Below are 144,179 nucleotides of genomic sequence, written 5' to 3'. Positions count from 1 at the left end.
TTTTTTGTAGACGTTTACAGCACTAAATATAAGTATCATATTCATCTCAACATATTTTGTAATAAATAGAAAAAAAAATAAACATTGAATTATCAAAGTTATTGTAAAAAAACATAATTTAGAACTATTAATTCTAAAGAAAGAGAATCTGGCTAGCGAGTCGGAGCTCATAAATATTTCTACTTTTTTGAGATCTAAATTGCCTGTTAGATGTACAGAGAGATTGAAAATGAATTAGAAGAAATGGCTAAATATTAAATTGAATGTGCTTATTTATTGTTAACACTTAAAGGAAAATAAAGCTAATCTCTAAATAATTTTTACTTTTTATATTTTCGTAAAATTATTTTAATTAAATAACTAGATCATAAGTATGTTTATATTCAAACGTAGTATTCGAGTTAAAAAATATCTTACTAAATTCTGAAATATTTTTAATTTCCAAAATTTGAAATTCAGATAGTGGAGGGATGTATCTAAATCATAAGAAATATAAAAAAAATTGTTTTAATAACATTTTTATAAAAATATAACAAATTACTTTCCATTTCCAATATATACATATATTTAACAATCAATACAACTAATTTATAACTTTTACTATACAAATAAATGTATTAGAATTGATATAACAAATTAGACTTGATTTGTTTCAATCAAAATTTTTTTCATGAAAGCCAAATCTCTGCTGTCCTCTTTAAGAATGTGAGCTAGATAATTCAAAGATTCTTGTTGATTTGTTATAAACTATATACATAAAGTTTTATTAAATGGTGTAAAAAATTATTATTTATTAAATAATTTGAACCGTGTTAAATTCCTTCAAAAATTTAGACTCAAACTCCCGTTTCACACCATTGTCCTCTTTGGAAAAGCCATCCATAGGTTTATGCAATGATTTATGAGAACCAATTTCAAGGATTTGCTTTTGAGCATTAATTACCTTCCATAAACCCTGAGATTGATGAATAATTAGATCAAATTAGCACGATGGAAAATATAGTCAGAAATTTGCATTTTTCTGTTTTTTAAAAAAAATTGTAAATTCAGAACCAGCTCAACCCATAAAAATATATTGACAATATGTCTGACCTATAATTTATTTTGTAAAAATTACCTACCGGCCTGAAAATATTTTCCCCCGATCCTCTATTTGCAATATATCAAACTTACCTGTATCTGATCGTTGGAATTCAATTCATTGTATAAACTTTCCAATTTGGCGCGCAATTGAACCTCAAATATTTGAATTGGTATGTTATATAATCGTTTCGAGTCTTGCACACATTTTACCTTGATTTATGTTCAGAATATAATCAGATGAAATTATAAAACAATATTAGGATAATATATGTTATTTATTTTTTATAAAATTCCGAAATAGCGAACTTGCAAAAAGCGATGTTTAAGTTCTTTGTATTTACGGGTCATGGATTTAATTTTGTTTGCGATGTTCAAAAGTCGACCGTGTTGTTGCGATAAACTCAAGTTAAGATTCTAAAAAAAAATTTTAAATTAAATTAATAAAAATAATTAGTATTGTTAATAAAACATTGATAATTCCTTAGGAGAAAACTTAGGCGAATCTTGGTTAAATTTGAGATTTCAATATTAAATCATTTATACATTTAATTGGAGTTTTTGGAAATCATTTTCTTGCACTATAGCACTTAATCGAGTGTAAAGTCCATTGAACCCCAAAACAGGGATAGGAATCAGATGAGCCGGATCCGGATTTTCCTGTATGGCTTTTGCCCATATCTTGGGATCTATATCTATAATATTTTATATGTGAAGGAAATGGTGGCAAGGGAGAGGAGGTGAACATTATAAAAAATACCGATGAAGCGGTAAGAACTCCTACAGTTTAAGATATTATTTAAAATATTGCTCCAGAGATGGAGAGACAACCTGAATCTCGCACAAATTTAAAACCGAAGATAATAACTGGTTTCGGCATATGCCAGCGAGTTAAATATTTCGCATAACCTTGGAAAAATATTTCAGAACTGAATTCGTGTAAATTTGAATATTGTATAATAAAGTTGTTTAGAAAGATCGCAAACTGTTTATGTAAATGATTTAAATATCGCCAACTGTTTATATGGTTAAAATGTATAAATTAGTAAATATTGTACTAGCCTAATTTTGGGTAATAAATAATTTTTTATTTTTAACAAAACCTAAAATCACAAAATTCTGATCTCTGTGTATCAGATAAGATGAAGGAGATTACTAAATCCCAATTAATATTCTAATCCAATTTTGTCCTTAGATGGGGCAATATACTAACAATTTAATCCAAAGAAAATCTCTTTTATAATATTAATTTTTACTTGAAGGAGGATTATCGAGGTGAACCTGAATCTGCTGGGGGGTCGGGCCAATCTTCGGAATGATATTATCGATATCTAGGGCGGCTAATTGACTCTTAACACCATTTTGTGAGCCTAAGTTGGAATTAGTTTGGCTTAGATTGAAATAGGAAACGAGTTCTTGGCATGTCGCTTTCCTAACGCCGCCTTGACTCAAATTTTCATTGACTATCAAAGTAACGCAACACCTGTATTTTTTCACAAATTTTTATAGCTTTAGCAAAAAAAAAATTTAAAAATTATAAATTTAATTGCATCGTCAATAACAATATATTTTTCTAAATTGAAATTGGCGGTTAGAAATATTTTTCGATTAGAGATCTGCAAACCTAGCCCGTTAAATTATTTACCGGGTCTGTTAAATTTTTTGCCCGGCCAGTTATAATTTTTCAAGAAATTCCTGGCCAGTTAAAATTTTACAAAAAATTTGTCCTTCGTCCGACCCAACCGCCCATCACATTAATATCTATATATAATTTCCCATCATTATATACCTCCCAATGATCGTGAAAGGCGGTGAAATAGCATTTGGTGGGGGGGGGGGGCTATATAAAGATTAAAGAATCAAATGAATGAGTATTAGACTAATTAAAACGATCGAATAAAAACGAATGGTAAATTATTTATCTTGTTAGAAAACGAATTATGGAAGATAGGAATTAAACGATTGGTATTTTGCATTTTTAGTATAAAATTTATATAAAAGGCTTGATAGAGCAAATTATATATTAATGTGTAGCCCGATCTCTCATCTAAGTCTCTACCTATTACTGTAGGAGATATGATTTCCTAAGTAAAATTATAAGTTTTCGGGGAGTAATCTACACAATAAGGGTATGTAAAGTAATGATAATAATGAACATATTTGGAATGTTTCCATTCTAGGTACATAGTATATTTAAATTATTCTTCACTGCGACTATTTTTAATTTATTGCATATCACACATAAACCGCAAGGTCTAAAAGTCGAAAGGCTCATGATACGAAAGGCTAAAAAATAATATTGAAAATAAAAATAACAAAGAAAATGATTAATGTGTAATTTGATTGATTTATTGCTTTTTTTACGAGAAAAATATTATAATAACATTGCATTATAATATATTAAAAAAATGGAAATTTTAAGATCTTTTCAATTTTTTTATTAATTCTTTGAAATAAATTACGGTTTTAATTTTATTTAATTTTTAATTTATATTTTTAATTAAATTATATTTATTTATTTAAAAAAAATGGAATATAATATATTTAAAAAATGGAAATTTTAAGATCTTTTCAATTTTTTTATTAATTCTTTGAAATAAATTGCGGTTTTATTTTTATTTTTATTTTTATTAAATTTTTATTTTTAATTAAATTATATTTGGTTATTTTAAAAAAATGGATTATAATATTTCAATTTTTTTATTAATTCTTTGAAATAAATTGCGATTATAATCTTATTTAATTTCATTAATTTTTAATTTATATTTTTAATTAAATTATTTGGTTATTTTAAAAAAATTATATGTATATTCTATTTAAGTTTTTTTTCAAAACTAAATTGATAGTAAGTATAACGATATTGTGAGTACTGGATTAGGGAAAAGGCTAACATCTTATATGCAATTTTGAATATTTTTATATCATTATAATCAGAATTAAATTTCCTATCTAAATATGCTTTGATGTATTTTTTCACGTTATTGGTTCAAAAAATAAATTTTAAAAATTTTTTTGTGGTAAAAACGTTGGAAGGGAAAAGGCTAACATCTTATATGCAATTTTGAATATTTTTATATCATTCTACTCAGAATTAAATTTCCTATCCAATTATGCTTAGATGTATTTTTTTACGTTTCCGGTTCAAAAAATAACATTTTTGTCGCGAAAACGTTCGAAGGGAAAAGGCTAACATCTTAAGTTTAATTTTATAAATTTTTATATCATTGAACTCAGAATTAAATTTCCTATCTAAATATGCTTTGATGTAATTTTTTACGTTATCGGTTCAAAAAATAAATTTTAAAAATTTTTTTGTGGTAAAAACGTTGGAAGGGAAAAGGCTAACATCTTATATGCAATTTTGAATATTTTTATATCATTCTACTCAGAATTAAATTTCCTATCCAATTATGCTTAGATGTATTTTTTTACGTTTCCGGTTCAAAAAATAACATTTTTGTCGCGAAAACGTTCGAAGGGAAAAGGCTAACATCTTAAGTTTAATTTTATAAAATATTTCAGAGCCGTGATAAGTATAAGTAACATTTCTTCTTCACATATGTGAATTTCAAGAGGGCGTTCGATTATATAACACATACCGCCTTGTGGGGAATTTTGGAAGAATTTGGTATAGAAATGAAGGGATACTAAAGCACCATTATGGAAATGTGTTTGAAAACTTTCAAATTAACATTAAAATGTCTCCCTCATTTAAGATTAAAAGAGGAGTAAAACAAGGGTGTACACCCTTCCCGTTACTGTTCAATATCGTAATGAACAAGAAGATAAAGAATACCCTGGGAGCGGCAAATTTAATGGAGCTAGGATGATGTTATCTTGATCATAGGATAATCTCTTATGCGGATGATATGTAATCATAATGAAAAATCTCAGCGAAATATTTAATCTCCTCAACATTTTGTCCGGAGTCGATATTAACTCAAAAATAATCAACGGCATCTTTTACCCGAGGTCTTGAATGATAAATCACGGAAAATATTCAAGCCAAGTGCCTCTAAAGAAAAAATGGATTCAACTTCTAACTCACATAAGAAATTCAACCAAAATTTAGCTCACGATTCGATACATGACTATATTTTTTCAATTGAAACATACAAATAAAAAGTTCAAGTCTCAACAACAGTAAAAGGTCAATTAAAAAAATATTTAAAGTGAAATCGGAATAACTCCAAGCCTATCGACAGTTACGATTTATCCTACAGTATGTACTTTCTCAATTAAACGTTTGGATATTCGAGGCTTCAACATTCAAACGTAGAGATATTATTTTCAATTTTGTAATATTATAATTTAAAATTAGCCACCCCCCACCCTTTCCGTAAATTAATTCAATTAAACCATAGTTTATGGACGTATGCTTTAGCTTGGTCCAACGTCCCTTTAAACTAGTCTACAGGCGTTCAAATAATACTATGAACTATCATGCGCCTTGCCCACAAACCTGTAGAGGGCTCCCTATATTTCTTTTCCTAATTTTTTATTAACATTCAGTTAGATGGAGCTGAGAAATATCTAGCTTAGCTCTGTTGTATCCACAACATTATAGGGCAAGGCTTTAAATTTACGTATGTAAATATTTTTTTTAATTTGTGATTTCATCAAGAAAAATTTTTATGCATAAAAATCATATAAAAGATTTTGAATTCTATAAAATATTCAATTAAAAAATTTATTTAAGAATTCTCAAAAAATCTACCAAAAAATTTGCATTTCAAACTTTGATTTATATTAAAATGATTTTTAAAAAATTCTTTTAAATAAATAAAATAAGACAAGCATAAAAAATAATTTAAATATAAAATATGAGTTGTAAAAAATTATATCGCCAGTTAAGATTCGGTGGTTTCTTTATGGTGGGAAAAATATCGAGAATAAACTTTTTATTGCCAATTTCACGAATATTGATCAAATCCACTGTGACATTGGGTTTGTTACCGATAATTTTATTGAAGCTGTCAGAGAATTCACTCTTGAATTTGACGATTTGTTCGTATGGTTTATCGCAAATCACAAGCATGAGGCCATCTTCGTTCTTTTCCGTCACCAATGTGTTATAAAACACTGCCTAAGTAAATATTTTTATATAATTAAATTGTAATAGAAAGAATTATATTTCTACTCTTTTCACTTGAATAAGGCTCTAACTCAAGTAGATCCGAAGATGCTGCCCATCTTGATTTAAATCAGGATTTGAAAATAAAATTGTTATTTCATCTTGAAAAACTTTGCATAGAAGTTATAAAATATTTATTAATAAAAGATTTTTTTAATGTAAAATTTGATCAAAAATCTTTCTTCTTTAAATTAAAAGATTTTATTTCAAACTCTGGTTTAAAATTGCTCGAAAAATACTAAAAATAAATCTATTAAATTTCCAGTATATTTCTAAAACACAAAAGAATCTAAGGAAAGTTCGTATTTTAAAAGATAAAACTCACTAGCCTTCAAACTCTGGTTTAAAAATAAGTCTTTTAAATTTCCTACATATTTCCAATAAAACAGAAAATTTTTTAAGGAAAGTTAGTATTTTAAAAGATAAAACTCACTAACCACTACATAGATATAGTATCCATCTATATCTAATATATATAGTCTCCATAATCAAAACATGATCGTTTTCCTATCATCTTAAAGTATTAAAATTTGATGAGACTATATAGCCTTATGTTAATTTTTTGCCATCTATCAGTATCGAACCCGGGGTCCCCCGCTTCAAAAACACACGCTTAATTACAATTATTTTCTCATTGACCCTTAAAAGTTTAAAAATTTCATGATCACAATATCAAATATTTTTAGGTAAGAAATTTACTAATAATTTTAAATAAAATTATATGAAAATTAACATATCAAATATAAAATAAAATAAAACCTTATTCTATAAAAACGGAGGTGGGACTACAAGTTCCCAAAAAACATAAAAAATTATATTTTAAAATAGTAATTTGTAGATTTTGTTTTTAATATTCTTTAGGTTCTGATGTAAGGGCTCTTATCTTGTCGCCTATATTTTTAAAAAATTTTAAAGTTCCGCTTGACATATGTCCAAGGGAAGAGATAACGATTGGTATAAAAATATAATTTGTTAATTTTGAATATTTAATTGTTTTTTTTTCTCTGCTATATCAACCGGATAAGAATTTAAATTTTTTAGAAAAGAAGATACGCATGTGAAGTCCCAAATTAAGGATTTTCCTAAAGATCAAGGCACGGAAGTTAAGCCATATGGTCTTAGGCCATCTTATGATAAATTAGTAGGCTCCAGGATGTTTGGTATTCGAGCCCTGGTAAGAGAACGGCTAATAGCTAAATTAATTGCTGCATGCCTTGCATGTCTGCCTTGACTATATATACAATTTAGACCATGTCTCCCTTTCTTTGGAGTCAACTAATATTTTACATTTGATGCATGTATGCGGTTGAACTATGTTACATTCGATGGCCTATGGTAACTCTTAATTGTTCATCTGATAAGAGGTTACCTAGGTTACGGCTTGGTAATGCCCAACCATTCATAACCATTAGTGCAGTCAGCAATTTGTAATAGTTGAATACTCCAAAGAGGGGTTTGATGAAATTATTTAAAAAAAATTTTTAATTAAAGGTTCGAAAATTGATTGGTGTGTTAAAATTGTGGGTAAAGTAGCTTCAGGTGGAGCTAAAGATACCCAAGCTGTCAAGGCCGAATTTAAAAGGTTATCTATAGGAGTGATAAAAGAAGATATCATGGCGTTATTCATCAAATATATTTTTAAAAAAATTCATTTTATCTGAAAATTTAAATTTCTAATTTTTAAAGGTAAATTTTTACCCAAATTTATTGTGACACATCATAATAATTTACTATATGTTATCTATTACCAAAGAATCCTATCCTAATCCCAGTAAGAAAGGATCAAATTGAATAATATAAAACCTCCATTTGTATCTATAATTGTAATCAAGGAAAATAGTTTAAAAACTCATTTGCCTCCAACTTCATTTCAAAAAAGCTTCTATTTATTTAATTATTATTTATTGATAAATCCATAAGTTAAGTATTATATAAAAAATAAATAGTTGTTCAGGATAAAAAATATAATGATGGGAATGCTATATAGGAGAATATTTTTTCCCTTTTTTTAAAAATTTGGTCCAACATTTTATATTGAATTTTGGCATTTTATCTAATTTTATACTTTCCATAAAAATGTAACATAAAGTTATAAAATGTATATTTTCCATATTTATAAGGGTAATGCATATCAGAGGTCTACAAATAGCAAAATTCGCAGGCCAGCCAGATAAATTTTTCCCTGTATTGTATTTATTTTGTTAAGCGATTTGGAAAGGTGGATAGAGAATATTTATTTAACATACTTATTTCAATCATTTAACTGCACATTGAATAAACACTTTATGATTTTATATCTATTACTAAGATCTGCATAGTTTAGTAAATATATATAATATTTTATTTTAATACAATAATTAGTGATGTTAAATCACCTAACTTCAACTCCAATATGGCGTGGTCAAGATTATCTCCTAAACAATTGACTTAAACGTCTAAGTTTAGGCTCAACTCAATGATAGAGACTATTTTTTTAGACTAAAAACTTGACCAAGCTATTTTAGAGCTGGCCAAAGTTAGATGGTTTAACAACACTAACAATAATGCTTTATTCTTACTAAATATAACTTTACTCTCCATCACTAACATATAAAGGGCTATCACATTACAAAGATATTTTTTTGATATCATTTTCTGAAGGTTCCAGCAAATGTATGTACCAACTAAGCATAAATTATTTAGAAGATAATTGTAAATCTTTTGATATAAATTATAATATCTCAAAAAAAATTCTTTAAAAACTCAATAAATTATATATATACCTATTCATATTTATATTATTAATGTATTGTCTGAAAACACATGACTATGCAAGTTCTGATGTTCAGCTAATATGAGTAGTTAATGATATAGTTTTAGCAGAAAAAAATCAGATTTATAATAATTTTCATTTATTTTGTTATCTTAGAAATTAAAGCAAAGCATATTACCAGGGATGTGAACCCGGACCCTCATATTTTGACTGAACCAGGACCCGAACCCTTTTAAAAAGTGGAGGGTCCAAGGGTTCAGGGTGCTAAAAATTTTTAACTTAAATTTTTTTTTTTAAATTAATGTAAAAATATAATTTTTAAAAAATAATATAAAAATTTTATAATTTTATTAATTTTTTTCGTGGAATCTCCCTAAAAAATAGTCACTTTAAAACTATAATTGATAAAGCAAACTCCCACAATTGTTTGAATATTAAAATCCATGAAAAGGTAAATGGCAATTTTAGATTGCACAACACGTTGGTCCTCTATATGTATGATGCTAGAGCGATTATTAAGTTTGAAAGATTTCTGTAATGATTTTAGCATAGGAGCATGTGAAATCATAATCATTTTGTCAGAAGATGATTGGAATCAAGTAAAAGAGCTTACTAGTGTGCTGGTTCCTTTAAAAAATAACAACATTAAGAGTGCAAGCAGAACAATTATGTTTATCGGATTTTTATGGCATATGGTTAAGATGTCGATTAGAGTTAGGGAGATTAACAAGTTCTTTTTCAAATGAAGTATTAGAAAATACGAAAATAAGAGAGCAAAATAGTGTTGTATATGCTTCTATATATTTAGACCCGCGATATCAGGTTTTATTAAGTAGTGAGCAAAAACAAATGGCTATAGCCCATCTTGAAGATTTATGGCATACCCAAAACTCTATTATTTACAATATATTGGTGGTTACAACAATATCTACTGGTTGTAGCGATAACAATGATAATGATAACGATATTGATGATCTGGAAATTTTACTATTAGATAGAGAAAAAAAAATTAAATTATCATCTGATAGAAAGGAGCAAAAAATATCTATTGTATCTTTAATAGAAAAGTTCTCGGAAGTTACGAGAATAAATAGAGATGCAAACATTTTAAAATTCTGGGAGGAAAATTCTTCAATATATCCAGAATTATATACCTTTTCTAGAATCGTCATGGCTGTACCGGCGACACAAGTACAATAATTTATATTATAAAAATGACTATCTATTTTAGGTAAGCGTAGAACGTGGATTTTCATCGTTGACTAATTTACGTGGAAAATTGAAGGATAATATTTTAGAAGTTATCATGATTGTGCGATTGAATAAAATATTTAAAATATAAATTATCTCATTTCGAATTATAAATGTGTATATATTGAAGTAAAATAAAAAATGAATGAAAAAAAGTCTTATTTTGAGTCATTATTTTTATGTTTCCTCTAAACCCGGACCCGAACCCTGGACCTTTTTAAATTTATTACCGGACCCGAACCCGGACTCTTTTTTTTTGTCGAAGGGTTCACATCCCTGATTTTTATTGTCTTGTATGGACATTAAAAAATAAAGACTGGATTCTCAACTTATTTGAAGCATCTGACAGCCCTAATATCTATCATCTTTGTGTTAATGAAAAGAGTTATATTTAAACAAGCAGATAACCTGTCAAGAATGATGGAGAATAATAAATTTCTCCTTTATTTGATGATGGGTAATCAAAAATTTCGCCTTTATTATTTGATAATGGATGAATCAGAAATTAACCCATTTTATGAGATGTAAATCAGAAAGTTATCTTTAATTTGATGAGAGTTTATTACAATTATTTCAACAATTTTTTTTATATTTTTATATAATATAATGATTATATAATTGACCTTCAATAAGAACAAATAATTAGAACATATATGTGAATCAGTGGTTGGCAATGACTCAGGCCCGGCCTAGCGAGGATTTAAAAGGCTCAGCCAGGTGAAACCCTTCAATACTCCGGTGGGGTATATGAGCCCCCAGGCTTGCTAGAATTGACATTATATAAAAACGGTTTATTATTATCTGAAATCTTCAGTAGCTTCATCAAATATATCTTAGAATCTATATTCCAAATTTTATATATTTTGGCTGAATAGTTTTTAAGATATAAACATCTTGTGACATATTGGGGTTTGTGAGACCCCACCAGAGTAAATACATAATTTTTTTTTATAATAATCTGATTTTTCAAATAATTTATAATAATTTTCACATATTCTGAAAGTAAATGTAATAAAATTATTATGTAATATCACTTTTCATATATTTAAGTTGGATATGAAAAAATAACATTATTAACATATCCAAAGAAGAAAAGGATGTCACAATGCTATCAACTTCCCTCATATTAAAAATGTTGATACAAGCAAGCCTGAAATTATAACATTTTATAAAATGACTAAAGGTATGTTAGATATGGTGTAGAATGACAAAAAATGATACAATTTTAAGCAGGTCTTACACACTTCTAAGCATAATATCCATTAATTCACATCATATAGCAAAAACACAAAAATATCCACTACAAGAAGTAATTTTATATTTAAATATCAATTGAACTTATTAAGCCATATTTAGAAGTACAACAAAAATTATCAGATTGTCCTGACTTTTGAAGGAATCTATATGCAATATATTAGGCAAAGTTCAAAATATAAATCTTACTCACTCAAGAGGAAGGTGCAGTATGTGTCCTAGCAGTAAAGATGAGAAAACGAAATATTTTTGTCAAATATGGGAAAAAAAATTATATTTGGAGCATATTAATACTTTCTTTTTAAGTCAAAATTAACATATTCACAATGTCCTATATTTTTTTTATGTTTGCATGTATTAGTGTAAATCATGTTTTATATTAAAATTAAAGAATAAATATTAAAATAATGAATTACAATGGTGTATCCAGGATTTTTTTATAGGGGGGGGGGGGGATTTTTGGGGGACTTAGCCCCCAAACCCTTCTTACCTGCCCTTCGGTCAGCTTTTCCCAAGCCTCGGCCGGGTCTTATGTTTTAGCTATTCTATTAAATAATTCATAATTTAATAATAATTATATTTTTAACTATTATTTACTAGTTCGTGATTATGGATATTTCATGCCTATTTTTTATTATTTTAAGTTAGGTATATTATATTTAATAAAGTTTTTTTAAATGTAAAGTTGAAATTAAATTTAATGTCATTTTTTTATAAAATTTGCATTAAAAACTAGCCTCAGCTTAAATTCTCATACAATGTAATTTTTTTTATTGAGAATACTAATAGTAGTGTGTAAAAAATATTGACTAGAAAATAATTTAAAAAACAAGTGTTTTTTTTAACTTCTTATCAAATACAATATTATAGAATTTTTTTTATTAAATAGTATAATTATAATGTGATTTTTAATTTTCGTGGGAATGTTGCCAATTCATCAAGGATTTCGTTTGTCGTTGGAACTGAATCTCTGTGGATATTTAACAGAGCTAACCCATTTAGCCGAGATTCGGAAGTAGTACTTCGTAAATATGTTTTCAACCTTCTCAAGTTGGAAAAAGTCCTTTCATTCGTACATGTTGTAATAGGCAAACATGCAAGAATATAAAACAACTTCAAAATATTACGAAATTGAGCCAAGGTTTCTTTACCGATTGAGCACATCAATAGCATGCTCAGGTAAAATAGCTAAACGTAGTAAATATTTATACCACAATTCGAATTCACTGATTAAATTTATTTCAGTATCAATATCGTAGGAATAAAATTTTGCTAATTAATGTTATAAGGATCTTTGGGTAATAAAACTTGAAGATTGCTAAAGACTTATTTTTTTTTATCTAAAAACCTTACTTTTATTTGAGATAAAAAAGTATCTAAGAATGGGATGAAAATGGATATTTTATAATATTCTTCAGTTGAGCCAATATTTATTTTACATCTCAATAATTGCCTAGACGAGGTTTAATTAGTGTTATATCATAAAATTTAGCCTTCAATTCAACGTCTAGATAAATATTATGAAAATATTCATCTACATTCACTCTTATTGTATCTACCTGTTCATATATATTTTCCGCCAAATCAATAACCTGAACCAAATCTAAATTTGGTTTTTGTGAATTTCTACAAAGTAGTGAGCTATAGGAAAATAATTTATTGATGCAACTAGCAGCAATGGTAAACTCTGATTAATTAATTGAATTCAATAATGATATCGCTTCTGACGACACATTAGTATTTTTTATGCTCAGCCTTATTTAACCTTTGTATTTCTATTTCTTCTGTTCTACAAAATGGAAGTAAAAATGAAAAATATTTAAAAAATTTTAATTAATTCTAACTCACTAATAATTTTGAATTTAATAAAAAAAATTACAGTTTGATTTGAATCTCTTGACTAAAACTTTTTCATTAATATTTTTGAATAATGTTAATGTACTCACAAGGAAAGGAAATTTTAATAAAATTTATTTATAAAAAATAAGTTTTATGTTGGAAAATTGATATTCAAATATTTGTAAAATTTTGATTGGGGTGGGGGGAAATTTTTATTAGCTTAAAATTATATTTATGAAAAGTGTCAAATTTGCAATTTTTTTTAGAAAATTTTGGGACAAATTATAATTATAAAGCTCCATGAAGTTGGCCGAACATTTGGAAGCACTAACGATGAAACATATGTTTTTTTAGTGCTTCGTTAGTGCTTCAATCCGTATAGTAGCCGAATTTAAGGAAAAAAAGATATAAGCAAAAATAACAATTTGTGCCAACTTCACGCTTAAAAGTTGACTGAAAGCACTAACGATGAAACTTATACCATTATTTAGTGCTAAGTTAGTAGAGGTTAGTGCTTCAATCACTTTTGTAGCCGAATTTAAGAATAAAAGGTTATTGGCGAAAAAAACAAATATAAACAAATATTGGCGAAGTGCCAAAACAAAAACTAGAGTAGTACTAAACATCCGGTTTTCGCCATTATTTAGTGCTTAATTAATGTATTTAAATTCCGTTATTAATTTGGTTAACCGCCATATGGAAAAAAAGTTATAAGCTAAATAAAAATTATGACGTCACGATTTAAGCGTGAAGTTGGCCGAACTTTTGGAAGCACTAACGATGAAACTTATATCATTCTTTAGTGCTTCGTTAGTAGAGGTTAGTGCTTCAATCACATTTGTAGCCGAATTTAGGAATAAAAAGTTATTGGCGAAAAAAAATAAAATTAACAAATATTGGCGACGCGCCAAAACAAAAACTAGAGTAGTACTAAACATCCGCCATTATTTAGAGCTCAATTAGTAAATTTGAATTCCGTAATTAATTTGGATAACCGTCATATGAATAAATCGTAATACGCTAAATAAATATTTAGAGGTCAAATTTTGGCCAGAAAATTATGAAAGCACTAACGATGAAATTTATATCCTTCTTTAGGGCATTTTTAGTAGAGTTTAGTGCTTCAATTACTTTTGTAGCCGAATTTAAGAATAAAAAATTATTGAAAAAAACAAATAATGGCGACGTGCCAAAACAAAAACTATAGTAGTACTAAACATCCGATTTTCGCCATTATTTAGTGCTTAATTAGCAAATTTAAATTCCATAATTAATTTGGTTAACCGTCTGTATAAAAAAATGTAATACGCTAAAAAAATGTTTAGAGGTCAATTTATGGCCAGAAAATTATGAAAGCACTAACGATGAAATTTACATCCTTCTTTAGGGCTTCCTTAGTAGAGGTTAGTGCTTTAATTACTTTTGTAGCCGAATTTAAATATAAAAAGTTATAAAAAACAAAAATAATGGCTACGTGCCAAAACAAAAATTTTAGTAGTACTAAACATCCGGTTTTAGCCATTATTTAGTGCTTAATTAGCAAATTGGAATTCCGTAATTAATTTGGTTAACCGTCTTTATAAAAAATTGTAATACGCTAAAGAAATGTTTAGAGGTCAAATTTTGGCCAGAAAATTAGAAAGCACTAACGATGAAATTTATATCCTTCTTTAGGGCTTCCTTGGTAGAGATTAGTGCTTCAATTACTTTTGTAGCCGAATTTAAGAATAAAAAGTTATTTGCGAAATTAACAAATAATGATGACTGCCAAAACAAAAACTATAGTAGTACTAAACATCCGGTTTTCGCCATTATTTAGTGCTTAATTAGCAAATTTGAATTCCATAATTAATTTGGTTAACCGTCTTTATAAAAAATTGTAATACGCTAAAGAAATGTTTAGAGGTCAAATTATGGCCAGAAAATTATGAAAGCACTAACGATGAAATTTATATCCTTCTTTAGGGCTTCCTTAGTAGAGGTTAGTGCTTTAATTACTTTTGTAGCCGAATTTAAATATAAAAAGTTATTTACGAAAAAATCAAAAATAAACAAATAATGGCGACGTGCCAAAACAAAAACCATTGCAGTACTAAACATCCGGTTTTCGCCATTATTTAGCTCAATTAATAAATTTGAATTCAGTAATTAATTTGGTTAACCGTCTTTATAAAAATTGTAATACGATAAAGAAATGTTTAAAGGTCACATTATGGCCAGAAAATTATTAAAGCAATAACGATGAAATTTATATCCTTCTTTATGGCTTCCTTAGTAGAGGTTAGTGCTTTAATTACTTTTGTAGCCGAATTTAAATATAAAAAGTTATAAAAAACAAAAATAATGGCTACGTGCCAAAACAAAAACTTTAGTAGTACTAAACAACCGGTTTTCGCCATTATTTAGTGCTTAATTAGCAAATTTGAATTCCATAATTAATTTGGTTAACAGTCTTTATAAAAAATTGTAATACGCTAAAGAAATGTTTAGAGGTCAAATTATGGCCAGAAAATTATGAAAGCACTAACGATGAAATTTATATCCTTCTTTAGGGCTTCCTTAGTAGAGGTTAGTGCTTTAATTACTTTTGTAGCCGAATTTAAATATAAAAAGTTATTTACGAAAAAATCAAAAATAAACAAATAATGGCGTTGTGCTAAAACAAAAACCATAGTAGTACTAAACATCCGGTTTTCGCCATTATTTAGTGCTCAATTAGTAAATTTGAATTCAATAATTAATTTGGTTAACCGTCTTTATAAAAATTGTAATACGATAAAGAAATGTTTAAAGGTCAAATTATGGCCAGAAAATTATTAAAGCAATAACGATGAAATTTATATCCTTCTTTAGGGCTTCCTTAGTAAAGTTAATTCTTCAATCACCTTTGTAGCCGAATTTAAGAATAAAAAGTTATTTGCGAAAAAAACAAAAATAAACAAATAATGGCGACGTGCCATAACAAAAACTATAGTAATACCAAACATGCGGTTTTCGCCATTATTTAGAGCTCAATTCTATAATTGAGTCCCCAAAAAGGAACCATATTTGTGTCTAAAAATTTCTATTTGAATTTTTTGTCGAATAAAAAGAAATTCTCTGGGTTCATTTGTTAAAGGTCGTATTTTATTACCCAGATTTTTTAAAAACATAAATGTTGAAGGCGAAAAATGCCCGTTAGTGGAAGTCACTACTGGAGTAAATATGAAGTTTTTAAAATTTTTGTATTTGTTTGTCTTTTTAATTTCTGCCTGTGTTATTAAATTGAAATTTATGTTTGAAGGGAATGATGAGACCACGTGTAGTCCCAATGAGTGATTTGCCGAGGGCCTAAGGTATGGTTGTCATACCATCAGGTCTCAAACCATCTACTTGAGATAAATTTGATGGTTTAAGATTGTTTGAAATGTGTGCAGCTGTTAGACTTCTATTTATTATATGGTTTACAGCTGAGTGTTGATTTATTAATCACATGTTGGAAATTCTGTGGTTAATTTTTTATATTACTCAAAAATTTTTGATTACTTCTAAATTTTTATAGTATGTAAAACATTTCCATAATGTGAAACATTCTTATATAATTAAATAACTTTCCATAATTATTATAAAAAACATTTTGATATAATTTTTTAAAAAAAATTTTTAATAATAAAACTTTAATAAAGACGAAAATTTATGAATCGAATATAATTTTTTAATGTTTTGGTCTAAAATTTTAGGCGTCGAGAAAGGTGTCAGAAAATTTGAAGGATTAATATGACAGTTATTTATCGAATCAGGGTAACTCTCATAATTCCTGCATAAGTATTAGTGATCTGCATCGGGCCCAATTTTTCAAGCCCGGCCCGGTCCGAAATTTTTTAAAAAAAGTTTTGCCGGCCCGAAATATTTTTAAAAAAATACCGACCCGGCCTGGTCATGCCAAAATTTATTTAAATATAGAAAATAATTTTTAAAATTACTCAAAATAAAAGATATATGTCATATGTTGTCTAGTTTCTATAAATAAAATCAAATATTTTTATTTTACATAAAAAATTTAATATATAATTGATAAATTTAGATATATTTAAAAAAAGTTCTAGGCCCAACCCTACCAGGCCCTTATTTAAAAATATTAGGCCCGAACCCGATTTATTTTAAAAAAAATAGGCCTGAGCACGGTTCGACGGGTACTTCATAATATTGTGATCTTAATATAACTAAAATTTATGATAGAAATAAATATATGCGTAATTTTTTCGAATAGAATAAAACTATGTAAAAAGAACAATTTGAATTAAGAATAAAAATTCTGAGAATGTTTTTAACCATATCATTCAATGACACCTCAGAATAATAGATGCTGGAGAAAAAATGTAGTTGTTACAATAAAATAATAAAAATTATATAATTATTACACAAGAATATGGTTCAATGGACCCATTTAGGCAGTAGTGGAAATAATATTTTGTGACTTGGTTATAGGTATTCATGTATTTTGGGAACCTTAATACATATAAGCTTTTGAAACATTATATTACTCAAATATGGCAGATGATCTACGGAAACAATTAATAGGTTAAGTGTAAAAAGACAATATGCATTTTTTAATTACTTGGGGTTTTTAATCAAACTAATTAGGGTTTAAATTTTACAAAATAAGTAATAAATAATAGTAAAAATAAAATGTTTGTCGCTGAGAGATTTTTTGTTTATTTTGTTAATAATTTTTTTATTTTAAATTAGGCTATTAAACTGATTTAAGCATTAACCTCTACTAAGGAAGCTCTAAAGAATTATATAAATTTCATTGCAAGTGCTTTCATAATTTTCTGGCCAAAATTTGACCTCTAAACATACTTTAACGTATTATAATTCTTTATAAAGACGCTAAATTAATTAGGGAATTCAAATTAATTAATTGAGCATTAAATAATGGCAAAACCGGATGTTTAGTACTACTATAGTTTTTGTTTTGGCACGTCGCCATTATTTGTTTATTTTTGTTTTTTTCGCAAATAACTTTTTATTCTTAAATTCGGCTACAAAAATGATTGAAGTACGAACCGAAGGATATATATTTCATCGTTTGTGCTTTCATAATTTTCTGGCCAAAATTTGACCTCTAAATATTTCTTTAACGTATTACAATTTCTTATAAAGACGGTTAACCAAATTAATTATGGAATTCAAATTTAATAATTGAGCACTAAATATGGCAAAAACGGATGTTTATTACTACTATAGTTATTGAGCACGTCGCCATTAATTTTTGTTTTTTTCACAAATAACATTTTATTCTTAAATTCGGCTACAAAAGTGTTGAAGCACTAACCTCTACTAAAAAAGCCCTAAAGAAGGATATAAATTTCATCGTTAGTGCTTTCATAATTTTCTGGCCATAATTTGACCTCTAAACATTTCTTTAGCGTATTACAATTTTTTATAAAAACGGTTAACCAAATTAATTATGGAATTCAAATTTGCGAATTAAGCACAAAATAATGGCTAAAACCGGATGTTTGGTATTACTATAGTTTTTGTTTTGGCACGTCGCCATTATTTGTTTATTTTTGTTTTCTTCGCAAATAACTTTTTATTCATAAATTCGGCTACAAAGGTGATTGAAGAATTAACCTCTACTAAGGAAGCCCTAAAGAAGGATATAAATTTCATCGTTATTGCTTTCATAATTTTCTGGCATTTGACCTCTAAACATTTCTTTAGCGTATTACAATTTTTTAAAGACGGTTAACCGAATAAATTATGGAATTCAAATTTGCTAATTAAGCACTAAATAATGGCGAAAACCGGATGTTAACTACTACTATAGTTTTTGTTTTGGCACGTCGCCATTATTTGTTTATTTTTGTTTTTTTGGCAAACTTTTTATTCTTAAATTCGGCTACAAATGTGATTGAAGCACTAACCTCTACTAACGAAGCACTAAAGAATGATATAAGTTTCACCGTTAGTGCTTCCAAAATTCGGCCAACTTCACACTTAAATCGTGACGTCATAATTTTTATTTAGCTTATAACTTTAAGCACTAAATAATGGCAAAAACCGGATGTTTAGTACTACTCTAGTTTTTGTTTTGGCACGTCGCCAACATTTGTTTTTTTCGTTATTCTTAAATTCTGCTACAAAAGTGATTGAAGCACTAACCTCTACTAACGAAGCACTAAAGAATGATATAAGTTTCATCGTTAGTGCTTCCAAAAGTTCGGTAAACTTCACGCTTAAATCGAACGTCATATTTTTATTTAGCTTATAACTTTTTTCCCATATGGCAGTTAACCAAATTAATAATGGAATTTAAATACATTAATTAAGCACTAAATAATTGCGAAAACCGGATGTTAACTACTACTATAGTTTTTGCTTTGGCACGTAGCCATTATTTGTTTTTTCGCAAATTTTTATTCTTAAATTCGGCTACAAATTTGATTGAGGCACTAACCTTTACTAACGAATAAGTTTCAACGTTAGTGCTTCCAAAAGTTCAGCCAACTTCACGCTTAAATCGTGACGTCATAATTTTTATTTAGCTTATAACTTGTTTTCCATATGGCGGTTAACCAAATTAATAACGGAATTTAAATACATTAATTAAGCACTAAATAATGGCGAAAACCGGATGTTTAGTACTACTCTAGTTTTTGTTTTGACACGTAGCCAATATTTGTTTTTTTCGCAAATAACTTTTTCTTCTTAAATTCGGCTACAAATGTGATTGAGGCACTAACCTCTACTAACGAAGCACTAAAGAATGATATAAGTTTCATCGTTAGTGCTTCCAAAAGTTCAGCCAACTTCACGCTTAAATCGTGACGTCATATTATTTATTTAGTTTATAACTTGTTTTCCATATGGCGGTTAACCAAATTAATAACGGAATTTAAATACATTAATTAAGCACTAAATAATGGCGAAAACCGGATGTTTAGTATTACTCTAGTTTTTGTTTTGGCACATCGCCAATATTTGTTTGTTTTTGTTTTTTTCGCCAATAACTTTTTATTCTTAAATTCGGCTACAAAAATGATTGAAGTACTAACCGAAGGATATATATTTCATCGTTTGTGCTTTCATACTTTTCTGGCCAAAATTTGACCTCTAAATATTTCTTTAACGTATTACAATTTCTTATAAAGACGGTTAACCAAATTAATTATGGAATTCAAATTTGCTAATTGAGCTCTAAATAATGGCGAAAACCGGATGTTAACTAATACTATAGTTTTTGTTTTGGCACGTCGCCATTATTTGTTTATTTTTGTTTTTTTGGCAAATAACTTTTTATTCTTAAATTCGGCTACAAATGTGATTGAAGCATTAACTTCTACTAACGAAGCACTAAAGAATGATATAAGTTTCATCGTTAGTGCTTCCAAAATTCGGCCAACTTCAAGCTTAAATCGTGACGTCATAATTTTTATTTAGCTTATAACCTTTTTCCCATATGGCGGTTAACCAAATTAATAACGGAATTTAAATACATTAATTAAGCACTAAATAATGGCAAAAACCGGAAGCTTAGGACTACTCTAGTTTTTGTTTTGGCACGTCGCCAACATTTGTTTATTTTTCTTTTTTTCGTTAATAACTTTTTATTCTTAAATTCGGCTACAAAAGTGATTGAAGCACTAACCTCTACTAACGAAGCACTAAAGAATGATATAAGTTTCATCGTTAGTGCTTCCAAAAGTTCGGCCAACTTCACGCTTAAATCGTGACGTAATATTTAGCTTATAACATTTTTCCCATATGGCAGTTAACCAAATTAATAACGGAATTTAAATATATTAATTAAGCACTAAATAATGGCGAAAACCGGATGTTATCTACTACTATAGTTTTTGTTTTGGCACTTCGCCAATATTTGTTTATTTTTGTTTTTTTCGCCAATAACTTTTTATTCTTAAATTCGGCTACAAATGTGATTGAAGCACTAACCTCTACTAACAAAGCACTAAAGAATGGTATAAGTTTCATCGTTAGTGCTTCCAAAAGTTCAGCCAACTTCACGCTTAAATCGTGATGTCATAATTTTTATTTAGTTTATAACTTGTTTTCCATATGGCGATAAACCAAATTAATAACGGAATTTAAATACATTAATTAAGCACTAAATAATGGCGAAAACCGGATGTTTAGTACTACTCTAGTTTTTGTTTTGGCACATCGCCAATATTTCTTTATTTTTGTTTTTTTCGCCAATAACATTTTATTCTTAAATTAGGCTACAAAAGTGATTGAAGCACTAACCTCTACTAACAAAGCACTAAAGAATGGTATAAGTTTCATCGTTAGTGCTTCCAAAAGTTCAGCCAACTTCACGCTTAAATCGTGACGTCATAATTTTTATTTAGTTTATAACTTGTTTTCCATATGGCGATAAACCAAATTAATAACGGAATTTAAATACATTAATTAAGCACTAAATAATGGCGAAAACCGGATGTTTAGTACTACTCTAGTTTTTGTTTTGGCACATCGCCAATATTTCTTTATTTTTGTTTTTTTCGCCAATAACATTTTATTCTTAAATTAGGCTACAAAAGTGATTGAAGCACTAACCTCTACTAACTAAGCACTAAAGAATGATATAAGTTTCATCGTTAGTGCTTTCAGTCAACTTTTAAGCGTGAAGTTGGCACAAATTTTTATTTTTGCTTATAACTTTTTTTCCTAAAATTCGGCTACTATACGGATTAAAGCACTAAAAAATGTATGATTCATTGTTAGTGCTTCCAAATGTTCGGCTAACTTCACGGAGCTTAATTATCCTCATTATTTTTAATCTAAGCATAATAAATTAAAATAAATAAAACTAAATGTCATGTATCATTAAATAATTGTTGTAATAAATAATTTATTTTTTACTTCCGATTTTTTTAAAATATATATTCATGCGAAAATATTTATGATTTTTATCCTTTTTGAAAATTTATATTAATTAGTTTATTATAGAACAAATAAAGAAAATAAAAACTAGACGGCAAAAATTGACAAAAAAAGTATATAGTTTTATTTTAGAAATAAAAACAAATTTAATAGAAAAATATATATTTCGAATAAGGGTTTGACTTATAAAAACAAGAGAAAGAAAATTAAGATTAAATTAAAAATTTCTTTTAATAAATAAAAATATATTTATACACCATATTAAAGTAGAATTAGGCGTATTTGATACATAAAATTAGTCCTGACCCCCCCCCCCCCAATAATAGCTTCTCCATCGAGAGGTATCGCTTGGCTTGTTGCCTATATTCAATATGTCTTAATTATCGATTGATAACTAATAAATTTATATCTATAATAAGTTCAATAAGAAATTACTTAAAATATATGGGTCTGAACCACGAATCTGTGCTCGGGGATTTTTTTTTTAAAAAATGAGTTTTGATGAAATTCCATTTATATGATAAAATAAATTATTAAAGATAAAAGGGGGTTAAAGGGAAAAATGAATAGTTTAAGTTTATTATATAAAAAATTAGCTAGATTTAAAAAAAAGTTGTTTTTTTTTCGTTTTTTCAATTTTTTTTTGTTGTTTTTGTGAATATTTTTTTCAAAAATTTTAAGAAAAAAGAAAGAAAGAAAAATTAAAATATGGGTTATTGCTTAAGTCGGGTATATTATTTTTTTTATGTTTTTTTAAATTAATATTGTATTATTTGATGATAATTTTTTAAAATAATGTAGCATATTTTTATTATATCGAAATATAGTATTAAAATGTATACAGATGATTATTAAATTCATAAGAAATTCTCCAAATATTAAAATAAAAAATTTTAGGAAAGTAATGAAAGAAAGAAAAGAAAGAACACTTAAAGTAATAAGAAAGAAAGAAAAGAAAGATTTTATTAAATTCTTAAGAAATTCTCCAAATATTAAAATTTTTATATAAATTTTATTCATTAAATTGAAATATAGTCTTAAAATCTAAGCAATTTTAGGAAAATTAGCATAAAATCTTAAATTTTGTATTTATTAGGGGTAAAATAGACCCCATCTTTAAAGTTTAAGTGATTTTTTTAACCTTTGTTGGGAAGGGTTAATTCGAAATAAATTTAAATATATTATTGAAATTTATACAAAATAAAAATATCGAAATCTAGTAATAAACGAGTCAATTTTATTCATTAAATTGAAATATTGTATTAAAATGTATACAGATGATTATTAAATTCATAAGAAATTCTCCAAATATTAAAATAAAAAATTTTAGGAAAGTAATGAAAGAAAGAACACTTAAAGTAATAAGAAAGAAAGAAAAGAAAGATTTTATTAAATTCTTAAGAAATTCTCCAAATATTAAAATTTTTATATAAAGCTAAAATATTTAAATATTTTTTTTAATTTAAAAAAAAGATTCCAAAAAAAACGTGGGAATTCGAGGTTGGGATTCCGAATCCCACGAGATTCCATATCCCAATACGACATATATAAATTACAAAAATCTTAATTTATATACAAATTTTTATCAAAATTGAAGCCAAAACGTTATCCGTTTGGCATGGAATGGCCCAATTGAGCGTAAAATTCTTTATTCCAAATTTGTATTTTTTTCCAAATCCTGGACATATAAAAATAACTTAGCATAAAGACACTTTACAAAAATGACCAGATAAAAATACCCTGGACATAAATACCCTTGGACAATAATACATCTGACAAATATCCAAAATACTCGAATTTAATAAATTTTAAATGCTTAGAAAGGGAAATTTTTTTCAAAACTAATTTCTAAATGACTCTAAGTATCTGTTAGATCTTACCTAATTTAATGGGTTTAGTGTCTATTAAAATTAAATTATTATTACTCCTCAATGAATATAAACACTAACCTTTATATTTGTGGGTTAGCCTAAGGTAACCCCTTAGGGAGGAGCTCACAAGTTTGGTATTATCTCTTATCCTGAACTGTGTAGTTAAGTAAAAAAACAGATAATTATCTTAGCAGCCTTAAGTGTTTCTTTGACTTTACCAAATTTAGTGGGTTTAGTGTCTAATAAAATTAAATATTTCTCATAATCTACTTTTATGCTTAGATTAACCTTAGATCACATCAGGCCTTGCCATAAACTTGTGGAAATACATTTAGCCAGCATCTAAATATTTCCTCAGTACTCCACATATTTGCACGATTCTTGTAAAAGCTTGTGTAAAAAGTTAAAAGTGGTTGGGCATTGTCATTATTTTTTAATATATGTAAGAAATAATTTTTAAAACTTTCTCTTTTTTCTAAACATTTAAAAAAATTATTAAATTTTGGTATTTTTATCCAAAATTTTTTTTTACATTATCATTTTTCCTGGGGTACTTTTCCCAGATATCTATGTCCAGGTCACTTCTAACTGATCAATTACCACACTTTATTTCAATATAATAAAGAATTTTAAGTTTAAAAAATTAATAAAATAACCTATAGATGTAAATAACTTTATTTATTTAAATGTAAATCATATATAACTATTAGATAAAATCATATTGTGTCTGACTTTTACTTTTAGAACTTAAATATAACTAATCATCAATTAAACCATATAAATCTAAAAAATTGTGATAATAAAACAATTGCAAAATAATTTTTTATTTATTCATTATTTGAAATTCATATAATAAAATTTTAAAAAATAGAAAATAAAATTAACAATTAGCACCTTCTTTCATTCTTTTATCAATTTTTTTCATAAATTCTATATTGACTAATCTTTTTTTAATTTACGAATGATTTATAAGTATCAGCATTGTATCTGTAAAAAATTAAATTATCCACAAATACTGCTGGATACTATGGACATTGGCTATATATCTGAAGGATTTTATAGGAATTTATCAGTTTTATTAAACTTTTAACTTAAAAATCTAGAAAAAACTCAATTAATTCCAGGTTTAAAAAAAATAGCTGGTAGATAATTTTTGGATCTAATTTTATTAAATTAATGGTTAAAATACACTTAGCTTCATAACATAATTAATATTGTTGGACCTTAAATTTAGTGCACAAGCCATCGAAAGTATAATTGAATGGGGAAGTCTGATTGGAATAATATCCTTTACCATTTCCAATAATAGCTTGTAATTGATTCCATTGCTGTAAAATTTGATCTCTTGTATCATTAAATATGACAGGAGTAGATAATGATTGATAAAGTAATTGAAGATCACTACCCATATTTGCATCAAGATTCATTGTACCAGTTAATGAATTCATATCTATTTATAAATTAGCAATTTTTAAGAATCAGTAGATACCAAAAATTCTGATTATGTAAGTAAAATCAAGCAAAATTTAATTTTACTAGTAATTGGCCTGAAAAAATTTGTATTCAAGGATTGAATTGGTAATAAGGTGTTTTGTGAGTTACTACCAAATAATGAAGATACATTTGGCAGAAATAAGGTTTGATTTGAATTAACGAAATTCGATAAAGTATTAAATGTAAATTGAGATGGAGTACTATTTATTGACAGAATATGTGAATTTGGGGGTTGTAAGAAATTAAAACCCATAATAAGGTTCAATAAAACAATAATGACAGCTAGGTGAGTTCGGGCCGAAATATTTCCACAGCTGATATAGCGTCAAAAAAAAAGGTTCCCGTTCTAAATCGCTAAAGTAATAATCGCTAAAAATTAAAATACCACTAAAAAAATAAAAATTAATGACAACAAATAGTTATATAAAATACCAATGATATATATAACTATAGATTGACGATTCATTCATTCAATGCATTATAAAAGTGTCCACACATTGTAATCACCTGTAGCGCCATTTTGTAGTTTGGTTATCCATTATTTGTCAGCAAGAAATATTAATATATAGAAAACAAGTCTACTACGATAATTTAGTTTTAAAGGTTTCGATTTATGATATAATATTTTATAGTATCTTTTATTCTTAAATTTTCATAAGACTTTTTTTATGAATGTGGACTAGGTGATTATATTTAAAAAATGAATCTAAGACTAACCCACCTTTTAATTTTTTAAAATATAGTTTAACTTAATTCTGCACGGATTTATAAATCTTATGTTAATGCATCTAAGGATACATGCAAAACAGATCTTTTAATATCACTATCATTTATTATTTTATTTAGATAATGGGAGTGTGCTGTGTTCATAATTGTAATAAAACAAATAAAATGGAATCTAATACACATATTTCTTATCATAAGTATATATATTATTTTTTATATGCAACATATTTATTACATAAAGCATTAATAAGCTACAAACATTGAAAAAAAATCCTTATTTAGTAAAAATATAAAGTTTTCTCATTTTTACTGCTAGGACAAATAATGCTTCTTCCTCTTGAGTTGATAAAATTTCTATTTTGAACTTTGCCTAAATATTTTTCTGGATAAAATATTAAGTTAGCCATTTTTAAAATACATATTTACTATGATGCAGTTTCATTTTTAAATATTTGTAAGAAATATGTAAACCATATATATATTAATAGAGGCTCTGCCAATCAACAAATTTTCACTGATTCAATACTATATTACTAATAACTGATCTGATATTAATATTGATTGTTATATACTATCTATCTTTTATCTTATATTTTACTCATTATTATTCACCTATTTTTAAATATAGATTTCCATTAAAATCCAAAGAATTATTGGAAAAATGGTTACATGCTATAAATAGAAAAAATTTTATGCCTAATAAATATAGTATTATTTGTGGAAGGCATTTTAAAAATACTTGTTTCATTCAAACTATATCTGGAAAGATTTTATTGAAGGAAGATTCTATTCCATCGATATTTAGTATATCTAAGCCACTTCATGATGTATGTTAACAATATCATTACATAGTTAAAACAATATTTTAAAATATATACTTTTTAGATAACGAATGTTTATTCAAATATACAAACACCATTAAAAAGTGATATATTATATGAAAAAGATCCAATTATACATATAACAAATGATCATAATTATTCCGCGACATATGAAACATTAAAAAGAAAAATTATTTACCAAGAGGCTATAATTAAACGCTTAAAAAAAAGAGCACATGCTTATTATAGGAGCTCAAAAAGAGGAAAAAATAAAATAATCAATTTACAAACAATAATCACTTCACTAAAAGATGAAAATTTGTTATCAGATGATGTCGAAAATATTATAGACAGGCACTTTACAGGGACATCTGCTATATTCCTTAAAACACATATACACAGTGGAGGCATCTCAAACCCACAAAAAAAAATATATACAAGTGAATTCCGTCAATTTGCATTGACTATGCATTTTTATTCACCTAAGGCTTACAGATATCTCAAATCACACTTTTGTATGCCTTCGGAATCCACATTAAGGGCATGGAGTAGCAAGATTGAAATCATGCCAGGTTTATTATAATAATTTAAAATAAATTAAATTAAATAAAGGTTTCCTTTCTATTTCATTTACCCAAATTAAAAGCTACCAAAAAAAATCAGAAAAGCAGTTATATTGTGTACTTAGCCTTGATGAAATGCATATTAAAACACAAATAGATTATGACCCCCACAAAGCAGAATATCATGGTTATGTTGATTTAGGTGATGGGACAAAATCAACAAAGGAAGATAAATCTTGTCCAGAAGCAACAAAGGCACTGTTTCTTATGGCTACATGTCTTAATAGCAGCTGGAAAATGCCAATAGCCTATTTTCTAGTTTCACAAATGAATTCAGATATCCTAGCTAATTTAGTGAGAGTTGCATTGTTCAATATAAATGAAACAGGAGTTATCTGTAAGGCCATAGTATGTGATGGTTGTGCTGTTAATAAAAAAATGAGCAAACTGCTTGGTGTTAGTATGGATCCTGATAATATCATTCCATATATTGAGCTGGAATTTTATGAATCAGAAAAAATATACATGTTACTAGATGTTTGTCATATGCTCAAATTACTTAGAAATCTATTAGCGGAGGAGGAAATTTTAATAAATGAATCAAATGGAGAGGTAGCTAGCTAAATTTGGTTAAATATTTATTTTGTATTTATAGTTAATAGATTGGAAGCATATACAAAATTTACACAAATTGCAGGAGTGCGAAGGTTTACGTGCTGCAAATAAATTGCGCAAAGCACATATTGCTTTCCAAAAACAAAAAATGAAAGTTTGATAATAAATATATAATTATTAAATATTTTTTAAGGTAAAACTTGCTGTTCAAGTTTTTAGTGCATCTGTTGCAAATAGCCTTCTTTTTGCCCAGCATCAGGAGATTCCTGGATTTGAAAATTGTGATGGTACAATTAATTTTATATTGATGATAGATCAGTAAAATAAAAATTATGATATAAATTTATGAATAACTTATAGAATGTTTGATTATCTTAATACAAGAAATTGTCTTGGTAAAGGATATAAAGCCCCTTTATATAATAATACAATTGCAGATTATGAAAATCATTTTGACAAGTGCATTAAAACTTTAAAATCACTCAAGTTAACAAATGGAACTTATGTCTATAAGTCTAATAAAAAAACATGTGTAGAAGGGTTAATTCTTTCTATGAAAAGCATCCTGGAAATGGGGAAGGAATTATTAACTGGGGAAACCCCAAAAATGAAGTATTATATTTAATTTATAACAAGAGTTATTCATAAAGCTATAATATAACAATTTTTTAAGGTTCTTTTTAACATATAAAACCTCTCAAGACCACCTAGAATTATATTTTTGTAGTATTCGTAGCAGAGGTGGATTTAATGATAATTCATCAGCATATCAGGTTCGATCTGCTGTTCGCATTTCCTTAATGGCAAAATTGGATGCTACAATTACAGGAAATTGCATTTCCTTAGATAATACTCAATTAATATGTTCAAATTTTCAAAATAATCATGACGATGATTTTAATTCTATCAAAACTATTTCAAATCCAATAATACTCCAGGCATTATCTTATTATTTTAGCCAAACAAATCCTCATATCCCAAAATTATCATTATATTTAGATAATGTAACAACTTATATTTTGGGATATATAGTACAACAACTTATTAAAGAAAAAAAGGTACGATGTGATGTTTGCATTAATGCAATGGTCAGTGATTCATATATTGATAATAATATAAATAATATGCTCATAAATTTTAAAAATAATGGGGGGTTAGTGATTCCTTCATCTAGTATGTCTATATTATGCCGAATTTGTGAAAGTTCATTTAGAACTTATCAAAATGATATTAAACGTAAAAATATTATTTAAAAAATGGAAGTGTTGGTTTTTTCCACAATAATTGGTACAAATATTTTTATTGATCTTATTGAACATATTAATGAACATGAGATTGGTTACAGCCATTTTCAAATTCTTGTAAAATTAATTGTTCAAAGGTAATCATTTATTAGTTTTATACTATTTTTTTAAAGATAATTAAATATTAGATTTTTTCATTTTGCTGACTTGAGAAACCAGGAATTGAGAACTGGTATGAGGCAAAATCTTACAAAAGCAATACAATTTAATAATCAATAAGTCATGTAAATTAATATTTATATCTTCTTTTATTTTTTAAAAATTATATTGTATAAAGAACAGGCCTTATATAAGACATATTATAAAAATTATGATATTATATATAATCTATGCTAATGTAAATATATTTTATTTTTTATAGGTGATGATAGAATCAAAAAGGATGAATGTTTATAATCAAAGATAATATGAATGTGAATCATCACATTGTTAAAAATACATTTTGTTTTTTAAAGTGTACTCTATATTTTTATATATTTATTGTATAAACCTTATTTAAATGATTTATATAATAATTTAAACTCATGCAAAAAATGTTATTATTACACTATGTTTTTATTGAAAAAAAAATAAGATGTTTTCATTTGTCATTTATAATTAAGATGAAATAATTAAAACAAAAAAAATTATAAATGATTATTACAATAAAAATTAAGTAAGATGAGCTCTCAACCCATCTTTTAAGATAGTTTAACTTATTTCATCTAGAACACATAATCCAAAATAATTTTTAATTGACAGGATATTTTTTTATAAAATCTTATTTTCTTAACATAATTAATTAATCCTCATCTACTTTTAGAGTATTGTAGATTTTATTTAATTATATCTATACAGATCTCTTTTTTTGTATAAATTTTGATTATTATTTTAAGGTATAAATTACTTACCTAAAATTAAAAGTACCAGCAACTACAATAAATATAAGTACATCATTTTTATTTATTAATAAGATATGAATCATAAAATATTATTATATTTAATAATAAGGATTCCATAAATGAACAATAAGTGGATAATAAGATTTTTAATGAAACATCAAGTGAATTTGATAAAATTATATAAACTAATTTTATTAAAAAAATTAACAAATATATATAAAAATATAAATGATTTTGATATTTGCAATTAATATGTATAAAATAAATTAGATATTCTAATAAATGATTGGGGGTTAAATAATTGAGGAATGTTTAAAAATAAATTTATTTTTATAATAATATTAATCAAATAGATAAATTAACTTAAAACTATGATTGAAAGATGTATTTTCTTGACTGAGTCAAAGGAATCTGTATGATTTTTTTGGCAATTATATATAGGCAGTGGACCTTATTTGGTTGAATATTTGAGGGTGTATTAGATATAAGTATGGAATATTTTGTATGGGTATAATTTTGGTGATTTTTGTTTCAGTGATGTTGTAGCAATCTATGTTTCTGAATAATTTCTGGGTGAAAGTAATTTAATGATATTATGTACTACTATTGGATTAAATGTTGAGTTTTTTTATTTTAGAGAATACCCATGTAATTTAATTGAAGATCAGTTGAGGTTAGGATTCATTTGATTATTTTACATAATTACATTAAAAATTATTAGTAAAATTGTTAAATTTTTAAAAATTATTATCATTATTGAGGCATTTGATCAACGTACAAGCTACAAAATGGCGCTACAGCTGATTTCAATAGGTGGACGTTTTTTTATGCATGATCGTCAATCTATAGTTATATATATCATTGTAAAATACTTAATACAAATATAAATCTAAGGGTGAGAATATATTATATTTTAATATATATAATTCATAATAATATTATTAAACATGCGTTTTACAAATTTAATAATTGTTTTAAATAGCATTAAAAGATTTTATCAATAGTTATATTCAATACTTAATACAAATATATATCTTAAGGGAGAAATTATAATAAATTTTAGTATATAATTACAAATTATATTATTAACAAGGCGTTTTTCAAAAATATTTTAAATCGCAATAAAAGATTTTATCAATAGTTATTCAATACTTAATAACAAATATATATTTTAAGGGGGATATTATAATAAATTTTAATAATATATATAATATTATTAAGTATGCGTTTTATAAATTATTAATTATTTTCAAAAGCATTAAAAAATTTCATCAATAGTTAAAATACTTAATACAAATATATATCTTAAGGGAGAAATTATAATAAATTTTATTATATAATTACAAATTATATTATTAACAAGGCGTTTTACAAAAATATTTTAAATGGCAATAAAAGATTTTATCAATAGTTATATTCAATACTTAATAACAAATATATATTTTAAGGGGGATATTATAATAAATTTTAATAATATATATAATATTATTAAGTATGCGTTTTATAAATTTTTAATTATTTTAAAAAGCATTAAAAAATTTCATCAATAGTTAAAATACTTAATAAAATATATATCTTAAGGGAGAAATTATAATAAATTTTAGTATATAATTACAAATTATATTATTAACAAGGCGTTTTACAAAAATATTTTAAATGGCAATAAAAAATTTTATCAATAGTTATATTCAATAAGGGAGAAATTATAATAAATTTTAGTATATAATTACAAATTATATTATTAACAAGGCGTTTTACAAAAATATTTTAAATAGCAATAAAACATTTTATCAATATTTATATTCAATTAATAACAAATATATATTTTAAGGGGGATATTATAATAAATTTTAATATATATATATAATATTATTAGGACCCTAATGATGAAATATATCAGGAGATGAAAGTATTAAAGGAATTAATCAATTACCAAAACCCCCAACTAAAATAGGTATAATGGCAAAGAAAATTATCACTAGGGCATGAGAGGTAACAATCATATTCGGTCTAAGGCAGTTCCTAAAAATACAGACCAGAATCCAAATATAAAATACCAATATCTTTATGTGAGGTAGATGTAATTCATCGTATATTATATATATTTACGATCAAATTATATTTTAATTTAAATTATAACTTGATCCTAAACATATTATATGCGATGAATTACATCTACCTCATGTTTTAAAAAGTAACTTTTTTATATTAATAATATTTAGCGAGATGATAGTAGAGAAGTTATAGAGGGAGTATTCTTTTATTTGCGAATTTTTTTTAGGGGGGAGGGGGTATATAGACAGCGTCTACATGTCAGGATTTTCATTGGATGCAAACCCCCTTCAAAAACCTTTGCTTAACCTTCTAAAAAATTACCGCCGCCTGGCGGCGGTGTCTTTTTATTATTATTTTTACCTATTTAATTTATTGATACTCTTTTCAAAGAATTTATAAAGGACAACTTAAATTAATCTATCTCTACTACCATCCATCGATATTTTGTGAATATAAAGAATTTATTTTTTAGATAATAAATTCAATTAAAACTCCCATTATTTACAATGAATTAATTATTATGGCATTATGAGCTTGCTGAAATATCTAAACCTTAAATTACATTTAAAAGGATAGTTTATTTGGAAAACAATGTGTATGATTGTTTGCAATATATAGATTTGGTCGATGAATTGTATTATAATAATTCCATAATAAAAGTATTAATTCTTACAGCAATAAATTTTGTCTTATTTCATCTCAAGATTTAATAGATAACCCCAAAATTTTTTTATCCTACCCCCATTAAGGCAGCCTACCACCCAACCCTTCAAAAAATAGGATGCAAATTGTTCCTACCCCTCCCGCTCATGTAGACGCTGTATATAGATTTATGATAGATATCTACATCCAGTGAAAATCTTGTCATAAACAAAAAATTTACTAAGTTATGAATAAGTAAAATAAAGTATCATTTCAATCGAAACACCAAGTATATTGGTCTTTTTTATCAATTTTATATTAAATTTTTTATTAACAATATATCTACAACTATTTTAAATTTAATAATATATATTTAATATGATTTTATTAAATCAGACACTTTATCAATAAATAAAAAAAATTAGAAGTAATATCATATAATGCTGTTAAGTTTACAATTTTTTTATTAATTATCACATATTTTTTATTTTTCTCCCTAACTATTTCCCCGTTATTGATTTGTATAACTTTAAGTTCTGTCAGGCGTTGGTTATCTTTTAAAACGCGAATTAATGAATATATGTCCGGATGAGCATTTTTTGCCATTCGCTTGAGGGAATGGTGATATCCTTCGAGATGATTATTACTGCGAGGACCTTGAATCTTATACCTAACACCAAACAATGTATTAAATGTTAAAAATATTATAAACTTTTATATAAATTGTGAGGAATTAATAAAAGTGAAATAATTACTTGGTCCAAATTTGATGAGGAAAGATTGCATCAGAATTTATCCAGATAGTATCCATATATATTAAGAAACTTAATATTAACGGGTCATTGGCTTCTAGATCTACACAAGAATCATGGACCACTTGAATGTCCTCTCTCTTGCATAAAGGTAATACACTCATCCTTCGAACAATAGTGTATACAGCAGTCTCTTCTTTATACTGCTTGACTAAACCTAAATGCTGAACTTTACGCCAAATGGCCTGTGTAAAGTGGAAGAAGCAGCCTAAAAATAAATTATACAACTATATATAATTTAAACTTTACCCTTTACTAAAATATTGGGAAATACAAATTGTAGAGCAGATATCGCCCCTGCTTCATAGTATGTTTGTGCCATTTCTGGTGAAAACTGGATACCATTCAATGTCCCATATTCCACGATTATTTGAAATAGCTCAATATAGGACTCCTTCCTTTTATCTGGAAGAAGTGCATATATGATAGGGATCATCGTTTGATTATACATGATATGTATAGTATATAATTGGCTAAAAAAACGTGGACATGTGTAAAAAGTCCCATCCATATAAATAAATTTTGTATAGGAAGATAAACTGACTAACATGACAGACCCAAATATAATAAGTTTGTTATTATTGTTTTTTATTAAGAAGCTATCACCACTGAATGTTGTTATCAATTCAGTGGTCAATACAATTGTGTCATTGCTAATGGGAATATTTGGCCTGGTTTGTTTTAAAATACGGTTAATCGTATTTTTAACGGAAATAAAAGGTGGTAAGGCTCCTGGATAATTGAATATATCTGGATCTTCAGAGCATTGTTGGTTTAATGCCTTTAGATAGATATTCATCCTTGTATCTAAAGGATTTTGTTGTACCGTTGCTTTTACTGTTTGCAAAGTTTTTAATTTGTGAAAAAGTATAGCATGATTTTGATGTTCATGCATTTTGGATATTGTGTATCCCTGAATATATTTACACGTCACTTTACAATCAGCTTTTAGACAACGGTAGTAAATTGTATTCCTGTATGTACCGTTATAACGGTAAAGAAAATTTTGAAAAAAGAGCAATGATTTGCCCTTTTGGCTATCGATAAATGTTGGTTCCTCTAAAATATAAGAAAATTTTTAGATGTTTATATAGAAATTTACCAAAAATAGTATATTTTCATTAAAATCTATTAGAGATTCTGCAAATCCATAATTATCCATATTTTCTAAAAAATAATTGCCTATATATATTTTCATTAAGAATTATTACTTTCTATTTCTGAATTAAGAGGAGATGTATAGAAATCATTTGATATGTTGGGAGCATCTATATTTTATAGATTAAATTGATTTGTTATAAAAATGTTACTTTGAAAATCAGGAATATATGGGGAGATATATGAGCAAAGAGGGGATGTGTAAGTTGAATGACTTTGAGTATAACCTATTTTAAAATTTGTGTTTAGATAATGGTTATATAATATGTTGTACCTAAAATTATAATATTTATTAAGTTAAAAATTATAAATCATATTAATTATTTATAAACTAAATAGATGTATCTCAAATATTTTCTCAATTTCATGGAGAATCCTTGACCCTCTCAAATCCAAGTTAAAAATTATAAATCATATTAATTAATTATAAATTAAATAGATGTATCTCAAATATCTTCTCAATCTCATGGAGAATCCTTGACCCTCTCAAATTCAAGTTAAAAATTATAAATCATATTAATTAACTATAAATTAAATAGATGTATCTCAAATATCTTCTCAATCTCATGGAGAATCCTTGACCCTCTCAAATCCAAGTTAAAAATTATAAATAATATTAATTAACTATAAATTAAATAGATGTATCTCAAATATCTTCTCAATCTCATGGATAATCCTTGATCCTCTTAAATCCAAGTTAAAAATTATAAATAATATTAATTAACTATAAATTAAATAGATGTATCTCAAATATCTTCTCAATCTCATGGATAATCCTTGATCCTCTCAAATCCAAGTTAAAAATTATAAATAATATTAATTAACTATAAATTAAATAGATGTATCTCAAATATCTTCTCAATCTCATGGAGAATCCTTGACCCTCTCAAATCCAAGTTAAAAATTATAAATCATATTAATTAATTATAAATTAAATAGATGTATCTCAAATATTTTCTCAATCTCATGGAGAATCCTTGACCCTCTCAAATCCAAGTTAAAAATTATAAATCATATTAATTAATTATAAATTAAATAGATGTATCTCAAATATCTTCTCAATCTCATGGAGAATCCTTGACCCTCTCAAATCCAAGTTAAAAATTATAAATCATATGAATTAACTATAAATTAAATAGATGTATCTCAAATATCTTCTTAATCTCATGGAGAATCCTTGACCCTCTCAAATCCAAGTTAAAAATTACATATTAAATAACTATAAATTAAAGTATCTCAAATATTTAAAGGTGAAACATCTAAAATATAATAATATATAATTACAATTAAGTTTTACTTTGAATTGGTTTACAAGTAAAAAAATTTAAATGTAAATAAAATTTTCATATCTATAAATTATACATACTTTAATATCTAATTTCCTAAGCTTATCTAAATTATTTATGTTTTCTGCTACGGTTTAAATCTTCATTTTTTAAATAAAACACTAGTAGCCATCTTTGGGATTTTCACTGGTAACAAAATTGGGAACATCCCATTTTTTAGCGATTTTTCGTTTAGCGATTTAGAACCGATCCCAAAAAAAAGCGTATCGTGCCGCATGATATACTTTTTTTTTGTGTTTTGATGTTTTGTCGCGTGACTTTTTGCTAAATTTTGGTTAAGCTTAAAATTTGTATGCTCAATTTAACAAGCTGATTGCTCAATAATATTTTCTCCAGCATCATTTAAGACCATAACCAACCCAGGTAAATTATAGAATATATTACTATTATGCTATCTTGTTAACCTGGAAATTTTCTTCTTAGAATATATTACTAATATGCTATCTTGTTAACCTGGAAATTTTCTTCGTAGCATCAATTGATAATCCTTTAAAATATGCTATCTTGTTAACCTGGAAATTTTGATAATCCTTTAAAATATGCTATCTTGTTAACCTGGAAATTTTAATCTTAGCATCACTTGATATAATCCATTCAGGAACTCCAACCAACAAAAGTAAATTTAAAATATGCTATCTTGTAAACCAGGAAATTTTAATCTTAGCATCATGATATAATTTATTCAGGAACTCCAACCAACCAAAGTAAATTTAAAATATGCTATCTTGTTAACCTGGAAATTTTAATCTTAGCATCACTTGATATAATCCATTCAGGAACTCCAACCAACCAAAGAAAATTTAAAATATGCTACTAGTTTTATCTGGAAATTATGATTATTCAATAAATCAATTAATTTTTTTAAAGCAAAATGCCCAATACAAATTTATAAAATCTAAATTTAATAAAAATATACTATTTTCTAATAATTATTTATATTCTCAAAATAGAGAAAACTATTATATGCATACCAATGACAAATGTCATTGATGCTTACATAGATATTTATTAATTATTAGGTTTTTACCTAAAAATTCACATCACTCTTTTTCAATATTATGATCATGCTGTTAAAATTTTCATTTTTTAATGCTTTTTATACCAAATTTACACCATTTTATATAATATTGATATGCAAAAAGTAATTACCATAATTTTATATATTACTATTGAAATACAAATTGCAATCATTATTTTATAAACCACCTATTGATATACAAATTGTAATCATCATTTTCTATACAATTAGTATTCAATTGCAATATATACAAATATTTATACACCACCATCAATATACAGTCTTAATAAAAATAATTTTATAATTGATATGCAAATTGCAATCTTTATTTTATATACCTTCATCAATATATAGTCTCAATAAATATAAATTTATATACTATTGATATATAAATTGCAATCATTATTTTATATAGAATTATTATACAATTGCAATCATTATTTTATATTTATTAATCACAATAATAATATTTATCAATCACATTAATAATATTTATATATACCAATGATATAATTGCAAAAGTAATAATAAAATTGTTAGGCTTATATTTCATTATTCTTACAACATGCATGCTTATTCATTATATCATATTTTTTATAAGTAATGTTGTTAAACGGCTCGATTAAAACGGCTGAAAAAATATTAGGCAAGCCAGCAGACCTTGCTCAGAGGTGGCATAAAGGTTTGGCATAGTGTTGTTAAACGGCACGTTTTGAGCCGATTTTTAAAAACGGATAACTCAATATTTTAGCCAGAAAAATATTGTTTAAACCTCAAGATTTCTATAATATATGTGTAGATCCTTGTTCCTTCTATGAGCAAAATCTTCCAGCTTGGGTAATATTTTTCTGGATGAAGTATTGAGTTAGCCGTTTTTAAAAATAACTCAAAACAAGCCGTTTAACAACACTTTGGCATCTATTAGCTAAATCTCGAGGCTTAGTCAATATTTTGCTAGCCAAAATTTGAGTTAGCCGTTTTTAAAAACTCGACTCAAATCGAGCCTTTTAACAATATTTTTAAGTAATATCTAAGTAATCCGACATTTATATGAATAAATACGTATGATAAATAGCTCTAACAAAATAAATCTCATATTTATAGGAATAAAAATTTTATTAATGGTCCTAGTAGGAAAAGAGATTAACATATTCCCATTAATCATTAGAAATCTAGAAAAAAATTAAAATATGAGTAAATCTGATATTTATAGGAATAATAAGTATAAATCTCTATGATAAAAATTTTATTAATGGAGTTCCTAGTAGGAAAAGAGATTAACATATCCCCATTAATCATTAGAAATCTAAAAAAATATTAAAATATGAGTAAATCTGATATTTATAGGAATAATAAGTAATCTCTACGATAAAAATTTTATTAATGGAGTTCCTAGTAGGAAAAGAGATTAACATATTCCCTTTAATCATTAGAAATCTAAAAAAAAATTAAAATATGAGTTAATCTGATATTTATAGGAATAATAAGTATAAATCTCTACTATAAAAATTTTATTATTGGAGTTCCTAGTAGGAAAAGAGATTAACATATTCCCATTAATCATTAGAAATCTAAAAGTTAAAATATGAGTAAATCTGATATTTATAGGAATAATAAGTATAAATCTCTACGATAAAAATTTTATTAATGGAGTTCCTAGTAGGAAAAGAGATTAACATATTCCCATTAATCATTAGAAACCTAAAAGTTAAAATATGAGTAAATCTGATATTTATAGGAATAATAAGTATAAATCTCTACGATAAAAATTTTATTAATGGAGTTCCTAGTAGGAAAAGAGATTAACATATTCCCATTAATCCTTAGAAATCTAAAAGTTAAAATATGAGTAAATCTGATATTTATAGGAATAATAAGTATAAATCTCTACGATAAAAATTTTATTAATGGAGTTCCTAGTAGGAAAAGAGATTAACATATTCCCATTAATCATTAGAAATCTAAAAAAAAATTAAAATATGAGTTAATCTGATATTTATAGGAATAATAAGTATAAATCTCTACGATAAATATTTTTTTAATGGAGTTCCTAATAGGAAAAGAGATTAACATATTCCCATTAATCATTAGAAATCTAGAAAAAAAATTAAAATATGAGTAAATCTGATATTTATAGGAATAATAAGTATAAATCTCTATGATAAAAATTTTATTAATGGAGTTCCTAGTAGGAAAAGAGATTAACATATTCCCATTAATCCTTAGAAATCTAAAAGTTAAATAATGAGTAAATCTGATATTTATAGGAATAATAAGTATAAATCTCTACGATAAAAATTTTATTAATGGAGTTCCTAGTAGGAAAAGAGATTAACATATTTCCATTAATCATTAGAAATCTAAAAAAAAATTAAAATATGAGTTAATCTGATATTTATAGGAATAATAAGTATAAATCTCTACTATAAAAATTTTATTAATGGAGTTCCTAGTAATATTAACCATATTGTATTATATATAATATTGAATTATAAATAAATTATATTAAATAGATAAATAATATTATAAATATATAATATAAATTATACTATTTTAATTATATATTAATTATGTTAATAATATTAATTATTATATTATAATTAAATCATATTAAATATTATAATTATATATTACTAAAATTTTTAATTATATATTACTAAAATTTATATTAATACAATTTATATATTTTTATTTATATTAAATTAATTTCTTTAAATATTATATTAATAATATATTATGTTAAATATTACAATTATATACTTATTAATAATATATTATGTTAAATAATACAATTATATACTTATTAAAATTTATATTAATACAATTTTTATATTTTTCTTTATATCAAATTAATTTAATTACTTTAAATATTATATTAATGATATATTATGTTAAATACAATTATATATTTATTAAAATTTATAATAAATGATTTTAATATTAATTATATAATTATATTAAATATTTGATTAAGGTATTTTACTAAAATTTATAATGATATTAATTTAATATTAAATACTTAAATAGAAAAACTATCTAATCTGTAAAAGTCAAATTTTTGATATTTTTTTAAATCTCTCGCTTCAAACTTATAGGGGCCATTTTGACAGCCATTTTAGCTTATTTGTCTTTATGATATTTTTAAGAGTATATAAAGCGGACCCGAACCAAAAAAAAGATGGTGAGTACAAACAAGACATTTTTAACATTTAAATTTAATAAATTTTAAAATATTTTTATTATAATATATGCAATATATATATTTATGAATATTTAATTAAATATCAAATTTTTAAATATATCTAAAGTAATATCAAATTATATATAAATTAATATTTAAATACATATAAATAATTACTTAAAAAATAAAAAGAAAATATTTAAATATATAATCATCGATAAAATAATTTATAATCATAAATTAATACATATAAATAATTACTTAAAATATAAAAAGAAAATATTTAAATATATAATCATCGATAAAATAATTTATATAATAAATTAATTCATATAATTGATTTTTGTTAATAACAGAATGTAGACAATCTGGCTTATGTTAATTAATTAAAATTTCTTAACAATTCTGATTCTAAGCTATAATAAATTTTACATTGATAGTGGAATGTGTAAATATTTATGAAGATCTTTAAGTAGATAGTTAAAAATTGAAAAGTTAACATAATCCAGTATATCATATTAAAATATAATTTTTTATTAATATGATAAAACAAAAGTGTTTAATTATTTCTAGTGCAGTAAACGTTACTACAAAAAAGAAACGCGTTACAGTTACTCGTTACATCTGAAAAAAGGAACTCGTTATGATTACCTTAAAAAAGGAACGCGCGTTGAACGATTTGTCTTTAGCTGAAAATCTCTGCAATTCAGAATTATTAAGAGTCGTCATATGCAATTATCCTTAATAAGACTATCTATTAATTTTTAAACGTTTTAAAAAGAGTTCTTTCCCATGCTTCCCTTAAAAATGGCTGCAGAGTTTGAAGATTGCCCCCATTTTATTCCACATTAGCTTACACTTAGAAACTGTAATTTTTGAAATGGTTTAAAAGTGTACATCGTTATTTGGATCTTCAATGTCAACACTAATTAAAAATAAATAATTTTATAGTACAATTAAATGTTTTTATTTTTTAAATATTATTAACAATATTTGGAGTCTAAAGAGGACACATAGTATATAATGAGAAAAGGGAGAGAACCCCGAAATAGTTAAGGTAATATAAGATGCCTTCTCAAATTTAATCAATCAGGCAGATAAAAAAATATATTTTGAAGTAACTTTTCACCTCCAAGCTCTTGTAGAAAATTCGAGCCGTATTGCGTCTAAATTTTAAAAATGATTGGCACAAGTGTTGTTAATTTGCTTGGTTGTAAAATTTACCAACTAAGTTTGTGCTCAAGCCTGCTCTGAGCCCAAACCCGGGGTTCAGACATGTATAAACCCGGAGTTGTTTATATTTATTAAATAGCATAGCCCTGCAAGCAAGTCAGCTTCGGAATAAAAAAAATTTAAATCGGGTCTAGTTATGGTTTAATTAAATTTAACTTTATATAAAATTAAAATGCTTTTTATTTAAATAAATTAAAATATTTTCAGACTCAGAGCTAAAGTAAGGAGGAAGGTGCTAGTAGTGTCTAAAGATCAATAGGTATAAACTGAGATAGGGTTTTTAAATAAATTGCAATCAGGCAAAATAAAATTGAATTTGCACAGCTCTACTTTACCTTGGGTAAACTAAGAAAAAATAAATCTCATTTACTAATCTTTTAAATCTTATTATACATTCAAATTTAATTATAAATTAGTAGGCTTTATTATTTTTTCTACATTAATTCCATTTTCTAACTAACTGTTAAATAATATTAACTTTAAAAAATTATTTTTTTTTTATCCTTAAATCATTTATGGCGTAACTTAAATATTTCAAATGTAATAAAAATTGTTTCTTTCTTTTTGTTAAAAACAACTTTTTTTATTTTAAATCAATTTGTTTATAAACTAATATTAAATTTTATATTTTATAAATCAATTTACTTAACAAACTAATATTCAATTTTTTATTTTTAACTTTTTAAAAAAAAGATCAATTTATGATAAATTACATTGTCAATATATATAGCAAACTATTTTTGAATATGTGATCATTATATTTTTTTTAAATTTAAATATCAATAAATTTTCTGCTTTTGATTTCTGCAACTTTTTCAAAATCTTTAGTTTAAAAGAGAATGTAAAATATAAATAGTTTAAATAAACGATTTTTTATATAAACTAATCTTCAAAAATACTTTATGGATGACACTTATATTCAAAGATACTTTATGGTGGCAGTTCCGCTACTTATTCGAGGAAGTCGTAAATAAATAAATAAATATGAAACAGATTCCCAATAATAATGTTAATATAAATATTGAATTTCCAATATACGCAGGCCATGGCGATCTTTTTTTGAGTAGATTTGAAGACATCTTCAAGGACAATCAGATATCGGACATCGAAAAAGCGGGTTCCTTTACAAGAAGATTACCAGATGAGGTATACATCAAGCTTAAATCGATATGTTCACCTACCGACTTCATCAATCCATCGATATTGATTGAAAAATTCAGGTTATTACACCCGAGGAAATCTACAAGTTCCAACTTATTATTATTCAATGCAGCTGTACAAGGTAAAAACGAAAGTTACATCGATTGGGTAAGTAGATTATGCATTTTAAAAAATGAATGTTTGCTAAGTGATAGTAGAGTTATTGAAAAAGTAAAAATTTCGTCAATCAGCAAAAATATTAGGCAGAAAATTACAATAAAAGAAAACATTACATTAGAAGAAGTTCTTACTTTAAGAGATGATTTTGAAGAGTTAGAATTGAAAGAAAATATAATTGCTAAAGTTGAAAATATTTCTTTAAACGAAAAAACAGAAAATGATACAACCGTGAAACATGTAGAAAGGCTAAGAGGCAGGAAAACAGAAGAAAATAAACAATTGATGAGATATGGAGACCATGATGAACGACAAAATTTACAATCTAATTACGATAACAGACAACGATGGACAGCAAGAGGCCATGACTTTCAAAGAAATATTTATCAAGGAAATAATTATAACCCCAGTTACCAAGGAAATAATTACAACCCTAGATATCAGAATTATAACGCGAATTATTACAACGTCAGAGCAAACTATCCAGGATCGTACAATAATTCTTCGAGATTTGATAATAGAGCTAGTTATATTAAAAATGACTATAATAATAATAGATTTAATAATGATTATAATTACAGATATAACAGACATTATAACGATTCAAGATGTATTCAAAAATATAATGATAATCATAATATTGGGAATCGAGGAACTAATCAAGTATGCAATTATAAATATCATAACAACGACAATAATCAATCACGATATACAAATAAAGTAAACACTGTAAATATAGAAGAGATAAAAGAAGATGATAATGACAAACTAGAAAGAAAAGAATATAATTTATACAATTTAGACAATTTAGACATAAACAATATGGATACCGATAATAATTACACAGCTAACGATGCTTACAAGGTCACGGTATATTTGAATGACATGCCTATTTTGATGCAAATCGACACCGGGTCAAAGTATAGTATTCTACCGATTCATATCGCGAAAAAGATTGGAGTAAAAATCTTAAATAAATCAGACATTAAATTAACTGGTTATGATGGAAACACAATAAATGTTCTAGGAACTACCAAAGTCAAGGCAAAATTCGAAGACAAAAGTCAAATCTTAACTGCTTATGTAGTCCAGAGTGATAAGATTGCACTGTTAGGAAGGACCTGGATAGCAGTCTTTAGAAATATACTAGATAGATTTGTAAACTTAGTCGAAGAAGATTATGACAATACTATTCAAGAACTGATCAAACAATGCGAGTCAAAACTTAGCAAGAAACCAATACTACGCAATTATGTCAAACTACATCTAAAACAAGGTGCTACACCGAAAATCATACCTCCCAGGCGTGTACCTTATTCTAGAATGGAATTGGTTACAAAAGAACTACAGAAGTGGATAAGCGACAAAATAATCGAACCTGTTGAAGAGGTAAGATGGGCCAGTCCTCTCACTCCTGTTGTCAAGAGCGATGGTTCAATTCGGCTATGTGTTGACTTCAAGAATACTATTAATCCTGCGTTAGAGGATTTCAAGTACTCCACGCATTAATGACCTTATGGCAAAGTTATCGAAAGGCAAGAAATTTACAAAGATCGACTTTAAAAATGCATTTCTTCAAGTTCCAATACACAAAGAATCAAGAGACTTTCTCACTATTTCAACTCATAAAGGCTATTTCAGGTTTACAAGACTTCCGTTTGGATTAAAAACTTCGTCAGCAATATTCCAACAAACCATGGATAACATTTTCGGGAACATGAAAGACGTCGTGTTTTATATTGATGACTTATTGATTACTGGGGAGGATGATGAAGCTCACGTGAACAACATAAAAATGGTACTTGACAAAATATCAAAGTATGGGCTTACACCAAACTTCACAAAGAGTATATTTCTTAAAAAAAAACTACGGTTTCTAGGTCACGATATAGACGACAATGGAATCCATCCGAACGCAGATAAAATAAAGGCTATTTCTAATATGCCCGAACCTAAGACAAAAGAAGAGTTGGCAACTTTTTTGGGGATGGCGAGCTATTATCGAAAATTTCTGTGCAATTTTGCTGACATCGCCGATCCCTTATACAAAATAGTAAATAAAGACAAGTGGTCATGGGATAGTACACATCAAGAAAGCTTTGATTACCTTAAAAAACTCATAAGCACTCCGCCTACGTTAAATTTTTATAACCCGGATCTACCAGTGGGCATTGCAACTGATGCTTCAAAGAAAGGTTTAGGCGCAGTTTTATTTCATATTGAGGGTGATGGCAAAGAAAAACCCATCGCTTTCGCGTCAAGAGCACTATTGAAATCAGAGTTAAATTATACCAATATCGAAAGAGAAGCTTTGTCGGTAATTTACGCGGTTAAAAAATTCCAGGAGTATTTAATAGGCACAAGATTTGTAATAATTACCGACCACAAGCCACTCGTGTATATATTTACGAAGGGACTCAAGGACAATTCTTCCATATCAATGCGACTCCAAAAATGGAACTTGGCTATGGGAGCGCATGACTTTACGATAGTTCACAGACCCGGGAAACGAAATATTGTACCAGACTGTTTGTCCAGATTACCACTAATGAATACAGAAGAGATGGTACAAAAGTTAGATGACGAAATAATTGATGACAATTTTTGGGACACACCAATAAATTTTAAAAGAATAGTTAAAGAAACTAATATTGATCAAGAACTAATGGAAGTAATTAATGATATAAGGAATCATGAGCAGATAAAGAACAAAACGTATAAAAATATGGTATTGGAATTGAGTTTAATCAAAGGTTGCCTTTTTAAAGAGAATAGGATCATAATACCGAAAGGTATGAGAAAAGAGATTTTGCAAGAGTTGCATAATGGGTCTCGGTGCTGGAAAAACAAAATCATTAGCGAGAGAGTATCTGTGGTGGCCTGGTTTAAATGCAGAAATAGATCAGGAGGTAAAGAATTGCGATGCTTGCAATAAATACGCAGACAATCCTCATAATATTCAAAACCCATGGGAAACAGCAACGAAAGTATTCGAGCGCGTACACATAGACTTTGCAGAGTTCAAAGATAATAATTTTATGGTATGTGTTGACGCCTTCAGCAAATTTCCTATTATTAGGAGAATGAGAAACACAACTACGGAATCAACGATTAAAGAATTGATGAAAATAATAAGTTTATTTGGTATACCTAATAGAATAGTCAGTGATAATGGAACTAACTTTACCAGTAAATTATTCAAGAAATTTTGTGAAGATCACGAAATCGAACACTTGCTCACCGCACCTCACCACCAACAGTCCAATGGCCAATGTGAGCGTATGATTAGATCAATGAAAATGAATATGAAAAGGAATATGGAAAATAATAATAAAATAGACGTAGACATAGCTCTAGAAAAGTTTCTTTTTAATTATCGTAATACACCCAACGCAACGACCAACAAAATACCAAGCGAAGTAATGTTCTCCAGAATGATTAGGACAAAATGGGAGTTGATAAAACCTAGGGATGAAAGAGATCATATACTAAATCGCAAGATATCAATAGATAGGGATATAGAAATAGGAGACAGCATATGGTATAAAACTTTTAAAGATAATAATTGGGAAAAAGGTACAATAATGCGCAAAAACGGAAATTTGTTGTATGATATAGATACTGGGAACAAAATTATAAAAAGACACTTGGACCAAATAAAAAGAAGATCAACTAATGTAGAACTTTCTTCTAATGGTGCAACAGTTTTTAAAGCGAATGTTAATAATAATGCATCACCTTATACATTGAATTTTAGAAGGGGAGGTGATGAACCAAGAAACCAAAACGTACAAGTAAATGATCAGAATCGCAACGTTCAAAGACCAGTTAGAAATAGTGTGTTGCCTAGAAAATTTGAAAATTTTATAATGAATTAAATTTGATAATAAAATTTTTTTTTTCTTTTCCTTATATTAAAACAAAATTAGTTTTTTTTGTGTGTGGAACTAAATAGATAAAACGTACAAGATCAACGAAGGGGTTAACGAGCAAGAATGACATACAACTAAATTATAGACAGAGGGCAAATAAAAAATAAAAAAAAAGTGTGAAATGTTAAATAATATTAACTTTAAAAAATTATTTTTTTTTTATCCTTAAGTCATTTATGGCGTAACTTAAATATTTCAAATGTAATAAAAATTGTTTCTTTCTTTTTGTTAAAAACAACTTTTTTTATTTTAAATCAATTTGTTTATAAACTAATATTAAATTTTATATTTTATAAATCAATTTACTTAACAAACTAATATTCAATTTTTTATTTTTAACTTTTTAAAAAAAGATCAATTTATGATAAATTACATTGTCAATATATATAGCAAACTATTTTTGAATATGTGATCATTATATATTTTTTTAATTTAAATATCAATAAATTTTCTGCTTTTGATTTCTGCAACCTTTTCAAAATCTTTAGTTTAAAAGAGAATGTAAAATATAAATAGTTTAAATAAACGATTTTTTATATAAACTAATCTTCAAAAATACTTTATGGATGACACCTATATTCAAAGATACTTTACTAACCATTCAAATATTTATTCAATTGCGATGATTTTGGCGGAGTTTGTTTTATTTAACTATTTTTTCTCTTTCAGACTATGTTAAATTCTCTTATATAATTATTAGTTTATATATAGTTACTTAACCATCTTTAAAACTTTTTTAATTCACAGTTAGTAATCCCCGGTAATTTAACTAACAGTTACAAGTTGTAATTAAGTTAAAAATTTTTTATATCACAAGTGTTTTATTTTAATTATTTTTGCAAAGAATATAATTTTATATGGATGGGATAACATGTTTGATTAAATCACAACGAAGGGGATGCCAGCGTTGCCTGTTTGTATATAGAAAATAAAAAAAAAATTTATTCTTTAACTTTAAAAAAAAAATTTAATCTGTAAAAATACCCCTCACCCTCACCATAGTGGCGCCGTTATTTTATATATGAATAAAAATAATTGTAATAAAGAGGAAATCAATTCCCTGGAAAAAAAGTAAAACATGATAAATTTATAGAAATAGATTATAATTCAACGATACGATTTCTGGGGAAAATCAAATAAAAAATGTATGTGAAGGGTAGAACAACCGATTTCAGTATATTAAAGGCCACAAAAACCTAAGATATGGGAACTAATTAAAAAGATGAGGATGGAAATAGCCGTTGACATGGGCAAAATCGGCCAATAGAGTATTGGGACATACACTCCCAAAAAGAATCGTAGTTACCATACAAAACAAAATAATTTGAAAAATTTATGTATTGATTTTTTAGAAGAGAGAAGAGACTTACCTAATTTTCTCTCTTCATTTGGAGAACATAAACTTTTTAGAATTGTTTCATTTGAATAATATAACTTATTTTTTCTATATATCATTTAATAAAATTATAATTATTTCTTATCTGTAAATTTTAAAAAAAATTTTAAAGCAAAATAATAATTGTAAGATTTGAAATATATAATATTTACTGCTAATTATCACCCCTGAAATAGATGTTTTTTGAATAAAATTCAAGGTAACGACGTTAGTAACTACGTTAGTTATTTTACATTAATTTACAGCACAAATTAATATATAAAAATTTATATTTATAATTGCTAGTAAAATCCGTTTAGATTAGGTCTGTTACTATAACATATTTATTTAAATTGTAAGCTCTATATTTTTTGAAAGAGGCAGATTTTATAATTTTTATTCGGATCATACTTAGTGTTGAACATCTGTCAGTTGCCGGCTTAATTTATTAACCTATTTAATTAAAACCTATGATTGACCAAGACATATAAAAGTCTAATACTTAATTAATCGATTGTTTTAAGTTAAAAAAGTGAAATTGATTATCTATATTATAATTTTCCGATGTCCTCACTACGTCATCGTGACGTCATGTCATCGCTACGTCATGTCATCGCTACGTCATGTCATCGCTACGTCATGTCATCGCTACTTCATGTCACCGCTACGTCATGTCATCGCTACGTCATGACATCGGTACGTATTTATTTTTATATTTTTTATTTGTTGATAATATTTGTTTATTTTATACAAACAGATGATCCTATCAACAGTCTTAATATATTTTTAAATAGAGAATATTTTTTATTATTTTTAGCGATTATTACTGTTATGAAATCTTAGGGAGATATTATTATTTTTATTTCTTTTATCGATTTTTTAGATTGTTATTATTTTTTATTTTCTTTTATCGATTTTTTTGAATTGTTACTAATTTTTTTTTGACCAATTCTTGGAATTTGTATTTTTTGAAAAAGATTTTGTTTTTTTCTTAGAAAATGAAAAATAAAAAAGTTGTATGAAAAATAATAAAATTGAAAAAAGAAAATCCATTCAGCATTATGGAAAGATAACATTATTTAAGATTAAGTAAATCTCGACTTAAAAATTTGGCGACTTAGAAATTAAACATAATAAATTTAACAGTGACGACATGATAAGAACCCGGGTAAACGGATTGAAAAAAAATAGCCGCAATAAGTTATTAAAATAATAGAGATTCTTTCGCTAAATAATATTTTAAAAAATATGTGAATAATTGTGAAACTTCTAAAAAAAATATTTATTAACGATGACATTAACAAAACAATTCGGAGAAAATTTTACCAATTATATTCTAAGACTTGAAGCGCATTTTGCGGCAAACAATATTACAGATGAAAAAAATAAAAAAGCGATAATTATTCTCTCATTACAATCCAGCGATATATATATTCTACCCCAAAAATCTGCGCCGAAAAATATGATGGATCTAAAGTATTATGATATGTTAAATATTTTAAAGGGGAAGGAAGTATGTTATATTCTCGCGATAGACCATGAAATTTTTTCTCAAAAATTTGAAGATAGTTTAATTATTGATAAAATAAAACACGAATACAAAAATGATAATAAGGTCAACGAAATGGATAAAGGAAACGAAAAATTCCGGGAAAAAGTACCCCACTCAAAAAAATTACCAGATTTTATGCCTTGTCATATGACTTCCATTAACGATTCTGTAAATTCTTACAGTTTAGCACTTGTATCAAGTATCGAGAAAAAACAACTCACGTCAAAACGAAAGAAATGTTCTAAGTATTTATTAAAGGATAAATTATACGTTAAAACCACTAAAATCTTACATGAGTGTAATAAAATTGATGTAATACCCAATTCTCCAACTAGACATTATCAAGATATAAAAAATATTTTAAAAGATAAAAATAGTGAAAAAATCAAATTAAATAATGACAATATAAAAGTGTAAAATATTTTAAAGGACAAAAATAAGGGAAAATATTTCTGGGACGACGATGTATCAGCACCTCAGATAATATTAGGAGAAATCGGCAACAAACAGATTTAGAGACTCGCGATCAGAATAATTCAACAAATAGAGCTACCGAAGAGGGAAAAATTTACGAATTCCAACTAGACTAAACTCACATCCAAGATCAACAATTTCGACTTCGAAAGGGGAAGGAAATGGAAGCAGGATACGAAAATAAAAAAAATACTAAACGAATTCTTATTAGCTTATAGAAACACCCAGTATACGACTACGGGACAAACCCCAGCACAGATGATGTTTGGACGGAATGCTCGGAATCATCTTGAAATGATTAAAGAAACCCATACGCAGATCAAAGAGGTACATTTTTCAAGATAGGACAATCAGTATGGACGAAATAGTGACAAAGTAAAGTGGATCAAGGGGGATATAGTGGGCCGATCGGGGAAGTTCATATATACTGTGGATACCGCCAAGGGCCAGTGGAAAAGACATAAGGATCAAATTAGAAAATCTTTTTAAAAAAGGGAGATGTTATGAAATCTTAGGGAGATATTATTATTTTTATTTCTTTTATCGATTTTTTGGATTGTTATTATTTTTTATTTTCTTTTATCGATTTTTTTGAATTGTGACTAATTTTTTTTTGACCAATTCTTGGAATTTGTATTTTTTTAAAAAGATTTTTTTTTTGTTTTTTTTTCTTAGAAAATAAAAATAAAAAAATTATATTTTTTGAAAAAGATTTTGTTTTTTTCTTAAAAAATGAAAAATAAAAAGTTGTGTGAAAAATAATAAAATTGAAAAAAGAAAATCCATTCAGCATTAAGGAAAGATAACATTATTTAAGATTAAGTAAATCTCGACTTAGAAATTCGGCGCCTTAGAAATTAAATATAAGAAATTCAAAAATTACTTTTAGCGATTTATCACATTTGATTTTGCAAAAATGGATAGATATTTATAAATAATACTGCTTGGACGATGGTTCAACAAGTTAATCATTTTCCTTGAATTCCTGAAATTGGAGTGCCAGTAATTTAAAAAAATTCTCTAAATAAGGGCACTCTAGGATTTTCATGTGAAACAGGCTGAAGGCTATGGATCATACAAGTATATTGTAAATCTTCAGGCAACTAATCCTTATAATTGCCTTATTCACTTATATCTGTTTATTTTCTAAAGTTTAAATATTTAAATAAGAATATTAAATTAAGTTAATTATACTAAATGTTTTATCTATTTTATAAATTTAGAATAAAAATCTTCAATTAGGTTAAAGCGTTGTGTAAATTTAATCAAGAAAGTGTTAATTAAAAAATAGGATATTTGAATGCAGGTTGATCTTATGTGGTTCAAAAACATTATGACCAATGTAAACTGGGTTACTCTTTAACACTTACTTTCACTAAGTATCACTAAATATCACAAAATTTCAAGCAACTACTTGATATTAATTGCCTTATACAATCACATTTCTATGTTTTAAAAATTTTAAATATTTGAATAAGTCTATTAAATTGTGTTAAATTAAACTGAATTTCTCATCACATTTTCCTGGTTTGAAAATTTTAAATATTTGAATAAGTTTATTAAATTGTGTTAAACTAGACTGAATGTCTCATCTATCTCATAAATTAGATTATGAATTATTAAAATTAAGCCAAACTGTTGTGTAACTAAAATTAATAAATTGATGACTAATAATGATACAATTTAGGATGCTGTATGGTTTTAATTAACACAATTTCATTTTTATATAACGGCTACATAGACTTTTATACTACTGAGGAATTTAAATAATAAATGTTGCTTTTGCTCAACCTTATCTTCCAATATAATCTCCGGAAGAAATGAAAGGAGGAAATGAATAACGAGTGCACTCTTATCTTAAAATAGTAAAGTCTAAACTTAATAAGGAAATACTTATCTAGGTTAAAATATTATATCTGAAAACAGATAAATTTAAACGTAACGTAGGAATATAAATAGTTTTATTCTTCCTATTCCTCCAAAATAAATCATTTATTTTTGGGGCCATTTCTATAAATTTTCACAAAATAAATCACCCTTATCTTATTTTGTTTCATTCGCATGACTTTTGCGCACAAATAAATATTAAATAATATTTAAGAATATATCTATAAACAAACATAAAATAATTCTGGAAAATGTAAATGAATAGTGAATAATTCAAAAGTATCACTTTTTATCTTCTGATAAGACTTAATAATTTAGGCAAGTCATTTTTTTAAACTTTTTAATTAAATTTATATTATTTTAATCATCCTACCTATTTTTAAGGCTATCCATTTTGTCAGGCTGCACAATATGTCCTTTTATCTCTTATGATTATTTTATCTAACTAACTGAAAAATATACAACATATATTTTTAATATTTAACTAAATTAATATAACAATTTTTAAGGATCCTACTTTTTTAAAAGCTTACCATTTTGTTGGATCCAAAGATTTACCTATCTTCAGGTTTGGGAAAAAATTTTGAAAATTACTATGGGTTGGCCTGGCTTGAGAAAATTTTTTATAAAATTATTATGAGTTGGACTGGGCTTGGAAAATATTTTTATAAATTATATTGGGCTGAGCTTGGGGAAAATTATGAGCTTGGACGTTTGATAATTTTTTTATTATTAACTATGGGTTAGACATTGGCCTAAAACAAGTTATTTTGCAGGCCTGGGCTCGACCTGATCAAAAAACCAAGGCCCATGAAAATCTGATTTTTATTGTATTTTTAAATTCTGATTATTTAAATGTTTTATTTCAGTTCTCAACTACCAAAATTATTATGATCTTTAATTCAGCTTGTATGAATTTTTCAAAATTTGGCAATTTTTTTTAATATTAAATATTATGTATAAATGATCAGTAAATTTGACATATTGGTATTATCAAGTAAAAGCTTTAAATTTCTTACTCAAACCATAGTAGGGGAGACCGGGGTAAAGCGATTGACGGGGTAACAATGATAACGCGAATAACTTTTTAACGGTGTGAAGATGTATTTTTATATCTAATTTCGTACCTATGTTCATCTTTTAAAAAACTTACCTGGTTTTATATATTTTGTCAAAAAACTGTTTTTTACCCAAAATATATAAAAATCATTCTCTAGTATATTTTGCTTTTAGTAAAATTTACATATCCTCAGGATTCAAAATTTGGCACACATGTTCCTTAATGTATTAGCTATAAAATAAAATTTATCTGACATCTTTAGCTATATTAGAAGTCACGCAATAACGATATTTATAATATATGTCACCTAGGGGTAAAGCTGTTATGGGTAAAACGGTTAAAATATAAAATTATTCACATTAAATTTTTCATTCATTCATTTATTATAATTTTTATTGTACCAATCAAATAATGAGAAATTATAAAAGAAAAACCATATACAGAGATGTAAATATAATAAATGAAGCCATAAAATATAAAATAACAAATAATACTTCATTAAATTTGTCTGCTAAAAAATTTAACATACCTTATACAACGTTGAGAGAAGGAGATATAAAATTGGTATTAAAAGTTCAGATCATCATAAACAAATATTTACAAATGAAGAATCTAGATTGTGTGACTACATATTAGAAGCAAGTAGGTCATTTATGGGATTAACACCTAAACAAGTAATTAAATTATATTGTTTGTATTATATTGTATTTCATAATTTTAATAACTCAATTTAAATATCAATATTAATTTGGTAACTTTAATAAAAATGCTCAATTGAAATTATATTGTATTTCATAATTTTAATAATGCTCAATCTAAATATCAATATTAATTTGGTAACTTTAATAAACATGCTCAATTGAAATTATATTGTATTTCATAATTTTAATAATGCTCAATCTAAATATCAATATTAATTTGGTAAATTTAATAAAAATGCTCAATTGAAATTATATTGTATTTCATAATTTTAATAATGCTCAATCTAAATATCAATATTAATTTGGTAACTTTAATAAAAATGCTCAATTGAAATTATATTGTATTTCATAATTTTAATAATGCTCAATCTAAATATCAATGTTACCAAATTAATATTGATATTTAAATTGAGAATTGTTAAAATTATGAAATTAATTCAATTTATTTAATTAATTATATATCATTTTAACTCTATGGAACTGGTATTGTTAATTATTAAAATGAAATTGTTTTATTTTATAAATAAACAAGATAAGAGGATTTGCATATCAGCTTGCTAAAGAATATGGCAAATCTTTCCCAGAAAGCTGGAAAACTAATGGTATGGCTAGAGAGGACTGGTTTATGGGGTTTAGAAAACGACATTCCCAACGATTCGTACCCCTGAAGCTACTAGTCTAGCAAGAGAATATGGCTTCAATCCCACAAATGTCAATAAATTTTTTGAAAATTTAATTAAGCTATATAATTCTTATAACTTTGAACCACGTAATATATGGAATGCAGATTCACCACCGTTCAAACTCCTGCAAAAATTATAGCACAGAAGGATGCCAAACAAGTCGGCTCTATAACGTCAGGAGAAAGAGGAACGTTAGTTACAATATGTTTAGCCATCAATGCTATAGGCCATAGAATTCCACAATTTTTTATTTTTCCAAGAAAACGATACAAAGATCACTTTATTCGTGATGGGCCTATTGGATCTAAGGGTGTGGGAAACGCATCGAGTTGGATGCAAGAGGAGGAATTTTTATCTTTTTTGAAACACTTTAAAAAATATTCTAGTGCATCCAATGAGAAAAATGTCTTATTAATCTTAGATAACCATAGCTCTCATTGTTCAATTTCCGTTATAAACTATTGTCGATCCAATGGGATTGTTATTCTAACACTTCCACCACATTGCTCGCATAAACTCCAACCATTAGACAAAGCAGTTTATGGGCCATTGAAAAAGTTTTATAATGGAGCTATTGACACATGGATGAGAAATCATGTGGGGCAACAATTTCAGATTTATGATATTCCAGGAATGTTAAAAAATGAAATACCAAGGGCAGTGACACCAAATAATATATTAAATGGGTTCTTAGCATGTGGCATATTTCCTTTAAACCCAAATAACAAGATTATATCTGCTGTAATAATTCAAATGCTAGCTCAAATATTGAATTTGAAAATAATGATGAAAATATTACAGTGACTCAAAATAATGATAGTGATTTATCTATATTATTGAACGAAAATGTTCCAGATAATATTGATGAACCTTATCATGATATGTTACCATCATGCTCAAAAAATTATAATAAAGTATTCAACCCTTCATCTATAATACCTATTTCAAAATTATTCAATATTTCATCGGATAAAATATCTAAAAAAAAGCTTATAAAAAAAAATTATTAATTCAGAGAAAAAAAAAGATATCAAAATAATTGTTTAGTGGCGAAGGCGATGAATGGCTAAAATGTACAATGTGCCTAGAATGGGCACATTCTAAATGTGCTAATTATGATAACTATTTTACATGTCCTTATTGTATCGATTAGTTTTTAAATAAAAATCAATAAATCTTAAATTTGTAATATTTGTTAAATAAAACAATAAATATGTGTCAAATATTATTTTAACCACTTTACCCTGGAGGGTAAAATGGCGAAAATGAGTAGTTTTACATCTAATCATAGCTCCTAAAATATTATAGGCAGAGGGCTACACTTTTTTTTTTATCTTGTAGAAGAGGGATGGGGTTACACATTGATCTATAATTTGTTGTGTTAGACTCTTGTTTAAAATTTTTATGGTAAATATGCAAAATGCCTATCGTTTTACCCCGGTCTCCCCTATTTAGTTTTAGTTTTAATAGATTGAACCTGGCCTGAAGAAGGGAGGGGGTAAAAAGAATAAAATTGGATATAATTTTCAAATAACAGGTAGAGTCTAGCATAAATATAAGAAGAAAATTCTCATTCCCCGTCATTTTTGACGGGCTATCTACTAGTTTGAATAAAATAATGATTATTTTTAGATTCTACATTTCTTTTATCAATTATCTCCTTCCATATATTTATTTAGATAGACATGATACAAAAAATATGAATAATAAAGTTTTATTTTAAAATATAATTTTCAAAAATTCTGAATTTAAATGACAATAAAATTTAAAAGCTACAAATATCCTTTAATAAAATATAATATTTTATTGTAAAGTGATTAGGTTATCCCACCCTGAATTTTTTCCCCTTATTATTGTTTTACTTATTTATTTTTATTAATCATTTCCTTTTCCATAGTCTTCTATTAAACAAAATTTTTGTAAAGTTTTACTTTTACTTTTTATACGCAAGCTGTATTTTATTTCCCTTCAAATTTTAAATCTTTTTAATGTCTATGTCAACTCGGTTTCCAAATGTCTTGTGGTTTTTTGAGTGAACCAAAAAAAATTTTTTTTTTCCATGCTACAGGATGTGATGGCTATAGCTCAGTTTAATTTCTGCGGTCTTAGTTTTTTGGGCAGTTACTTAGGTAGGATTTGTTCCATCCCACTGCAGCAGTCCGCTCTCCCATATTTTATTGAAAGAGGGCAAATAGGTAGCGAGATATTGTTATAGGTGCTATTTTTGGTTTTTTTTGCTGTGACATTATCTAACCCCGGAGCCTTGTTTTCCCTTAGTTTTTGACCACTTGTTATTTCATTTATGGAGAAACCAATTGACAGGGGGGGGGGCGAGGTTTGTAATTATGTTTGTTGGTAGAGTTTTTCTGTGAGTGATAGACTATCATATAACAATCAAGCCATAATGCCTTTTGTTAATCCTGGCCAACAATTACTTTTCTATTTCCTAAAACTTACGGAGCTGGTTCCTATTTCTGCGTCATAGTTCATTTCTCTTATCTTTATCAATATCAAAGACCTTTTTCGCTATATAATCTATCTATCACTCCGTAGAGTATTTTGTTTCTCTGGAAAAAGAGAAAAAAAAAACCTTTGTTGTGTGGGTTCGTTGCTGGATAGTCATAAACCTATTACTGACTAGTTTTTGCCTATTCACTGGAATTTTCACCTATTTAAACAATTTGCGGTAATTAGCTTTTTCTTATTTTCATGAATAAATTCTAATTTCAATTGATATGAACACATTCAATTATTGATAGTAATTATCAAGGCTTAAATTAAAGATGTTAAACTTAAACTTAGCCACCACCCACCCTTAAAGTAATTAAATTATTTTTGCAGTTCTTGGGTATAGTCTTTTGTTTTGCCAATTTCTTTTTGTCTATTAGCCTATAGACGTTTAAGCAACAGTTCTCGGACTGTTGCTCGTACAAGTACGTGCGGCTTGCCCACAAACGTGTGAAGGGCTTCTCATTTTTTTCCCCTTAATTAACTATCCAGTTTGATGGATTTTTGAGGAAAACCTAGCGTAGCTCTGTTGTATCCACAACCAGAGGGCGAAAACGCTTTTATCACGTATCATGTAATTAGTAATAATTGACCAGATTCTATTACAATATAATGTTAATATTAATTATCGAACTATAACATATTGAAAAAAACTACATTTTATCATATACTATGCAGACAAATTTATTATGAATATATAGATATTTATTTGAATATAATAAATTACGTTTTTTTGGGAAAGAATAAAATTATATGGCTGTTCTACATTTAAATATGAGAATTGAATGTTATTAATTGATATTGGTAAAGTTACAGAGCTATCAGCTGCAATGGAGATATCGATTACAACTTCTTCAACTATAACTTTCATCCAAAAATGGTAAAACAAGGAGATCATCTTCTCGATCTTCTTGTGTATGATTTGTCAAAGAAGGCACAATCTCTTCATTTCTTCCCAATGATACTTAAAGAAAAATATATTAAAAAAATTCTGATTAACTATTTATAATAAAATTTAAAAGAAAATATATTAATAAAATTATGATTAACTATAATAAAATTCAAAAGATAATGTATTAACAAAATTTTGATTAAATACTTATAATAAAATTTAAAAGATAATATATTAACAAAATTTTGATTAACTATTTATAATAAAATTTAAAAGATAATATATTAACAAAATTTTGATTAACTATTTATAATAAAATTTAAAAGATAATATTTCATATTATTTTGTAAAATACTTCTTCTTCTTGCATCAAATACTTGCAAAATACATAATTAACTAATTATAATAAAATTTAAAAGATAATATTTCATATTATTTTGTAAAATACTTCCTCTTCTTGCAGTCAAATACTTGCAAATATCTAGAAAATAATAAATCACATCATTAAAACCAATTACCTTTGCCTATAAGGTTCAGCAAAATATTTGCTAATACTAATATAGAATCTTGCTAATACTATGTTGAGAATATTGCTAATATTGTACTTTATTTTACAATTATGTAAAATATTTTAATTAAAACCAATTACCTTAGCCTTTAAGGTTCAGAAAAATATTTTCTAATACTAATATAGAATCTTGCTAATACTAAGTTGAGAATATTGCTTTGTTCTTTATTTTACAATTTTATAGAAAAATATATATGTAAATATTAATTATGTAAAATATTTTAATTAAAACAATTACCTTTGCCTTTAAAGTTCAGAAAAATATTTGCACTAATATAGAATCTTGCTAATACTAAGTTGAGAATATTGCTAATATTGTACTTTTTACAATTATGTAAAATATTTAATTAAAACCAATTACCTTTGCCTTTAAGGTTCAGAAAAATATTTGCTAATACTAATATAGAATCTTGTTAATACTAAGTTAAGAATATTGCTAATATTGTACTTTATTTTACAATTATGTAAAATATTTTAATTAAAACCATACCTTTGCCTTTAAAGTTCAGAAAAATATTTGCTAATACTAATATAGAATCTTGCTAATACTCAGTTGAGAATATTGCTAATATTGTCTTTATTTTACAATTTTCTAGAAAAATATATATGTAAATATTAATTATGGGTCGTAGGTGCATGCCTCCAGCGTCTACATGGCAGAAAATTTGATGGAGGCAACCCCCATCCCAAATCTACCCCTACCCCCCTAAAAAAATTTCGCGGCCTTCGGCCGCGATATTTGCCTTAATCAAGAAAATCTTATATTAAGTCACTATTTATACCCTTACAAACATTCAGACCTGCTTTGGAAAAAAAAATTTACAAACTGATAACTATTGTTACTATCCGTTTTCAATTAACTTATATTTAAGTAGGTAGTGCAATCTTTTCATAATTTGATTGATAATCAATTTATTTTCATAAAAATTAATATAATAGTATTAAATGAGATAACATATTTACATTACTATAAAAAAATATCAAAAATTTAGTAAAAAAATATAAGATGAGTAATTTTAAAGAGGTATAGCTTGATTCTATAATTACTAATACCTTTATATTAAGTAAAAAAAACAAAATGAGTAATTTTAAAGAGGTATAGCTTGATTCTATAAATACTAATGCCTTTATATTAATTAAAAACATTCATATAGATATAACTATTATATAAAAAAAATTTTTATGTAAATATAACTTTTATATAAAATATTAGAATAAAGAATATAGTATATTTTGCACAAGAATTATAAAAACATTTATGTAAATATAACTATTATATAAAATATAAAATGAATAGAGTATATTTTGCACTGGAAATATAAATTTTTTTATGTAAATATAACTTTTATATAAAATATGAGAAAAAAATGAATATAGTTGCACTGGAATTATAAAAACATCTATGTAAATATAAGTTTTATATAAAATATTAAAATAAAATGAATATAATATATTTTGCACTGGAATTATAAAAACATTTATGTAAATATAACTATTATAAAATATTTAAATAAAATGAATATAGTATTATATTATGCACCGGACTAGAATGATATAAAAAACTATTAAATTAAATTTACATTATTAAAAAGGCGTATATAATTAGCTGTGAAAAAGATATAACTTATTTTATTAATAATTTAGTTAATCTTTTAGACGTAGATGCAAATCGCGTTATAATGTCGTCTATTTTAAATCTTTCAAAAACATCAATTTCGCTGGATATTAGAAGTAAATTTTCTAAAAAGGGGTCAGAAATTTTATTCCGCATTCTAGTTTTATTTATTTTGACTTTGCTCATCACTCTTTCGGCTGAACAAGAAGTAGTTGGTAGAGTCAATAAATATTTATATAATAAATATAAATTAGAATAAGAATTTAATTTATTTAAAAGACGATATGGTAGTATAAATGAATATTTTATCCATTTTTTTGTATTAATTATGTTATCGTTATTGATATCTTCCTCGGTTTCATCGTTTACAATACCTTTAATTATATATAATTTTAAATAAAATATCAATAAATTACTTTCATCAATATATAACCCATCATTCTTTTTTATTTTCAAAAGATCCTTGCAATAAATGATTGCTTGTGAATCCAAATATAAAGATCGAAAATCATTATATTCACGAGCAATATCTTGAGCATTTAATTGGTAAGTATGACAAATTTGAGATATTTGCCACCCTTCTATTCTATCATTGGCTATAATTCCAGCTGGTGTAAAAAGAGATATTTGAGATAAAAAATTTAAACAATCATAATTAAATCTTTCATTTAAATCATTAATGATTGTATCAAGCACAGGGAAAAATATTTCCCTTTTATATCTATAATGCTAAATAATAATTTTAAATCTTTTTTTATTCAACTTGTTTTTTTTTGTTTAACATAATTATTGAATGCTGTTTGATCAAATTTGAATATTGATTTTATATTATGCAATTCCGTTGTAACATTATTCTTTTTCAAATAACTGTTAGATAAGGAATGCAATTTTAAAAAAATATTATCCCCATTAGCTACATTTTAAAATTATTTATAGAAATCGTAACTAATTTTAACCTCTTAGTCTTTGTAATTTATTTTTTGTGTGTTGTATTAATTTAGTTACCATAGCCAAATCATTACCAACTGCCTGCATTTCAATACAAGCCTCATGTGTGCATTTCAATATTTCTTTCAAAATAAATAGACTTAATATGAAATCTTCATCCTTAATTCTTGTTAATAATCCATCGGCAATAGAAGAGGTGCTTGGGTCATTAGAATCTTTTAATTCATTTAATGATGCTATAATATGTTCATAAACATCTAAAAAAATTTCTACAGCTTTATAAGATGATGACCAATTTCTAAAAAAAGATAAGTTACATTAAAAATATTATATTTACCTTGTTGTATTTTTTATTCTTTTAAGAGATTTTTTAGACTTTGTCATTTGATATTTAACAAACACTCCTTGACGTCTTACCCCATTCATGAAATTATATAACTCATCCAATATTCCCATTACCTTTTTCATTTCTATTTTGCATCCACAAACATGAGCAACTACTAAATTGAGCCTATGTGCATGGCACCAAATATATATGGCTTTTGGAGCCTCTTTCAATATTAAAGCCTGCATTCCTTTGTATACTCCTCTCATATTCCCTGCACCATCCATACTTTGCCCAACCATATAATCAAGAGGAAGACCAAGATCTTTGAACTTAGAAAAAACATGTTTCTTTATATTTTCCCCGGTGGTTTCTGATGTTGTAAAAACATGGATGATCCTTTCTACAGGATGTGGATGCGGATCATCTTCTATATATCTTACAAGTAAAGCAATGCATTCTTTTTTAGACACATCATATGTTCCATCTAATATGATGCTATAGGCACAATTCTCTTTAATTTTTTGAATAATACATTTTATTATTTTTATCTTAATGACTTCAATAATTTTTTTCACATGGCCATATGACAATAAATTTATATAAGGTCTTGAAATTTTATCTGATTTTTTTCTCCTCAATTTTTCGTTGTTATCAATGTATGCCCGTAAAGTTGGAACCGTTTTTGCCATTAATTTTATGAGGCACATAAAATTACCTTCATTCGAATTAGTGCCCCAAAAGGCTATGTTACATTTTATAAGGTATATAATGGCATCAATAATATTATGAACTATATTACGATTTTCCATTATTATATCAAGCCTATTTGATAGAAAATGATCTTGAATACGCTTATTTGCAAGCCAAGTCATGTTGGTGTATTCACAATCCTTATGAATAGAAGATGACTCATGTCTCTCTAAGTCACGCTTAAAATTTTTCCAATTATTTACTCCAAGTTGAGTCCAAAAAGTATTGGATTTAGGGCCACCAAACATAAGACAATAAAGACAAAAGACTTTGTCTAAAGTGGTGCTATAGGATAACCAATTTCTTGGTTTGAGGGAACCATCAATATTAACCTTTTTATAATAGGATATATTCATGCTCCTATTTAAAAGTAGAAATAATGGATGCGTAAAAATTAATAAAAATTAAATTTTTTAAAAACCTTTTGTGAGTAACAGGATATTGAAATATATTTGAACATGGCTGACATGGGCCTATGGAAATTATGAAATTAATCAAGATATTTGTCATTCTAAAGAATATGAAATGAAAAGGGTCATTAGGCTCCTTTTTTTTATATAATTGAATAATATTTGGGCCTTTAATGTTTGAAATATTTTGGCTTGCATTGGGATTGATAATTGGATGAAAAAAAGATATAATTGGGGAATTTTCAATAACTTTGTGTGTTTGCTAATTATTATTAAAGAGTGTATAGTTTTATTTAAATTAAATACCTCATCATTCAAAATCAGCAGATCACTGGAACTGGGCATTGTATGAGAAGATAATATAATTTGGGAATCTTCAGTAAAAGATTTGTGCTAATTATTAAATAAAGAATAATTAAAATTTGTTTATTCATGAAAATATCTGAATATCCTCATTTATTCCCTTCAAAATTATAAAAGAAATCTTATTTAAATTAAGTACCTCATTATTCAAAATCAGCAGATCACTGGAACTGGGCATTGTATGAGAAGATAATATAATTTGGGAATCTTCAATAAAAGATTCATGCTAATTATTAAATAAAGAGTGGTTAAAATTTGTTTACTTATGAAAATCTTAATTTTAATAAAAATTTTATTCTTAATTAAGATATAGAAAAGTGGAAAATATTTCATAATTTATTCACTTCAGAATTATCAAACAAATCTTATTTAAATTAAGTACCTCATCATTCAAAATCACCAGATCACTGGAACTGGGCATTGTATGAGATAATATAATTTGGGAATCTTCAGTAAAAGATTTGTGCTACTTATTAAATAAAGAATAATTAAAATTTGTTTATTCATGAAAATATCTGAATATCCTCATTTATTCCCTTCAAAATTATAAAAGAAATCTTATTTAAATTAAGTACCTCATTATTCAAAATCAGCAGATCACTGGAACTGGGCATTGTATGAGAAGATAATATAATTTGGGAATCTTCAATAAAAGATTCATGCTAATTATTAAATAAAGAGTGGTTAAAATTTGTTTACTTATGAAAATCTTAATTTTAATAAAAATTTTATTCTTAATTAAGATATAGAAAAGTGGAAAATATTTCATAATTTATTCACTTCAGAATTATCAAACAAATCTTATTTAAATTAAGTACCTCATCATTCAAAATCACCAGATCACTGGAACTGGGCATTGTATGAGATAATATAATTTGGGAATCTTCAGTAAAAGATTTGAGCTAATTATTAAATAAAGATTAATTAAAATTTGTTCATGAAAATATCTGAATATCCTCATTTATTCCCTTCAAAATTATAAAACAAATCTTATTTAAATTAAGTACCTCATTATTCAAAATCAGCAGATCACTGGAACTGGGCATTGTATGAGATAATATAATTTGGGAATCTTCAATAAAAGATTTGTGCTAATTATTAAATAAAGAGTAGTGAAAATTTTAGGCAAATGACTTATTTTATTCTTAATTATAATATATAAATTTTTTTTTAACAAAAGTTGAAATATTTAAATATTCTTATAATTTATTTCCTTCAAAATTGATAAAGGGCATAATAAAAATGTACCTATATATTAAAAATCTTATCTTTAATAAAAATTAAAAGTATTATGCTCAAATTATAGATGAAGAATTGGTTTCTACTAATTCACAAAATTTAAGGTTATTTTTACTTATATTTATTGTCATGAATTAAAATAATATATATAAAAAATTACTTTTTGGAAGTAAGATGTTATTGATTTTTTTTGTAACTTGGTTTCAACCCCATTTGTGATATTGAATGGAATATCTTTATTTAAGGATACCCAATTATTATCCTTTTTGATAGCTATCTTTGTAAATTTGATATCAGATAACTTGACATGAGGATGTTTATGTTTATAATGGTTATTTATTTTGTCACTTCTTATTTTAGAAGTTTTACAATTAATATAGTCACATTTGACTTTATATATTGTTTTGTTACTTGGCATCTAGAATAAAAATGAAATAAATATTTAGATAATATTTTTTTACTCACTGATGGCCATCAAGAATGATGGAGAATCATAATTTTATCCTTTATTTGACGGTGGATGGCTGAATCTTAAAATTCTCCTATCTTATGAGGTGTGATTCAGAAATTAAATTTATATTTGTTTAAATGAGGGTGTAATTTTAAAATTTTCCAGTGGTTTTACAAAATATATTAAAGAAATATATATTTAGATATTTTAATATATGTGCACAATAAATTTTTATTCATTTGTATTATATTTTTAATCTAAAAAATATATTAAAATCTTTTAAAATAAATTCTTATTCATTTGTATTTGTAATTTATAATCAAAAAAATATATTCTAGACCCTTATTGTTTTTAAATTAAAATTCATAAATATACACTCTATTAACATATTTTATAAAAATAATGAAAAATTTACTGATTCAATCATCATCATATAAAGGAAATTTATTATGCACCCATCATTGAATAAAGAAGAAAATTCTGATTACCAGTCATTCATAATGGACTATCAGCTATTAACTTATATTTTTGATAATGTTTTCTTAAAAGATTCCTATTATATTATATGTAAGCTTAATGCATGGTCACAAAAAATATAATATTTTTTGTTATTTATGCCAAAACAATCATGGATCAATATTTCCTCCATTATACACTTCACAATTGATTTCTTTATTTCTTAGTGTCCAACAATTTTTAGAAATGTATGATGCTTTGAAATCATAGTTTCTTTAAATTAACAATCCTAATAAATTTTGCAAATAATTGAAAACAGGCATATTTGTGATTTGCCCATTCATTTATCTTCAAATAAAGTCTGAGAAATGATATATTTTAATCATTGAAATTAGAGACCTTCACTGGCATTGATTTCTTCATCCAGCCTAGGTCATAAGTAAAAATAATTTTCAGGCCCAGTTCATGTTTAATGGAAATCCAAACCCAAACCACATCATAGGTTTCAAAGATTATTCCCAAGCCATATCCAAAAATTTAATTTATTGTTAACAAAAATAAACAATATTTCAGTATATGGAATCACTTTGTCAATTCATTTAATTGAAATCTTTTCTTAAATCAATAATCAAATGAGAGGAATAGATTATCTGTTCATTCTCCCAAGATTTCTATAAATATTTAGAAAAAAGGCCAAATATATTATGGAAAATTTGATGTTATATAAAATTTATCTAATAATGAAATAAAAAATTTATCAATTCTTTTAACAAATTTTTTATCACACAATGGTTTTCACCTCTCACTTATAATTTTGTATATAATTTACACTTACCTCAAAGAATCATTTATCATAAATAGAAATCAATTATGGGTCCAACCTGATTGCCTCACAAAAATGTGGTAATATTTACCCCATTGAAAATGATTATTTAAAAAATTATTAGCAAAAATAATTGCCATGGTTCAAAACCCAGATAACTTATTAAGTATACATATTAAGATTAAATAAAAATAGCTTCATTCTTTATTATATTTATTTATCTATCATCAAATTAAGGAAAATGCAATTATATGCTTAAAAAATTACCTTTTTAAAATCCAAAAATGTTTCTTTATATTGTTAATTGAGTAGGATTATCTTATCATAAAAGGGATTCTTTATTCAAAAGGTCCTTATTATAAAAAAATATATATTGATAATTTAAAATTGATACTGTGAAAATCTAAATCCCATTATGTAAATGAATTTTCTAAAAATTTAAAAAAATAAATATAGTGTATAATATTTATAAATTGACAGATATCTTTTCTTTAATTGACATTTTTCAGAAAATCAACGATAATCATATCGATTATTGGATTTAAAAATATCATAATACAAGTCAAAAATTACCCTCCAAAAATCAATACCTACCCCCCAAAAACAAATGCCTACCCCCCAAAAATCAATATCTACCCCCCAAAATTAATACCTACCCCCCAAAATGCCAATATTTTTTGGAGGCATTTGTCTCCTACCCCCCCCGGCCATGTAGACACTGCATGCCTCTTATGGTACAAATATAATAGAAAAAAATGTTTCAAATCCAGGAAGCTCCTGATGCTGGGTAAAAAGAAGGCTATTTGCAACAGATGCACTAAAAACTTGAACAGCAAGTTTTACCTTTAAAAAATATTTAATAATTATATATTTATTATCAAACTTTCATTTTTTGTTTGTGGAAAGCAATATGTGCTTTGCGCAATTTATTTGCAATACGTAAACCTTCGCACTCCTGCAATTTATGTAAATTTTGTATATGCTTCCAATCTATTAACTATAAATACAAAATAAATAATTAATCAAATTTAATATAGCTAGCTACCTCTCCATTTGATTCATTTATTTAATTTCTTCCTCCGCTAATATATTTCTAAGTAATTTGAGCATATGACAAACATCTAGTAACATTTATTTTTTCCGAATCATAAAATTCCAGCTCAATATATGGAATGATATTATCAGGATCCATACTAACACCAAGCAGTTTGCTCATTTTTTTATTAACAGAACAACCATCGCATACTATGGCCTTACAGATAACTCCAGTTTCATTTAGATTGAACAATGCATCTCTCACTAAATTAGCTAGGATAACTGAATTCATTTGTGAAACTAGAAAATAGGTTATTGGCATTTTCCAGCTGCTATTAAGACAGGTAGCCATAAGAAACAGTGCCTTTGTTGCTTCTGGACAAGATTTATCTTCTTGTTGATTTTGTCCCATCACCTAAATCAAAGCTTTTAATTTGGGTAAATGAAATAGAAAGGAAACCTTTATTTAATTTAATTTTAAAAAAATTATTATAATAAACCTGGCATGATTTCAATCTTACGATTCCATGCCGTTAATATGGATTCCGAAGGCATATAAAAATGTGATTTGAGATATCTGTAAGCCTTAGGTGAATAAAAATGCATAGTCAATGCAAATTGACGGAATTCACCTGTATATATTTTTTTTTGTGGGTTTGAGATGCCTCCACTGTGTATATGTATTTCAAGGAATATAGAAGATGTCCCTGTAAAGTGCCTGTCTATAATATTTTCGACATCATCTGATAACAAATTTTCATCATTTAGTGAAGTGATTATTGTTTGTAAATTGATTATTTTATTTTTTCTTCTTTTTGAGCCCCTATAATAAGCATGTGCCCTTTTTTAAGCGTTTAATTATAGCCTCTTGGTAAATAATTTTTCTTTTTAATGTTTCATATGTCGCGGAATAATTATGATCATTTGTTATATGTATAATTGGATCATTTTCATATAATAGATCACTTTTTAATGGTGTTTTTATGTTATTTGAATAAACATTCGTTATCTAAAAAGTATATATTTTAAAATATTGTTTTAACTATGTAATGATATTGTTAACATCAGAATTGTTAAACCTGGATTCGATCCTAAATTTGTCAATTTTCTCGGATTTAAGATCCTGACCTTAAATTGTGGATCGTGATCGAGATCATTTTTTTAAATATACGATCCCGATCCTTTTAAAAATTATTTTTTTTTACTTAAAAAGCAATAAATAAAATAAAAATTTTGAAAATTGAATTTAAATATTATTTAAAAAAAGATACATGTGCGCCGACAGCATCATCGGCGGCGGCGTTTCTTTTTTTAAAATGATCGGCTGGCGGCGGCGAATTGATTTAGACGTCGCCACAAAAATCGGCGGCGGTGTCAAATATTTTTCTAACTTAAATTTTTTTAATTAAAATTATATATTCATTGGAAACACTTAAAATAAGATATATGCTTTATTATGTTTTATAACTATAATTTAATGATTTTATGTTAAAATTATCATATATAATATTTAGATTTATAGGACATAATAATGATCTTTTAGAGTTCAGCCCAGCTATGGAAAATACACGCTCGCTGGGTGTGCTCGTAGCTGGAACGCACAGGACCTTTCTAGCTAATATTGAAAGTTTAGGAAGATCCACTCTTATCTTCCAAAAATGTAAGAAATCTTTTGTCTAGGCGAAAATAATGAATAACATTCTTTTTCTAAACTAGTTAAATAGTCTTGTTGTTTCAGATTATTGTTATGAATAGATGAATGTTTCGTAGCCAATGTAAGATAATCGAATTTTGAAGCAACTTCCGTCGTTTCACATTCGGTTAATTCGTCCGTGTAAGGCCATAGAGAGGTAGCGTATTGACATAAAAATTGCACCGGAGTAATAATTTTTCCTTTAAATATTTATTTCCCATATTTATAGATTGAAAATGAGGATCCAAAAATACTCCTAACACCTAAATAAAAATATAAAAAAAATAATTTATGTATTTTAAAATACTACCTGAAGATCGGTTATTGAAAATCTATGATCAAATTTAGTAAGCATATTTTGTTTAAGGGATGCATGGGAGGATTATCATATTATTTTACAATTAAATGATATTTAATTTCAAAGGATAAATTTATAGCAACTCCTTTTTGGACGTATAAACATTCAACAGTTTTTTTGAAGGTTCTAAGAAAATTTAAAAGTTCATGCACCAAGTCTCAATCGGAGTTAGATAATTTGAGATCCGGTTTCTCCATTCTATTTAATAGAATATTTATAGGATTTTTATTATTACCAGTCACACTTTCCAGCATTATTAAAATACTATGCCAACATGTAGGCACATTTAATTATAAGGTTTTTTCTAATATGATTTTTGATATTCACTATCATTATCAAACCCCAAATTATCTTCATAAAAAAAATCATTATCACCCAAATCTAAAATATCCGATGTAAATGATATCGATTCAAAACATTTTCTATTTTCGATATCGTTTATATTTTCAAAATCCGTTGTGTTGAATCTTAAGACAAATATAATTTCTCCCACTTTTTTAATGATATTTTCTATTTTATTAACTTTTTTTATTCCATCGACTGTCACTAGATTATGTAATCCATGCAAATATAAATGATGGTCATATTCTCCTAGACGAACACTTTTCTTTACATTGGGTCCTGCATCCGTAATCATTTGAATTTTATTGGACCCTAGATCAAATTCATTTTCAACTTTTTCTATCTCGGAAATAATAGTTTCAGCGGTATGTTTTTGAGTAACATGATGTGTCGGCAATGTATAAAATACATTAAAATATTATCTATTTCGTGAAATGTAAAGGAAATATAATTTTGCAGTCTATATTTGTCGGTTCACATATCAAAAGTTATAGCACAAAATTTAGGACCTATATTAATTTGTTGACATATGGATGCTTTATTGATAAATATTAATCATCTAATCCACTCCGGATAAGTGTTGTTCTATCTGGTAAATCTTTTGTATCTGAAATAATGCCATATTTCTACATAATAAAAAGTTAATAATAAAAATATTATGCCACAAAAAATTCTAAGTGTGGGATGAGATCAGTTTTATTTAAATATTCTATTAGAAAATAATTAAATATTTTAACAGTTAAAATAAAAATTAAGATTAAAATAATAAAATATATAATAATATCAATACCTTTTCTGTTTTACCATCCTAATATTATCTTATCTATCACATTGGTCACAGACCTGCCCAAAGTGAGCCAACGTGTATTATATGGATTGTTACAAATCAAATATAATATTTATTAATTTTAAAAATTAAAATCACATTTTAATAATTCAAAAAATATTTAATATTATTTTTCTTCTAGTTAAAATTCATAAATAAAATATAAAATAAATATTATTTTTAATAATAAAAAATATGTATCACGCCGCCACGCCGCCGAATTTTTACATCGGCGGCGGCGTGTTGAGCGCCGACACATTTTTGGCGGCGGCGTCGGCCTGGTCAAAAATCACCGACGGCGCACATGTCTAAATATCAAACCTTTATCATCAAGGGCTCCTGTGGAGCGCTTGTTTAGTAAAGCTAAACATGTACTTAATGAAAAACGTGGTTGTTTAAATAATGATAATTTAGAAAAAAAATTATTAATTTAATTATAAATAAATATATTAAAATTGTTATATTTATATTATATTATTCATTTACAATAAATTTATACCATATTATTTTTTATATTAGTTAATTTTGTGTCGATCAGAAATTTAAATAAGAAAAGGATCGTGATATTGATCGCGATCCTTTTTAAGGATCGATTAACAAGCCTGGTTAACATATATCATGAAGTGGCTTAGATATACTAAATATCGATGGAATTGAACTTCCTTCAATAAAATCTTTCCGAATATAGTATGAATGAAACAAGTATTTTTAAAATGCCTTTCACAAATAATACTATATTTATTAGGCATAAAATTTTTTCTATTTATAGCCTGCAACCATTTTTCCAATAATTCTTTGGATTTTAATGGAAATCTATATTTAAAAATAGGTGAATAATAATGAGTAAAATATAAGATATATTTATGACATTGATACAAAAATAGATAGTACATAAAAATCAATATAAATATCAGATCAGTTATTAGTAATATAGTATTGGATCAGTAAAAATTTGTTGATTGGCAGAGCCTTTATTATTATATATATGGTTTACATATTTCTTAAAAATATTTAAAATGAAACTGTATCAGAGTAAATATGTATTTTAAAAATGGCTAACTAAAATATTTAGGCAAAGTTCAAAATAGAAATCTTATCAACTCAAGAGGAAGAAGCATTATTTGTCCTAGCAATAAAAATGAGAAAACTTTATATTTTTATTAAATAAGGATTTTTTAAAATGTTTATAGCATATTAATGCTTTATGTAATAAATATGTTGCATATAAAAAATAATATATATACTTGTGATAAGAAATATGTGTATTAGATTCTATTTGTTTTATTACAATTATGAACACAGCACACTCCCATTATCTAAATAAAATAATAAATGCTAGTGATATTAAAAGATCTGTTTTGCATGTATCCTAACATGCATTAACATAAGATTTATAAGTCCATGCATGATTAGGTAAACTATATTTTAAAAAATTAAAAGGTGGGTTAGTCTGAAATTCATTTTTTAAATATAATCACCGAGTCCATCTTCACAAAAAAAATCTTATGAAAATTTAAGAACAAAAGATACTATAAAATATTGTATCATAAATCGAAACCTTTAAAACTAAATTATCGTAGTAGACTTGTTTTCTATATATTAATATTTCTTGCTGACAAATAATGGATAACCAAATTACAAAATAGCGCTACAGCTGATTATAATGTGTGGACACTTTTATAATGCATTGAATGAATGAATCGCCAATCTATAGTTATATATATTATTGGTCGTAGGTGCATGCCTCTTATGGTACAAATATAATAGAAAAAAATGTTTCAACAAATGTTGTTTTCTCGAAACATGATGTTTTTTTTCAATTTTCAAATGGTTTTGATTTCATTCAGGACAAATATTTTTTAAAAAAAACAAGTTATTTTTAAAACAAAATTGATTTAAAAAACTTTTTTAAACAAATGATAATATTTTTTTAACAGTTTTTTCAAAATAAATGTTTTTTAGAAATTTAGGTTGTTTTTTAGGCTGCATCCAAAATCTTAAAATTATAAATAAATAAATTTTGAAGCTATTTTTAATGTAAAAATACAATATAGTCAAATTACATTTTTTGGTATTAATAAAAATTTAATAATTTTTAATGCTGTTAATTTTTATAAATTTACTAACCCAAACGATTATAGCCTTTTATATTACTATAATTTTAGTGTCAGAATATAATTTTATGGAAAGCATAAGAGTGCACAGGAACCTCTGGTGCGAAAATGACTTAAAATTAAGAGATTCTGTAGAAAATGGGAAAATTTGAGAGGAAATAGGAAAAACATATAACTTGAATTGTGATCAAGTGAAAAAGAAATTTTTAGCTGTAAAGGCTAAATTTAATAATTTATATTCTCTCACCGAACTAAAATCCGGGAAAAAATAAAAAATTATTATTAATTAATTTAAAAGGTGCTGGAAAATAAGGATCTACTATATGTTGAACAATATATATGGTTAAAAGAAAATATTGATGATATTAACTAATATTCTTAGTCAAGTTTTAAATTGACACAAACAATTGTAAAATATTAAGACAAAAATATAAAATAGTTTTGAACAGTATTATTTAATGACGAACTTTGAACGTGAACGCGTTCCTTTCTTATAACGAACGCGTTCGAATTTAACGTTCGTTCAATTTTAAAAACACCTTTTATTTTTATTTATTTGAAAAATTTAATATTATTCCGAATTTTTTAAGAAAAAAGCTTATATTTTATAATCAACTGTTTTCCCTTTTCCTTTTCATTTTTTTTAACACACCATTATTATAGTTTAATTTGAATATAATTGTTAATTTAATAGATTAGCATAAGCATGCATATTATTATTTCGGTTAATGATGCTTACCCTTAAGGTACTATCTATCAAATTTAAATTTTGTTTATTTTTCATTTGGATAGGCACTACCAACTATATTTATAATATATATTTGAAAAATCGTGATTTTTGGAAAGCCTCTATGGCCTAGTAGGAAAGAGCGTGGCTTATTGATCCCATGGTCACGGGTTCGAATCCCTGGAATGGTCATGTTTTTTTCCTTAATCTAACTTGGTGGTTTCATCCTTGGGGGGATGATATATAGGAGGGCGGACTCGACCACGTGATTCCATTATAATATATTAAATAATAACGGTCTTATTACATTTTAATAAATTTTGGTTGGTATTTAGCAAATTAGGTTGTTATTTAGAATATTTCCATACATTCACTTGGTAGTAAGCATCCTTAACCTATTATTTCATCATCATTATCTGATTTTGAAAATTCAAAATCAGATGAATTAACATTACCATGGCCCAAATATGAAAAATACCTAAATTGAAGAAACTAATTCAATACTTACCGAATGTAGTGCCCAAAAAGTATAAGTTTCAAAATCTTCAAGTTCCAATTTAAAACGACATTTGATTGTAATATCAATAATTTTATATAATATAATATAACTAAATAAAATCATTAAATTATTTGACCCCAACAATAACGATAGTTATTTTAAAATTAAAAAAATTAGTGAACTAAATTATGGTCAACTATAGAAAGACTCATTCAATGGGATTAATAAAAAGTAATAAATATTCATTATCATATTTCAACATGCCATAGATTTCTTACTAAAAGGTCTACCAAGAACAGCAGTTTAATTGGGTGACATACTAGTAAGTGGGCTAACCGTAAAGGATCAGGAAAACATATGTGCACAAGGTATTAACAATATTAAGAGACAACAGAATTAGATTACATTTTGATAAATGTAAATAGTTTGCGGAAGAGATAGAATTTTTAGGGCGAAAATTATAAGGATGGTATCTCGCAGGCTACAAAACATTTAGATGAAATAACAAAAGCACCAACGCCAATAAATAAAAAGGAGGTTCAAATGTTTTAGGGTTAATAAATTACTAATATAAATATATCCCAATCTTTTCAACAATAGCCACACCACTATATAAATTATTACATAAAAATAAAGAATGGAAATGAGAATTAGAACAAAAGGAAGCGATAAAGTTGCTATAAAACACAATCATAGAGGCACCGATATATTAGTACAATATAATCCAAAGATACCTATCACGTTAAGAGCGGAGACTTCAAATTATGGAATCGGTGCAGTATTATCTCATTCTATTTCATCGGATAATGATAAAGCTATTGCGTTCACGTCAAGAACGTTATCGCCTGCTAAAAAACTATAGTCAGGAGGAAAAAGAAGTGTTATCAATAATTTTTGGACTTGAAAAAATTTAAATCATTATTAATAGGTGATAAATTTCAATTATAACTGATTGCAAAGCAGTCTTTATTGAATTCCATAAAAACATGAGTGACTTGTCTTCCAGATTAATTAGATGGTCATCATATGCAGCGAATTTTGCTTACTACTTAATTTTATGAGGATCAAAGAAACATGCAAATTGCGACCTGCTATCGAGACTACCATTATCCGATGAACAAATAAGTGAACGGGAACAATTACCAGACATCATCAATATGATTATGTTCAATTAAATGCTATATCAAATATACAAGTTAAAAAACACCGCAAGTGATCCAAACTTGTCATGCAGATATATACCCGACGGTTGTCCTAAGAAGATAAATAATAATATACAATAGTTTTTTTTTAAAAAAAGGAGGAAATTATTAGAGGGAGGATGTCTTCTACGAGGTATACGAATGATAGTTACACTAAGGATATCTGGGAATGCCATGTATGAAAACACTTGCTTTCGAACATGTATGATGGCTGACAGTAAATTATGAAATTGAAAAATTTAGTGTCAAAGTTATGGAAATTTTTAAAAACCAATTAGTCCTACGTGGCCTAGTGAGTGAAAACAATGGACACAACTACATTTAGCAGGTCCCTTTCAAGGAAAATTATTGTTAATAATTCTAGATAGTTATAGCAAATGGCCAGAAATAAAGTTGGTCAATTTAACATCAACAAATAGTACTGGAACTAGTGTTGTTAAACGACTCAGCGGAGTCGGCTTAACTACAACTCAAGTAGAGTTTTGAGTCGATTAATCGACTTGTTTTTACAACTCGAGTCATAAACTCAAGTCACGACTCGAAGTCTGAACTTGAGTCATAAACTCAAGTCACGACTAGAAGTCTGAACTTGAGTCATGAATTCAAGTCGCGATTTGAGATCTGAACTTGAGTCGTGAATAAATTGGTTAACTTAAATTTTATAAAATTTGATTACTTATATAAGTGCTAATTATTGGTTGGTTGTGTAAAAGCCAGCTGGGGGTTTGGGTCTAAAAATCGACTAAACTAGCCATGAGCTCGAAACCCGAGCACAGATCCGGGGTTCAGGCCAATGTATTTCAAGTTGTTTTTTATTGAGGTTATTAGAGGTATCAATCGATAGCTAATTAGATCTATTTAATAAGTAGCAAACCAAACACTTCTCGATCGGCAAAGCTTACTACGTAGGTCAGGAATAATTTTATCAGCACCAAATATTGATATGATGATGGATGGGTATCAAATAAGTGTGGTTCTATGGTGTATATAAGTTTGAACGGAGCGGGGTAAAAAATAAATTTTTTTTGAGCATCGCATAGCTCTTAAGGGCAGGTTTAGATCTTAACATTTTATTTTTAACTTTTGTACAATATTAAGAGAAAAATGTCTGTTAGATTAACAAATTAGGATTTAACTCGGGTTCAGGATTTTTAAACTCTATTTAACGGAAATTTTGATAAATGAACTTACTCGAAAAAATCAATTCCTAAAATTATTATCCTTTGTTTGGAAATAAAAAAATATTGCTCGTAATATTACTCAAAATATGTTTGAAAAAACGTTATGTATGGAAATTATCGTATTTACGATTGCCTAAGCTCTTACCTGATTTAAATATGGAAGATTATAATCTTCAAGAATAGTGTTATATTAGGTAATTAAGAGGCAAATTTTGAAAATTAAGATGTTTAAATGATATATTTTTTTAAAAAAACTCCTAGAATTTATAAACCCCAAGCTATTTTTCTCCTGAAATAGTGTCCTGACTTAGTTTAGGAATTTTAGTAATTTATTGATATCTTCAAAAAAATATAAGAACTAGTTCGAACCAGTACTTGTCTACTTAATAAAAAAAATCTATGGCTTTATTGTTTTCGTTCTTTCCACTTTGGCTCTTTTGTCTTGAGTAGGGTTTTTTGATCCTAGAGGTTCCAGTATAGCTAATTGACCACAAGTTAAGAAAATTAGTTTTCTATTACAATCTTCTTTAAGTATTTTCAACAGAATTGCCTTATGTTCAGCATCTGTCATCTCAGCCAAGTTCTAATGCATTAATGATATATCTAACGTTTTTCAAGTCTTTTTCCTGAATTAAAACAATACCATTTATTTTATATATCATTATATGTAAAGGAACTTTTTTAACATGATTTATACTTTCACATTTATTGTTAGAGGGTCATAAAATTATTAAATTTTTTAGAGGTAAATTAACTATTTGATGTAATTTATCTATAATTCCAAAAATAATGATGGAAACTTTGATTTTTATTTTATGATTATATAAGTTAGCATACACAAAATGAGTCAAAAAAATAACTCTTCAAAAAACTAAAAAAAATGACTAAACTGAGAATCGATATCAAAAAATTCCAAAAATAATGGTGAAAAGCGATTTGTATTTATAATTATATAAGTTTTTTTTTTTTAAATTGATAAAATTTTTATTTATTTTAAAAAATTATAATATAAACTCTTTCTATTAAAACGGAGATGGGGTTCTACAAGTTCCCCCAAAACATGAATAATTATATTTTAAAATCGTAATTTGAATGTTTTATTATAAAAAATAATATTCTTTGGGTACAAAATAAGCCAAAAAAAACTTTTTTGAAAAACCTAAAGATTTATAAAATGACTGTGAAAATTATATAATATAAAAAACTACCAGTAGTACAACACTATTTAATAACTTATACAATTTAACAACTCTAAAACTAATAAATTTTCAACTCCAAATTTTATATGCCAACTAAATATATAACCACAAAAAAAAATGTTAGTCATTATAATTATAAAATCTCGTCCCTTTTAGACTTCTTTGGGACAAAGAAATCACTAGTTCTACATGTGATATATAAAATTACACGATATAAATAAACAAATTTTTTTTAAAATAAATAATATAACAAATATGACAGATTTAACTGAGAATTAACTCCAAAAATAATGGTAACTTTGATTATTCTTATTTTATGATTATATAAGTTAGTATACACAGAATGAGGAAAAATACACTATTTTAAAAAACCCTATAGATGACTAAGAAAAGTGAGATTAACTCCAAAAATAATTTTGGAAGCTTCGATTAATTTTTATTTTAATCAAAAAATAAATTAACTAATTTTAAAAAATCCATAAAAATGGCTAAACTGTGAATTGATATAACTCCAAAAATAACATGGATTTATACAATTGGGTTTCTGTCATTTTATTCCTCCATTATGGATAAATGCATACATAAAATATTATGAAGTTTACCGTACATATTATTATACTCATCATACATTATAAAACATACAATAAATATCCATATATATAATCATTAGTAGCTGACAAATATAACACATAATATGTAAATAAAATATTACAATAAATTACTCCTTTACTACATTTCCCCTTCATTAATTGAAAGGAAACACAACTTAAAATTTTTCCTAAAACATCCTAGTCTTTGGTCTCCATTTACCGCTGCCTTGGTAAGATTGATCTCGCCTAGAGTATCAATATCGTTTTCCTTGTTGATTAATCTCACCTAGAGTATCAATATCGTTTTCCTTGTTGATTGATCTCACCTAGAGTATCAATATCGTTTTCCTTGTTAATTGATATCACCTAGAGTATCAATATCGTTTTCCTTGATCATTGATCTCACCTAGAGTATCAATATCGTTTCCCAGTAGATTGATCTCACCTAGAGTATCAATATCGTTTCCCTTGTTGAATCTCCCACCGGAGTATCAATATCGATGGATATCCCACCGGAGAATCGTTATCGAGCCATTATGCCTTGATCTCCCACTGGAGAATCAATATCGACGGATCTCCCACCGGAGTATCGCTATCGAGTTTATTGGTAGACATCGTACTTGAAAGGCCCACGAGATCATCATTATCTGAGCTGGCCAAGAGATCACTGTCATCTTTGAATGGCCCACGAGGTCACTATTATCTTAAAGCTGGCCAAGAAATCGCTATCATCCCTGGATGGCCCCTGAGGTACCAAATCCCTACATCGTATAAGGAGTAGTTCCTTAACCCAAATAAGGCTACATCTGGCTTACGGCCCCAATAGTTTTGCATAGGTCACGTGATTTGAGAGCCAAACATCCTTATACCTTTAGATCTTAATTAGTCAAGTATATTTATCAGTATCCATTTACACAATGTCAAAATAAGCCAGGTTCTATAAGTAACCCCTTTCTCAATGTCCAAATTCCATAAACCAATCTCCATGTTTTCCTATATAATTGTTCCAATAATGTCCATGTTACAAAGAGTAATCAATTTCCATATTTCCAAAGTAAAAGATTGTACCATATTATCATATACATCCAAATGACTTTAAATTATTATCAACAGATTTCCACAAACCATATTTCCATAAGTAACCAGTTTATACCATATTATCATATAATCAACAGATTTCCACAAACCATATTTCCATAAGTAATAGATTATACCATATTATCATATACATCCAAATGATTGTTAAATTATTATCAACAGATTTCTACATATTCATAATTTTATCCTTCTCATTTTTAATAATTGTGTGCGTTCATTCTTCTGGAATTTCATATTATAATAAATAATTGTTTTTCATAATTCATATTTCAAGACAAGATTGCATAATAATAAATTCATATACAATTAATGTATTTTACAAATAACATCATAGTTTATTACCATTGAAATAATATTTTCCATAGCTAATTTTGATAAAACCCAATGACTTCACATTATATGTTCTTTTCTTTTTTCTCGGTCGCCAATTATACAATTGGGTTTCTGCCATTTTATTCCTCCATTATGGATAAATGCATACATAAAATATTAGGAAGTTTATCGTACATTATTATTATACTCATCATACATTATAAAATATCCATATATATATAATCATTAGTAACTGACCAATATAACACACAATATGTAAATAAAATATTACAATAAATTACTCCTTTACTACAGGGGACGATATTTCACCCATTTTAAAATATCGGTTATCGACAAATATTATAAAATTTTCCGATCCGATAAAAAATGGCTAACAAAAATAAAATATTATAAAATTTTAAAAAAAGTTATATCTAAAAAACCATTTATTTTTATAGATAAAATCGAAATCCATTTTTATTTAATTTTTTTAATAGGTATAATTAGATAATAAACTTTCTGCCATAGTTATTTTTTTTTGAATTCTGTTTAAAAAAGTGTTCAATAATCTCCATCATCGCAGACTGATCTCTGATAAATTGGAAATTTTGGTATTTCTAAAAAGAAATCTTCGATATATTCATTTTAAATATTAATTTCAAATTTCATAATATATTTGTTTATTACTAATTAAGTAAATAGATTAATGTTATTACTTATTTATATATATATTTTAGAATTGCAATTGAATATAAACTACAACTGACAATTATAATATATTTAAATGACATATGTTGTGGTATAGTAAAATTATAGATGTTAAATAAAAAGTATATTAAAAATTAAAACTATTGGTATCTTTACAGAATACAAAATTAGATGATATCGGATCGGTAATCGGCCGCTATCAATTTAATATCTGGAATATCGGATCGGCCTTTAAAAAGTGGTATCGGTACACCCCTAATTTATATAATATAATTATATAGGTTAGACACAAAATGAGCCAGAAAAATAAACTATTTGAAACCCCCTCAAATGACTAAACTGAGAATTGACATTATAATTCGGGTTGTCAGATCTCCAGATATTTTTATTTGTTTAAGGTAAAACACGTCATCTATTAATTTACGCATTCCTGTGTGGAATAAATTAATTAAAAAATATTTTTAATTCCCCTTTCAAGCATTTTAATAAATTTGAAATATTTTTGCCCGATGTTTTCCTATAGTATATATGTCCAGTGCATTTGTATTCATTTTAAAAATGGTTTCATGTGGGAGGTAGGAAATAGTTAAAATCAAATCCTTGAAAACTATATGTCTCAAAGGCCTATGTTTAAGAATTAGGGTTAAAACAGGTATTATACTGTGTGACAAATATCATTAGGTAAAATTGTATATTTTTGATTTTGTTGTTGCAATTTGCAAATAAGAAACCGATAATTTAATGGTGTTTTAAATTTTATAATCACAATATCCGAAACAAAATGAGATAGGTTCTTAATATGGGAATTATTCTTTATATTATTGAAAGTTATAGATTTTTAATAATATATATACAATATCTGAGTATATAAAAAGTTAAAAAAAAACGAATATTATAATTATCACTTTGGTACTTCTTCATTGTAATTTTAATTTAACGTTTATAATATATATTTTTAAAAATTTGGGCCAAAAATAACGAATGACAATTGTAATATTTCTAAATCTTAATTTAACATGTTTACAATTTATATATTTACTCATGTGCTTAAAAATAACGATTATGCTAATTGTCACTCTTCTATAGTTCATCTTCACTGAAATTTTAATTTAACATGTTTACAATTTAAATATGTAACCATTTGCGTCAAAAAAGTTTAAAAAATAACGATTATGGGTTGTCATTTTTCTATGGTTTATCTTCATTGAAATTTTAATTTCCTTGCTACGGTTCATCTTCCCTGAATTTTAATTTGATCCCGATATAGACCCGCCCATTACGATTATATAGTGAGTCAGCCTCATAATTAAAGAGGCTTTAATTAACTTTCCCATCCATAATATAATATAAAAATACTATTTATAATTATATTTATTAGAGGCGACCCTAATTGGCTCCTTTGTCTAAAGAAGTTTAGATTTTGGGTTAGGTAAAAAAAAAGCAACCCAAATTTAGGTAGTGTTTAAAAAAAACAATCCATATTTTGGGTCGGGTGGAAAAAAATAACCACAATTTTGGGTCGAAATCGCAAAATAACGACTTTAAGTGGTAGTCGAAAAAAACTACCCAGATTTTAGGTCGAGGTCGTTTTTTTTGGCTTCGCCTAGGATTAAGATCGAAAAAACGATTCAATCTATGAGTCGGAGTCGAAAAACTACTGATTTTAGATCGAGTTTGTTTTTTCCGCTTTCAACGTAGAAAAATCGACCCAAATTGTGAATAGAATATGTTCGAGTCAACCTATAGTTGATTAATATTGTTGAATATCAAAATAAACAACTATTTATAATATTAGAGTGTGGTAATTAAAAACACCGTACGTTATATATATTATCACTTCTATTAAATATCTAAATTCAAACATACAAAAATATTTTGCCTGGCCCGGCCCAAATAAAAAATTTTCAGACGTTATCCGCCCCGGCCAGGTTTTACAGACTTCTAATAAATTTTACTTATTTAGGAGATATATCAACAAGCTATTACTGGCCTCAATTATATATCTACCTAAAGCTTTTTCCCTATTCAACAGAAGTAGTGAATACTTGACTATGATGATGTTTTTAAGTTAAAAGGTTATTTTCTTCCTTATATTTTATATCTTTTAAAATATTATCCTCATCTTTATATAACCTTTGTTCTAGACTTCTGTATAGTAAAAGAATGATTAAAATTTACAAATTTGTTATTTGACCCCTTTTTTTTATCATCTGACCCTTGGTTTCTAGATTTAAAAAAATTGTCTTAACTCCACTTCTAGAACACTTTTAATATGTAATATAGAAATTCTCTCATAAAATTTTTGTTTATAAAAAAATTTCTCACAACAAATGTATAATGCCAAAATCTATTGATTACGTTGCCCCCATTTCTAGTTAAACCTATGGTAGGAATACTCCATAAAAAATACATTTTTTGAACAAATTTGATTATTTTAGCTCAAATGGTTAATTTTTTTTATTGTTGCTTGATTTATCAGTCGTCATTGCAGTTGGGTCTGCTCTAATATATTACTACTAATTTAATCACATTAAAATTATATATGGCTATATTTAAAACTTTAAAGTTATTTGTCTAAAATAATCTGTATTTAAATATTTTTAGTAAATAAAAAACAAGAAAATTATTGTTTTGAAAGAGCATCTTATAAACTAAGATTATTAGGTGGATTCTTCACTAACCAATTAAGATATGGTTGAATATGAAATAAATATTTTATTTTATCTATATATGTGATTGATATCTATAGAAAAAAAAATTAATAAAATAAATTTGCAAAAAAATATTCTCTTATTTCTATTATAATAGTACACGTAACACAAAATTAATGTATATCAAAAAAAGAATATAATTTGCAAAAATTATAACATAGGTATACCATAATTTTAAAGATAAATTGACAATTTAAAAGTTTACATATTTATTATAATATATTTAAACAAAGCTACAACAATAACAATAACATATGTTGCTTTTATAGCTGGTCCATTTTATTTTTGTACCGTTTTAGTGCAGCAAGATTAAATAAAAACTAGTATACATAATTTAAAAAAAAACCCTAAAAATTTAGCAGGGTAAATTAAACACTCGAAAATCAAAAAGGCATAGAAAGCCAGCTTATCCTTATTACAAATTATAATAAATAAAAAAATTTAGATAAATTATTTCGCAAAAAAATAATGATAAGCATATTAAATGAAACAATTCAGTTTATAAATATTTAATCAATAAATAACTAAAATAAATGAAAGGAATAATTATAAGGGGTGATTATGATTTATCTTTGTTGCCAGTTGTTGACCAAACTAAGTATATAAAAAAAATTAATTATAATATTTATTATAGAATTCTAATGAATAGTATTTAATAAATATTGTAATATTTCAGAAAGATAAGAATAATTTTGGCACCTTATGAAGCTTAACCGATACCACACTTTTTTTACCGATTTAATTGAAACGTTATATAATTTCTTTCAGATTTCCTTACAGGACACAAAATATCCACCTTCATAAAAAAATTAACATAAAGCAGGGGGCTTGAAATATGTTAAATTTTAAAATTCAAAAAAAAATATATTAAATAACTTCATTATCATAATTCTGTTATGATCCACTAGGATTAAATTATTTAAAAAATGCAAAATAAAAATTTGATCATTGGTCCAAATGTCTATTAAAAATCAAAGTTAGATCAAACATCTTAATGTTAAGTGACACTTTCTTTAACATTTATTACAGCTGTTATTCTTTAAGGCATTGAGTTGATTAGTTTACAACACTGGTTATGACAATATTCCAAATTATTAAGTTTAATCTTTAGACTATGACTCTTTTGGACGTCGAACTTATTATTATATAACATGCTTTTTATAGGATTGTGTAGTAATTGTTAGTTCCGATCAGGTCTTGTTATGAATCCACTCCTAAAAACTGCATATCATTGAGTCTGGGAGAATTTTCTTATCTATATCAAAGTCCTTCATAAAACTAAATTTTTTGTAGGCTCGGCCTAGGCCAGCAGTAAAAAAAATAATAGGCCTAGGTAGGGGTGGGACCAATATCAATATATTATTGGTTTACAATATCAAATACCTAAATATATTGTTTAAATACAATATTAACCAATACCAATATTAAAAATAGAAAATACATATAATTATTTGGTTTTATCGTGGATATATTTTTTTTACTTTACTTATTACATCCGATATTTCTTTAGTGCAAATACCAACCTTTCTGTACTGTGATATCAATATTGGTGTTATTTATAATAGTTCTATTTTTATTATGGAGTAAATTTTCTACATGGTATCAATTTTTAACTACATTTAGGATATTATAATCAATGAAGACCAAATAGTATTGTAAATATAGCAAATGCTGATGACACTAATAACGATAATGAACAAAAACAATCATCAATATCTAATAAAAGACGAAATACAGCAAAAATCTTGAAATTTTATATGAGCTGCAAAAAATAAGGTAATTTGTAATAAATGCAAAAAAATATTTCTTCTTAATTTTGGAACCTCACATCTTAATACATTCACCCAACATTATATAAGAAATGTGAACAAACAAATAAAATTGGCAGTAAAAAATTAACACAATAAAATCATTTAATTATAGACTTTTTATTCAAAATAACAGCCTTTTCAAAGGTTGAATGTATCACTTTTAAAAATTTAATAGCATATTTTAACCCTTCACTAACATTAGTTTCGAGAAAAACACTAAAAATAGAAATTATGAAACATTATCATAGTTCTCTTAACAATCTAAAATCTGTACTTTCTAACATTACATCTGAATTTTTCTTAATAATGGACATATGGTCCTCTCTAAATAAAATACCCTTTATATGGGCATAACAATTCATTACATTGATAATAATTTTAAATTAAATAATCATTTATTAGATCGCACAATTCTATTAATATTTATAATGTTTTTAATTCTATATTAAAAGTAAAATTTGAAATTGGGTTTTTTTGTATTACATTAGACAATGCAAGCAATAATTTAGCATTTCTAAAAATTTATAAACAAAAAAATTATTTTAATTTAAATAATATGTGCAAATGCTTTTGACATGTTATACATTTGGCTGTTATGGCTGCCTTAGAACCTTTTAATAAAACATTTTAAAAAAAATAAGAAAATTTTTTAAAATTTCTATATCTAAATTTAATAAACTCGCAAAAAAACCAACCTTAAAATTTCCTCATCTAATTTTTGATATACTAACACGTTGGAATTCAACATACCAAATGCTTGAAAGGGCAATATTGCTCAAACCCTATTTGACAACATATACCAATCATATAAAATACAAATGAAGAAAATTTTATTAATGTCTTAGCCCGGAATAATATAGAAATATATCGAGAATTTCTGGAACCATTTAATTTCTCTACAGAGATGGCCTCATATGTAAACACTCCATCAGTTTCAACCATCATCCCTTTACATTCCAGCATTTTTGAGCATGATGAGAGTTACAATAATAACCCAATACTATTTTAAAGAGGGCTTCTTTAGCTGCCTTAGCAAAACTTGAAAAATACCATAATTTTAATAAACACCTGTATATTATATCAACAATGATTGACCACAGTTTAGAATATCAAGTCACCTATAAATGGATAATAGTATAAACATTCATTGGATACCTAACCGAAGAATATAATATTTATAAAATAAATAATTTCAATTCAGTTGTATAAATGAAACAGAAAATAAATCCAAAAAATTGTCCTTTTATGATAAAATATATCAAGTTAAACATAGTCATAACAATAATAGTTTAGAAATAAGCAAATATATGGATGAAGTCACAATTCCTAATGATACAAATCCAATAGACTGGAATTAAATCAAAATATATATCCAATATATCGAAAATTTCCAGAGATTATCTTGCAGTTCCAGCTACCTCAACTAGCTCTGGAAGGGCTTCTAATAAGATCTAAGATCCTTTATTCTGAAAAGAATATTGTATCTTTTTCATTTTCTTGACAAAAGATACAGATTCTTTTAAATATTCATATTTTTCTTCGAGAATCTTGTATTAAGACAGCCAAAATTAGCTGGAAAAGTTACAACTCATATTAAGGTCGACAGATAAAAAATAACAACACCAAAACGAAATAAGTATAGATTATATTTTATATATAAATGTAACTCGATAGACCATATTTTTACTATGTAGGATGATTAACATTCAAGGTAGTGAAATTTAAATTATAGAAATAAGTTCTCCTGAATCATATCCCAATATTAAATTTTTTAAAATTAAAGTTAAAAAAGACAATGTACAGGTTAGATGTAAAACCTGAACAAAAAAATGATAAAGGGTTAAAGACAAATTTTGTTAAACATATTAAAGTACATTATTTATGTGTAGTTAAGGCATAGGTTATCTTAAAATTCAAGTTTACAAAATTGTCTATCTTTATTAAAAGCTGCCCAAGATGGTATGGGCTTAAGATTTTAAGGAAATATTTTCCTCTGATTTGAATATAATGAGGCTTTTTTGACATCAATATCACATCCATATTTTAAGAACTTATGGATTGAGTCGGATAATAAAAAATAATAATTTAAAAGAAGCCCTAAATGTAGTAGCAGAGTATATAATCAAGCTCAAACTATAACACCAATAGATTAACATCTAATAAAGAAAATGATTATTTTCTTTTGGTGAAACAAAATTTGCTGAGTTCAATAATATAAATAACATTGAGCTGAAGGTTTTAAATTTTATTAAAGAAAGTCGAAATACATTATAAATGCCTAATTATTAACCTTCCATTAAGGAAATTTTTTGTACATATAATACTGCAAACTTCATCAGCTCCACTTGAAAGGTTATTTTGTTTTGGTACAATATTAAGTATGCCGAAACGGCAAAGTTCTAATAATAAATTATTTGAAAAATTTGATTATCTTATAAAATAATGAATTACTCTTTTGCAAATTAATATTTCAACTCCTATTAAAAATACCAGTCTCCCTTCTCAATCTATGCTAAGAATAGGCTAATATTAATATTAAAATGTCTGAAGTATTATAATTAACTCATCATTAAATGTTTTATTAATTATTGTAAGTATTCATACTTTTTATATGTGCCTGTTATTATGTTCTTCACAAATAAATATAAAACATTTAAAAACTATTCTAATTTAATTGGTAATGATAATTTAAAAGTATCTTGTATTTAAGATACTCTAATTAAGCAAAAAATACAAGTATTTTTTTGTTATTTTAAAAAAGACACTAGTATCCGTATCTAAGATTCATTTTTTCACAAAGAATCTGTATCTAAATTCTTTTTGCGGAGGATCTGCCCAACTCTGCATACCGTCCTTCTGAAAACGCCCTTTCAGAGCTAGTTGAGGTAGCTGGAATTGCAAGATAATCTCTGGCAATTTTCGATATATTGGATATATATTTTGATTTAATTTCCACCAGTCTATTGGATTTGTATCATTATGTGACTTCATCCATATATTTGCTTATTTCTAAGCTATTATTGTTATGACTGTTTAACTTGATATATTATTTTATCATAAAGGACAATTTTTTGGATTTATTTTCTGTTTCATTTATATGTTTAACTGAATTGAAATTATTTATTTTATAAATATTATATTCTTCGGTTAGGTATCCACAGCGTCTATATAAGCGGGAGGAGCAGGAACAGTTCGCATCCAAAATTTTTGAGGGGGGGGGTAATGAGTAGAATTTAAGGGAGGACTAGAGGTAGGATAAATTAATAGAGGGGGGTCGGGAGTTATATATTAAATTTTTAGATGAAATAGGGCAATATGTATTGCATAGACCTATTATAATACAACGATATTGCTAAACATCAGTCAAATCAATATATGACGCATAATTATATACAACATTTTAAAATAAAACTATTTCTAGATCATTTTTTGCTATCCTTTTAAATGTAATTTAAAAGAGTTAAGAATTCTATCGGTAAACTAATATTCGTGCAAAACAATATTCTACAGTGTTGACCAGATTTAATGGAAGGCATTTCCATATTTTTTAATTTATTTGAAAATAAAATTATTTGGCTTGTTAAAAATTGTTAAAATAACATATTTATATATTATTAAAATTTTTTATAAATATTATTTACAAAGGAATTCAAAAATATGGAAATCTTTTAAATTAAATCTGCAAGACATTGTATAATAATGTACTAATTGTAAATGAGGGAGTTTTTAAATTAATTCATGTTATAAAAAATAACTCTTTTACATACACAATATTTTGATAATTGGCAGTAGAACAGTAATCATTTATGTTTATTATAAGTTATGAAGTGAGTATAATTATAATTAAAAAGGTATAATCAATAATGTGGGAATATCGCCACCAAAAGCGGGGGAATTATTTCGAGGAGGTAGGCATAGATTTTTAAGGGGGGTTGCATCCTGTGAATATTCTGTCATGTACACGCTGGGTATCCAATGAGTGACTATACGATTATCCTTTGACTTGATATTTTAAACTAGGGGTGTACCAATACCACTTATTGGAGGCCGATCCGATCTGACACTAAATTGATATCGGCCGATTACTGATCCGATATCATATCTAATTTTGTATTCTGTAAAGATACCAATGGTTTTAATTTTTAATATACTTTTTATTAGTATAACATCTATAATCTAACTCTACCATAACTTATGTCATTTGAATATATTATAATTAATGATCAGTTATATTTTATATTGCAATTCTAAAAGTATATAAAATATTTTTATTGTTAAATCACTTTTATATAACATTAATCTATATACATAATAAGTAATAAACAAATATATTATGAAATTTGAAATAAATAATGAAAATAATATTTAACATTAATATATTGAAGATTTCTTTTTAGAAATACCAAAATTTCAAATTTATAAGTCAGCCTGCGGCGATGAGATAATCGCCCACTTTTATAAACAGAATGCGTAAAAAAAATAACAATATGGCAGAATGTTTATTAATTAATTATTATTAAAAAAATATACATAAAAATGGATTTCGATTTTATTTATAAAAATAAAAGATTTTACATATAACTTTTTTAAAAAAATTTATTTTTGCTAAAGACTCCATTTTATATCGCATCGGAAAATTTTATAATTTTGGCCGATAACCGATATTTTAAATGGATGAAATATTGGCCCGATCCGATATAAAATATCGCATATTTTAAACCGTGGGTCAAATCATTGTTGATATAATATACAGGTGTTTATTAAAATTATAGTATTTATCAAGTTTTGCTAAGGCAGCTAAAGAAGCCCTCTTTAAAATAGTATTAGAAATATTATTGTAACTATCAACATGCCCAAAAATGCTGGAATGTAAAGGGATGATGGATGAAACTGCTGAAGTGTTTGCATATGAGGCCATCTCTGCAGCGAAATTAAATGTTTCCAGAAATTATCGATATATTTATATATTATTCCAGGCTAGTACACTAATTTTTCATGATTGGTATATGTTGTCAAATAAGGTTTGAGCAATATTGCCCTTTCATGCATTTGGCACGTTGAATTCCAACGTGTTAGGTGAGGAAATTTTAATGGATTTTTTTCAAGAAATATTTTTTCGATTATTTAAATAAGATATAGAGATTTAAAAAAATTTTCTTATTTTTTTTTAAGGTTTTATTTAAGGGTTCTAAGGCAGCCATAATATAGAATTTAATATTAAAAGAATTATGTGCTGTTAAAATGAATGAAATCTAATAAATGATTACTTAATTTAAAATCATTAATTTAGATGTAATGTTAGAAAGTACAGATTTTAGATTTTTAAAAGAGCTATGATAATGTTTCATAATTTCTATTTTTAGTATTTTTCTAGAAATAATGTTAATGAACAATATGCTATTAATTTTTAAAAGTGATATACTCAACCTTTGAAAAGGCTGTTATTTTTAATAAAAAAGTCTATAATTAAATGATTTAAATTAGTTTTATTATATATATATTATTAACTAAAAATGATTTTATTTTGTTAATTTTTTACTGCCAATTTTATTTATTTGTTTCATTTCCTATATAATGTTGTGTGATGGACGATGTGTCCATACCCCTGAGGTTCCAAAATTGGGAAGAGATTTTTTTTTGCATTTATTACAAATAGCCTTCTTTTTGATATTACAACTCGTATAATATTCCCAGATTTTTGCAGTATTTCGTCTTTTGTTAGATAATGATGATTGTTCTTGTTCATTATCGTTATCATCAGCATTATCTATATTTACTAACACTATTTGGTCCTCATTCATTATAATATTTTAAAAGAAACTTTTTATTTATTTTAAAAAAATGATAAAACACTAAAATATTAAAGCAAATATATAAAATAACTAAATAAAAATATGGCTCTAAAAAGAACTTAATTTAATAATGAATATATACCTAAAAACAAGTATAATTGTGTTTAAAAATTTCTAGTTGAAATTTTTGTTTAAAAAATAAGGATTCGCGATTTTCATTTATGTTAAAAAATTTTCATGATAAAATTTTTAAAAAATAAATGAATAGATAAAAATTGATATCATGTAAAAAATTTACTTCCATAATAAAAATAAACTACAATTATAAATAATACCAATATTGATATCACAATACAGAAAAGTAAGTAGTGGCACTAAAGAAATATCGGATGTACTAAATTTAGGCAATTTAATGATGGTAAAAAAATATGGATATAATCACCCAAAACCAAATAATTTGTTAATTGTGTTGTTTATTCAAATTTGTGAAATAATTTATTTAAATGTTTTTTTACATATTGTGTTGTTCAAATTTGTGAAATAATTTATTGAGTATTAATTTAAATGTTTTGTTACATATACCAGTTGATTGAAATGTTTTAGTATATATACCAGTTGATTATTATACATATTATTATTATTATTTTATTTTTTAAAAGTAGAAATAAAATTTAATCCAAAACACAAAATATAAATTGTTATCTTCTTGTTTCTTTTATAATTATATCTATTTTTTAATATGGGTAATACCAATATTTAATTATATATTGGTATTGTAAACGAATAATATATTGGTAATGGTGTCACCCTTACTGGTAGGTTCTAAATACATGTTTATTAATATTTTATCGCCTGAGAATTAAGTTATTTCCAATTTTTGTCAAAAATGATTTTATTTTATATGAATCAATTTTTTTAAAATTATACTATTCTATTTACATAAAAACCTGAAATATTTATAAAATAAATAGTAGCCAATATAAAGTTAACATCATAGTAAAAAAATACAAAATTTAATTTTTTAAATTGCTCTCCTGTAAAATTACAAAAAGTGGAGTATAAGGATTTTTATCCTAATTTTAAAAATTTTAGATTATACCATACCTCAAATAACCTTATCTATTATTAACATTTATTGTTTCTATTTTCAAATTTTTTAATCTAGATGGATCAAATTATTGGAAATAAACTTGCACATTGTATTAGCAAGGTAAATCTCAATTTACACCTTTATTAAAACTACAGATGATTTGATATATTTTGAGCATCTTCATCATCCATAACAATAAATTCTATTTTATACTTTCAATTTTTACTCTTATTAAAATTTCGGCTGATTTATGATATATGAGTAAAGAAAAGACAAAAGGAACATCTTCATTCTTAAATAAAAAACATCTACTCCGTAACACTAAATTCTATTTTATACCTTTATTTTACACCCTTATTTAAATTTGAGATGATCATCAAATAAAAGGCAACATATAGTAATATAATTTTGAAAATTATTGAAACCTTTTTTTTATAAAATTTTTGCTATTATAAATTTTATTATATTATTTTCTCTTTTATATGGGTACAAATGCTGTGATGAAAAGCTATATTCGTTAAGTTTTAAAGCATACAATTATTATATTTTCTTATAATTCATATCTTTATCTCTTTTTTCTTTTCATTGCTCAAAATCCATATCATACCTTCACATGCTGAAGAGAGAACAACAATGCTGACTAAAGGTAGCTCTGGTGTTGATGATGGATAAATCAGAAATTTCCCCTAAATTTTTCTGATTAAGCTGATTAATTCATCATCAAATTAAGGAAAATATTCTGATTCCCTGCCATTCTTGACGGGCTTTCCGCTGGTTAATAATGATTGACAATGTTTATAAATTTTTGATTGTCATAAGATACTAGAAAAAATTAAATATAATGTAGGTCTACAAAGTTTAATTAAAAAAAATTTAGGTCATTAAATTTCTAAATCACAATACTCAAAGAGAATGTGTAAAAGATTTAATATTTCTAAAGGAACTGTTCTTAAATTTAAAGAAGACATTATCAAGCGCCATACAAATAAAACATATTGTATCAAATAAACAAACAAAGATAGCATCAGAGTTGCTAAACGCTATTTTTAAAAGTAGCGCGCTACCGCTTTCGCTATTTGTCAAAAAAAGTAGCGCGCTATTAGCTACTTTTTATAAAAAAAATTTTAGAAACAAATGAAACAAATTTTTTTTTGCTTATAATGTAAATGTATAATAAATAATATATAAAAATCAACATTTATAAATATAAAAATATAGTTAGTTTAGATTATAAAAAAATAAGCAATATAAATAAATAAATATTTATTTTAATTTGTTGCATTAATAATAATATCATTTCAATATTATCATCCCCAAGTCTAGAGCGACGATCAGAAAGTATAAGCTTTGCTTTACTAAATAATCTCTCGACACTAGCACTTGAGGGCAAGGAAGCTCTAAAAATATAAAATCAGATCAATTTATAAATATAAATAAGTTTTTACCTTCTGTTATGTGTCCAACTATCTGCCGGTGTACATACATAAGATATATCTGATAACTCTACTATTAGAGCATCTTTCATCACTTTGAAGTTGTCGGCTATTTTGTTCATAAGTGTCTGGCGACATAAAACTGTTGTGCCAGGGGATAAAGTTTTAATCATCATAGTAAATGATGGATTATCAACCATGGACAATGGCTGAACTGTGTCAATAATAAATTCAACAATCACTTTATCAGCCAATTTTTGTGAAATATTGGCATGTTTATTATCAGTTAATTTGGTTTGGATAGTATTTGTCTTTTTGAATGAAGATTCTCTTATACCAAATTTTTTTATATGTTTCTTATTTCCTTATAGCAATTGGCGTGAACAGTCTAATAAAATAAATAATATTATAATGTAAAAATAACAATTTACCTTTATGTGTTTCTTCAGGTTATAGCTACTCGATTGATTTGATGATATATTTTTTTTACATTTTAAGCACAGGAATTTGAATCCCGATTTTGTTTTAATATTTATTTTAAAAAATTTTTCAAATCTAGGGGATGGGAAATCGTTATTGTCGTATTTGTAAATACGTGAACGTTTTATATTTTTTTTTACGCGAAATGCCAATCAACCAATTAAAATAAGGTTGATTGGATAGAAAGATTAGATGTAATATATTATATGTGGATTATTATTATATTTTTAATTAATTTTTTTTTATAAAAAATTACGGATTTTGATCATTGTTAAAAAAATTAATTTTTTATATATATAAATTTATTTTTTTTGAAAAAGAAATTTTCTTTTGAATAAAATTTTTGGATTTATATTGTAGTTTTATTTGTCTTTGGATTTGATAATTTCATATAATTCTTGACGATTCGTTTTTTTAGAAAGTTTGATTAAGTTTCTAGGATTTGGTTGGGGTAGATTTTAGATAGGTTTTAGTTTGTGTTTGTAGTTTTTTTTTAGTTATTAGAGCTATTAAGTATATTTTCTTCCATTGAATCTTTCATGTCTGAATCACTTTCAAGGATTTGGATATGGGCGATGCCATTTAGATTATTAACACAGATTGAAAATATAAATTAAAAATTGAAAATATATTTAAATTTCAAAATTAAATAATAAAAATTATAATTAATTATGATATTATATTTAAATTTTCATGTTTATACTTACATTTATTATATTTTTTAAAAGTAGCGAAGGAAAAAATTAAATAATTTTAAAAAAAGTAGCGGCTATTAGCTATAGCTACCAAAAAAGATAGCGCGCTTGGATAGCATCATAAATTAATTATATATTTATTAGGGCTGTGCCGATATTAAATATCGGATCAACGCCGATATTTAGCATTTTCCAAAAATATCGGATCGGGCCGTTACCTGTAAAAACCGATCCGATCTTTTTACTTTTTTTGTGTTATTTAATGTATATTTATTTTACATAATATTCTCTAAATAATTTTTTTTAAACAATGCAAATGCACAACACCCCTTTAATTTTATTTATTTTTTTAGATTTATAGTATTTTAAAAGTTTTTTTATAAAAATAGAAAGGAACACCCAAAGTTTTATTTATTTTAAATATTTGTAAATAATAACGCCAATTTTATTATTTATACTTTAAATAAAAGAATTTTTTAAAATATGGTATCTGAATTATGGAAATATTTTACAAAAGACAAAGATAATTTTGCAAAATGCGTTATCTGCGGAATTCTAATTTCACGGGGAGGAATAATGAAAAATTCATTTAATACTACCAATATCAGTAAACTTTTTAAAATTATTGTAGAAATAATTCTATTTTTTGCATAAAAAATATTGATTTTAATTACATTTGGTTCAAAGGGTAGGGAGGGGGGTGAAAAATTAATATAAATATCAGATCGGATCGGTGAAAAATATGTGTATCGGCACAGCCCTAATATTTATATTCTATTTTATATAAATTTATGTATAAATATATATTTTTACTTATGGTTTTGATGAATTAATAAAAATAAAAAAGTTATTTGAAATAGTTGAACATAATCTCATTTTTTGGTAAACTAATAAAATAATATATGGTAAATGTTTTTTAATGAAAAAAATTTAATAAATTAGGTAACTGTCTAAGTTGGACAAAAATCTTGACCCCAGTGGTGCCCAAATTAAACAGGCTTGACTGTATATTTATTTTTTGCAATATATTTCAATTTTTATATAACTTTCTAAATAGCAATTTGATATAATATAAATATAAAAATTTTCCCAAATTCTAGGAAAAACAAAAATTCTCTTATTTTTGCCCATTTTAACGTGCTCCCTATTATTTTTTTAGAGTAATAGAATGTCCCAGCCGCAAATTTTAGGACTAGAACATTGACTCAAGATGTATTAATATAAATAGGCCAATATTAAATATTGATAACATTATGTGAAAATGCATTTTGGTCAATGCATTGCTAATTTAACAATCCACATAGAAACAAGATGTTTAACGTAATAAATGAAAGCATGCTCGATAATAACATGGTCTAATAAGTTATATTTTTCAGGTTATATTTTTAAGATTATTTATATTACCCTTTAAAGCGATTCAATTAAGAAATCAACTAATATTTATACTAATAAATATATTTTTATTGAATTATTCCTATATTCTTCCAGGTTCTGTTTCCAAGCTAATTTAATGTGGTTCCGATATTTTTTACGGTATCAATGACAATAGTGCAATATCGGTGAAGCCATAGTATTTAGAATATATGTTATAATGAAAATAAAGGTATAAGCATTTGTCTTAAAAATTAACCATTTTTTTGTATTATGAAGTTGCCCATACTATTAGTAAATAAGTAGCAGCATGTAATAAAAAATATAAGCCATTTAATATATTATAATAGGAAATGAATCATTTTTTTCATCATTAATATTAATTTAAAATATATTAAGTTACATAGAGCCCTACCGGGCCAACCCCTCAGCCAGACCCGTTGTAACATCAATAATAAAATACAGAGTGGCTATCCCATTAATGGTTAGACATATTCCCGCTATAAAAATTCTTAATATTTTAAATATCATTCATTATCCTATCTAAGAAATCACAAAAAATCCCGAAGAAAAAATAAAAATTTGTACTGTGTATCTGCAACGTTAACCATTAATAATATAAAAATATGGCAATTTGTATATATAACGGAAAATATAAATGATATCAAATTTAATAATGTTATGGGCATTATTAGAATATTAGCATTTATTATATCTTAGGTAAAAAAATTTTAAACAATCAATATGGAGATGATGTGTTATATATATTATCGGGCTATGACAAATTTTATACCAATGCCTTATAAGTAGTCGTTGTTATATAATTAAGCATTTTCAGGTGTTTTAGATAGTAAGAAAAGCTGAATAGGGGGTCCTGTATTTCTTTTACTAGGTGTATTTTTTAAAATGACTTGGTTATCTTCAGGCAATGCAATTAATCACTTCTTATCATCAGAATTAGCTTTATTTAATAATTTTTAAGAATTTATGAATCCCGTATATTTTATATATATCTTGATATCATAAAATCACTCAGATCATGGTCACTCTATGATTATTATATAAATTTATCAGATTAGTCGAATATTTGAGAAATCTTACGAGATTCTGAACATTTTGCATAGAGGGGTAAAAGTGTTGCATGTTGATGAAGCAAACAAACACTATTGAATTATCGTTCCATCGAATTAAAAATATTTAGCCTTTTCAAATAGATAATCATATTAACTTCTTTCCTATTTCGTCATAACTAATTATTTCTAGGGGATTCGAAATTTCTCTTATAGTTCTCCCTGTTATGTAAAATCTAAGGTGTTAAATATTATATAAGCATTAGTATATGATTATTACATTCCGTTTCCTCCCCCAGAAAAGCTGAAATAGAGCTGTATCAACTATTAATATTTTACTATAATATTATTTAAAAATTGTTATATTACTTACATTATACTATTTTATTTTTAATTTTTTTCCTACTAGGCTGTGCAATCCCATATTTATTCTTTATATTATATATTAAAAAATATATTTAAATTGTTACTATCCTTAACACCTCTTCTGTTTAATATCATAATGTATAAAATTATAAATGAAGTCTCGGGAGCCGCGAGTTTAATGGATCTAAGCTTAAATGCAAAATTACATCTAGAAAATAGGATAATATCATATGCAGATGACATAGCTATTGTGTCTTTAAGCATCAAAGAAACGGAAAATCTGTTATACTTACTAAAAAATTTAGTCTAAAAATGGGTTTAAAAATAAATTTTAACAAAACAGTCATTCTTCCTTCCCCTAGTGCAGTCCAAAATCCAAATATCATAATTGGTGATAATATTATTAAGATAGTAGATAAAATTAAATAATTAGGCATATTGTTGGACAACAAGGGCTGCTGTAAAGAAGAATTGAAAATTCGAATACAAAAAGCGAGAGGGGCGTTTTATAAATATATGAAATTTGGAAAACAAAAGAGATTTCTGTATACACCAGATTAATAATTTTCAATTCTATTATAATTCCTATATAATTATTTTGCGGAGATTTATGGGAAATTAATAAAACAGAAAATAGAAGATTACAATCATTCATAAATAAATGCCTCCGAACTATAAATGGCATCTTTTACCCTAAAGTACTATCTAATAATAATTTATGGAGAATATCAAAACACACTCCAATTCATATTACATTAAAAAAACGTCGCATTCAATTCCTAGCTCACATTATAAGGAACTCAGATCAAAATATAGTTCATGACGCCATTACATGGCTCTACACTCATAATAGGAAAGAATACACAAAATATAAATCTTTATGGTATTAAAACCATAAAAGATATTATGGAACTAAACTTAAAAATGAAACAATTTATCAAGTTAAACAACTGCAAAAATTCCATAAAGAAGCTTTTCAGAATCAAAGACAAATATTTTAAATAAAAAATATCTGGGCTTGTTTTTTTATAATGAACTAGTATTTTCTAAACCTTTTCAGGACAAGCCAAAATAGAATTGGTATGCTCTTTAAATTTTTTTTTAAGTATGAATTTACAGTTTTAATTATAAAAAATCAATTTAAAATCAGCCACAACCAACCTTTAAAGTAATTAACTTATACTGTAGTTCTTGGGCATAGGCTCTTTTTTTGTCCCGATCTTTTTCTTAAAGCCTATGGACGTCTGTAACTTTTTTCAAAATGTTGCGCGTACAAGTACGTATGGCTTGCCCACAAACGTGTAGAGGGCTCCTCATATTTTTTTTAAAACTTTCTCTTAAATTAACTTATGTTCCAATTAGATGGAAATGAGGAATACCTAGCGTAGCTCTGTTGTTTATTCAACGCCAGAGGGCATATGCGCTATATATCACGGATCACGGAAATGTAACAAATTTATAAAATAAAATACATTATAATGAAATATTATTTTTTTTTAAATGATAAAAATCAACATACAAATAGAATTAATAATTCTTATTATATAAATATGATTAAAAAAAGTATATAATAAAATTCTCAACTATTTTTATAGTTATCGAAATTTTATAAGCAATAATGGAAATAAATAATTTTATAGATGAAAAAATTTATCGAATATACGAAAAAATAATAGTTTATGTTCATAAAAAATTAAATTAGGCCAATTTTATTTTATAAAGCTAGGTTAACGTTGCATATAAGGTAGTCCTGCAGGTCCCGTCTCGAAAAATAAATGTTATAATATTTTCTTCCTATTCTTCTTTTCCTTGCATGATTGAATTTAAAAATTTTAAAAAAATAAGATGAATTTTTTAATATTCATATTTTAAATAAATAAAATAGATATAATCAAAGTTATTGCTAAATATCCAAATTTAATGCATACCATTAAAAGAATGTGTAAAAATATATTTTGAGTTTGAGATTTCTTCCCTATAAATATTTTTAAGCATCCAGACCACGAACCATAATGGGCCGGGCCTTGATCTTAGAAAAATTTGCCACGAGGCTGCGGGCACTGGTCAAAATTTAGATTTTGCGTCTCTAAAGCTATGTCCAAAACTTTAAAATTCAATATTTCAAACCTTTAACAAATTTTATTTTAACAAGATAGTAAATTTTTGAAATCTACTAATATATATTTTTATTTTTTGATTAAAAAAAGCTTATTTATTTTCTTCGTGAATTATTTTCCTTCAAGTTTTGGACATAATCTCATATACTATATTTAATTTATATCATAATAATATACCGATAATTATAATGATTATTATGATAATGATCCCAGCTAGAATAGCCATCATCTATTGTTTTTTTTAAAAAAAAATATATAAATTAATTAAATCAACATTAATATAAAATTAAATTTCAAATAGATTTTTGAATTATATTTTATAAATGGATTAACTTCAAACTTAAAAAAGTTTGTTCAAGGATCTAACAATTTGATAATATTGTCAGGAATTCATGACATTAACACATAAGAGCGTTATGTAGAAAACCAATTATCACATTAAGTAAAATTATAACAAAAATTTAATTGAAATCTGTTTAATATAAAAATAGGAAATCATACAATTAATAATAAGCTGGGTTTAGCCCATAAATTCTAATGTGTAAAAAATTAGCCTGACCGTTTTTTTAATATTTATTTTGGTTATTATTATATCTTATTATATGTTTATATTTATAAAATATACAATATTGTGAAATAGAGAACAATAATATAAATCAATCCTATCTACTCTGTAAAATATTTCAAACTAACCCGCCTGCCCATTAATTAAAAAATAATTTTTACTCTCTGTCCCTTGTTTAAAATTTTAGCCCCTAAACAGGCCAAATATCCATCCACTTAAACCTCCAATAGGGCCGTATAAAAATAGAAGTAATAAAAAAATAAGATTATAAAATTCTTACAAATATGCTTTATTAATTAAATAAACATGCTTGCATGATGTTTCCTCTTCAGAAATTCTGCCAATTTAAGGTAAAAAAAATTATAATAGAATAGAATGTCAATATTGGACTTGGCAACAATGCAAATGCAGTTCAAAAAATAAAAAATAAATTTTGAAATAATTTCGAACAAGGTTATTAAAAAACTATTTAACTCTTCTAAATACTGAGTACATTCTAAAATAATAAAATGGTTTAAAATCATAGATATTATATATTAGTCTGATCACTAAAGCAATATTAAGGCAAAAAATGATTGATTTTCCTGAGTTTGAAAAAAAATTTTTTACTAATAATCTTTCCATAGACTGATCACTAAAGCTATTAAGGCAAAAAAATGATTAATTTGATTTTCGAGTTTGAAAAAAAATCCTCCAAAAATTTTGAGCAATAATCTTTGGAGATTTTTTTTAAGAAGAAAGATTTTTGATCAAATTTGACATAAAATGTTAAAAATTTTTTGTTAAAAAACTTTTATAACTAAATATTTGTAATTTTAATGATAGAGATTCTAGTTCCAATAAGTTTATATTAAGATATTATGTTTATATGAAATTTTTAGCCGATAATCTTTAACATTAACAACGTCCATAATGTGCTGTTAAATTAGCCTTTAAAAGTAATGCGATACTAGCACCTATATTTTTTTAAGAAATAAATAAAATGGATATATTTTAAAAAAATTAAATTATAACAATTTTTTTGAGATCATCCATATCAAATCTCTCATATTTAAAGAGCTCCCTCTTTTAAAACCACTAATTATAAAATATAATACCCCTATCCCATCTAGTTTTGCTGATGGGAGATTATTTAATCTAGCAAAGATGTTTTTGGTGAAAAAGGAAGTTCTTTGCTGGATGAAAACCTGAGAGAAATCTTAACTTAAAAGTAAATACAAAGTATAGTAATTAAAATTATATAAAAGAATACTTTATTATGTGAAATTATTTTTATATTTCAAGAAAAAATTTGGACATATTTTTGACTAGATAAAAAAAATAGCTAAGCTACATTTAAGATATAATAGCTATAGCGCATATTTTTAGAAAGTAGCTAATTAGTAGAGAAGCTACTTTTTTGTAGTTATAGTGCGCTATTTTTTTTTCTAAGCAGCGCTAACATCATTTAACCATATCCTAACCGAACCAAAATGAATTTGCTCAAAAAAAACCGAAATGGACAAAACTTTTATAAATTTTATACTAAAAAACGAAACGAAACTGGACCGCTATACTTAACGGTTTGAGATCCTAAAGGCGAAATTTCATGTATTATGATTATTACCGTAAAACGAGATCATTAAACATGCGGTAAGTTACATAATTATAACAGATTGTCTAAAACACAATCTTGTGCATTTTATTTATTTTTAGGAAAATTAATTCTAATTTTGAAAGAAAAATTTGATCAGGTTTGAAATTATTTTCGATGGATCTGTTGCTCAGTAAAAAAGCCGCTTCTACATCCATGAGTCAATAATAGAATCAGGGCTGAATGTCCTTTCTTCGCAATTACATGCCAAAACTCCTTGCAAGTCCATATGAAAATCAAATACTAACACTTATGGATTTATATAATTATGCGAGAAATAATATTAAAAGGATTTACTATATTATTTGTCAGCAACTAAATATGTAAGTTTGGAAGCAGGAAAAATAGCTTAATTTTAAAAGCAAAACTTATTAACGAAAACAAAAATTTTATGCTTTTGTTCCCACAGGATAAAAAATTTTTTACTCAAATTCTTTAAATAATATGATATTAATTAATTATTTAAAGATTTCACAATGATTTTTATTAAATATATTTATAGCACAAAGCCCATAGATTTTAGGATCGGGGTAGACAAATTGCCCATATTTTTACGGGCCATGGCGAAGTTTTGAAAATTGAATGCGGATAAATAGGCAAATATGTCGTTATTTTCGTATAAAATTATTATGGGCTGAGCAAGACAACTTGTATACAATTAAGGAATGCGATGAAAAACCAAAAATTTTCAAGGGCAGTTTCAGGCCAGGCCGACCTCTAATAAACTATGATCGTACAAATCTTTTTTTAATTAGAAAGGATTAAGGGCTGGAATGAAAACCCCGAAAATTTACAAAAGAAGCTCAGGCCACGACCTCGTATGATCGTACAAAAAAAATTTTAAAAATTGAAGGGGGTTGGATTTTCAGTTGATCTGATAAGAGATTCAACATATGGAATGAAGAAATGTCCCCATGACTAGAACACTAAATCATGGTTCAAGGTTTATATAATTAAACTCTCAAGCAAAAATTTTAATTTAAAAAAAATGTCAAGAATTCCGTAGAAATATTTCTGATAATTTCGTTATAACAAACAATAAGCCTATTTATTTTAAATATAAAATAAAAAACAAGGCTTTAATTTTTGGTTTAGGCAGGAACCCGAACCGTTATGTATAAAGAATACGGTTCGGTTCAGGGGAGAAAAATTATAAAGGCTCTTATCGGATACGGTTCAGTTGCTTAAAATTATTAAGGTTAGGGTTTGGTTAAGGTTTTTAAAAAAATATAAAGGTTTTTCCAGGTTTTATAATATTTATTAAAATTTAAAAAATTTTAATAAAAAACAGAAAGATACACAAAAACATATATAATTTCATTAAGATAATGCACAATGATTTACATTTATGAATAAAATAAATATGAAAAAATAAAAGATTAACGGAAAATTTGAAAAAATCACCATTATAAAATTAATGGAAATTCCCTAGGGAAAAGTAAAGAACAAATTATCTAATATTATGGTGGAAGTTATAATTTAAATATATAAAACAAAACCGGTTCAAAAAATTATAAAGGTTCGGTTCGCTCATTTTAATGTTTTAGAAGTTTCAGAAAATTATTAAGGTTCGTTCTGGTATAAGGCTCAGTTCGCTCTGGGTCCCTGGTTTTATAATATGAAATTGATCCATTGAAAATTTGAATGCATAAGTCTTTTTTAGCATTAGTAAAAAAAATAGACGTGATAAAAGATAATTATAATCTCATAATTTTGAAATTGTCATTTCAGACCTATCCTAGATTTACCAGAAATAAATAAACAAAAATATAACTTTTAAAAAAACTACCTTGCAATTTTTCCACCAATATTTTCTCTTTAATTTTCCCGCGTTCGTTTCGAATTGTGAGGCACCTTGTTGAAGGGCATCTTTATATTTATTTTAAAAAAATATTAACTAGAACATATATGTATAACCTGCTCTATTGTCGAGTTCTGATAATTTTTGATCCCTCTCTAAAACTTTATCAACGTTAACTCGCATTATATCCACAACCTATATTAAGAAGAAAGAATATAAAATTGTGATTCCTAAAATATGTAATAATTTAAAAAATCATTCAAAATATTTATATCAGCAATCACACATCAAGCTGTTCCAGGTAGTTTCTACATTGGAATCTTAGGTAGGGGGTAGTTTTATTTTAAGAGAATGTTTGATGCAATGGCATCACAGGATAAAAATTGTATTTAAATTATTTCCTTATATAGAATATTTGAATTCCCCTCTTCCTTTTCAAAATAGATTGAAATATTATAGACAATGACCAATACATCGCGAAAAAATATGTCTGCCTTTGGCATTAAAAGTAAAATAGATGCTTAAGTTAAAATAAATATTTATATTTCTTAAATGTAAAGAGAGAAAAAACTAAGCCTTATTATGAGCTAAGAAGGGTCGGGGGTGTAGTAGTTAAACGGCTAATCCGATATTTTAGTTGAAAAATTAGGCAAGCTTCGAGATTTCGTTAATATGATCTCCAGACTAAAATTTTTGGCTAAAATATCGAGTTATCTGTTTATTATTAAATTAATTAAGAATACAGAAAATATATAAAATATTTGTAGATATAGATATCGCATTTAAATGAAAAATAAGAGCAAACAAAATTTTAAAAAATTGCAATGCGTATTATGAGGAAAGGAAAGATTAAGAGGAATAAGAGGGTTTCAAAATAACACTTGTAATTCATTCTTAGAATCTCTAATTGAGTATTTTTTAGAAAGGGCGAATCGTATTTCCCCAATTTGCCTAATAATTTTAAAAATTTTAGGGATTGGGAGCGGGATTACGAGACCTATATTTATACGATTTTTAAACCTCTCGGCGTTCCAGGTTCAGAATTCCAATTAGAAGGGAATGAGGTAACGCATGACCACCTAAGACTAGCCTTTACCGCCGTGTGTGTCAAAACGTTAGAAACATTCCAATAGGACGCTTCCCAACCTCAAATAAATGGCTTAAAGATTCCAAACTATTGAAAAATCTATGGAAATCAAACATTTGCCAATAAACCTATTAATTGTTGGGCCGGTAAAAGCAGTCGGTAGAGAATCAGTGATTATCAAAATAGTCTACCATGCAGCAAATAGAAGGAATAAGACAACCTAACCTATGGCTAATGACAATTTTAAACTCGTCATTCGTGAGTAACATTTCCTTTTTCCTACTCGTAATCGCGTTAAGCCATAATTTTTTTACGTTTTTATATCTACAAAAATACGAATCGAATATTTGCATTTCGATTCGTATCGAATAACTCTTTATTTGTATACGTACAAATAATAACAATATTATTTGATTCGACGAATATTCGATTCAAAACTTAACTATAAAAAAACTCAAAAATGAAAAAATCATATTTTTTTGAATTCAAAATTTAAAAAGTGATTTATAGATGTGGATAGTGTTGTTAATCGACTAAATTTAGTCGACTAACAGAGGACTAACTAATAGTTTTAGTCGAACAATTCGACTAAAAACTTTAGCGACTAAATTAGTCGATTAATTTGGTCGACTAATTTAGTCGACTAAAACGACTAAAAAAGACTAATTAGTCGACTAAAAAGGACTAATTAGTCGACTAAAAAGGACTAATTTAGTCGACTAAAAGGACTAATTAGTCGACTAAAAACGACTAATAAGTCGACTAAAACGACTAATTTAGTCGACTAATAGAAGATAAACAAAAAGAAGTAAAGTGAGAATTTGTCATTAAAATAACTATATGAGTTATATATAAGTTATTTTTAATATATTTTTTTTTGAATTTCTTTTTCTTTGAAGGAACAGGTTAAAATTTTAAATTGTTATTTTTAAACTATTTTAAAATTATTTTAAAGCAAGGTATAAATATATATTGTAAACATGTTATATTAAAATTTCAGTGAAGATGTACCATAGAAAAGTGACAATTGTCATAATCGTCATTTATAGGTTTTTTTGAAATTTTTTGAAGCAAATGGGTAAAAATATATATATTGTAAACATGTTAAAATAAAATTTAAGCGAAGATGTACCATAGAAAAGTGACAATTGTCATAATTGTCATTTATAGGTTTTTTTGGAATTTTTTGAAGCATATGGGTAAAAATATATATTGTAAACATGTTATATTAAAATTTCAGTGAAGATGTACCATAGAAAAGTGACAATTGTCATAATCGTCATTTATATGTTTTTTTGAAATTTTTTGAAGCAAATGGGTAAAAATATATATTGTAAACATGTAATATTAAAATTTCAGTGAAGATATACCATAGAAAAGTGACAATTGTCATAATCGTCATTTATATGTTTTTTTGAAATTTTTTGAAGCAAATGGGTAAAAATATATATTGTAAACATGTTATATTAAAATTTCAGTGAAGATATACCATAGATTAGTGATAATTCTCATAATCATTATTTTTTTTAACTTTTTTGAAGTAACAGAGTAAAATAAATTGTAAACATGTTAATTTAAAATTTAAATGAGGATGTGACATATGACAATTAATATAATCGTTAATTTTAAGATCTTTAAAATAATTGCTGAAACAAGCTGGGTTTTAGCCTACGCCCTTCCATCTATTTTTAAAAGTGCTGACCGATTTAAAAATTTAAACTTTTATTAGTTATTTAAAATTTATTAGGTAAACATTAAAAAATATATGCTTCATTTTAACATTTTTAATACTAAAGTACCGATTACTGTTTTGGATATTATTGTTGAGAGAAGGTAATTAGATTAAATATACTTTTTGGATTTTTTTGCATATAACTAACATCGACGTGGATAAAAATTTAATTTTACACTTTTTCCCAAAAGCAAAGAAAATTCAATTATAAATGAAGTCAAGATTATATCACACAAAAGAAGGGTGTAAATTACAATTTAAAGGATTCAATATATATATATTTAACTATCAATTGATTTTTTTAAACTTATAAATGTTTAAAATAAATAAAATATCTTTGAAAACCTAGAAAATAAATTATACAAAAATATCTTTTTCAATATTGATATTTGAGGTTCAAAATCAAACCTAGATAAGAGTGATTATGATCGATCATCGGAATTATCTGATGATTGCAACTTCTAATTCATTTTTTTTATTCTTAATCCGGTATCTGGTTTCACGTGAAAATTGATATACGACTTAATTCAATAAATAACCATACCATACCTTAATTTTAGAAAAATGATTTTTCAAAAAAATAAAATTTAATTTAAAAAATAGTATATTCTGAAATTTTCATATAATTTTCCTTATTTTTATAAGTTGTTTTGTTTATTTATTTGCCTAAATTAAATAATTCATCACATTTTGAGATTTTATTTCTTATTTTAAATAATTTTACGCCTATCTGGCGCCATTAATTTTTTGTATATTTATTAATTTAATATTATTATTATTAAATAGCCAATATCTCCCCCGACTCTCTCTCTCTCTTTCCCATTATTATTTTAAATTTTTATTTGTATATTCTTTTCAAAATTTTTTTGCTAAATTCTATAATGTCTTTTTCAAACTTAAATTCTCAAGAGGTAAATTAATTTTTTATAAATAAATTAAGGAACCAAATGTTTTATAATAAAAAGACCTTATCTAGATACTTGGAGGTAGAGAAGAATAGTCTTATAATTAGTTCTCAACAGGAAGAGAATGATGTAATATTTTTTATATATATAATTTATATTAGTATACCCATTAGAGTTGTTATTACAATGTAGAAGAAAATAGACAGGAAATCATAAGCAATGAAGAAATCTATATTCGCGAGTTTGACCCAGATTCAGATGTAATATTTATATTTCGATAGTTTAAAATTTCAATAATATTAAATGTAATTAGTTGCAGTTATATTTCAAAAACTAGTTACATAATAAGTTACTTTATACAACATTCATCGCATATATTTAACATAAAAATTTGGATATAATAATTATAATCAATTATTTGAAAAAAATATACAATTTATTTATATAAAAAAATAATTAAACCGAAAAAAATATCGGACCCTAAATCTCCGGGTATACAGGCCAGGACGTATTTTAATTTTTTTTAAAATATACTCAGGCAGGGCCTGAAATTTTTTTTAAAAAAAATACTTGTGCCAGGCAGTATACTTTAAAACCAAATATTTGAAATAGCCATTATTAGCTATAAAAATCAAAAATAAATATGATATATTTTTAAAATGTCCGAACCAGACCTGATAGTAAGTAATTAATTTAGTAGTTTATTCAAAAATAATTAAGTCTTTGTCGTTTTCATAATTATGTTCTATGATTTAATTTAGCAAAATTAAAAAAAAACATTAATAAAATTATTTTAGCATATCCTTTATCCTTAATATTCTTTACATAACATGACCCTTTTTAAGAAACCCCTTTTTTATAAATAAATATTCTCTTCGCATAATTATATCCAATTTTAAACTCGTGAATATATTCTTCCCTTTAGAACCAACTCATTTTTTTATTATTTTCTCCTTCGCGTCTGATTTGTTATTTCAACCCATTAGTATTCACCTCATTCCTTTTTTGTGGCTATATTCAATGTATATTTAAAAAAAAATCAAATCTCTCCCCCTCTAAAGCTTTATTTAAAAATATTTTTTTAGTTTTTCTAGCGCTTGCTACTTCCCTTTTTATTTATATTCAACGCTTTCGTCGCTACATTATTTTTGAACACTTTAATTAAAAATTCTCGCTCTCGTTAAAACTTTGGCTTCTACCAAATTAATTCATTTTAGAGCACCATTATGCCGTTCTCTTTATTTATCACCGCACTATTCCATGAAATCTCCAAATATTTGTCTCGCAAGATGATTTTGAATATTTTATACCCCACAAAGTACAACTCATTTCTAATCTAGAAACTAATCATTTCACTCTTATTACATCCCTCGTCGTTTTTTAAACCAAAATTTATTATCTCTTCACACATTGGTCACAAACAAAATTGTTTATCTCTGCAAAAAATTATACATTCATATAAATTGAAATCTCTTTCCCCTTCGAGCATTAACTTTCGGCACTACTCTGAATTTCAATACTTATACATTTTCACTCCCACATTTATATATTTCTGTATTAATATCAAGCTCTCCCACAATTTTACTATGGGCGTTTTGAGCTCTCTATATAATTTATTTCATTGACTCCAAAATAATTTAACACAGCATTTGTACACTTTATTTTCAATAATTATTAATTAAACAAATCAAAAATTCCAACAATATATTTTTTAAAACTAAATTTCATTTAAAACAATTATTGATCACAGATGATCCAAAAAAGGCCATATCAATCAAAATTTGTCGATCCAAATGTATATTTATACATGGGTCATTAAGCCCCGCCGACAAAACCATTTCTCTTCTTTTAATTATACATTAATACCTAGAATATTGATAGAGTATTATAATTTTAATAAATAATATTAAAATAATAAAAAATATATTAAAAATGAAATATATTATTTAGATTATAGAGAGAAATGTTATGCAAGCTTTAGATTTTGATCATAGGTGGCACAGTGGGTTGAACATCTAAAACAAAATCTCGAGGCTTACATAATCTGGATAAAATATTGAGTTATCCGTGTTTATTAAAATGAGCTGTTTAACAACACTATCATTTTGTATAATAACAATGAACCAATTTTAAAAGATAAAATATATTTTTTATTATATAAATAATATATAGATAGAGCCTATAACTAGCCAAGATGCTAGTACAAGTGACTTATCACAAATTTCTGATATATCTACATCAAGTAATTTAAATATTTCGAATATATTCAAAATGACTCCGACGAAATCTCGTCGGAAATGTATATACTGCAATACACATTATAGTTTAAATACAGCCACAAGTACGTATTTTTAAAATTTAATATACAATTATAATATATATTTTTAGCAAATTTAAAACGACATATTTCTATATCCCATTCTCATCTAAGAATAGAAAATAAAAAAATTAATTCTTTAGTAGGAATAAGGAAATTACTTCCTCATGAAAATACGCAATTAAACAAATTGATTATAAGATATATAATAAAAAATAACATCTCATTTAATAAAATAGAATCTCCATTTTTCCGAGATATTTTCTCATTTATATTTAAAAATGAGAAGATTTGGTGCAGACAAACTGCTGCCTGCTATGTAAAAGATTTATATCATAAATCTAAAAATAAAATTATTAAAGACCTTAAACAGGTAAATAGTAAAATCAGCCTGACAACTGACTTATGGACAGGAATAAATTCCTTCTCATATTTATCAATAACAATACATTATATTGATAATGATTGGAAATTTGTTAATCTCCTACTTGATTTAATTGAATTACCTCACCCACATACGGGGACAGAAATATCACAATCTATCCAAGCTTCTCTCGAATCATTTAAAATTCATGATAAAGTTATGGCGGTTACTCATGATAATGCTAAAAACATGTTAGCAGCATCGCGTATATTGAGTGAAACTTATACAGTTATATGGTTCATCTTTGTATAACCATAGGTGTCTTGCTCACATAATAAATATTATTGTGGGTGAGGGAATGATTGTTTTGAATGATAAATTAGAAAAAATAAATAAATTTGTCAAAAAATTGCACACATCACCAAAATATATGAAAGAATTTTTAGACATAACTGGAGGTATACGCATACCACTTGATGTCGTAACTAGATGGAATTCTAAATTTTTGATGATATCCTCTATTAACAAAGTAATTATGTTTACTTTTTATGTTTAATATTTTTTTTTATAGAATTTAGATGCAGTCAATAAATTGGGGAAAAAAGGGAGCCACCAAGATGGCCAATTATTTATAAATAATGAAGAATCAATTTTTTTAAAAGATGTAGAGGATTTTTTAAAACCCTTTTACAAGATTACTTTAGAAGCTTCATCAGCTACAAATACAACCATTGGCTCATCTGTATTATTCATAAACTGCATTGAAAATATTTTAAATGATTATATTACTGGTGATACCGTATTGAAAAATACAGCGGAGGTGATGTTAACAAAATGTCAAAAATATATTAAACATATGACATCAATTTCCAATTTTATATCAAGTATATTGAACCCTAAAACAAAGCAGAAATTTTTACCTAAATTTATAAATAAATCGGAATTTTTTCATCAATTTAAAACTTTATATACGAAATATAACAACACATCAAAGTCATCAGCCTCTGAAAATGATATCTTGGATAATGAGGCATTACCATTTTCTGTAAGCATGCATAACATTCTAAGAAAGTAAATATATGATTACATACATATATATATGTTTATTATTTAGGGGTGCGTTACAAAATGATCCATTGAACGACGAAATATCGCTTTATTTAAGAGAAGATGTAGCAAGTCCAATAACAAATGTATTAGAATGGTGGTCGAATAATAAAAATTCATATCCTAATTTATCTTTAATGGCTAAAGATTTCTTAGCTCAACAAACCACGAGTGTTGCTAGCGAAAGAATCTTTAGTAAGGCAGTCGAATGTATAACTAAAAAGAGAAATAAAATGTCGTCAACAACACTCAAACATTGCATATCTCTAAATTGTTGGGAAGTTGATATTGAATAAAAATTTATTTTTTAAATGTATATGGCAGTAGTATTATAATGTAACTTATTAATTATATAATAATGGTTTACATAAAAAAGCGCAAATATTCTTTATATTGTTTTTCAATATATAAAATTTAAATATTCGTATATTAATAAAATACCATAAATTCATGTGTTAATTTTTGTTATTGAACTCGTCATTACCAGATAAGTCCTATTTTTTAAAATATTCTTGAGTCATAAATAAATTTTTAAATGAGAATTATCAGCTTATGAATTAATTTACTAAAATATTTTTAATATTCATTATCATCTTTATTAAAAAAACACTGAAAAGTTTTTAAAGGAGATTTATCAGCAACTTAATTAATTTTTCGTAACTTTAGTAAAGGTGATAGACAATAACCTTGAAGCAATATTTATTGATTGATTGTCCGAAAAATAGATGAAATGTTATAATATAAGGCATTTTCAATCATGGAAAAAGATTGTGAAATGAAATTGTAAATAATTTTCATGTTTTTTTTTCGTCTTGCCTTTCTTTCTTTCTCTGGTTAATAGGAAATTTAAATATGCCTATTCTTTAAATTTTTTAAGTATCTAATAAAAAAATGAATCAGTTTCATCGATACAACACCACTACAAAAATCTCAGTATATAGAAAGGATAAAAGAATTTACGATTGAAATTAATTATGATCAAAATATTTATGGTATTATAAAATAATATTTATTAATATTAATTAAATTATAGTTATTATGCAAAAGAAATTAATGGTGCCAGATAGGCGCTAAAATTATTTAAAATAAGAAATAAAATCTTAAAATGTGATGAATTATTCAATTTAGGCAAATAAATAAACAAAACAACTTATAAAAATAAGGAAAAATATATGAAAATTTCAGAATATACTATTTTTTAAATTAAATTTTATTTTTTGATTTTAAAAACATAATAATTGAAAAATCATTTTCTAAAATTAAGGTATGATATGGTTATTTATTGAATTAATTCATATATCAATTTTCACGTGGAACCAGATACTGGATTAAGAATAAAAAAAATGAATTAGAAGTTGCAATCATCAGATAATTCCGATGATCGATCATAATCACTCTTATCTAGGTTTGATTTTGAACCTCAAATATCAATATTGAAAAAGATATTTTTGTATAATTTATTTTCTAGGTTTTCAAAGATATTTTATTTATTTTAAACATTTATAAGTTTAAAAAAAATCAATTGATAGTTAAATATATATATCATATTGAATCCTTTAAATAAATTGTAATTTACACCCTTCTTTTGTGTGATATAATCTTGACTTCATTTATAATTGAATTTTCTTTGCTTTTAGGAAAAAGTGTAAAATTAAATTTTAATCCACGTCGATGTTAGTTACATACAAAAAAATCCAAAAAGTATTTTTAATCTAATTACCTTCTCTCAACATTAATATCCAAAAAAGTAATCGGTACTTTAGTATTAAAAATGAAGCATATATTTTTTAATGTTTACCTAATAAATTTTAAATAACTAATAAAAGTTTAAATTTTTAAATCGGTCCGTTAGCACTTTTAAAATTAGATGGAAGGGCGTAAGCTAAATCCTAGCTCGTTTCAGCAATGATTCTAAAGATCTTAAAATTAACGAATATATTAATTGTCATATGTCACATCCTCATTTAAATTTCAAATTAACATGTTTACAATTTATTTTACTCTGTTACTTCAAAAAAGTTAAAAAAATAATGATTATGAGAATTATCACTAGTCTATGGTATATCTTCACTGAAATTTTAATATAACATGTTTACAATATATATTTTTACCCATTTGCTTCAAAAAATTTCAAAAAAACATATAAATGACGATTATGATAATTGTCACTTTTCTATGGTATATCTTCACTGAAATTTTAATATAACATGTTTACAATATATATTTTTACCCATTTGCTTCAAAAAAACATATAAATGACGATTATGACAATTGTCACTTTTCTATGGTACATCTTCACTGAAATTTAAATATAACATGTTTACAATATATATTTTTACCCATTTGCTTCAAAAAATTTCAAAAAAACCTATAAATGACGATTATGACAATTGTCACTTTTCTATGGTACATCTTCACTGAAATTTAAATATAACATGTTTACAATATATATTTTTACCCATATGCTTCAAAAAATTTCAAAAAAACTTAAAAATGACGATTATGACAATTGTCACTTTTCTATGGTACATCTTCACTGAAATTTTGATTCAACATGTTTACAATATATATACCTTGCTTTAAAATAATTTAAAAAAAGTTCAAAAATAACAATTTATAATTTTAACCTGTTCCTTCAAAGAAAATTAAATTCAAAAAATATTAAAAATAACTTATATATAACTCATATAGTTATTTTAATGACAAATTCTCACTTTACTTCTTTTTGTTTATCTTCTCTGATTAGTCGACTAAATTAGTCGCTTTTAGTCGACTAATTAGTCGTTTTAGTCAACTAAATTAGTCGCTTTTAGTCGACTAATTAGTCGTTTTAGTCGACTAAATTAGTCGTTTTTAGTCGACTAATTAGTCCTTTTAGTCGACTAAATTAGTCGACTAATTAGTCGTTTTTAGTCGACTAATTAGTCTTTTTTAGTCGATTTCCTCGACTACGACTATTAGTCTTAGTTGGAAGAAATCAACTAATTAACAACACTAGATGTGGAAATAAAGTAAAAAAATCTATAAGGAACATGTTAACAATCAATTTTAAATAAGTTTTAATATTTACGAATAGATTCAAATAATTAAGATAAATTTTAAATAAAAAATTATTCGATAAACAATATATTTACCTTATTCGTATTCGTACAATACGAATCGAATATAGAATAAGTCGTTTTAGATGCAAGTTGAAGATAAAGGAGACAAACAGTATTTAAAAGGACATTAAAACATGGGGACTATTAAACTTTTTAACTTTGGAAAACGAAAGTGAGCCAAGATTGTTTAGCTGAATCGAGAAGCATTTAATTTGATATGCGTGAAAATATAATCATTCATTAAATTGTGAAGAGAAGGATTTAAGGGCTCCTTGGTAAAAGGGCTAAGAAAAAAAGGATCAATGAGATCAAAAAATTTTGGAACTAAAAGTGATTCGATAAAATATTTAAATTTTAATTCAAAGTATTTAGAAGAATTATTGGAAGGCTGAGGAAGATTTAAAGATGTGAAAGAATTTGGTGAGAAAAAACATCTTTGGTGAAAAAATAAGTGGTGTGTTAAGGAAGAATATTCAGGTAACTAAAAGCCCTCGACATTAAAAAATGTATTCAAGAAGACTCCCTTTCTGGACCTATTTAGGAGTTAAGTCATTGAGATGAATGTTAGGTGAGGACACAATTAATGTTTTTCCGAAAAGTATTGGAAAATATTGACATTGATAAAATTATATCATCCTATTCAGAGGCCAAAATTCGAGCAGCACTGCTGATAATCCAAGGTCTAATTTTTCTAAGGTCAATTTTCTATGGAAAGAGTTTAAAGAATGAGGAGTAAATTATAAAAAAAATTAAATAAATTATATGCGTATCTTATTTCATTCTTCTTTCAGCTGTTAATTTTATTAGTTTATTTGATGCCTTTAATTATATTAGAGAGTAGTGCTATTGAAAGTAATATTGTTTTTCTTTATCATTACCTTAAAGGTCAAATGCATTCTTTAAAAGATAATATATATATCTGACAATAATCTCGTTTTATAAAATCAATCATCCATGTCATAATATTTATTCACATTTATCACTAATCAATACATAAATATCATATTACTGAGACGGACAATTAAATTAACATAATAATTTAGATATATAAATAAAAAATGCTGGTCACAATGCTTATATGTTCTACAATACCTATTTTCACTCGTTGTAGGCTCCAATACAGAATTTCCATCAACATTGTTAAATTTTTCATTTTTTTTAATTTATAATATTTGTTATAAAAATTATTGCAAAATTTATAGCCAATTAAATTACCTTTAAATATATCGATTATGGCATTACCGACCACGAAAATCGTTATTTGAAAATTACTATGATTTAAAGAGAATAAATAATATTTAAAAATGCCAGTAGTGTTGTTAAACGGCTCGTTTTGAGCCGATTTTTAAAAACGGCTAACTCGATATTTTAGCCAGAATAATATTGCCTAAGCCTCGAAATTCAGCTAATTGATGTCTGGACCTTTGTGACATCTATGAGCAAGATTTTTATGAGAAAGGAACCCAGAGAAAGATCAATCGGGGTAGATGAAATCCTTGACCTTCGTTACAAAGGAGAAGTTGATTATGGAAATTCTGCATTAGAGCCTACGAGTGGATCCCAAGCGGAAAAGATGTTCAAAGATTTGATGTTGGCGGACGATTATTAAAAGGTAATCGCGAATATAAAATATTTATAATAATCATTTTTGTTAACCAGTTTTTGAATTTTTTTTTGTAATAATTAGTTTATATATATTAATCATTTTTGTAGAGTTGCAGACCAGTATTTTCTTATGGGAAGTTCACAACAAAAATGATTCTAACGGCGTCTTCCATAGGACAAAAAGCCGCATTTCTTAATTCTTAGCATTGTTAGATATTTGGCGAAAATTTTATAGCCAATCAAGATGAACGAAATGTATATTTGGTCTGGGGGGGATAATAAAATTTTTTAAGAAACATTATTATTTTTTAAAAATATCAAGCATAAATTTATTAGGACTAATAACTATTTCTAATACACAATTTTAAATTAATGCGAATTATAAAAAAATTATATGTAAAGAATCACTTAAATGACCCAAAATAGAAATTTGAATTTTTTGAGCTTTAAAATTTATATATAAAGTATAAAAAATTTAAATGTTAGAAATATAAATTAATACACAAAAAGCTTAGGGAATAATTGTATTTTGTATGTTATATATTTACAATGTAAAATCCAATCTTCGTTGGGATTGAGCTAATTTTTCAATTATCTCATCCTTGCTTGTTGTCAAATACCTATGAATATTCAAAAGATCCAAACCTTTCAATCTACTTTCAAAAGTTGTACTTCTTGGTATGTTTTTCAGAGACCTGCAGGGCCAGCCGGGCACGAAATTTTTTAAAAAAAACACCCGGGCTGAGCCTGAATTTAAAAAAAATATCCGGGCCGGACTGTATATTTTAAAACAGCCTATATTTGAAATTGTTATTATTAGCTATAAAAATCAAAAATAAATATAATTTATTTTTAAAAAATCCAGGTCGGGCCTGAAAATTTTATTTTAAAAAAGGCCGGGCCTGAAAATTGAGCTTAGCCGTAAAAATCTTTAAAAAATCCGGGTCGTGCCCTGCAAATGGTACCTCTGCAGGGCTCTGTTATTCTTCTTAAAAAAGAGAATGTTCTCTCATTAGTTTACTATTGGGAAGAGTTGCTAATATATATAAACCCTTTTAATAGATTGGGAATATAATCTAAAATGTGTTTGAAATAATGCAGAGCATCCATAGCATTTTTTGAGACTGTATCAACCATAGTTAATCTTATAAACATAGTTATTCAGCTAATAAGGCATCATAAGATACTTTAGCATCTTCATGATAAAAATCCAACAAATATTTTTTTTCTATCACCATCTGAAAAAGGTTGGAAAGGCTTTTATGGAAATAATATTTGCAGATTGGTAAGTGCTGCATAATGAATTAAAAACCATTCATTTATTTGGTTTATAAATGTATTTGTATATAGATATACTCTTCTACTTATCCTATATTAATGTTTTAACTATGAGCTTGCCTTGCTGCAAGTCGAATGAGACAAATATTAAACACGTATAGCTCTGCTTTTGACTTAACAATAACATATAAAACATGAAATTCTTCATAAACATTAGCCCTAATTTCCTTGAATTCTAATAAAATGCTCTCCGCTATTCTCATCTTCTTAATCAAGTCATCATGTTTTTGAAAAGCAATACATAAAATAGTTGTACATTCTAATGAGAAAAAAAATTTGGAATAAGCATTGAAATCCAATAATTTTCTTGCTTCTAAGGAAAAATTTCTTTCAGGCCATTGTGATATGTCACTAATAGCAAATAATCGGCTCTTCTAACTCCATAAAAGCTGTTACTGCTTGATGGCGGAGACTCTATCTCGTAGGACAAGGTTGCAATTTCTTTCTCCCTGTTGGACAATTTCAGAATAATTATTATTTAACTAGAAATTTAAAAATGGTAGATAAATATTATGCCACTAAAAATTTGAAAATAATAAGATAATATTACGCCGGAAAACTTGAAACGAAATTAATTGATAAACTTAGTTATGAATGTGATAATAAATGTAATTAAATATATATTTAATATGAGATAGGAATAAATATTAACAAATATAAATTAATATGTACTGTGTAAATTTAATTCAAAACATTTCCATATTTATTAATTTATTTAAAAATAAAATTATTTGATTTGTAAAAAGTTGTATAACATATTTATATATTCTTATCAATTTTTACAAGTTAAAATTTTTATTTACAAACGAATTAATAAATATGGAAATGTTTAAATTAAATCTGCACAACACTCTAAACAAAAATATTTATGAAAAATATATCCGGCATCTGCATTTTTTAGCTTGGGGGGGGGGGGATTTGCCCCCCTGCCCCCCCCCCGCTGCGTACTATTGGTCATCTTCTGTAATATCAACACCCCTAACACTCGGGTTTAGTAATGGGGGGGGGGGTGTTGTAGTTTCCATTATATATATATTTTTTATTTGATAATGATTTATTTTAACAGATGTATTAATTTAGAAATAGCTGATTATTACATTATTCGTGAACTTTTTATGTTTAAATTTATTTAAAAAGAATAAAAAGAGTATCTAACAAATTAATTATAGGGTATCGCCATTAGTGGCGAAACACTTATATATTTTTTAAAATTAAACGTAAATCACCTATATGAAAATTTGGTATCTTTATTGATAAAAAATAAGATATCTATGGAGGAAATTAAGGTTAAGACTCATTCCCTTATTAAAGAAAATTGCTTTTTTATGTAGATAAGTATGATGCCTCGGATTATGGATTATCAAAATTCTTCACAAAAAAATCTAAACAATTCAAAATCCTAGTTTATAAAATAAAATATTCCCTGCCACCCTCAGTACCTATTGAACGGATGGATGTCCAATAGCAGAATATTGAGATAAACAATAGTTCGGATAAAAATGTTATAATTAGTATAAAATTGTCAAAAAATAATTAGAATATATTTTATATAATATTGATAATTAAATAATTTTAAAAATATTCTGTGCAATTATTAATTGCGATTTGTATAATAAATATATATCAATTGATGAAATAAAAGGAAAGCTAGTAACGGTATGTATTGGTGCTTTAAAAAAGTAAGATAACGGACTTATTTTTATAAAGTAATGTAACGAAGTTAATTAAGTGTGATGGGCAAAATTAAAAGAGTAAAATCAAGACTAAGTAGTAAATGCTTAATAATTTAGCCATTATATCAATGGAACGAAAATCTAAAATCAATATTTTTTGCAATTTAAAAATAAAATATTTATCCCTTGGTTAAGGTGAAAAAAATTCAAAAAGTGATTTCGGGCTTTTGAAAACCACAATTAAATGTGTTATATCTCCTGATATAAAATTAATCTATATTTATAAACTTCATTTTATCTAACATGATTTTATTTTAAATTCTTCCCAATAATAAGAATCACATCAAAAATCTAAATTTTTATTTTCTAAATTAAAAAATATTTTAACACCAAATAAACCATTTTTAGCTAAATATTGATAAAATTTACCAAAGTTTGAACAAATATTGTTTAGAGATAATTATCAAGCTACCAAAAAACCGGATCTACATAATAGTTTTTGTAATTTTAAGGGGTGTGAGATCATATGAAACTCCACATAGCTAATGAAAGGTTTGAAATATGGCAATTTTTATTATTATATATCCGATTAAAAGATTAAAATATTATCGGGAATTTGCTCGCGTCTTAGAGGTTTAAAGGGCAGACTGCAGGAAGTTTCTGCATAATTATTTAGGTGGTTAAGAGGGCCCTAAGTAGTTCCAATAAATTATAACTTCAAAAAGGCACCCTTTTTGAGTGGTCATATCAAATATTAAAAATTATATATAAATTTAATTTTTATTTTAAAAAAAACCTCGTCGACTTGAGCTTGTGTTTGTTGTAATCTTTTACTCTGCATACTTGGTGGTAAATTTCCGGGAATAGGGCCTCCTCCTAATGTTGAAGTCCTAATAAAATTGACAAAAAAGGTTTTTTATGATAAAAAGAAATAGACAGAATAGTTATTAATTCATATATAAAAAGGTTTAAAATATGATCTAAACCTAAAGAATGTTATATGGCAGGTGCTGCAACACAGAAACTGCGTGAGAAGTGAGAAAGGTCAAAAGTCTGGTTCAGACCAAAGACCAGTCAGATTTAAATACGGTTTTCAGTTCTGCCTTTGGTCTGAACAGTTATAAAAAAAATTTATAGTATTTTTCTATATTAACAATAAAAAACTGTTTAACAATTATTAATATATTTTTATAATATTTAAATTATTTTTTGTGGAAATGAAATCGTAATGGCCTACATATTTTTTTTAAAATAGAGAATTTAATTATTGTCGGAAAATCATTTAAAATTTGTAAATCTTTTTTTAAAGTAATAGTTAATCTGTTTAAAGTAGCCTCCTATATTAAATATTACTTTAAGGAGCTCCGATCCGATCTTTTGATACCGGGTTTCATTCCGGTCTCTTATTTAATATTCATCAGTCCAGTTTGGTTTCTTAATCGGCCTTGGTTTGATCTTGTCTTTCATCGTCCTTTCCTATTAAACTCATTTAAAAACAGTTTTATTAAGGAGGTCTTAATGAGAAAATATATCAAGATATATTATTTTTATAAAGCGGTCATTTTGTATAAACGGATGAAATTTTCATGTTAGTTTTAAATTAGTAGATGTATGTTAGCAAAAATAGATATTTTTTTATTTATCTATTATAATATATAAATAATTTAATTAAAATAACCCCACCTAGGTAAGATTATTAATCAAAGATGCATTTATTTTATTATATTTAACATTTTTGTTTTTCTTTAGAATTTTTGTATAAGCCATAATAGAATTGTGGAAAGTATTTTATCTTATACTTTTATAAAATTATCTGTAGTAATCAGGGATGTGAAACCTGACCCTGCCTCACGAACCCTTGTATTTTGGCTTAACCCGAACCCGGACCCTTTTTAAAAGTAGAGGGTCCAAGGGTTCAAGGTGTCATAAAAAATTTTATAAATAAAAATATTTTTTTAAATTTTATTAACTTTTTTTGTGGAATAATTTATTTTATCTTCACGTTTTTCTTTCAATTTTCTTCCTGGACTTCCATTTTATTTAGAGATTGATATCATTAGTGCAGGTAATAATATTTTATTATGTAAATTTTTTAATATGCTATGTTATAGAAATACGTTGATTATTTATAAAGTGATTTGTGTAATAATATTTTAATTTAAATGATAATGCACAACACGTTCGTCCTCAATTTGTATGATGCTAGAACGATTATTAAGTTTGAAAGATTTCTGTAATGATTTTATTATAGGAGCATGTGAAGCCATTATGTCGGAAGATGATTGTTGCCAAATAAAGGACCTTACTTGTGTATTAGTTCCTTTAAAAATAACAATATTAAGATTATAATCAGAACAATTATGTTGATTTGATTTTTATGGCATATGGATTAGATGCCGATTAGATTTAGAAAATATTACAGTTCTTTGAAAAATTCGAGAGCAACAATATTTGCAAAATAGTGTTATACGCTTCTATATATTACCCTCGATATCAAGTTTCATTGAATATTGAGCAAAAACAAATGGCTAAAGATCATCTTTAGGATTTATGGCATACTCAAAACTCCATTATTTACAATATATTGAAGGTTACGACAATACCTACTGGTAGTAGTGATAATAATGATAGCAACATTGATGATCTTTAAATTTTACTTTTAGATAGAGAAAAAAAAATCAAATTATCATTAGATAGAAAGGAGGATCAAAAAATGCCTATTGCAACTTTAGTAAAGTTTTCAGAAGTTAAGTAAATATAAGGATATAAATATTTTAAAATTCTGGAAAAATTTTTTTCAATATATCCAGAATTATATATCTTATCTAGAATCTTCATGGCTGTACCGGCATCGCAAGTACAATAATTTTATAAAGATAACTATCTATTTTAGGTAAGGGTATATGTGAATTTTCATCTGTGAAATATATATTGTCTAATTTACATGGAAATCGCAAGGATGATATTTTAGAAGATATTATGATTGTGCGATTGAATGAAATATTATAAATTATATCATTTTAAAATTTTTCATTTGTAAATTATGAATATGTAAATTATTTTGTAATTGTTTAAATAGTAACTATTTTCTTCTTTCATTTAATAACTGATAGTAGAGTTTATATGGACAAATTAAAATTGCGTGATTTGACTAAAAATAAAAAATCATTATAATTGGTGAATAATTTAAAAACTATTTTACTTTATAAACTAGTTATGTTTTCTCTAACAAAATATATAAATGGTTTTGAAATGGAACGAGAAGTGAATTGAAATAGTATTCTATAATATAATTTTAAAAAATATATTTTTTAATTTAATAATCATGTTTTAAATATTCGGCCCGGTCCAAGTTGATAAAAAATTATTTTAGATAATTCCCGAGTGAATTACATGGTCCGGCTTGTAAACCCGGGGCCTTCCAGGCCTGCATGCACCTTAATAAAAATATTTAATAAATATGTAATTTATATAATTTTAATACACTATACTCATTTATTTATGAAAACACCAAACTTTATTATATAATAAAAGAAAAAAAACTAACATCAAAATAATTTGAACAATTGTCGTATTATTAAACGTTACTTGTTAATAAAAAACCAATCTATATTAATATAAAATTGTATCTATTAATTTTATAATACTAAAGGCGTATTAAAATAACAATATCAATTTATAAAATCAATTAATACAAAAATATTAATTTATCTCAATTTTCTATTATTTACATTTAACTTTAATATGAATGAACATCATGTTGACCATCTCAACAGTTTTTATTCATAAATATTCGTTTTTCAATTATGGATGTACCAATATTTTTTATCGGATCGGGCCGATCATGCCTCTTTTTTAAATAATGGTTATCGACCGATATTATTAATTCTAACGCATGGAGTCTTAATTTTAAAATTTTATGGTATTGATATTTAATTTTTTGATTATATTTATTAAGTTAAGAACATTCTTAAGTGATAAATTAAGAACGAACAAAATAATTAAACATATGCTAAAATAAAAATACATAATTCATTTTTTATAGGGATGTTTATGATTTTAAAACTAAATAAATATTTCTAGAAAAAAGTGTAACGACTTTTGGAACAAAAAAAATTAATGATATTATTTTATAAATAAATGATTTATAAATATTTATATATTTTTAGATTGCTAAATATAACCTTAAATAATAGGCTAATTAAAATTATGTTTGTCACTAATTTTGTTTGTTTATTTGTATTATGGTTCTCTCCTTTCCTAGAACATATATATAACGTTTATTTCTGTTAAACTTTATATTTCCAATTTCCCAATAAACCCACAATCCTAAAAAGCAAACATCAAAAAACAGAGTATCATTATTCTTTCTTTTCCGCATCTTATATAAATATGCGAAAATAAATATTCATTAATAATATTTCTCCATTTATTTTCTACGAAAATTATATATATTTATTAATGCTATTTATTTATTAACGCGATTATAATATTGTGTAATTCACAAATAATTACTCATTATCCTAAAATGAAATCCCCAATTTTCATGTCAACTTCACAGCTCCCATGCTCCAAATCGGCCTCTCCCAACACGAACTCTACTTTCGAGTTCAGTACTCAAATATGTGCCCACCAATGTTGAATCAGTATTGTCTCCCTCAAAGTTTTCTATCTTCGCCGTCCTTTTCCAACCCGACGGGCGTTGGGTCTTCCCATTTGCCGTCGTTCCTCTCATTTATCACCTAAACCGCGGGCCTCGTCCCTGAAATCTCGTTCCCCCATGTTCCGCGTAGGTGACAACCCGTCCTTAACACTTTCTTCTCCCGCTGAAACCGGCTCAGCTTGTTCTACAATCCACATTATCTGGTTCCCAGATCCGCATTGGGTTGGCGATTTGTCCATTCCTCGATAACCCGTCCTACTGGTTACTTCGGAGGCATCCATTCCTCAAATGACTCCGTTCCTGGCAATAATAACACCTCTGTTGATCTCCGTGTGACTGTCCTCTGGAGGGCATCTATTCGGCGTTTCGGGGATCAAAAGTTGGCCCTATTATTACATGAATTTCGACGTCAAAAAACTAACTCTTATGCATCAAGAATTGAATGATTATAAATTCTTGAAATTTGAAGTGCGCAAGGTAAATAATTTCATACTACTTTCAATTACCCAAAATTCAAAATAAATTTTTTTTAAAAATAAATTATACTACTACCCTGTATTATACTTTCAATTTACCCTGCATCCAGCTTATTTTTCGTTTTGAAGTTAAAATTAGTCCATTATTTTCCACATATTCTTTATTTAATTATATTCTTCCCCTTTTTAAGTGATTTACGATCTCTCCAACTCATGACAATTATAATATTCTAGAAGAACTCTGATTTATTCAAAAAAGCAAAGAGGGGCAGACGGAGGTAAATGAAACCTCTGAATTCGTGGTAGAACAAACTATATGGGCCCGATTTTTTGGGGTTATCAGAAAATGGGAGTCGGGAGTGATAATTTAAAATATTGACGTTCCAGGATGGAAAGAAAGCAATTAGACACCAGGACCATTTACGAAAGGGGTGGAACCTGGGAGTTGAGAGTGGAACCTGGGAGGTTGAGAGGTAGTTTGGAAGTGTTGAAGGATAAATGAGAAAATAGATTTTTTAAAGATATTCAAAAGGGGTGAATGTGGTGGAAATCTTGAGAGAAGTGATAGCAAGTCAAAGATAACATACTAAAAAAAATTTAGTGGGGCCACCAAACCAAAGACTAGATATGAATAAGCAACACCAGCGCAATAAATTTTGCTGAGGCGACAAAAGGGAATACGACCCGGGAGGCTGGGAATCCGGAAGTGATGAAGGATAAATAAGTGACTAGACGACACTAATGCATACCAAGTAGCAAAACAGTGGGGACTTTGATAAGGTAACAAACGCTATGAATAAGGATATTAAGGGATAAAATAAGTTAGTTATGCCAAGAATAATGCTGATAGAGACAAATATCAAACGGGATTGTAAATTCTAAGTATGGAAAAAGGAATATTTTCGTTTAACTAAGAGGAGGAAAGGGTTAAATGCCTAAAGTTGGTAATAGATTAATGTAGTGATAGCATAAAATTAGCTAAAATGTGTATACCAAAAAAAATTTAATATCGGGAGGAAATTTGTATGAAGTAATATAGACTGAAAGATAGGGGAGTGATGAAGAAGGGGGTAAATGCATCGACGGAGAGATACTATTAAATATATGTACTATTCGGATAATCCCTGCCAATCAATATCGTAAATTACAATGTTGTTAAAGTAGCGCGCGATTATCAATTTAATATAATAAATACACATAAAAATGATTAAAATATATTTTTCAATTTAATAATTAATCCTAAAATCATAATTTTTTTGTTTTGTTTAATTTAATTTTAAATTTAATTTATAATTAAAAATTGTAAATCTAGTTTTCAAAATAATTTAAAATGTCGGCAATAACGATTGATATTGAAGATAATTTTGCTACATATCATATCGACAAAGTAATTTCATTGAAAAATAAAGACAATTTAGAATTTCCTTTTCCTAAATTCGCAAAATATTTTAATCTCGATAAAATAAAAATTAACACAGGGTATAAATTTCATAGTAAGATGTGCCAGAAAAATCAAACAAGACTAGTAGCTTCAACGAGGAAACATTTAAAAGTAATATGTTAAACAAATTTAATATCAATGTGTAACCCAATCCTTAATCTTTAAAATAAAATGTGAATCAAAACTGTACCATAATAGTTTATAAGCTAAATGAGTTTATGTGAAAGTTGATTTTCTGGCCCAGTCCAAACAGTATCAACTGGTCATAAGGTATTATTTAAGAATTATATTGTAAATTAAAATTTACAATAAATGATTAATATTCATATTCATTTTATCATCAGACTCATCTATTTAATGATAATATTTTAAAAATTATTATCTGGTATTAAACTTAGCTGTTATTGTTCATCTTAAAGTTAAATTGGCTAGTGTTGTTAGGTCCGATTTGGGTCTATTTTAAAAAAAGGCCCGATTAAGATTTTAGCTAAAATAATATTAAGTAAGCCTCGAGATTTGGCAAATAGAGATCCAAACTTTCTGCCATCTATAAGCAAAATCTCCAGTCTTACATAATATCATTTTGGCTAAATCTTAATGGGCGTTTTTGTTTAACACCACTAGAATTGGTCATATATTAACTTGACTGAATTCAAAGGGCAACTTAATAGGCACTTGGTAACGTTTAATAATACTATGCCAAACCAGATCAAAAACGCCTACTTTTTTAAGATTTTTCTGATATAAAAAAATATGCATACTAAATTTAATACTGCATTCTCAAGACGATTATTTAGTATGACAAAGCTTATACTTTCTGATCGTTGCTCTAGACTTATGGATGACAGTATAGAAATGTTACTATATTGAAATGCAATAAAAAATAAATAAATAATATATATTTGAAATTAGTCATATTATACCAATTTTTATTGGTGTTGGCCCTTAGGATCGGAATATTTCCTGCACTCTTTTCATTTGTGGGGTAGACATAGGTCACAGCTTAATCTATTAATAACCCTTTCATAATAATTGCACCCTTTAAAATTAGAGTGATAATTAATTTTTAAAATTGTGCAAATACATATAATACAAAGTAATTTCAAAAATTACAAAAAAACTTATAACTAACCTGGGCGATTTTCCATGGGAGGGGGGGGGGGGTAAATAAAAAAATATTTTTTTATTTCAAATAATATGACCGAGCCCAGATAATATTTTTGATCTATTGAGAGAGCGGGTCAGATTTTAAAAATTTCATAAGTCAATCAAGTCCGCCGGATTGGTAGGGTAAATTCATTAGACCATGTCCAAAATGTTCAAATTTATTATTTTTTTTAAAAAAAACTTATTGTAATTGAAGAAAAATGATATAGAACACTATTTTATTTTTACATTAAAAATAGCTTATGTTATTTTTCCTTCAAAATTTATTTATATTTTTTAGAGTTTGGACACAGCCTTAAGTATTAAATGTATACAAAACAAGTAAATCATCTCATATTTAAATCACCAATATTAAAATTCGTTTTTTGTCTCTACTGTAAAATTTTTAAAAAATGTTAGAGAATTTTGCTGTGAGACTGACGATATATGAATTGGTTAGAATAAAAATCAATCAACATGACTAAAAACCAACTAATTGCACTAGGTTATCAAAAAATAAACAATAAATTCTCTGTAAAAAATCGATATATAATTTTTGTTTATAATAATATTATATTGTTCCCTAAAAAATTTATTTTGTTGGCTTATCCAAAAAATATATTTATAAACATATTTGGATAAGTATTAAAATAAACACTTATAATACTAAATTTAATTTTTTTTCTTCAAATTTTGATAAAAATAAATATATAATTTATTAATAAAGACATTTTAGATTATAGTAAAAATCTGATTTTATGAAAAATGTTTTCTAGTATGTTTAAAATACCTACACCACGAATTTTAAAGAATTTTACCATTAACTTTTGAGTCATATAAAATTTATAAAAAAATAGGGTTATTGCATTTTCGCGTTTTTTTATATTTATTATAAATAGCTATTTTTTAGAAATTTTAAAATAATTTATTAAAATGATTTTGAAATTTTCTGAAATATTATTTTTCTAAATTAAGTGAATAAATAGGGTTCTTAGACATAGCTTTATATTTTATTTAAAAAAATATATATTAATAAATCTAAAATTGAAGCAATTCATTAATAAAATGTTTTCCATAATTTTTTGTTATATTATCTGTAACAAGAAAAGGAATTTAAAATATCGAAATGGCCCATTCAGCTAGTGTTGCTAAACTACTAGATTTAGTCAATCTTAAAAATGGTTAACTTAAGATTTTGGCCAAAGTAAATTACTCAAGTTTATTGTTTTCCCACAGATGGCAGAAAAGTTTGGTTCCTCTTGGCGAAATTTTGAGGCTTAGGTAATAATATTTTGGCTAAAATTTTGATTTAGCCCTTTTTAAAAATGGAGCTGTAAAACACTACATTCACCCATAAATTTGCAAATATTTTAAATGAGGTTATTAACTTTTGGAGAATATTAAAAATAAAATACACTTAACCTAATCGTGAAAGATAGTTGGTTTTTAAAAAAAGTAAATATTGATATTTTTACGACATTGATACAAAGATAAATGGTAAATAAAAATCAATATAAATATCGATTCGGCATCGGTTTTTTAGAAATATCGGATCGGAGAAAAATTTGTGGATCGGCACAGTCTAAATAAAAATATTAAAACGCTCTAATAATTCGAAAATATCTATATTCAATCAAAAAGATATTCCTGAATTATCTCGATCCCCAGGTCTTTATAGTTTGCCTTTAGATCTCACCAGAGTCTTTCGACTTTTTAAATGTAGATGGATCTGTCATTAGGATCAACAAAATTTCACAAGTGATGACCCGATAGTGAAAATAATTTATTACCACTTTTAACCTACAGAAAAATATATTTATAAATAAAATATGTCTAAAAACTCGTGGGGTCAATCAAAAGATACGTTTACAACTTTTTCTAAAAATTAAATTTCTAAAAAATCTCTATTTATATAAAAATTAGAAAAATTCCAATCATAATAACTACTAATCCCTCATTAATATTTAAAAAATTAACATACCTCTTTATTAAATTATTAATAAAAGAATATATATCTAAGAAAATAATTCGCCGTAAAAAAATCCCAGGAAAATATTCCCAAAGAAAATAATTCCTCGGAAAAAAATCTCCATTAGATCCAAAGAAATTTATTTATTTTCAGAAAATTAAAAAATAGGAAAAAATATTCCCCATAAATATATGCCCGAAATAAAATTTTTCAATTAAAAATATTTAAAAATTGTGAGAAAATAAACAAAATTAAAAAAAACTGGAAAATATATCCCTGTGAAACGATTTCCCAAATTGCATTGCTAACCAACATTATAAACAATAAAAAGTAATTATGTTAAACTTAACCTAATTTTTAAAATATTATCGATTAACCCGAAACCATGTAATGTGTATCGTTATGGCCTTATCGCGAACCCAATTTTGGTGAAAATTTAACAAAACAATTATTATAAAAAACGAATGCTTTATCATGCATCTAACATAAATTACCTGTTAGATGCCTAGTTTATGTGATACAAAGCATTATCATTAGTTAACATTTAATTGTAATGGCCCGGCCCAGATTTTTCATTTTTAAATATTTAAGATCAAGCTGGGATTTTAAAATCATATCATTCATTTGGCCCTGGCCGGCAGGTCTCTACTTATAAATCTAAATCTGAAATTTGCTTTTAAATTCGCCCCTCGAAGCTTTGAGGTTTCAAGTAAAGAAAATTAAATAATTTTTTTAAGTTTTTAGAAATATCAGAGACCTGCAGGAACGGGGGCCGTATTTTAATTTTTTAAATATGGGCCGAGATCGCCATTATTAGCTATAAAAAATAAATAAATATAATATATTTTTAAAAAATCCAGGGTCTCGAGAAATATATTAGAATATAATATCAAATTAGAATATTTTAATTGAGGATTTTCACTAGTGTTGTTAAAAGGCTCGTTTTGAGTCGATTTTTAAAAACGACTAACTCAATATTTTATCCAGAAAAATATAATACAAGCCTTAAAATTTTGTTCGTAGAATGGTAAAAAGGTTTGAACATCTATTAAATAAATCTCAAGGCTTAGACAATATTTTTCCGGCCAAAATATTGAATTAGCCGTTATTAAAAATCGGCTCAAATCGAGCCTTTTAACAATACTAATTTTCACAATTGTCTTCAAAAATAATGGCCATACGAACTTTTTTCAATCAACTAGAAAATAGTAAGTATTAGTTTACCATGAATTTATTCCTCATATTCTCAATTCCAGTTTAAAATAGTTATCCTTATAATTTTTTTTTTGTTGTCACATCTTTCCAAAATGTCAGAAATTTATTTGAATACTTTTTATGCTATCACTGGTAAATTATTAGGGGTGTACCGATATCACTTTTTGGAGGCAGATCCAATCCGATCCGATATTCCTGATTAAATTGATATCGGCCGATTAACGATTCGATATCATATCTAATTTTGTATTCTGTAAAGAACTTTTTATTAGTATAACATAAATATATTATAATGATAAATTATAGTTTATATTCAATTCTATTGCAATTCTAAAAGTATATAAAATATTTTTATTGTTAAATCACTTTTATATAATAAGTAACAACATTAATTATATTCATAATAAGTAATAAACAAATAATTATGAAATTTGAATAAATATTTAAAATAATATTAAACATTAATATATAGAAGATTTCTTTTTAGAAATACCAAAATTTCCAATTTATCAGAAATCAGCTAGCGGCGGTAACTGTCATCACCAGTTTCACTAAAAACAGATTAAGAGATTATCGCACACTTTTATAAACAGAATGCGCAAAAAATAAGAATATGGCAGAATGTTTATTAATTTATTATTTAAAAAATATGGATTTCGATTTTATTTATAAAAATAAATGATTTAGATATAACTTTTTTTTTAAAAATTTATAACTTATTTTTGTTATAGACGCCATTTATATGGGATCGAATCGGCATTTTATAATATTAGCCGATAATCGATATTTTTGGGTGAAATATCGGCCCGATCCGATCAGATCCGATAAAAAATATCGGTACATCCCTATAAATTATTTAAGATTTATCGAGTCTCGTATTTTAAAATTGGCTTATTTAATCGCTCAAATAGACTGAATTGCCAAAAAACTATTCAAATTAAGAGAAAATATATGAAACAATAAATATTTTTTCCTTAATATTATTTATTTTAAGAAAATAGTCACTATTAGCAATTATTGGTATGCTTTCGCGTTTTTTTCCGATATTGACTTCGAGTTAATAAATTTTCTATATAAGATTGGTAAAATAGTTTTCACTATATTGCCTTAGCGATATGGATTTCTCTTTCGCTATAAAATTTTAATTATATATTTACGTTAAAAGATAAAGAAATCTCGGTAAGATTTTGCTATAAAAAATTACTCAATATGATATTCGCTGAATACATTTGCGAATGTGGATTCGCGACAAGTTTATCTGTAGAATCAATTCGTTTTAATAAACATTCCCGAAAATATGTTTTGTGATAAAAGTTTCGCTGTCTTAATAATTTGTTAAATTTAAAAATGTGAGTTGTAGAAAAATCTTCACAAGCTTTTTGAGCAAAAATTAAAAATAAATTGTGATTTCATCTTGAAATTTTATAGAAATTGCAAAAGATAAAAGAATATTAATAAAAAAAATTTCGAATTTTAGGTAAAATTTGATCAAAATTCAATCTTCTAAAAAGATTTTTTTGAAGAATTAAAACAATAAAAATTTTAATTAGTTTCAAATTATTTTATGACCAACATTATACTTTTTAAAAATATTTTTAAAAAGAAATAGACTCCCCTGTCAATTAATATAAAAAAACGATGTTTATAATTTATATTTTTCAAAATATAAGTTTTAGTAATTATGACATTTCCGAAGAATTATCTTCCTGGGGAATTTTTTTTCCTGAAAATTATTTTCCGAGGGGAATTTTATCCCGGTAATTATTTTCCTAGATTCAATAATTTGGCTTAAGATTAAATTAAAAACTTTAAAAACCTATTAAATATAAAAATATATAATTTTACATTATAGGCTCCTATAAATTTGTTTTAGCAGCCCTGCAATTAGAAGAGAATGATGTAATGCATGATTTTTATTGAAATCATAATATAACATATTTATACTTACCAAACAAAAAAAAATTCTAAAGTATATCTACTAGATAACGACGCTTTTCGTTATGCAATCAATTTGCGCTTGGGCGTACCCCTAAACCATTATATTTGCATTAAATGCAATCAATCGGCAGACGCGTATGGGAGACACGCTCTCCACTGTAAATTTATATCAAAAATCAGCCGACATGATAAAATAAATGCAATAATAGCTTCTTTTTTAAATAAAGCCAATTTTCCCTGTATTTTAGAACCTACATCCTTTTTAGATAAAAAACGCCCTGACGGCAAAACCGTCGTACATTTTTTCATGGGAAAGCCTTTAATGTGGAATTTTCCTGCTTTGATCACATGGCTCCATCTAATAATTCCCATGATCCCCTTAACAGAGACGAATCTCTAAAAAATATAAAATACTCACACCTAATGTGTGATAACCACTTTGTTCCTATAGCAGCTACATCAAACTGCTCGACAAGCGGCTTCAGATCTATTCAAAACAATATCCAAATCAATAAAAAAATCATACCTTTCTCCATTTTACAAACTCAAGCAGGAAATCACCGTATCTATAATTAAATCTAATTATCAAATATTTAAAACATCATGGCCCGACCTCGCCATTTGATATTTTTTTTTAAATGTTTTTTTTTCTTTTTATAAAAATATACATTTGTATCAATCTTCTTCTTTTTTTTAACTTAAACTGATATATGACATATTTTTTTATATTCTTTATATTATAAAGTTAATTTTTAAATAATAATATTTTATCATATTTGTATATGAATTTTAATAAAAAAAAATTTTTTTTAATTTTTCGTTTTTGGTGGAGGGTTATTTCTGATCCTTTATTTAAAATCTAAAAAATGGGGAATTAATATCCGTGGGAGATGTCAGAGATTTGCTTAACATATTAAGCTTGTCATGCCACAAAAGGTGGCTCAAACTAATCTAACATATGATGATTTAAAGCTAGTCATTTATGAGTAACATTTTTTTAACTCAGAATTGCGTCTTTTTTTTTGTTTCTAAATAATCAAAGGTTAGTTAAATCAGGCGACCGTTTTTTAAAAGCACATTGAAACATGGGGACTAGGAAACTTTTTAAAATAGCTGGAAATAAGGTGGTTGAAACTTTGCGAAATAAATGTAAGCCAAGATTGTTTGGCTTAATTGAGAAGTGGATCACTTAACTAGATATACGATGAAATAAAATCATTCATTAAATTTGGTGACCCAAGACCTCCTTAGTTAAGCAGACTAAGAGGCAAAAGATCAATTAAATCAAAAATTATTAGAATTAATAGAGATCTGACTTCATGTTTAAATTTGATTCAAATGAATTTATAACTGAACAAAATATTAATGAATCTTTTATAATTATAGATAGGTGGCTTATCTATTTTAAATAATTTCAGATCGGACTAGATTGGACCTAATACTTTTTTAAAAAGTATGGTCCAGTCCAGGCCAGGCTTAAATTTTTAAATATGATATTACATTTTGTCAAATAAATTGATAATATTTTAAAATTCTTAGAAGAAACAAGGAGCTAATATTTTTTATTGTAGAATATTTATTCTTTTTTCAAAAAAAAATAAATTTTTTTATATTAATAAATTCTGGATGGGTGGACAAATGATTTTTAATTTGGGTTGGACTTTTAGCAGAGTTATTAAGGAGCGGCGCTCCTTTTTAAAAACTCCTGGAGCACCCCTCCTTTTTTAAAATGGGGAGCGGGAGCTAGCTCCTTTTAGGGCTGGAGTGGAGGAGCGCCGCTCCACCTCTTCTTTAAATTTAATGTATAAATTAAATTATTTTTGAAATATTAATAATATAACTTCTAAAAGATGTTGATCCAAATGATCAAATAAATTGAAGGGCAAAATGTCTTTTGTATTAAATAAATTATTTAATTTTCAAAAAACATCTAAAAGTAAAAAATCTTTCTTTTAAATACAAATTGATTTAGAAGATTTTTTTGGATTCCATGAAATTGATCATCAGGAAGAAATATATTGGACAAATATTTTTTTAAATAATGATACCAAAATACTATTTTTGATAAATTCCCTGAATTAAAAAATATCTTTATAAAATACAATACCCCGCTTCCCTCTAGTGCTCCTGTGGAGTGCCTATTTAGTATTGCAAAACAGGTTTTAGGGGAGGCGTGGAGGATGCTTGTTAGATTTTAATTTAGAAAATTTATTACTTTTAAAAGCTAATAAAAGGTTATAAATATTTTGATAGATCATTTAATATAAATAAAACTTTTTGATAAAAAAAATATCATTTTGTTTTGTATACCTTCTAAAAAATGAAAATCTAAGGAACGGTTATGGAAAGGCACTCCATTACTTGGAGCGGGAGCTAACTACTTTTGAAATGTAGTAGAGGGAGCAGGAGCTAGCTCTTTTTGAGAAGGTAGGAGCGTGAGCTAGCTACTTTTAAAAAGGAGCATTAACAACTCTGGCTTTTAGGGACTAAAAAAATTTATTAAAAAATTTTTGGCAATTTTTACAATACCATTTGAAATGCATTATTTGTGTATCTAGGAGGAAAAAAAATAGGCAGTTTTAAAAGTAGCTACAAAAGTATCAAATTATATAAAAATTTCACTAGCTATATTGCTCTCTTTTTTTAAAGTAGCAAATAAAGCTACCTTTAGGGAAATAGTTGTAGAAATGGTGAACTAGATTTTTATAGGCATTAAAGTATTATTATTATATGCATTTAAACAATTATATATAATATTAATTTTAAAGTGGTTTATATTTTTTCATATTTGCCATAATTTAAGTACCATCTAAAATTATAACATTATATGATAAAATAATCACTAAATCTAGGAATAAATCAGATTGCAGATCGAGCTTAGAATCAAGATCGTTAAAAATAGGATCCTATAAAAAATTTTAAAATATAAATAATTGAAAAATCAATATAAATTAATTAACATTTGCCCCTAAAGTGAACCAAGATTATTTAAATGACAAATTAAAAATCTGAGCCAAGCCTAAAAAATAAATAAAACCCAAGGAACTAGACCAAAAATGCTTTTTTTATTCAGGTTGAAATAAGAAAATCTTAGGCAGTGAAAAATGTTTACATTTTCAAGCCTCCAACGTAAATTAGTTGGGCAATAAAAATAGTTTAATTAAACATAAGTATTTTATTTTTTTAAGAATAAATTTGATAATTAATTAATTTTCTTTTTAAAATTGTATTATATATATATATTTATGTTTTTAAAATAATTATTGTGTATATAACATAAAATTTGAAGGATGCAATTTCAACATGCTTGATCATATTTATAATGTAAAAATATATTATTTATCAGCTTAATTATTATTATTTAAAATTCATAATACAATAAATATCTAAGAATTATTTGTATTTTTAGATATTATAAACTAAGAATAAATTATCAATTGACAATATTAAAGCTTATTTTTATATAGTATACAATAAAAAATATTAAATTAATATAGAAATAATAATCATTTTTAGTTTTCCAAAATGACTATAATTCCTTAAACAAAAACATTTTTACCCTAATTCATGCATGTTTGTACTTATCTTCATAGAAAAATTGATTATATTATTAAATATATATTTTAATAAAATAATATTAAAAGCTGAAGAATACTTACATTTGATTATTTATCGTACAATTGAATAGATAAATCAAAAATCTCTTATAAAATAATTGACAGATTATTCAATAGTGGAACTTCGAATTTTATTTTTTAAAATGATTATATTATGTATGAAATAAATTAAGTAATATTATTATAAAATTTATTAAACAATGTAATATAATTATTAAAAAAAATACTAAAATGTCCTTATTCTATAATATTTATATCAATATATTATTCATCTTTATGCAAGTTTTGACTATTGCAGCGGATATATAATATTAAAAATTGTTTTCTGAGTTAATCAATTACGCACTTAACCATATTTTATTCCCCTTCTTAGGCAAATACCCCATATATCGTTAATGTAGATACTTATCTAGGGAAATGTGTATCTTACTTAAATGTTTTCGATCCTAAGATAGAGCTCCAATTGCTGAAATCAAATAGTGTTTTTGTCAGGGAAGACTGAGGAGCGAAGGACCCAATCAGAAGTGCTAAGGCTGCAAGTAATAAATTAGTATTTTATTACTTATTCATTTCTATTTATTCAAATTTTCTGTTTATAGTTATAGATATATGTCTTACTAGAATAAGCATTAATTAACATAGAAATATAAAAGAGATGCAGTAAAAAATTATAGTATATACACTTAGTATATATAACATTTAAATAACTTTCTTAGTTTAATTCTCATTTGTAATTTTTTATTATATTTACATAAGATCAATGTAACTATAATTTTTAATAGATCTTCAATATTATTCATTTCAAATAAATTATTAAGAATATAACCCTTCAAATAATAATAAAAAATATACATACGACTTTAACAACATTATTTTTAATTAATAACCAATCAAATTTATGATTGACATATCTCTTATATATCTATATTATAATTTTCCGATGTCCTCACTACGTCATCGTGAAGTCATGTCATCGTTACATCATGTCATTGCTACGTCATGTCCCGCTGCGTCATGTCATCGGCAGGGTTGACAGGTCAAAATTTTCAAATTGCGAGAGAAATTTGGTATTATGCGGGAGAAATATGAAAATTGCGGTAGAAATATAAAAATTGCTAAAATTTTTTTTATATATACAAAGTCGGTAACTTGTGACTTGGTCTGACGATCTTTTTTAAATATAAATGAATGTAAACAAGATAAAGTTTAAAAAAACGATTTTTTACAATTAAAATTATATTTTATGCGAATGTCCCGCAAAATGACCGCAATTGGAAATCTACCGTGTGTGTGTATATAAAATTATAGGGATTTAATTATCACGTATCACGTTTAAATACATAATAAGGTACTCCAAAAATAAAAAATAATACAGATGCAACTACAGTTATGGGCAATTGTAAACACTTATCTTGGTAGTACAACATTCACAGAGATACTTATCATCACAATGTTGGTAGAATCTTTTTCCCATAATATTTAACGACTCTAAAATAAATGAAAACTATACTTGTAGAACAAAAATAAGCAAGGCTATCATCAATGTTTTAGGACCTAAATCCAGGAGGTCAATTCTTGACGATTTGAAAAATGGGAATACATATGCAATTCTAAGAGATGCATCTAATAAGGGAAATATTAATATTTCCCTTGATCCTCCGCTATTTCAAAAATTAAGGTCGTTTCAATAAAACTATTAAATTTTTCCCCCTCAAATAGTGAAAAATCCTAAGATATAGCTAACCATATAATGGTAAATATAGCAGATTCGAGATTATCAATAAATTGCATGTCAGCTTTCTGATCTGAAAATGCCTCAGGGTAATTCCATACCAAATCGATAATTTTTCAACCCGACTTTTTTAATTTCAATAAAATTTTACATGCTGAGAGAATATCATTAGAAAACATCGAAACCAAAATTTTACCCTCCTAGTACTCATAGTTCCTGAGATATCATTGGTCAAACTCAAAAGTTCCAAAAATGACCTTTTTTCGAAAAATACGATTTTTAAAAATTGAGATAAGTTAAAAAATAATGATTTTAAAAATATAAATTATATGTCATTTTGTAAATCTATTAAAGGCCTTTTATTAAATATTAAGGATTTTTTTTGTAATAATATTGTTGCTGTTTTTATTTACGTTATAAATTTTAAACATAAAAACTCCAAGTGTCGCTTTTTAAATTTTTATGAATTTAATATTTTCTTATTCTCTAATTTTATATCTATTCATAAAAAAATTTAAACTTGGGACAACCATAGATTTTTTAGTTATTGAGATTTAAAAAACTAAAAAATGAATATTTTTTTCAAGAATAGATGGCGCTCTTTTATAAAATAACGCATTTTGTTAAGATTATTTTTTTTTTAACTTTTTCAATTTTTAAACATATATAGCATGATTTTCTATCATTAATATCATGAAATGAGATTATTTAGCTGCGGTTATAATCATTTTTTTCTTATAAAAAATTTAAATCTTCGAAAATTTTATAAATTTTGTAGATATAATAGATAAATTAAAATTCATGAAAGTTATTACCTATTCTCGGTTTTTCATTAAATTTAGTTTTTTTGACGCCATGATAATTTCGTGTTGCGATAAATTATATGTACGCCCTGTAGCCGTTGATAGGCTTACTATTGTTAAAATATTATTTTATGGCATGAAAAGGATATCTTGTGCAGCTGGATAAACAAAAGAATTTACTGGTCCTCTAGGCTGAAGAAAATTAATTTTTACTTCATCTCTAATTACATTCACTTCTTGTACAAATCCTAACCACCAATCGTTTTCATATGCACATGTTACATATCCTCTAATCTCAACGATTAATTGATCCTCAATCAAAGGATCCTCACGTGGATATACTATATTCTCCACAATAAATGTCTGCTAATAAGAATATAGTTTAAATGATTATATTATTCTTTCAAATATTTAAGAACTAACCTTTTTTGATCGTTCACTCGTTCCCCCTTTTCAATGCTAGATTATGCAATCTTTTTTTCCTGATAATACCCTACTAACTTCATCACTGCAGATTTTTTTTTAACAATATCAACTGTTTTTTATTGAGAATTTTTGCAGGCTTTCGATTTGGAGTTGAAAGAATCACCTTTTCTTTTAAAACGATTTTGGAATTATATGCTATATGATTATGTAGCGTTGAATGTCGTTTTTATTTTATTTGCGCTCCAATTAGGAAGCAGAATGGTCAGCAATTGATATATTTTTATTTTTAGATAAATTAGGATATTGTAATTTCATATTATTGAGTAATATTATTATTATATTATCTACCCGATTCTGGATTGTTAATTATTATATCTGAAATAAGCTTATATTTTCGCTATCCTTTTTTTTTTGGATAATTTTTTTCAGTTAGTTTTTTTTCTTAATAGAAGATATTCCAATTTCGTTTAAAGTTATATTGATTGTATCTATTGATGTTGATGCTGTGTTGATATTATTTACATATTAGATATCAGAATAGTTATATTTTCAATATTTTTTGTGATAACCGTTTACGACATTTATCACAAATATAGTGTTCCACCCAGAGTTGTACATTTGCTCAAAATAAAAAGATCTTCAAAGATCAAATTTGAAGATCTTTTATTTTTTAAAAATTTTGTGTATAGATCTTTGAAGATCGCTGCGATCAACGATCTTCATGATATTTATTTTTTTACCCCTTTGTTAAAAGCCCAGATGTTTTTCAAATTTATTAATATAATATTTCTTTTATGTTTTATACCTCTCCTCCTGCCTTGATGAAAATTGAAAAACATCTGGGCTTTTAATAAAGGGGTAAAAAAATAAATATCATGAAGATTTTTGAAGATCGTTGATCGCAGCCAAAATTTTTAAAAAATAAAAGATCTTCAAATTTTACGATCTTCAAAGATCTTGCTCAAATTTTTGAGCTAGATCTCGCTCAAAAATCTTCAAAGAAGATCTTTTGTACAACTCTGGTTCCACCTCAATGTTTGGATATTGTTTCATCTACGTCATGACTTTACGCGGGTTCTTTTTATAATTAAGGTGTTTTTTAAAAGGATTTAACGCATTTATATTTATACATTATAAATAATTTTATAAAGAAAAATAATTAATATCAAAATATTTGTAAAATAAAAATTAATTAATATTAGGGCAGGTGCATGAGAACTTGCTTTTATCTTTCAACAATTAATTATTATATTTTCTTGTAGGAGATATCGGATTAACTATTTTTTTAGGAAATTTAATCATTTATTATGAAAACAACTAATTTTTACAAGTTATCAATATAATAATAATAATAGGTAAGCCTATCAAACTATCTATATAATATTTTTTCATGATAGTAATGCTGGAAAATCTTATTATTTATGTTCAAAAATGAATAAAAAGTTTAAAAAAATAATAATCTTAACAAAACACGTTATTTTATAAAGGAGCGCCATCTATTTTTGAAAAAAATATTTATTTTTCGATTTTTTAAATCGTAATAACTAAAAAAGCTGTCCCAAGTTTAAATTTTTTTATGTATAGATATAAGGTTAGAGAACAAAAAAATATTAAATTCAAAAAAATTTGGAATGCGAAACACCTGAAGTTTTTATGTTTAATATTTGTAACGTAAATAAAAACCGCAACAATATTATTTCAAAAAATCCTTAATGTTTAATAAAAGGCCTTTAATAGAGTTACAAAATGACATATAACTTATATTTTTAAAACCATTATTTTTTATCTTATCTCTATTTTAAAAAATCATATTTTTCGAAAAAAGGTAATTTTTAGCACTTTTGACCATTGATATCTCAGGAACTATGAGTACTAGGAGGCTAAAATTTTGGATTCAATGCTTTCTAATGATATTCTATCAGCATGCAAAATTTTATCGAAATTAAAATGGTAGGGCCGAAAAGTTATCGATTTGGTATGGAATTACCCCTCAGTGAATTTGGTAAAAACAGAGTGTATTTACAGAATTGAGTCAGCACAATTTTGGTCGCGATATGTTCCTAATACCCGCCATCGATAGAATTTTAAAATTTTATAAACCTTTAAAAAAATGTTTCATAAATAAAGATTATAAAAGCTGTCTTAACATTTTGAAAATTATTTTCAATAATGAATGGCAGAGGTATATTTAGGAATGCTTTCACATGTAGGAAATCTATTACATGCTGGATGTGTTCATCTTTACAGTTAAAAATTGACAATAAATTTTATGGCGCCATTGCTAAAACTTAATTATATTTTATTTGAAATAAATAATAGAACTAAATGTTTACCGTCGTTATTGAGATATTTATAAAATTCCTGGCATGACATATTATATATTTGCTCAATCCGATTTCTCTCCTTTTTCCAGGCAGTCCTCATCAGGCTAAAAATGAGCTCGGATGAGGCATTAGAATGAGGTAAGGAGAAGACATACTCTCATATTTTTTCCAAGCATAGGGATTTATCGTTATTACGAAAAAATTCTACCCATTTCTCCTCTGTTTTTAGACCATCTAACTTTAAGTATTTTGGTGAATCATAAAAAATAGAGAGAATTACAATCTCCTCAAACAAGAAATCAATGTCTTTCGGTATTTATAATATATTTATTAAAATATAAAAACCATCAATTGATAGTTTCTGTTCCAAGGTCATAAGATTTATACATTTGTAAATAGAGTTATTAAAATCAAATTTTGATTGTAAATATTCTAAAATTGTCTTAATAAAAATATCTGCTTCATTTAAAAATGTATTAATTAGAGTATTATTTGAACATTTTAATAAAATTTTTAGCAATAGCGCCATAAAATTTATTATCAATTTTTAACTGTAGAGATGAACAGAGCTGTAGTATGATTTTGTGAATCTAAAGAATATTCTGATTGCTACTGAATATTAACTGCATGAAATAAATTTCCTACATGTGAAACGAATCCTAAATATGCTTCTGCCATTTCATACTCGAAAATATATTTCAAAATTTTACAACAGCTTTTAAAATCTTTATTTAAGAAGTATTTTTTTAAGGGTTTGTAAAATTTTAAAATTCTATCGATGGCAGGTATTAAAGACAACCACCTGATAGGTATAGATAAATTTCGGAGCTTAGAGATGACATCTGGGACAGTCGGATCGACTCTTTTAATTCATTAACTCTTTTAGTTGATAAACTAAATTCGTTAAAACATTTCATCACAATTATTTCGACATCAACAGATAGTAGGGGAGATCAGGGCTAGTCGGCGCAAGGGGCTTGTCGGTTCAAAGTATTTTATTTTAAAATCAGTTTAGATTAAAATTTGAAATTTAGTTCTAAAATAGAATTCTAAAATATCCATAATTGGAGATGAAAATAATTTATAATATTTAGCTATTTAAATTTTTATCCGTCATGACATGTTTTTGACGTAAAAATTACAATATTTTCACTTAATATTATTAGGTTATAATAATTAAAAGTTTAAACATGACAAAATGAATATTATATGAAAGTTAAATATCTATTTTAAAATTTGGGAAAGTTTCAGATTGTTATATAATGCTTAAATATATGTTAAGATCAAATTAATAATATTACCACCATTGAGGTTAGTAGAATCGTGGATAGTCGACGCAATCAGTCAATTTTTTTTATATTTGTAAATAAATAAATGTAAGGACTTATTTTAATTTTATTATTATATATATCTTTTTTATCTAAAAAATACAGTCTATATATATATAAAATTAATTGAAAATAATTAACTTAAATAGTTAATATATAAAATAAACAATATTCAAATAAAACTAAAATTAACTATTCAAATTTAAATTTATAATCAATCAACATTCCCCCTCTTCTACAAACAACGAAGCTTCTTCTCAGCAGTCATCGAGAGCTTGTTGTCCTAGAAGTTTTTCCTGTTTCGATTGTACTCGGTTTTATCTTGGTTAGCGCATAAGTCTCAAATGTTCTCGTAGGCTTGATTCTATCACGTAGGTTTGATAAAATCGTTTATTAGAGTTGCGTGAGTTTGTACGTTTTGTAGGCTTGAATCAATCGCGTAGGTTTGAACGTTATCGTTGGTTTGATATCCTTATCGTATGTTGTTCACATTTCTCAAAATTGTTATTATCATTAATCCAGTTGAATATTGGAATTTGGAATAAATCGGAATATGTAATTTGGAATAGTTGATCAAATCAAATGTATGAATAATATGCACGAATAAAATTTTGAATTTCGGAACAATAAAATATGTAATAAGGAATGATAATTTATGGAATAAGGAATAAAATCCAGAATAAGGAATGATAAATCATAACGATTATTATATTATTTTTTATAGTGTTTTATACTTTTAGCGTTTTAAGCGTTTTATATTTTTAGCGTTTTATTTTTAGCGTTTTACATTTAAATTTTAAGCACGTAATCTTTTAAGTAATCAGGTTTATTTTTAATTCTTATTGGTCTAGTAATTGGTATCTTAATCTCATTCTTTGTGTCCACAACACTTCCCCCCTTAGAGAAATTTTTAGGGTCAATTTCATAATATTTTAAATTGTTGTAACATTCTCTTTTCCTTAACTGATCAATATGCCTACTTACTATCCCTTTATCAGTATAAACTTGAAACATGGTGTTACTCTCTTTAAGCTTGATGCTGCCTTTGCACCACGTATCATCACCCTGTTTCTTATACCAAACATAGTCTCCTCTATTAAAAGTTCGATTTCGTGGTAACGACATGAAGACTTCACCAACTTTATCCTCCAAAGGTTTTAATAAATCCCACTTTATTCTAATGTCGCGGTTAAACATTCTTTTGGACGGTGTAACTCCCGTAGTGTCATTCGGCGTGTTTCTATAGTTGAACAAAAATCTGTCCAGCGCAGTTTCTAAGCCAATCTTTATGTTTCTTTTCATATGAGCTTTAAATGTTCTCACCATACGTTCAGCTTGTCCATTAGATTGCTGATGATAGGCCGATGTTAGTACATGTTTTATACCATAATTGCTACAAAATTTTTCAAAATCTTTGCTCGTGAAATTGGTACCATTATCTGTAACAATGGTTTCAGGTATACCAAATAGTGAAATAGTTTTATAAATTTCCTTTAACGTGAATTCAGTCGTAATACTCTTTACCGGAACTATAACTGGAAATTTACTATAAGCATCAACGATTATCAACCAATTCTTTGTAAAAAACGGACCCGCATAATCTATGTGTATCCTTTCAAATGGTTTAGTCGCTGCTACCCATGGATTTTGTATCTTCTTGATTGTCATGATAAATATTACAATCATCGCAACTTTTGACTTCCAAATCAATGTCGTTGACCATACCAGACCACCACATACGATCTTTGGCTAAGGATTTAATTTTACCAGCTCCCAAATGACCTTCGTGTAACGCCTTCAGTATGTTCTTTCTCAGACTTGACGGAATTATTATTTTGTCGCTTTTGTACAGACAATCTTTTATGATACTTAGTTCTTGTTCAATATTTTCATAAATTTTATTTTGGATAGGCACATTATTTCTTATATTATTCATAACTTGAGATAATTCAAAATCTTTGGATGTTTCATCACGTATTCGGTCAAAACTAAGAGGTATATCGCCAAAGTCATTTATAATCGCGATATCATCAATAACGTCATCATCAATTACTTGTGGTAGTCTTGAGAGGCAATCGGGAACAACATTGTATTTACCAGCTTTATATCTGATGTTAAAGTCGTAACCCCCCAAAATTATACTCCACTTCTGTAACCTTAATGACATGGTGCTATTATCTTTGAGCCCTTTGGTGAAAATATGGATTAGCGGCTTGTGATCCGTTATAATAGTGAACTTAGTCCCTATCAAGTATTCTTGAAATCTCTTGATAGCAAACATAATGCCCAAAGCTTCACGCTCAATATTGGTATAATTTGTTTCAGATTTGCTAAAGTTCTTGATGCAAAAGCTATCGGTTTTTCTTTGCCATCTTTTTCAGTGTGGAACAAAACAGCTCCTAAACCTCTTTTAGATGCATCAGTCGCAATTCCGATAGGTAGTTCAGGATTAAAGTACGTCAAAGCTGGAGGAAGACTAATCAATGTCTTTAGATCATCAAAACTTTTGGAGTGTTCTAAATTCCACTCCCATTTTTCTTTGTTAACAATCTTGTATAAAGGATCAGCTATTTCAGCGAAGTTGTTCAAAAATTTTCTGTAGTACCCGGCCATACCTAGAAACGTTGACAATTCCGCGGCTGATTTTGGTTCCGGCATTTTAACAATCGCCTCGATTTTATCATGGTTGGCGTGGATCCCCTTGGCGTCGATGTCATGTCCTAAGAACCTTAGACTTTTTTTGAAAAATAAGCTTTTTGCAAAATTAGGCACTAAACCATGAGATAGTATTCTTTCAAA

General features: G+C 26.0%; 3 protein-coding genes and 2 long non-coding RNA genes across 11 annotated transcripts; 2 read left to right on the top strand and 3 right to left on the bottom strand.

Moving 5' to 3' along the window:
* Positions 1 to 549: 549 nt before the first annotated feature.
* Positions 550 to 25,950, bottom strand: LOC135931695 (nuclear pore complex protein Nup54-like). Of its 2 annotated transcripts, XM_065468964.1 has the most exons (9): positions 25,610 to 25,950; positions 25,297 to 25,523; positions 5,979 to 6,166; positions 2,337 to 2,563; positions 1,627 to 1,775; positions 1,390 to 1,497; positions 1,174 to 1,293; positions 809 to 955; positions 550 to 747 (listed from the first exon to the last, which is right to left on the bottom strand). In XM_065468964.1, exons 1-9 carry the CDS (start codon positions 25,818 to 25,820, stop codon positions 637 to 639), a joined length of 1,488 nt encoding a protein of 495 aa, XP_065325036.1. In that variant the 5' UTR covers positions 25,821 to 25,950; the 3' UTR covers positions 550 to 636. The 2 variants fall into 2 exon arrangements, with proteins under 2 accessions (XP_065325036.1, XP_065325037.1); XM_065468965.1 differs by lacking the exon at positions 550 to 747 and having other exon boundaries at positions 815 to 955; positions 1,122 to 1,293.
* Positions 25,951 to 35,683: 9,733 nt separating this feature from the next.
* Positions 35,684 to 36,040, top strand: LOC135929878 (uncharacterized). Its single transcript, XR_010572654.1, has 3 exons — positions 35,684 to 35,740; positions 35,884 to 35,940; positions 35,984 to 36,040. It is a non-coding gene; the product is annotated as an uncharacterized LOC135929878 (long non-coding RNA).
* A 749-nt stretch (positions 36,041 to 36,789) lies between these two features.
* Positions 36,790 to 37,784, top strand: LOC135922315 (uncharacterized). The gene is made up of 4 exons (XR_010570848.1): positions 36,790 to 36,853; positions 36,914 to 37,106; positions 37,155 to 37,194; positions 37,243 to 37,784. It is a non-coding gene; the product is annotated as an uncharacterized LOC135922315 (long non-coding RNA).
* A 22,964-nt stretch (positions 37,785 to 60,748) lies between these two features.
* On the bottom strand, positions 60,749 to 66,759 carry LOC135923872 (uncharacterized). 4 transcript variants are annotated; one of them, XM_065458969.1, is made up of 15 exons: positions 66,649 to 66,759; positions 66,522 to 66,606; positions 64,986 to 66,102; positions 64,685 to 64,942; positions 64,293 to 64,376; positions 64,104 to 64,187; positions 63,861 to 63,947; positions 63,668 to 63,751; positions 63,425 to 63,511; positions 63,229 to 63,315; positions 62,934 to 63,184; positions 61,772 to 62,872; positions 61,443 to 61,732; positions 60,903 to 61,399; positions 60,749 to 60,860 (listed from the first exon to the last, which is right to left on the bottom strand). In XM_065458969.1, exons 4-14 carry the CDS (start codon positions 64,940 to 64,942, stop codon positions 61,245 to 61,247), a joined length of 2,568 nt encoding a protein of 855 aa, XP_065315041.1. In that variant the 5' UTR covers positions 64,986 to 66,102; positions 66,522 to 66,606; positions 66,649 to 66,759; the 3' UTR covers positions 60,749 to 60,860; positions 60,903 to 61,244. The 4 variants fall into 4 exon arrangements, with proteins under 4 accessions (XP_065315041.1, XP_065315108.1, XP_065315165.1 ...); XM_065459036.1 differs by having other exon boundaries at positions 64,986 to 65,070; XM_065459093.1 differs by lacking the exon at positions 64,986 to 66,102.
* Positions 66,760 to 82,914: 16,155 nt separating this feature from the next.
* Positions 82,915 to 134,915, bottom strand: LOC135930830 (vesicle-associated membrane protein 3-like). 3 transcript variants are annotated; one of them, XM_065467700.1, is made up of 7 exons: positions 134,710 to 134,770; positions 119,099 to 119,192; positions 103,190 to 103,268; positions 103,062 to 103,141; positions 99,252 to 99,303; positions 95,781 to 95,809; positions 82,915 to 83,443 (listed from the first exon to the last, which is right to left on the bottom strand). In XM_065467700.1, exons 1-6 carry the CDS (start codon positions 134,739 to 134,741, stop codon positions 95,793 to 95,795), a joined length of 354 nt encoding a protein of 117 aa, XP_065323772.1. In that variant the 5' UTR covers positions 134,742 to 134,770; the 3' UTR covers positions 82,915 to 83,443; positions 95,781 to 95,792. The 3 variants fall into 3 exon arrangements, with proteins under 3 accessions (XP_065323772.1, XP_065323719.1, XP_065323825.1); XM_065467647.1 differs by lacking the exon at positions 95,781 to 95,809 and having other exon boundaries at positions 82,917 to 83,443; positions 134,710 to 134,769; XM_065467753.1 differs by lacking the exons at positions 95,781 to 95,809; positions 134,710 to 134,770 and adding an exon at positions 134,810 to 134,915 and having other exon boundaries at positions 82,920 to 83,443.
* Between the last annotated feature and the right edge of the window lie 9,264 nt (positions 134,916 to 144,179).

Source organism: Gordionus sp. m RMFG-2023, chromosome 1 (assembly GCF_954871325.1).
Source record: "Gordionus sp. m RMFG-2023 chromosome 1, tfGorSpeb1-WG-v2, whole genome shotgun sequence".
NCBI lineage: Eukaryota > Metazoa > Nematomorpha > Gordioida > Chordodea > Parachordodidae > Gordionus > Gordionus sp. m RMFG-2023.
The sequence above is the reverse complement of the archived record's forward strand: the minus strand, read 5'-3'. Positions and strand labels throughout refer to the sequence as shown.

Coding starts and splice junctions, on each gene's coding strand:
- LOC135930830 (XM_065467647.1), bottom strand. CDS start 134,741: ATGAAGATAAGTACAAACATGCATGAATTAGG. Junction 119,193..134,709: donor ACAAACATGCATGAATTAGG/GTAAAAATGTTT, acceptor CAATTTTATTAG/GACTTCAACATTAGGAGGAG. Junction 103,269..119,098: donor CACAAGCTCAAGTCGACGAG/GTTTTTTTTAAA, acceptor TTCTTAATATAG/GTTGTGGATATAATGCGAGT.
- LOC135923872 (XM_065458969.1), bottom strand. CDS start 64,942: ATGCCAAGTAACAAAACAATATATAAAGTCAAATGTGACTATATTAAT. Junction 64,188..64,292: donor TGCTGATTTTGAATAATGAG/GTACTTAATTTA, acceptor TTTAATAATTAG/CTCAAATCTTTTACTGAAGA. Junction 63,512..63,667: donor TGGTGATTTTGAATGATGAG/GTACTTAATTTA, acceptor TTTAATAATTAG/CATGAATCTTTTATTGAAGA.
- LOC135931695 (XM_065468964.1), bottom strand. CDS start 25,820: ATGGGTTTTAATTTCTTACAACCCCCAAATTCACATATTCTGTCAATA. Junction 1,294..1,389: donor TTAAACATCGCTTTTTGCAA/GTTCGCTATTTC, acceptor ACATAAATCAAG/GTAAAATGTGTGCAAGACTC. Junction 956..1,173: donor ATTCCAACGATCAGATACAG/GTAAGTTTGATA, acceptor CATCAATCTCAG/GGTTTATGGAAGGTAATTAA.